At 40.4% G+C, this 144,179-nt stretch overlaps 4 protein-coding genes, 2 long non-coding RNA genes and 1 other non-coding gene across 8 annotated transcripts in view; 4 read left to right on the top strand and 3 right to left on the bottom strand.

Annotated features, from left to right (window-relative positions):
- LOC129776027 (uncharacterized) overlaps window positions 1-5,356 on the bottom strand; it is a 7,508-nt gene extending 2,152 nt beyond the window's left edge. The window contains exons 1-2 of the mRNA XM_055781395.1: window positions 4,586-5,356; window positions 1-4,491 (exon numbers count right to left, since the gene is read on the bottom strand). The exon at window positions 1-4,491 is cut by the window's left edge and continues 2,152 nt beyond it. Coding sequence (XP_055637370.1) covers window positions 1-3,777 — 3,777 coding nt within the window. The 5' untranslated portion in view covers window positions 3,778-4,491; window positions 4,586-5,356. The remainder of the gene's footprint in view (window positions 4,492-4,585) is intronic.
- A 39,765-nt stretch (window positions 5,357-45,121) lies between these two features.
- Window positions 45,122-116,585, top strand: LOC129773836 (uncharacterized). The gene is made up of 14 exons (XM_055777491.1): window positions 45,122-45,267; window positions 47,743-47,913; window positions 47,971-48,171; window positions 52,152-52,294; window positions 53,106-53,187; window positions 53,249-54,259; window positions 58,234-58,819; window positions 58,874-59,103; window positions 60,311-60,599; window positions 61,860-62,002; window positions 81,431-81,499; window positions 81,645-82,282; window positions 116,063-116,223; window positions 116,279-116,585. Exons 2-14 carry the CDS (start codon window positions 47,821-47,823, stop codon window positions 116,464-116,466), a joined length of 3,834 nt encoding a protein of 1,277 aa, XP_055633466.1. The 5' UTR covers window positions 45,122-45,267; window positions 47,743-47,820; the 3' UTR covers window positions 116,467-116,585.
- Window positions 70,789-71,646, bottom strand: LOC129776033 (uncharacterized). The gene is made up of 3 exons (XR_008743049.1): window positions 71,407-71,646; window positions 70,971-71,339; window positions 70,789-70,904 (listed from the first exon to the last, which is right to left on the bottom strand). It is a non-coding gene; the product is annotated as an uncharacterized LOC129776033 (long non-coding RNA).
- Window positions 72,772-74,150, top strand: LOC129776031 (uncharacterized). 2 transcript variants are annotated; one of them, XM_055781401.1, is made up of 2 exons: window positions 72,772-72,991; window positions 73,220-74,150. In XM_055781401.1, the coding sequence occupies exon 2, from the start codon at window positions 73,308-73,310 to the stop codon at window positions 73,881-73,883; it is 576 nt and encodes a 191-aa protein (XP_055637376.1). In that variant the 5' UTR covers window positions 72,772-72,991; window positions 73,220-73,307; the 3' UTR covers window positions 73,884-74,150. The 2 variants fall into 2 exon arrangements, with proteins under 2 accessions (XP_055637376.1, XP_055637375.1); XM_055781400.1 differs by lacking the exon at window positions 72,772-72,991 and adding an exon at window positions 73,041-73,166.
- LOC129780662 (U4 spliceosomal RNA) lies at window positions 82,346-82,490 on the top strand. The gene has a single exon (XR_008743994.1). It is a non-coding gene; the product is annotated as a U4 spliceosomal RNA (small nuclear RNA).
- Window positions 84,786-102,616, top strand: LOC129776028 (uncharacterized). Its single transcript, XM_055781396.1, has 2 exons — window positions 84,786-100,879; window positions 101,003-102,616. The coding sequence occupies exon 1, from the start codon at window positions 95,904-95,906 to the stop codon at window positions 99,441-99,443; it is 3,540 nt and encodes a 1,179-aa protein (XP_055637371.1). The 5' UTR covers window positions 84,786-95,903; the 3' UTR covers window positions 99,444-100,879; window positions 101,003-102,616.
- Window positions 116,586-137,127: 20,542 nt separating the features above from the next.
- On the bottom strand, window positions 137,128-138,094 carry LOC129776032 (uncharacterized). Its single transcript, XR_008743048.1, has 3 exons — window positions 138,054-138,094; window positions 137,558-137,994; window positions 137,128-137,501 (listed from the first exon to the last, which is right to left on the bottom strand). It is a non-coding gene; the product is annotated as an uncharacterized LOC129776032 (long non-coding RNA).
- Between the last annotated feature and the right edge of the window lie 6,085 nt (window positions 138,095-144,179).

Here is a 144,179-nt window from a genome sequence, read left to right as displayed (position 1 = left end):
CCAATCATTTGAGTCCACCTTTTCTGAAGCCACGTTGGTTGATATGACTCGGCGCCTTTCCTCATCACCTTCGTCAGCTACTAAATTTTCCGGGAATGTCGGCCAATAATCGGGACCCTTCTCTAACCATGCTGGACCTTGCCACCAAATTGTATTGCCGATGACGTCTTCTGGGGATATCCCCCTAGAAATCAAATCTGCTGGATTGTCAACTCCTGCTACGTGTCTCCAATGACAACCTTCGGACAATGTTTGAATTTTCGCGACTCTATTGGCGACGAAAACATTCCAATTAGATGGTGAAGATGCAATCCAATGTAGAACACACGTCGAATCCGTCCAAAAATATGTTTGAGCTGATATCCTCGTAGAATCATGAATCTTCTCGAATAACAATACCGCAAGAAGTGCCCCACAAAGCTCTAATCTCGGAATAGACTGCGATTTTAATGGAGCAACCCTTGATTTGGACGATAGCAACCTAACTCTTATACTTCCACTCGAATCCATGCTCTTGATGTATACACATGCTCCATATGCTTTCTCAGACGCATCAGAGAAGCAATGTATCTCGACCAGAATTGGATCTGGTATTATAACACAGCGTTCAATCCGGATTTCATTTAGTAGTGAAAGCTGTCGGTGATAACTGCGCCAGATCTCACCCACCGTCGAAGGTACCGGGGTATCCCAATTCATCCTTTCATCCTTTTCATCTTTCAACGTCCACAACATTTGCATAAATATCTTGGCTCTTGTAATAGTAACTCCCAGGAGTCCCAAAGGGTCGAACAGCGTAGCTATTACCGAAAGGATTTGTCGCTTAGATAGTGCTGTGGTTGTAATCGGTAACGGAATATTGAATTGAAACTTTAAAGTGTCTGTTTTCGGCAGCCAAGTCAGGCCCAGTGTCTTCACTGACGGATCTGGGTCCAAATTAATACCCTCCAAGTCTCGAATCGCTAAATTTTCCTCTTTGATTCCTTCTAAAACTAATTGAGAACTCGACGCCCACTTCCGGAGGTGAAACCCACCAGCACTCATCATTTTATCGAGCTGCATCCTCAACTCGATGGCCAAATCCGCTGCATCCGCTCCGGTAATGATATCGTCCATGTAGGTATCCTCACAAACTGCCTTGGCTGCCAGAGGAAAACGACTGACTTCTTCCATGGCAAGCTGCTTAAGTGTACGAGTAGCAAGAAATGGTGCAGGTTTAGTGCCGTACGTGACCGTGCCCAGCTCGTAGGTCTCTGGCTCGTCGTCGGGAGAAGATCGCCAGAGAATCGATTGCAGTGGTTTATCCCTTTGACAGATGTTTATTTGCCTGAACATCTTCTCTACATCGGCAACGAGCATGATCTGCTTCGTGCGACACCGAAGAATTATTGATCGTAGATCTTCCTGAATCACTGGCCCCACCAGCAATCCGTCATTTAATGATACTCCTGTCGAAGTTTTACAAGATGCATCAAAGACAACACGTAGTTTTGTGGTAGTGCTAGTCTCCTTGACTACCGGGTGATGAGGTAGATAACATCGTTGAACCTCATCAGAAACCTTATCAACCCTTCTCATGTGACCGAGCTGAAGGTACTCCTGCATGAACGCCAAATACTGATCACGTAGTAGAGTATCACGCAACAGTCTTCGTTCGGTTCCCTGCAAACGTCTTAGTGCGATTTCTTTCGATTTTCCTAATCTACGAAGGACACCCTCATCCTTGGGCAATGTCACCGTGAATCGGCCATCTATTCCACGCTGTACCGTTCGTTCAAAATGTTCTGCACAGCGAGTTTCTTCCGGCGAATAATAGTTTGATACTCCAATCTCTTCATATTCCCAGAATCTTGCGACCAATGACTCCAAGTTTCCTGATGCAGATATGTTGCAGTTGACTTGAATTGATTGACTCGGTACTAACAAACCTCCACACACTACCCAGCCGAAGACTGATTCATTCAACGCTGGTAGTCTCTCACCTAACGTAATTTTTCTACCAGTTCCGAAAAACTCGAAGAATGCTTCGATGCCCAAGACAACGTCCACTCCTTTCGATTGGAAGAATGCAGGATCAGCCAGCTCAACACCGTTTGGAATCGACCACCCTTCCGTATTAACCGTTAAAGTCGGAAGATTCACTGTGACCTTCGACAGAATTAAAAAATCCATGTCCCTCGAGTATTCGGACACTCGCGACCGTACCATCGCCCGAATTCGGTATTTGACTTCTGTAGCTGCTTCACCTATTCCTAGAACCGATATATCCACTCTTTCTCGGCTGACACACATCCGCTGACTCAGCCGTTCTGATATAAAATTACTCTCGGAACCTGAATCCAATAAAGCACGAGCGGGGAACACCTGACCACTATCATCCACCATCAAGACAACAGCAGTAGCCAGTAACACCTGAGAAGAGAACTGCTGCGTTGTGCAAACGGTTTTGGTTGACACATTTGCTGTTTGGGTTGAAGTTGATGCCTTTGATCCAGATTCCTTGCCCTTTGCAACCACCGTACCCTTCATGAAGCCTTCCCTTTCTGTCTTGAAGCATACCAATGTATGGTGTCGACCCTGGCATTTTCGACAGGAAAACTTGGATTTACAATCCTTCGCCTGATGTCCTACCCGAAAACAATTGCGGCAAAGCGAATGGGTCCTTAAAAGTGAGTCTCTTTCCGCTACCTCTAGCCGATGAAACAATTGACATTGGTACAATAGATGCTCGCCCTTACAGGCCACACAACGCCCTTCGACACTCTGCATGCTGCTATAATTGGTTTTCGTAAACGCTGTTCTCGGTTTCGAAAACTGTTGGAGTGGGTTTGGTCCTTTAACATCAACGGATTTGCTGGGAAGAGATTCAAGCATTTGAACACGTCGCCGAATGAAGTCCGTTAAGTCGGACAATGTATCTTGCTCCTTGGACGTAGAGAATTCCTCCCAGCCTCTGCGTGTTACCGGGTCAAGTCGTGCTGTAAGTATGTGGACAAGCAGTAGATCCTTATAGTCCTCCGGTTCTATGACTTGATCTAAATTTTTCACGACCCTCTCGAATCCCTCTAACAAGATGTGAAGTTCGCTGACTGATTCCTTGGTTAATGTTGGAAGCTTAAATAGCGATTGTACTTGACGTTTCCTCAACTGTTTACTGTTATCAAAACGCTTCAACAACATATCCCAGGCAATTTGATAATTGGCCCTTGTAATTTTCAGCGGATCTATCAGGCTTTTCGGTTCCCCCTGAAGACAACCCTTGAGGTAGTGGAACTTGTCCACCTCTGGTAACTCCGTTTTATGGTGGATGAGTGAAGTGAATAGATCTCGGAAACTCAGCCACTCATCTATGTCCCCATTGAATGAAGGTAAACTTATTTGAGGGAGACGCACGCGATCAATACCATAAACCACTGAATCGTTCATTCGAACAGACTGTTCCAGCCCCATTGGACCCTGCAGCTTCTTAGATTTATCTACGAGGAATGATTTGGCTCGATAATACCTATCACTAAATTCCTGTCGGTCCTTATCGTACGATTCCTCATCCGCGAGATAATCTTCATGTGCCCTAATCTCTACCAATGTATCACAAAACTTCTCCCATAGCTCATCTACCTTCTCTAACCGAATGTCAACATCTGTAACAGTTGCATTTTCTTCGTAGTATTCCACGAAACGCCAGATGTCGTTGAAAGAAGCCTGGACATCGTTCAACCTCGCTATGAGCAGCTTCAGCGAAGGAGCCTTCTTAGCAGCGGATATTACTGGCGGCATGTTGATGGAACGTTATCGGCACCGTTGTTGAAAAGGATTGAACGTGTTGGTAGATATCTATCGAAGTCCTAGCTCCGCTAGGCATATACTAGTGTAGTTTACCTTACAACGTAAACCGATGCACCCAATGTGATGTGCGAACAGTCTAGCGATGAGATTGTAATCGCCAAGCAATTTTTACTTTGTACTCCGATGGGGCAGGTGTTTTAGCGAAGAGGTGGGGTATTTTATGTAATATTCCGTAAAATAACTTCGGTGGACATATACAGTTCCAACTCACCCGGAGAACTAATCGTCGCGCCAATCAATGAACCAGTAGAAATTGCCCAATTGCAACAATTAACCAATGAACCAGTATATGTTTACTTGTAGACCAATACACTCATTGATGTGCAGGGAAGTGGGTTGTATGAATGAATCGAAGAAGATACAAATTTATTTTAAAACGTGTATTAATCTTGCCTAGCTTCGGCGCATATACTATTCTAATGCACTCACCCAGGCAAAATTTCAGATGAACTTCCTCTTCGTATGCAGCACTCAATAAAACAGCGATGCAGGGTGGCTGGCCTCCTTATGGTGAACTTAGTGGGTGGTGGATCAATCAAAATGTTGGTTCACGTGGCGTTCCAGATATGTATAAGTGGATGTTCATGTAGCGCTCAATCCAACAATTGCGATTGTTGATTTTCAATCCTCGTTAACGATCCCGTTCTCGAAAATGTGAATTCCGGAAATGAACCAGTGTTAGTACCGAACTATGGTGCGAGCTTCGCTGGACATATAGGTATTATTTGCTCTAACTAACCTGAACAAAAATAACTGCCGGTGGGTGTCCAAACGATTGCAATTGTTCCTTTTTGTGATTTGTGCTGTGTAGTGATGGCTGCCGATCAATTATTCTTTTTGCGATAAATAGGTTGTCCTCAATTGCCAGTCCGAGTACTTGTTGGTGACGTTATAATGGTCAAATCCTTGGTTCTGATTCGTTGGATCCGGTTCGAAGGACCAAAATGTTGTATTCAAACCAATATCCTCCTTATAAACCCGTATTCCAGCGGGTGGTGGGTGGTACAACACTGATGGTGGCAATTGTACAGCAATTCCAACTATTCCTCTGGGGTTCCCTGATTGCTTCCACTTGGTGGTTGAATAAACTTCACAGATTTCACAGCACAAAATACATTTATTCTTACAAATATCAAACTACATTTTTTAGTTTACATTCAGGAACATGTCTTAACAATTACTTATACTGCACAAAAACTGAACAACAATGTTTTTTTTTTATTCTCCTCTCTCTCTATTTACAGACATGACAAAAAAAACAAAGCAAAAAACAAAACAAATTCTAACTGACTCTCACAAGTACTTCTCTCGCGTTATTGTTTCACAACTGGGAACTCAGCGCTTTATAGCAAAGTAAGAGCCAGGGATGTACTGTTGGGTTTGTTGTTGTTTACTCGCAGACAACCTGGTTGGATCCATGCTATACTTTAACGGCTTTCGCAAACACATCAAATCTTTGAAGAAATTGTTTTGTCCAATGGTCTGCTATGGATGATCAGTTTCTCAAACTGCCCACTCTCGACTAGAGATGAAACGGATATCCGACCTATCTAGCCAATATTTGCTTTCGGCCGGATACCGGATATTAGAAAAAAAAATCAATAATTTCTCATTAACAAAACATATTTTTTTCAAAATTGATCTTTTTTTTTATAGTTTGTATATTTGAAATGTAATTTGTATGTTCGAAACATTCCCAAAAGTTATCGTGAGCCTCGCTTGTAAGATTTAATTCAGTTTAGTCTTTTTTGTTTCGTTTAATTTGATTTGTGGTGAAGTAAGTGTATCCTCTCTCTGATTATCATCCCTAAAGACAATTCCAAGTTTTGTAATCTTGAATGAAAATAATGTTTCGATGTTCTTTGCTTATTTGAAATAGTACTACAGTTCGAACTCGATTATCCGGAATGTTTATGTATATTATTTTCACTCCGGATGATCAAATTTTCTGAATAATCGAATCATAAAAAAATTAAAAGAATTTTTCTCGGTAAACGTTAAATAACTATGATTTGCACTAATTTATTTGTATATTGCAGTATCTTAGCCACAAATTGACTAGCGCCCCATGGGGGAGAAGCGATGTTTTAAAATTGGAAAAAAAATCATCGCCTTGTTACAGCTCATGGACCAAAATATTATTCAAATGATCAAGTCCAAATACAATCATAAGCTTGGCCTCCAGGAGCCAAGGAGAGTTCGATGACATGGTTAAGCGAATCAACATTAAGGATGCTATGTTTTGTGTAATCGAGGCTTGTGACGAGGTACTTGTTGATTCCATTGTGAAGTCATGGAAAATGCTGATATCCCGTTGTCGGTTGTAAAAGAATGCATACTTTTGATTCTGCAGAAATTGATTGGCCAGGACAATACTGCAAATTTCTGCTCAATTAAACTGACCAGACGTCCCGTGTTACGCGGGACAGTCCCGCATTTCAACAAAATGTCCCGCGTAAGAATACGTCCCGCGAAACGTCCCGCATTTGGTGAAAGTAACGAAAATGTCCCATGTATTTCAATATTACAATTTGATCATGTTGATTTTATTAAATTGATGAACCACAAAAAAAAAACTTTTATTTCACTGACAGTTCAAGAGATCTTCCAATGCATCCAAAGATTAATACGATGAGCTGGTTTCATCGCACCGACAGTGGACTTTTTGTTTAGAGAGTGTCAAATGGAAACGACAGCCAAAGTACGTAGAATAGAAGGTAGTCTCCTCTCTGCTTTGTTCAAGTAGTGGTAGGCAAAGGAAAAAAGCAAAAAATTGTAATAAACCATCCATCGAATCCATATAAATTCGAACATTTTTGATTTTTTTTTTTTTAATTGTAACAAAAGAACTGTCTCAAAATATGTTTCTAAATGATGAAATAGCAATTTACTTAATCAATTTAAAATATATAAAAGTGGAATTATCGCACCTGTGTTATGAAAATAACGCAAAAATAACCGATGAACAAATGTGTGGAGAGGTTATATCGAAGCAGTTTCGTTTCGTGTCGTTGATAGTATGATGAAAGATTAACTCCCACACTGCTGATTTTTTTGCTCTTTTATTGAAGCAGCTATCAAGAATCATCGCGACGCTTTCAATGGTTTCGGTTTGGAGTGTTCAGCCGTTCAGCCGGGACCAAATTGGCGTTTCTGGAAAACGAGAAAAACATTTCCTCCACGCCGGGTCATCTTCCGAATTGATTGCAAATAAATATTTTGCACTTTCGCAAGAAGTTAATGTATAAATTTGGAATTTTGTGTGAAACCATTGGAACGGAACGTTTAGGAAGATCCAAGAAGCGAATACATTGGATAGCTGAAAACATCTCCGATTAGTTTATCTCATCACAATTTATATAAAACACACTTACCTCCAGTACAAAGATGTCTTCTTTGCTGATTATAGGTTAAAACAGTATCCCCAAGTTTTAATTTTTTTCTGCTCCGGCATCGCGGGACGTGGCACTTCGACATATTGCTGAAGTAAACAAACACTGTTCAGTATGAAATCGATAAAAAAATCACATCAAACCTTACCTGCAGTGAAAATGCGGTACACTATCGTGTTTATCGTCGGGTCGACTTACGATTTTGTCAGTTTGTACGATTTTTTGAACTTTTAAAAACAAGAAATATTGAAAAAACTTCCGAACATCGAACAAATTGAGGATAGTTTATTCCTAATTTCTTTGTGTGTGTATCACATGCGCGCTCCGTGTGTATGCACAGAAAATATCACTTACCTTCTATTCTACGTACTTTGAACGACAGCAACAAAATTAGAAAATGTTTTTTATAAGAGTCCCTTATTGATCCGCAGGGACCAACGTGAGTCAAAGGAAAAGTTCATCTTTGGCCCCCTAGCTCGGTCAGGGCTTAACGAGTTCAATAAGCCGGAATAACTAGTGTATACGGGACAGGAAGAGACACGGTTGTTTGATGAAGTATCGTAAATGAAACGCTTGGCAGCCTTACGGAAGTTGGCCGGAACCTCAACTATGGCCGATGAAAAGATGTATGTCAGCGTGTTCTTTTACCTTTTCGTGGCTTTGGTGGTCGGCAGCTCTCCACTTTGGCCATTCGCCCAAAAGTTTTCTATCGGTCGCAGCTAGGGGATGTTGGGAAGGTTGGCGGTTTATCTCCAGCCGATCCATCCTCCAGTTATCTTTTGGCATAATGGGCTGATCCCAGGTTCGACCACATCACCTTTGCAACTTCCAGCAAGCACTTCGTACTGTATATCTCCCAGTTTACCATATGACTCGAAAGAAGAGCGGCTTGGACATTCCCTTCTCGTTTGTTAGAGAATGACCTTCTTGGAGAACTTGATGTGGGTGATATATTCGTCGCCATCACTTATCTGGGGCTCCGGTCCCTTGCATTCGTTGAATTCTAGCATCAAGTACGTTTTGTCTTTCATTATGAGTTCGAAAAGAAGTGTTTCACTTCTTTAACCGGAAAGAAGTTTTTCACCGGTACCTCTAGCTACTCCTTCCGTCTGACGCTTCCGCATAAAAATGTCCATTTTGGCCAGATTCTCCTTCATCATTTGACCGGTTGCTTCGATCTCCCGGCTTAGGGAGCGGCAGAGAGAGGATATTGTAAATACCAGACTGGCTATATCTGGCGAACACAAAGTGCCTCAGAATGTCCAGCTACTTAGCTGTGGGGTGGAGCTGGCAGTATGAAAAACTCATCAAGTTGCTTGACAGTGCTGCTGCTGCGAATCAACAGCCTTGAATCATTTTTGTTGTAGGCTTAATAAACCTAACATTTAAAGGAAAATTTGTTCCATTAAATTATCTTTTGTAGTTTTTTTCCATCGCCATCCGAAATAATTCCATTTTGTTAATGCATACGTTAATACTAAAATCGATGAAAAATGGATTGGAATTTTCGAGTATTCCATTCGATAATTGGAAGAAAATTGTAGAATTTGCTTCGTGCTTGCCAGACCTAAATGCTCTGACCGAGTGAGAGATTTTCAGGCGTAAACAAAATATAAACCACCGAAAAATCACAACTGAGTGATTACAGGTCAGGTTTAATTGCTAGGACACATGTTATGAGTTTCACGAATAAATGAGACTCTCTAAACTATGGTTTATGTTCACATAACGTATATACATAACGTTTTGTTTGTTTTGTGTCCCGTGTTAGACCTCTGACCATCTGCTCACTTTACGCTCAATCGTACTTTATTTTCTAGTGTCGCAAAGCCGTCAAAGTTTCAGTATTTTTGGAAACCTAAAAATACCCAAGGGATATTATCAAAAATCGAATTTCGGGATTTAGATGACAATAAAATCTAGATGACAGTTTCATGAAACTTAAAGACATTTGGCATCACCAAATCACCCCCTGGGTGATTTTATGGTTTTCGGAAGACTCAAATTTTGGCGTCTTTACGACAATAGTAAGTAAAGTCTGATTGAACTTAAATCTAATATACTGTATTTTTTCGAGGTAACCAACATTTTTCAGGAATTCCCATTCGTAAATTTGAGATGACCATTTTCACTGGCACTCTAATGCACAATTATTATTTATTTCAGTTAAAAAACAAATTCATGAGTAATACTTATGACAGACATACAGCTGTACTTGCGTTGTACTTCGAAAATTGTATGTCTGTCACCATGTAAAGCGCTAGAACCATGCAAGCAACTCGGTACAATCGCTGTACCTGTACCGACCTGTTTTACCGCTGTACATGGCTACAGTTGTACTGTGCGCAGCGCCATAGACGGTTAGTGGTGGGTAGCATGAACAAGCAGAATCAAATCACTTGATAAACGTTCTTTTCATTGACTTTCTCTTAAGTTAATAACTCAGATTGGAAACTTGTTTGTTGTGTTTGATAGTTTAGACACTAAATAAAAACCTTTTTCATTGAAATATGTGGTGGAAATTAGAAAAATATCTGATTGTCAGTTTGACATACGGTACAATGTACAACCAAAGTATGTCTGTCATGGTACAATGGTACCTGTACAACGCTGTACACGTACAACGCAAGTACAGCTGTATGTCTGTCCCTGGTATAACGATGAATTTGTTTTTTAACTGATATAAATAATAATTTGCAAGAAAAAAAATTATGAAATCTATTCTGCAATAATATCGTAACATATGAAGATGCTAAATAGACATCTTTTGAGAATCCAATATCCAAGCGGATTCAAAGATTTATGACTAATTTTGTATTCTTTGCAACAATCTCAACACTCCTACCCCAACTTTTCCTATTTCTTACTACATCCATGATTATTCGAATGATCATATTATATATGATGCACTGTGTATAACCGAATTATAACATACTAAATAGACCCTGCTCATCCTAACTACATCCATGTTTCATTAAATTTATTTATTTATTTATTTTCGTCAAACAAATGTAGACTACATACTTTTATATTAATGTTACAATGTTTTCTTGAGTTAAATATTACTCCTACGGTACTTTTTTTTGACGTAGAACTACGTCTTTGATTAAGGGTGCCAAATCAGAAAACAGGTCACGTTTTTATGAAATAAAGTTAACGTTAATAACTATTTTTGTCGCGAACGGATTTTGGCGATTTACATACTAAACGAATCGGAATTCTCTAAGATTTTTTAATATGCTATACATTCGAATCCCCTGGTTTGTAAATGGTTAAAATTCATGAAAAATTTAAGCGTTTCCATTTTCCCATACATTTGTTCTGTCCGTTTGTGTGCTTTTCCGAACAGAGCTGTCAATAACGAGAAACGAAGGAGAAATCGTACGATTTAAAGTCTCCGTGAACAAAGGAAAAGAAGAAGAATGAAGGGGAACACTTGCCTAGAGTATAAACAGTGGATCTCGCTGAGGCAAACTTTCATTCGGCATCGGACTGTTGAGCAATCCAGATCACCTTGCTTTCGTTGCGCTTCGATCTAAGATTGGACCCCACCAGTGGTAATCTAACTTGGATAGAGTCGTTTGGTTTTTGACGTAGGACTACGTCTTTCATTTCTATACCGGGGTGTAAAATCGAAGTTTCGAAAACGAAATCGTTACGCCGGAGACCGAGATTTTGAGCGTTAATAGCTCCTAAACAACTGAACGAAATGGTATGATAAACACTTCATTCGAAAGATAAAATTTCTACGCGTTCTATACTTGTTACTTTTTGATCCAAAAACTTGTTTCAATAGTCTTAAAATTGCTTTCAAAACAGGCTATTGAAATCACCAATCGGTATATAAGCGAGCGCCGCTCGAAAATCTACTCAGTTCTAATTGAACAGCGATTGGAACATGTTGTCGCTGTTGTGGTGAAGCTCTTCGATTATCATGAAAGCGCGGATGAACGGTGTCACCAAGAGCCTGTTTGTGCACCCTAGGCCAGAAGGGAATCCATCAGGAGGATAGTGATGCCACAAACGGTTCCCCAGGAAGACATCGGTACACACACATACACGCGCGGAATTCTTTCCGTTTGGATGCCATTCAGCATCGAAAGTTCCGGAAAGATCTAATCATTTCTGGAAAATAATCTGTCAGTTCCTCTGGAAATTTAAAAATACATTCATGTGAAAGAGTTTATTTTAATGTTTTCTAACCATATAACAAAGCGATCAAATACATTTGATTTTGTAATTTTTCAATCAAGTTTAATTTGCAGGAAAGCTTCTGAAGATTACTCTCCCCCATCAGTAGGATATTTCCGTATCCAATATTGTATGCGCCCGCAATCGATAATTGCTCAGTCGCCGAAAGTTCCGAGCTCAGAGAGTTCATTCCCCTCTAGTTTGCCATCCAAATTGCCATCGTAAACCACGCCTTCTCTCGATTCAATCACGCACAAAAAGCATACTTAAGCGATATTCTGGTGGTGAGATGCATTCATTTTTCGTGAGGACATCGACAAGAGAACATCGTTGCTGAGGGTGCTGGACGGCGAAGGATCGAGATCTGCCCTGAAACGCAAGCAGTTTGTTTGAAACTGTGAGGGAGCACAGAGAAGCCGATCCTTCAGGAGAAGAGAAGGTGACCATCGAAGCAGCCGCTACACACACACATACACGCACGGAATTCTTTCCGTTTGAATGCCATTCAGCATCGAGAAAGATCCGGAAAATAATCTGCCAGTTCCTCTGGGAATTTAAAAATACATTCATGTGAAAGAGTTTATTTGAGTGTTTTCTATCCATGTAACACTGTGACCAAATATGTTTCAATCAAATGCTATTAACAGATGGTTATCGAGTTAGCATTAACCACTGGTGAGCTTCCAGTATCGAGGAAAATGTGGAAATATCTAATCGTTACTGAAAATAATCTGCCAGTTCCTCTGGGAATTTAAAAATACATTCATGTAAAGAGTTTATTTGAATGTTTTCTATCCATGTAACACTATGACCAAATATGTTTCAATCAAGGAAAATGTGGAAATATCTTATAATAAAATAATTGCTGGAAAATAATCTGCCAGTTCCCCTTGGAATTGAAAATTACATTCAAGCGAAAGAGTTTATTTTAATGTTTTCTATCCATAAAATATCCATATAATACATGTGGGTTTGTGATTTGTCAATCAAGTACAGTTAGCAGGAAAGCTTCTGAAGATTATTCTTCAGAACAAGGTTTTTCGTATCCTATATTGGATGCATAATACCTTGTGCCTCAAACGTAACGCTCTCGATTTCGAAGTCCCCCAAATATTCATTTATTCATTCATTCAGAATGGATTTAGATTCAACTTTAAATAAATGATCTCTAAATCAACGAGAGTCCTACGTCAACCTTGCGGTTATACCATAGATATAACCCACTTCCTGTTTTTGACGTAGGACTACGTCTTTCATTTCTATACCGGGGTGTAAAATCAAAGTTTCGAAAACGAAAGCGTTACGCCGGAGACCGAGATTTTGAGTGTTAATAGCTCCTAAACAACTGAACGAAATGGTATGATAAACACTTCATTCGAAAGATAAAATGTCTACGCGTTCTAAGGACCGTATCGTTATTTATGGGTACGCCTTAGAGTCTCCGTCTGAAAAAGACTATAGCTTGTTTTGACAGCTGTTTATTTTTCTCCTGTTGTTGACACAGTTAGCGTTCAGTTAGCATTGTTAAAAGATCGTTTTTTCCTAAAAGTGCAATCATGAGAGGGCTAACAGAAGAAAAACGAAAATCCATTGTGACCAGATACTGCTCCGAAACAGGAATATCAATGAGAAAATTGGCGAAGGCGGAAGGAGTAAGCGTCCATGCGGTCCAAAACGCTATCAAGCGATTTGGTATGTATAATACATTGAAGGATCTACCCGGTCGCGGCAGAAAACCTGGGCCATCCAAGCCAAACTTGGATAAAAAGATTTGCAGGCAATTTGAAAGAAAAAAGGAATTATCGATACGGGATTGCGCAAAAAAGTGTGGAACATCAATCGGTATGGTTCAACGTGCCAAAGAACGTAACTCACTGAAGGCATATAGAAAGCAAAAATGTCCCAAACGCAGCCAAATTCAGGCAAGTTCCGTGAAAACCCGTGCCCGTAAGCTTTACGATGGGATTTTAAGCAAACGCGAACTGTGCATCGTCATGGATGATGAAACCTACGTCAAACTGGACTACAAAACTCTTCCTGGGGCACAGTTTTACACTGTAAAGCAAGGAACAGATGTCCCGAACGCGGAGAAGTCAATTTTTTGCGAAAAATTCGGTAAGAAAGTGCTGGTTTGGCAAGCTGTTTGTCAATGTGGCATGAAATCATCTCCTTTCTTCACTCTCGGGAATATGAATGGTGAAATTTACCGGAAAGAATGTCTCCAAAAGCGTGTGTTACCGCTCATCCGAAAGCACACTGGTCCGACACTATTTTGGCCTGATTTGGCATCATGCCACTATGCACGTTTGACCTTGGATTGGTATCGCGAGAATAATGTCGATTTTGTGGAAAAGGAGATGAATCCTTCAAATTGTCCGCAAATAAGACCTATTGAAAAATTTTGGGCTTTGATGAAGGGACGACTGCGGAAGAAGGACAAGGCAGCCGATGACCTTGAGCAGTTCAAAAAGGATTGGATAAATGTGAGCAAACAAGTCGATGAGACGGTTGTCCAGAACCTAATGAGGGACATCAAGAAGCAGGTGCGATCATTGGCGCGAAAATCAGAATCTTGATTATTTTTTACTGTTACTCCTTTCTTTCATTCATAAGATACAATATTTTGACATCAGAACTGAAAAATAAATGCAATATTTGAAATAAAGCTGTGTTTTGAGCGTACCCATAATTAACGATACGGTCCTTATACTTGTTACTTTCTGATCCAAAAACTTGTTTCAATAGTCTTAAATTTGCTTTCAAAATAGGCAATTGAAATCACCAATCGGTATATAAGCGAGCGCCGCTCGGAAATCCACTCAGTTCTAATTGAACAGCGATTGGAGCATATTGTCGCTGTTGTGGTGAAGCTCTTCATTTATCATGAAAGCGCGGATGAACGGTGTCACCAAGAGCCTGTTTGTGCACCTTAGGCCAGAAGGGAATCCATCAGGAGGAGAGTGATGCTACAAACGGTTCCCCGGGAAGATCTCGAAGCAGCCGCTACACACACACACATACACGCACGGAATTCTTTCCGTTTGGATCGAGAAAGATCCGGAAAATAATCTGCCAGTTCCTCTAGGAATTTAAAAATACATTCATGTGAAAGAGTTTATTTGAATGTTTTCTATCCATGTAACACTGTGACCAAATATGTTTCAATCAAGTGCTATTAACAGATGGTTATCGATTTAGCATTAACCACTGGTGGGCTTCCAGTATCGAAGAAAATGTGGAAATATCTAATCGCTACTGAAAATAATCTGCCAGTTCCTCTGGGAATTTAAAATTACATTCATATGAAAGAGTTTATTTTAATGTTTTCTATCCATGTAACACTGTGACCAAATACATTAGGTTTTGTGATTTTTCAATCAATCGCAATCAACAGGATTGCTTCTGAAGATTATTCTTCCCCATCAGTAGGATATTTCCGTATCCAATATTGGATGCATAAAACCTTGTGCCTCCAACGTAACGCTCTCGTTTTCGAAGTTCTCCAAATATTCATTCATTCAGAATGAATTCAGATTCAACTTCATACAAATGATCTCTAAATCAACGATAGTCCTACGTCACCCTTGCGGTTATACCATAGATATAACCCACTTCCTGTTTTTTAGTTCGTTTTCCGTGTTATTCGTATCGTGTGTTTTTCCTTCTGCGTCATAAATCAGACGCTTCGCGTAATGTGTGATGAGTAAGAAGAAGAGGAAGGCAGGTTCGAGCCCTGCAAGAAACGAACGCATTGCCAGGGGCAATAAAATTTCGAGGAAAGCATCATCTAATGATGCACGCGATGCTGGTGCAACGAAAAGCGCTCGCACTAAACCGAACCTTCGCGAGTGTGACACCGTATCGAACAGCGAAGTAGGCGACTTCGGCGCGTCGGTCGAAAATGTAAACACAGTTACCCAGGCAGCAACCAAAATCTCCCCCCGCTGACATTATGGCGAAGCAGGCGTTAAGGTTGTGCGCCAAAAAATTATTTGGGGAATACCAGGAATCTCGAATGTCGTACTGGAATGTTATAATTTATTCGGGTTCGCGTGCCAGTCGCAAAACTGCCTTCAACTAGGATTGCATTTGCGCTAACTTGATCATAATGAAGCAATGCTACTGTTTTCGAGGTTGGTGATATTAACAAAAAGAGTTTATTTTGCTTGTTGGGTCACCAAGAAGAAAAGACATGTCGTTCTGGAATTTTGTGCGTGATTAGGTTTCGCTTGCCAGTAGCAAAACTTCCTCCACTAAGGGTGACAGCTGTGCTTATCTCGAGCATGAGGAAGTAATGCAACTTTTTTCGAGGCCAGTCATATTTACAGAAGCGTTTCTTTTGAGAATAGCGCAAAATGATGAGAAGTGTTTAAATTCCTAGTAGTTTCAAGCCACCAATATATGGCTCTGTATGCATGCTATGGCGAACGCTTGTTTGGAGCTTGGTTTACGTTCTACGAACGATGCCTAGAGGTGCGATTTCATTGAGGCAATACTAAATAACATGTAGCATGATATTTGATACTTGCAAGTGTTGTCATTGTTGTCGTTTCCATGCGGTGCCAAAGATATGTTTTTTTTTTTTATCCAAAATATATATTTTTATTAAGGCTCATATGGCGTCAGCCTAACGGGGCCGGGAGTTCAATATTTCGACAATGTTTGCTTACAACTATGTTAGTAATATGTAACCGATTACTCGCGGTTGGCTCGAGGTTAGTATTACAAGTGTTCTCATAATTGGTATGTTGCAGTCTTCGATGCTCTGTACGTGTGCCCGACACGGGATACCTCCTATTGGGATGCAGCTGACCATTAATCAGCAACGCCCCCCTAGTCTGTACCCCATATCTAGCGTGGTGCGTCTTTCTCCACTCGAGGAATCCAGGATAGAATGGTCACTAGCCGGCGCAATCATCAGCTCGTGTAGAGTTGTCATAAGCGGTACAACCTTTGGCTCTTGTTGAATGATCAGTGGACTGCACAACCTTTGGTCCGTGTATCTGTAAAGAGTGTGTGTATGTATTGCCGCGACTAAGTAAAAGTTTATCGTTTGGATAGGAGGGATATGAAACGGGGACACAACGAAGGAAACATCATTAAACGTTGACATCGGCGTTTCTGAGGAACAGGTATAGATGAAGCAGAAGATCAGGATCACGGCTACCTAAGATATCCCGGACGGGGATATCCGATTGTCTGCCATGTGCTCTCAGTGCTCTAGAGAGCTGAGAGCGAGCAGCATGGAACCGGATACACGACCAGACAACATGCTCGATGTCGAGGTAGCCATCGCCACAATCACAAAGATTGTTTGCTGCGAGCCCAATGCGATAGAGATGCGCGTTTAGGTTGTAGTGATTGGACATGAGCCGAGATATCACGCGAATGAAATCACGACCTACATTCAATCCCTTAAACCAAGCACTCGTCGAAACCTTAGGGATAATCGTGTGTAACCAACAACCGAACTCATCTTCACTCCACATGCGCTGCCAACTTACGAGCGTATACTGACGAGGAATGTGGAAAAATTCATTATAAGCTATTTGCCTTTCAAAAAGTGTGCCTTCTAAAGCGCCCACCTTAGCTAGCGAGTCCGCTTTCTCATTCCCCGGAATCGAGCAATGAGAGGGAACCCATGCTAAGGTAATCTTGAATAATTTTTCGACCAAAACACTCAATAGTTTTCTTATTCTTGTTAGGAAATAAGATGAGCATTTATCAACTTTCATTGAGCGGATTGCCTCTATTGAGCTGAGACTGTCTGAAAAAATAAAATAGTGGTCGATAGGCAATGTTTCAATGATCCCTAATGCGTAATATATCGCACCCAGTTCAGCGACATACACGGAACAAGGAACTTTGAGTTTGAAAGAGGCACTGGCATTTTCATTGAAGATGCCGAAGCCAGTGGACCCGTTCATGAATGAACCGTCAGTAAAGAACATTTTATCAGATCTAACTTTCCCATATTCTGCCGAAAATATCGGCGGAATAGAATCGGAGCTTAGGTGATCTCTGATTCCATGGATTTTTTGTCGCATGGACAGATCAAAAATGACAGAGGAATTGCAGAAGTATGGGAAGCAAACTTGTTTGGAGATGCCTGGTGAAGGGTGCACGTCGTGGGTAAGGTACTCATGGTATAAAGACATAAAACTTGACTGAGGAGTCAGTTGGAGTAGATTTTCGAAGTTATCAATCAACAATGGATTCATGATCTTGCAACGGATGAGAAATCTGGAGGATAATTCTGTGAACCGAAGAGTAAGCGGGGGTACTTCTGCCAAAACTTCGAGACTCATCGTATGTGTCGAATGCAAACACCCCATGGCTATACGCAAGCAACGATATTGTATTCTCTCCAGCTTGAGAATATGAATCCTGGCAGCTGATCGGAAGCAAAAACTGCCATATTCTAACACTGATAATATCGTTGTTTTGTACAACTGAATGAGGTCTCCTGGATGGGCACCCCACCATGTTCCGGTAATTGTTAGGAGAAAATTGAATCTTTGCTGGCATTTCTGTTTCAAATACGCAATGTGTCTCCTCCAGGTACACTTAGAATCAAAATATACACCCAGGTATTTAAAAAACATAGAGTGTTGGATCGTTTTGCCGGATAGGTGAAGCTGGAATTGGGCGGGTTCGTGCTTCCTAGAAAAAACGACCATTTCAGTTTTCTCCGCAGAGAATTCGATACCCAGCTTGAGGGCCCACGTGAACAGATTGTTCAGGGTATCTTGCAACGACTTTTGCAGAACGACGGGATTAGTACCCGTGATGGAAATAACTCCATCGTCTGCAAGTTGTCTCAACGTGCAGTCTCTAGTTAGACAATCATCCATATCATTGACGTAAAAACTGTACAAGAGGGGGCTTAGGCAGGAGCCTTGTGGTAGGCCCATAAAACTGTAACGAGAAGATTTCGAGCTGCCATGAGAGAAAATCATGTGCTTTTCTGACAGTAAATTGTACAGGAAATTATTGAGAATTGGTGAAAGTCCACGATTATGAAGCTACTCTGAGAGAATTTCCATGGAAACTGAATCAAATGCCCCTTTGATATCGAGAAAAACGGAAGCCATTTGTTCTTTGCGAGCAAATGCGATTTGGATTTCAGAAGATAGCAGCGCGAGACAATCATTTGTCCCTTTACCTCGGCGGAAGCCAAACTGCGTATTTGACAGCAAATTGTTCGTTTCGACCCACTTGTCCAAACGAGGTAGAATCATTTTCTCTAACAATTTACGAATACAGGATAACATTGCAATCGGCCTATACGAGTTGTGATCGCAAGCCGGCTTGTTGGGTTTCCGTATGGCTATCACTCTCACTTGTCTCCAGTCATGCGGGACAATATTCAGCTCCAGAAACTTGTTGAACAAGTTCAGCAAACGCTGTTTTGCCAAGTCGGGAAGATTCTTCCACAAGTTGAATTTAATCTTGTCCGACCCCGGAGCTGAATTGTTACATGAGAGAAGGGCAATTGAGAATTCCACCATCGAAAAATTCTCATAATCGCTTTGAAGTGGAATGTCGCGTACGACGTATTGTGCAGGAGCGGTGTCGGGGCAAACCTTCCTTGCAAAGTTAAAAATCCAACGGTCAGAGTATTCCCCACTTTCGTTTGTATGGTTCCAGCCACGCATTTTCCTAGCCGTATTCCAAAGAGTGCTCATAGCGGTCTCCCTTGACAAACCATTGACGAACTTCCGCCAATATCCACGCTTTTTAGCTTTAATCAAACCTTTTAGTTTGGCTTCTAGAGCTTGGTACTTTAGAAACCATTCCACTAATCCAGTTTTCCTGAATTTTTTGAAAGCGGATGATTTTTCAAGGTAGACCTTTGAACACTCCTTGTCCCACCAAAGTGATGGAGGACGACGTCGGAAAGTGGTAGCCGGTACACGTTTATTTTGAGCTTGAAGTGCGCTTTCGTAAATCAAATTCGATATAAAGTTATACTCTTCGAGTGGAGGAAGTTCATGCATTGAAACAATTGCTTCAGATATTATTTCCGCAAATGTTCTCCAGTCAATATTCTTCGTGAGGTCATACGAAATATTGACTGACTCACGAAAGCTTGATTCATTAGCGATCGATAAAATTATTGGTAGGTGATCACTACCGTGGGGATCTTGGATTACCTTCCACATGCAATCCAGGGATAACGAAGAAGAGCATAGAGATATGTCTAGCATGCTTGCCCGTGCAGGAGGGTTGGCTATTCTGGTTGCTTCCCCAGTATTCAAAACTGTCAATTTGAAGTTGTCGCACAGATCATAAATCAAAGTGGCACGGTTGTCATCGTAGAGTGATCCCCATGCTGTTCCATGGGAACCGGCAATGCCTCGATAGTATCAAAGAACTGATGGCGGCCTACCGTAGTTCTGGGAGGGATATATATCGAAGCAATTCAGAGGTCTTTGCCATTGATTTGTGTCTGGCAAGCAACAACTTCAATGCCTGTCATCGATGGGAGAGTGACTCTATAGAAGGAGTGACATTTTTAATCCCCAATAGTACGCCACCAAACGAGTCATTTCGATCGAGGCGAATAATGTTGAAATCGTGGAAATTCAGCTCATCGGCTGAAGAAAGCCATGTTTCACAGAGATAAAATACATCACAGTTAGAGCTGTGAACTAAAAATTTAAACTGATCTAGTTTAGGAATGATGCTTCTGCAATTCCACTGTATTACAGTGGTCAAATCCTTGACCTCTTGCACTGAATCAGGCATCGAGGGAAATGAACGCTGCCAAAAAACCACATTTTTCTTTCAAAAATGTTCTCACAATCGGAAGCAAACATAATACTATGCTTTTAAGAGGGTCATTTATATTTAAAGCATTTAAAATGTTGTCCACCAGGTCAGAAAGACGAAAATCCTGCTTCTCGTCTTTTTCCTCATCTTCAGAGCTTTCTATTTCGTATACAGAATTTTCCTCCTCATCTTCTGTTTCATCCTCCTGCTCTTCAGGAGGAGGTTCATTATCTGATATATTCTTTGGCGTGGGTGGGGGCCAAAGGTATGTTGATGTAGTTATGAGATGTGGAATAATGGTGCTGTGCAACATGTATATAATCGACTGTAGCCGAGTCTATGTCAATTGCGAAAAAGGCCACCAGAACAGCGTTCGAAGTAAATTTTCAGTGCATTGACATGAAATAAATTGCGACATAAGATCAGCTAGTGTATTGTTCTGCGAGGGCAAGAATGAATCATCAATCAATTATCGTCAACTGATTCTACAATGAAAAAACCATTTCAGAGATTCTTCAGCTATGCAGTTGTTTCTAAAATTTCACAGCATTATAGAATAATATCCGAAGGTATAAACGAGCGACTTATATAAAATAACAGCGTAGTTCTACGTCAACAATGCGGTCGTATCTTGGAAACAACCTCCTATAATTTTTTTTGAGTTGTTTTTGACGTGGAACTACGTCTAACCGGAATATATGGAGGGTAAAATGAAAACCTAAACACAGAACATGCAGGAAAAAATGAAAGATTTCGAATGCTTATAGCTCGAACATTTCGTACTGGATAGGAGAGATGTTTGCATCACTTGATAGGGAATATTTCTACGCATCTATCGCAACTAACAAAATGTTGTTTTTCATTAGATAAACAATTGAATAACTGTAAAATATTAGGCGTTATCTAAACGCCCTAACTGCATCGTTTTGATTGGCCCGATTTACGGTTTCCCTAACACAGCCATCAAAACCAAGCAGCCTTGCGGAAATCGGCGTTGCAAATACATGAAAGTAGGGGGACTTTTGTTCTCATCGAAAAATGTTCCCTAACACAGACTTCAAATCCATGAAGCGTGGGAAAATCGGCATTGCGAATTCATACAAATCGGGGGTATTTTTGTTCCGATTGAAATGTGTTTCCTTAACACAGACTTCAAAACCGAGGTTTCTGGGGAAATCGGCTCTGCAAATAAATGCAAACTGCGAGTACTTTTGTCCTCGCTTGCCTTTGTGCAGAGTGGAATATGTCTGTCCTAACATGATCTTCTAAACTTAGGAACCTGGGAAAATCGTGCAGCCACTAGAAGCGAATGAACTTCCCAGTTTCAAGCAAATTCGAGATTCGAGAAGTATGTACACTTTTGGGATGTAAACTTCAGAGGGAAATGTAAAATAAAATAATCGTTTGATAATTTTTTTTTGTCTTTATTGGAAAGATTTTCAGCCTTAGGCTGGTTCATCAAACGTTTGATAATTCTTCCGTACATATATTTTGTTCTAGTCATCATACCAAACGTAAAAGGTCCGTCATTAAATTTACTTGTAACGAAGAACAATCAATCACAATAAATGAATTGACTTTACACGGCATTTGTTCATTTTTTTCACTCACAGAGCAAATATATTGAACTCAATTGAATTTGGAAACTGTTTCATTCAATCAAGAATTTAATCAATACAAACGAATGATTGCTAAGCTAAGGTAGTTCCACGTGAACCTTGCGGTTATATCATAGATATAACCCACTCATTTTTTTTATTCATTGTTGTGTCAATTAATTCGCAGTGCTGATATACGCATCATGCGATTGATAGGAGCGTTGTTTGCATTATTTGTTCTGGATGTTTTGGTTAGAAAAAAAAGCGTGTTCTTATTCGACGCCCAGGTACATAGAAATTTGTGTTTTCTAGTAATTCAGCTGATTGTACTCGTTGCGAAATTAGATCATTAACAAAAGGGACCATTGCAAATTTATGGCGTTCTTTTAGTGCTTGGCTGTTTATGAGCATGCAGTGTGCTTCATATGAAGGAAGTGGAAATGAGGTCCTGTTCAACTTCTTCTTCTTCTTCAATGACACTAACGTTCCTAGAGGAACTTCACCGTCTCAACGTAGTATTACTTACGTCATTTTTATTAGTACTTAGTTGAGATTTCTATGCCAAATAACACGCCTTGAATGCATTCTGAGTGGCAAGCTCTAGAATACGCGTGATCACAGTGCAAGTCGGAGGAAATTTCTTTGACGAAAAATTCCCCCGATCATGTACGACCATATACGGGTTCCAAACGATGTTACAGTATTCCAGAATGGGCCTTACATATGTGATATGCAAAAGCTTATTGTGTATGGATCTTGGAAGTTATGTGAGAAGCGTTTGACAAAGCTTAACACACTATTTGCTTTATTGATTACAAATTATCATATTAGGTATATTTCAAATATTAAATCGATGTACTGCGGATATTCGAAACTAGTTGTATGGAACAACCTCTTTTCTAACCCTCTTCTCTACATAGCTTCGTTCAATTTTGTTCAAATAATCATATTCATAGAGTATATTAACAAATTATTCAAAATTTTTGATAAAAAAAACCAAAATACTCCGGAAAATCGAGTCTAAAATTCCGGATAATCGAGCCTCCGGATAATCGAGTCTCCGGATAATCGAGTCCGACCTGTACATTAGGGTTGTATATTAGGGTTAAAGACATAATGGTCCTTGAAATTAATGACGTTTTGTTGAGAGAAGCGATGGATACAATCTGGAACGTAACGTTATTTAATTGTGTGAAATGTTCTTTCGGATTTACATTAGAACCTCATTTCTTTTCTTGAACAACTGTATTTTGAAATAGGAACATTCCACAAAAACTTAAATATGTATATTTGGAAGAATTCTGTGTCATATTCATCGATTGATGAAGCGCTATACTCCATTCGAAAACATGTTCATATTGACCATCCGGATAACAGAATAATTCTTGCTATCAATTTCATATCACATCTGAGTATATATTCGCATGTACCAGACTATTTTATTCGATGTTTTCTTCACGTTAGCTGTGTGGTCCTGATTTTTTTTGACGTGGGACTACGTCTAACCGGAATATATGGAGGGTAAAATGAAAACCTAAACACAGAACATGCAGGAAAAAATGAAAGATTTCGAATGCTTATAGCTCGAACATTTCGTACTGGATAGGAGAGATGTTTGCATCACTTGATAGGGAATATTTCTACGCATCTATCGCAACTAACAAAATGTTGTTTTTCATTAGATAAACAATTGAATAACTGTAAAATATTAGGCGTTATCTAAACGCCCTAACTGCATCGTTTTGATTGGCCCGATTTATGGTTTCCCTAACACAGCCATCAAAACCAAGCAGCCTTGGGGAAATCGGCATTGCAAATACTTGAAAGTAGGGGGACTTTTGTTCTCATCGAAAAATGTTCCCTAACACAGACTTTAAAACCAAGCAGTGAAATCGGCATTGCAAACACACGAAAGAGCCTAGAGGCGAGTGAACTGAAAAGTTTAAACCCTCTTGAAGCCAAAAAGAAGAAAAAGAACACACGAAAGTAGGGGGAGCTTTTGTTCCTACCGAAATGTGTTCCCTAATAGAGATTTCTAAACCAAGGTGCCTGGAGAAATCGGTATTTCAAATTCATGCAAGTCGGGGGTATTTTTGTTCCGACTGGAATGTGTTTCCCTAACACAGACTTCAAATCCATGAAGCGTGGGGAAATCGGCATTGCGAATTCATACAAATCGGGGGTATTTTTGTTCCGATTGAAATGTGTTTCCCTAACACAGACTTCAAAACCGAGGTTTCTGATAGAGGTGTGCAATCCAGCTCATCATGATGAACAGCTCAGATCAGCTCAGTTCATCTAAAAGAGCTGTTCTTTATGAACAGCTCTTCAGCTCAGTTGTCAGTAACGACGTCTGGTGGTGACTTTCAATTTGGGTCCCAAACTCGATAGTGTAATCTTTATCAGATTAGAAGACACGAAGCCAGTTTTTTAAAATGTTAAAATTTACATGAATTTTTTCACACCGTGTTATTAAATTACTGAAAACACGTATTCCTGAATCTTATTTAACCATTTGTCTATACATTTCCGACATTTTTACTGAGAATTTCATTATAATATAAAATTGTCTTCAAAAAGAATTTTCTTATGAGATATTTTCACCGCCTACAAACAAAGTGTTTTTCATTGAAATAGAATACTAATTTAATACACAGATGTTAATTTTCATTCATAATTTGAATTTTAAAAACGTGTTCATTCTGCCTGAAAGTCACTTATTATTTTTGGCGCCCCCTAAACTGGTAAACAAAGCCCAATTCCGTCAACGCGAATATGACTGTTGAAAAGACAAGGAACAAATGAAACTGAACTGATGTCATAACACGCAGAGCGAGAGACGGTCAGTTCATTTGAATCTTATAGCTCACACACTCTCTTCAATTCTACAGCTCTTTTCTCTCCTGCATCATCATCAAAGTGAGCTGAAGAGCTGTTTGATTTTTTTTGCGAGCTGTTCCGCGTCAACTCACTTCAAAGAGTCGATTCTTCGGAACAGCTCTTGTGCGGATGGCACATCTCTAGTTTCTGGGGAAATCGGCTCTGCAAATAAATGCAAACTGCGAGTACTTTTGTCCTCGCTTGCCTTTGTGCAGAGTGGAATATGTCTGTCCTAACATGATCTTCTAAACTTACACTGGAGAAATAGTTTAGTAAAAGCAGCTACCAAATCTTTAGTAGCCAAAACATTCGTAAAATATACAAATGTTTTGTTAATATTACCAAAATTGCGTAAAAGCGATGTCAGACGCAATGAACGTTCCTACCAGAGATTCGTAGATTTTACTTCATACCATTAGTAACTTTGTTTTTTTGTCATACCTAACATCTGTGATGTGCGCACTTTGCAATCGCCATTTCTATTTTGGAGATGAAGCGATTCGGAGGTAAGCATTTTGTTGATGTTACGTTTCATTACACATATACATATTTAATATTATTAACATATGTATTTCTTTTTTTCATAGAGACACGAGAGAACAAAATGCGGATGAAACGTGCTGGTGCTACCGACACTCCCTAAATAATGCAAACTAGAGCGATGCAGCAGGAAGAGGAACGAGAACTTTCCTCGTGTACGCTGCTCATAGAATAAGTTATATATTATTATTATAATGTATCCTAAGTATGTGGAGTTAAATGTAATCAAATAGAATTTTTTAAATTAAAAATAATTATAAACATTTTTACTATCCCTAATGATTATCTCTCACAAATGAGAAGCAAAATTTTCACTGATATTGCACCAATGTTGGACCAACAAATCGTAGTTTGTTTGACGTTTGTACCTACCATTTTTCTTTCGTAATATGTACCAATGATTAGTAGAGTAGAAAATGACTAGAGAATTGGTAACATGTACCAAAAAATTCGTCGTATTTACTAACTATTCCTCTCAGTGTAGGAACCTGGGAAAATCGTGCAGCCACTAGAAGCGAATGAACTTCCCAGTTTCAAGCAAATTCGAGATTCGAGAAGTATGTACACTTTTGGGATGTAAACTTCAGAGGGAAATGTAAAATAAAATAATCGTTTGATAATTTTTTTTGTCTTTATTGACAAAAAACTTAGGCTGGTTCATCAAACGTTTGATAATTCTTCCGTACATATATTTTGTTCTAGTCATCATACCAAACGTAAAAGGTCCGTCATTAAATTTACTTGTAACGAAGAACAATCAATCACAATAAATGAATTGACTTTACACGGCATTTGTTCATTTTTTTCACTCACAGAGCAAATATATTGAACTCAATTGAATTTGGAAACTGTTTCATTCAATCAAGAATTTAATCAATACAAACGAATGATTGCTAAGCTAAGGTAGTTCCACGTGAACCTTGCGGTTATATCATAGATATAACCCACTCATTTTTTGTCGTTAAAAGTTACCTGCTGACGGTTTTCTAATTTCCTTCAATGTTGCTATTCTTCGAAAAAAAAACTACTGTGCCACAAACATTTACAAAACTTGACATCTTTTATCGCATATACAATTAGCCCACATTAATCTAAAATATGTATTACACCTGATAAATTTTAAGGATAAGTAGAGAACATTCAACTCACGAGATAGAATGAACTTGTCTACCACATGTTCGGATTCGTTCACTCATTGAGTGGTATCGTATGATGCGAGACCAACACATTGATTGAAGAAGCTGTTTTAACATTGTAACCGTTTGTTACAATATTGTTAGTTTTTTTTAATAAATTGTTGTTGCTTTGTAGTATACTTTTATTGTCACCTTTTTGTAAACTTTTTTTATAGTAGGGAATATATTTTGTTAAGTAGGGCAGTAATTGCAATTTGTATGTAATTTGTTTGTAATACCGGGCGAAAATGGTGGCTTGTCGATATAGCAGGACACAGCTAGGATTGCGAGAGAGAGTCAGCGACAAGAGGCACAAAATGGACGCTGTACCACGAAAAATTGCGATGAGAAGGCTCGAGGAAGAATTCGCCATGAAAAACGGGGCTTTTTGGATTCAGGCGTGGTGTGTGACGGACGTTTGTCCAAGAGTTCGGTCGTATAGTTTGGACTGAGTTTCCTCGACGAACTCCCGGTTGACCGGCACACCATTCGGCCTAGTGGACCACCACTACGCCTAACCGTAAAGGACCAGCGAGCACCCTCTGGTCAGGTTGACCATAAACGTTAAGGAGGGCCCCTCTCGGCAGTGCCACTTCGGTATCGTCCTGGGCCTGTCGATTGCCGTCAAGGAGGGAAGACCCCGAGCAACGGTCAACTGTCCACGTGTCAACCTGCCGTGGACTCCGGCGCCGCCTGGTTTGCGGCAGTACGATCAACCACAGTAGCGTCCGCCATCCGCCTCTCTCTCGCCACCGTAAAACAACCGAGGCAAGCCGGAATCGTCAGCAAATAAAACAGAAGTTGTTTAAAAAGAAGGTGAGAATATTATTTTTTTATTTGATCGCGAAGCCCCTCCAATTACCCAGTAGTAAGCCGACCCTGAGACCCAGCTCGAGAGGTCTCTTACTACTAAGCTTTTTCCGGGAAGACACGAGTGAAGAGTTACAACATACTGGAAAATGTTGGATGTTTCCGTCGATTCTCTCGTCAATCACCAACATTGGTGGAGAACACTGACTTTACGAACAATCAAAACTATTTTGCTACGTTGAAGAAGGCTTGGGACGAGCCGGGCCCCCAACACCTCCGGAACCTCGTGGAGAGTATTCCAAATCGTTGTTGGATGGTTATCGCGGCCAAAGAGGGTCCTATTTATGGGAGCTAAGAGATTTCGGATAGGAAAATAACTCGATTTAGTTCGTGATTATTCTTGTGAGTTTAACTTAACAATGGCGAGTGGACATACATCAGGCACTCCACCAACTCTCGATATGGCTTGGACGTGCGTTTGGTTTCTTCACCCTTCTGCAATCGTAGACGGCATTCTATCGGGACGGAAATTGGCTTGCACTCAGACATATTAAATCTTTCCAAAAGAGTCTCCAAATATCTGCGCTGGCTGATTCGCATGATTCTCTGATTGAGGTCCCTTCCAATTTTTATTCCAAGAAAACATGATACCTCATTTGAGTCCGATATTCTGAACTCCTTGCACAAACAACTTTCAACTATTTCGATCTGCTCCAAGTCGTGGCCTATTATCAGTATTGTCGGGGCGAGTTAGCCTTTTTGGTGAACAGCAGCAACGAGCGGCTGATCTGGCAGCACTGATTGACGAGGTAGTTAGTGGAGAACAGAAGGGAATCGCGACGACATCGTTTGTGAAGCTTGTGTGTGGAAATAAAGATTGGTTATAAAGGTTGAATTTTATGCGTTATAATTTTGTCGATCCGACATATTAAAAAAAACGAGGATAAAAAAATAACTAATTGAAAGTGATCTTCCTTATTTTTTCAGGAAAAAGTGGTCTGATACAAGTGCGCGTCCGTGCGATAACTTCCGCCCCGGTTAGAATCTAGGTGATCGCCATTTTGAATTGGTGGAAGGAAAATATTTCCAGAACGAAAACGAGCTCAACCGGTGTTTGAGCAAGCGTAAGTAGGAATAGAAATAATAAAGAAAAAAAAAACAAATAAGTCATCAGTCAGTTCTCAGTGATTTGATCACATAACTTTTGGATGTGCATTCCCAGTGTTATTTTTATTCATGCAAATGATGGTGTGGGGCATACGCCCTCAAAGCGATGAGAAGGCAAATAATGCAAGTCACGAGTAAGGGGGGACCTATGGTTGTTCGCGGCGTTGGGAAATTTGGTTATGTACCACTAGTGTAACCGTAGTGCCATGGTTATGTACCAAGATGGAAAGTGCATGATAGTAATGGTTATGTACCAAGACGGAGAGTGAATGATATTATTGGTTGTGTACCAAGGTGGAAAACGAGCGATAGTGCTGGTTGTGTACCAGGAGAATTTAGTTGAATGTGGTTGTGTACCAAACTGGTGAAAAAGACGGGTGGGTAATGTCGGGGACATAACCGGAGTGACGTAGGACTATACAAAGGGGACAGCTTTTGTTAAATATATATTTAAAATATATTGTTTTATTTTCTTCTCCTATGTGAATACCTACCTATCTACCTGAAAAATGGATTAGTTTACTGTTTACTTTTTATGAACATGTTGATGGTTCTGAAAAGAACCTTTGGTGTTGTGTTTTTGTTATCACTCGATATTCCCATCTTGTTCGGTTAAACTTTCCTGTTTAGCTATTGCGTTTGCCACTCGCCACAGCTTTCACAGTTGGAAAATTTCTTCCCATTCAGCTTGTGACATATTGTTCAGTAAATTACATTTAATGCGACGTGCCGGAGAAGCACTTTGCCACTCACTGAAACTAATTGTTGCCTTGATGAGCGCCGAACCGAAGCTGCTCTGTTCTTGATGCGGGTTTTCTGATTGTCGTGAGCAGCTTTGCAAGCCAACTCGAGCACTCCGACGGCCGAAACTCTATAATCGCTGTTAGGTATACTGGTGCTCCGGCACCAATCCGTTCGGCCTAGTTACCCTTGCGGAGCAATCAGTGAATGCGATCAACAGGGAACTGGAGACCTGCACGGTTCGAGTGAGGCTTTGCCTTTCCCTTAACTTGTCCTTCTTTGTTACGCCCACGTTACCGATGCCGTACAACCACACGGGTTTACGGTTTGAAAGAAAATAAGATATTTTTTTGGGGTCCGCGTGTTTTATACTCTAGCGGTACACACTCACAGCATAGAGACAAATCGGCAAACTCAGCCAGAGGGGCGAGTCCAACGAGACGAACGAATGAGCGTTAAAAGGGAGCGATGGCAAAAATACATTCATTACGATTTGTTCGCTCGTTGGATTCACATGCAGGCTAAAAAGGGTCCTTTTCAGGATCACAAAATTATCTTCAATCTAAAGAGTTTATTGTTTTGTTATCACTCGATATCCCCATCTTGTTCGGCTAAACCTTCCTGTTTAGCGATTTGTTGCCACTCGCCACAGCTTTCACAGTTGGAAAATGTCTTCCCATCCAGCTTTGTGACATGTTGTACTATAAATTACATTCAATGCGACGTGCCGACGCGCCACTCAGTGTCGCATTGGAGGCGATTTTAACCTGTAATTGAACATTTGCGATGACAGTAGTACAGTGTCGACTTTCAATGTGGGGTCATAATTTGGATCTCTATGTTTACAAAAATGTCCAACTAAATAAGTCTCATTACATGTCCGTCCAATTAGCTAAATGTCGAACTAATTGTAAATTACTGTACTTTCAATCTGGAAACAATTTAAGAATGGGTGAAAATTGAATAATCAGGAAAGTCCCCAACTCAAGCTCAGAACAACTGCCAAATTCACATACTCATCAGATCCTGGAAAACAAATGATGAAAAAATCAATTTGTGTTTTATTATTATTTTGCATAATGTTTTAGAAAGCATTGAACTGTATTTCCTAAACTCTTTTTTGGAAGGTTTAATGGCCCTGAAAAGCGCCTTGTTTTATGGAATGGTTCCAATTTAGAAAACTTAGTACTCGTGGTTTTGAAAAAAACCATTTCGAACGCCCTTGATGCCGCCTTGTTCTGGATTTGCCACCAAAGCAGATTGTATAAAGAACAAATTTTTTTCTTCTGCTACCAGCTGCCGTTTTGCGATTGCGTTTGGCACTCGCTACTCGCTGCAACTGCCTGTTGTCTTGATGTCCACCGAACCGAATGTGTTCTGTTCCGAATGCGGGTTTTCTTATCGTCGCGAGCAGCTTTGCCAGCTAACTCGATCACTTCGGCGGCCGAAACTATATAACGACGGCTAGGTGGACTGGTGCACTGGTACTAACGCGCTCGGCCTAGCTACCCTTGCGGGGAACTCCAGATCAACACGGTTCGAGCGGGATTTTGCCTTTCCCTTCACTTTTCCTCCTTTACCATGTCCAGACATGGCTGCTTGGGTTGGTTTGTTGATGTGTTGTGATGAGAACCGATGTGCTGTACGGTTTGAATGAGAATGATCGTTACGGCAGCAGAGCGGGGATTTTTAAGCTGACTGGCTGGCTCGAGAATTACGCATGTGTGAGACTGCGACCAATGTTTCGTTCATTTTTTTCTTTTTCCTTTCCAATCGTGCTTCATTATATTTCGCTGCTGCTCTGGTTGCCCGTTTTGGTCGGTACGATTTGAGGAGCACAAAATGGACCAATCAAAAATGGGCACATAGTGCATTTTGACAATGGTTGATAATTCACAATTATTCAATTATTTATCTCAAGAAAAATGAAATGTTATTCATTATGATAGATGCGTAGATATATTTCCTATCAATTGATGCAAAAACCTTTGCGATCTATTGAGAAATGCTCGAGTTTTAAGCGTTCCAAATCTTGCATTTTTTCCTACTTGTTCAGTGCCTAGATTTCCATTTCACCCCCTATATCTTCCGGTTAGACGTAGTCCTACGTCAAAAAATTGCCATGGTGCAAAACGAATAGTGTTGCCATATACATTATCCAACAAGCGTAAACACCTGAGCTGAGGAGAAAGAACAAATGCAAAGGTGTTGATGGATGGCGAATAATGTTAAAATCGGTGATGAAGTGACGATTTTCCTACAGCATTGTGGGAACCGGTTTGTTTGTGGTTTTGATAGGCTTTACATCAGGTACAGCTGTTACGCACACAAATTTTGCTCGCTCACAAATTTAGCAATGGATTTCTCATTGTATATTCACCTATGGGAGTAAATTCGAGGGTAGATGTTGATGATTTTTTTACAACGGAGACTGGTATGTACAGTCACTTGCTTAGAATAGTTGAGTTGTCAAAAGTAAGACATGAGTAGATAGACGAAAATAAATGACAATGCGGGGATATTATTATAAATGACAAGGATTAAAAAATTATGTATCAAACTTTTACTATCATAAATTAATTTTCGGGGCAATGCACATCCACAACATTTTAGGCCAAACATGCATTAATGTTTTGATGATTAGTGATACAAATAATACATTTACAGGATGGCTTTGTCAAGCAGAATCAAACCCTTTGATGTCAACATCGAAACTAGTCGCCTGACATCCGAATGGGAAACCTGGAAACTAGATTTGGAGTCGTTCTTTCTAGCACATGGCGTCGAGAAGCAGTCTGACAAGCGAGCACAGCTGGCTTACTTCGGAGGACCAGGGCTGCAGGAACTACTTCGCCATCTTCCGGGTACCAATCAGGTGCCTCATGTTTCAGTTGATCCACCGTACTATGACGTGGCCATCAAGTGCCTCGATGAATACTTCGAGCCATTTCGTCGTAAGACATATGAGCGTCATTTGTTCCATCAAATTATGCAACAACCAGAAGAGCGATTCGCGGATTTTGTAATGAGACTGCGGAAACAGATTGCAAGATGCAATTATGATTCTAGTGTTGTAGATGAGCTAATTGCCGACCGGATTGCTCAAGGATGTATTTCAGAGGAGCTACGGACGAAATTATTGCAGAAGGACCGCACACTAGAAGAAGTGATAACGTTGGGCACGAGCATGGCAGAGTCTCATCAACAATCCAAGAAGCTCAGGCCTGTTGGACGCCAAGATCAACAAGTACACGCTGTGTCCAATCGACAGTTCAGGAATGATCAACATTCGATCAAGCATCAATCTATTTACCAATCCAAAAACCAGAATAATACCCGATTCATTTGCTATGGTTGCGGCAATCGAGGGCATAAACATGGAAGTATCGAATGCCCTGCCAAGAATACAAAATGTGCTACTTGCGGAAAGGTTGGACACTGGGCAAAACGTTGTTACAGTCAAGGTAGACATAGCGGTGGACCAAAGCGGCGATTTGACAATCTTGCACCATATCCGAGGACTAAGCGTATCCGTGCGGTATCCGATGAAAAGGATAATGAACAAGCGAATGACTATGTGTTCTATGCGATGGGCGGAAATGTTTTCACATTCAAAGTAGGAGGTGTTCAGGTACCCATGACAATCGATTCCGGATCAGACGCGAATATCATTACCAAGGAAGTTTGGGAACAATTGAAAGAGTCCAAAGTAAAAACAACGGGAATGACTACAAATGCGGATAGGTCTCTAATTGGTTATGCCAGTAAACAACCAATGAAAATCTCCGGGACGTTCACTGCGGAGATAGAGGCAGGGAAGAATAAGACGTTTGCAAAGTTCTACGTGGTAGAAGATGGGCAACGCTGTTTATTAGGTGATTATACAGCGAAAAACCTGAACGTACTTAAGGTCGGGTTTGGTGTTGATGCAGTTGAGTCGAATTCAAAGACACCGTTTCCGAAAATTCGGGGGGTGGTTATCGAGATACCAATGGATCGCGATGTTCAGCCAGTGCAACAGGCGTATAGGAGACCCCCGATCGCATGGGAATCCAAAATTGAAGATAAACTGCGTTCTCTATTGGACATGGACATCATCGAGCGGGCCCCAGGTCCTTCGCCTTGGGTGTCACCAATAGTTCCCGTAATGAAGGACTCCGGTGAGATTCGGTTGTGCATTGATATGCGCAGAGCAAATCAAGCTGTGCTGCGCGAATCACATCCGTTGCCTCTTGTTGATGAGCTGCTTGGATCTGTATGTGGTGCTGCACGATTTTCTAAAATCGACATAAAAGACGCCTACCATCAGGTCGAGATATCGGAACGATCACGGCCAATAACTACGTTTATAACCAAACAGGGTCTTTTCAGGTAGATATTGATTGAATAAAACTAACGTTCGAAACCGCGAGCGCTTGTCTGGAAAATATGTCATGCCTTTATTATTTACTTGTTAACGTTTTCATTAGGTACAAGCGGCTCATGTTTGGAGTAAGTTGTGCGCCGGAGCTATTCCAAAAGGTAATCGAGTCAGTTGTCGCGGGTTTGGATGGTATCATCGTATATCTGGATGATGCAGTTGTTTACGGTACGACCATTGAAGAACATGATCGAAGATTGGCTGCAGTTCTTAAGAGGTTTTCTGACTTTGACATCCTACTCAATGAAAAAAAATGTGTGTATAGTGTTGATTCTCTGGAATTTCTGGGACATCAACTATCCATCCAAGGAGTCAAACCAACCGAAAGTAGAATTTCGGCTATACAAAATTTCCGGGAACCAAACAATTTGTCGGAGCTTAGGAGTTTTCTGGGTCTGGTTTGCTACGTCGGAAGATTTGTTCCAAAGCTAGCTTCATTGACTGATCCTCTAAGACAGCTTCTTCGTTCAAAAGGTCAGTTTGAATGGAAATCAGAGCAATCTGCTGCCTTTCAGCGAATTAAAGATGAAATCAGTCAAATTCATCATCTGGGTTTTTTCAATCCGAAACATCAAACAAAATTAATGACAGATGCAAGTCCCACTGGGCTAGGAGCAGTACTTCTTCAAAGTGATTCACAAGGACAATACAGAGTAATCGCGTATGCTAGTAAAGCTCTAACGGAATTGGGAAAAAAATATTTTCAGACCGAGCGAGAAGCTTTATCACTAGTGTGGGGAGTGGAGAAATTCCGTCTGTATCTATTGGGCATCACATTTACGTTAGTAACAGATTGCAAGGCTTTGAAATTTCTGTTCAATCCTAGATCAAGGCCTTGTGCTCGGATTGAACGGTGGGTACTCAGGCTTCAAGGATATACGTTTAAAGTAGAACATATTGCTGGTTCTGAGAATCTAGCCGATGCACTATCAAGGTTGAGCAGACCAGACAGTGAAACGTTTGATGAGCCGATGGAAGGATATATTCGAAACATTGTTGCAAATGCGGTGCCAATTGCAGTAACGGTTGAGAAGGTTGCGGAGGACTCTTACAGCGATGAAACAATTCAAAGAGTTCTTGACGCATTGAAAGAGGGCGTTCGGGACAACATACCGAATGAGTTCAAGCCCTACATGAACGAGTTATGTTCGGTAGATGGAATGCTTTTGAGAAGTAATCGACTGGTAATTCCAAAACAGCTGCAGGAACGTGTTATCAGTTTGGCCCACGAAGCCCATCCAGGAATGGCGGCAATGAAACGACGGCTCCGGCAAAAGGTCTGGTGGCCGTTAATGGACAGACAGGTGGAGGCTTATGTTAAGCAATGTAAAGATTGTACATTAGTCTCCTGTCTAGGAGCACCAGAACCACTAAAGCGTACAAAAATGCCAGAGAAACCATGGATCGACATAGCGGTTGACTTTATGGGCCCTCTACCTTCCGGTCATTCACTGTTCGTTATAGTTGACTATTTCAGCAGATTCACAGAAGCAATTGTTATGAGATCCATCACAGCCAGGAACACTATTCAAGCCTTGCATGAAACTTTCAGTAGATTTGGGGTCCCGGAAACAATCAGATCAGATAACGGACCACAGTTCATCAGCGATGAGTTCAAAGCATATTGTGAAGAATATGGAATCACACTGCTAAGAACGACACCTTATTGGCCACAAGCTAATGGAGAGGTGGAACGGGCGAATAAAACAATATTGAAACACCTCAAAATAAGCCAAGAAACGAACAGCCAGGACTGGATGTGGGATCTCAGATCATTTTTATTAATGTATAATTCAACTCCTCATACATCAACCGGAGTGGCACCGTCAACCCTCATGTTTGGGCGTGTGTTTCGTGACAAACTTCCGGCGTTTGGTGAAGCAACTCGACGAACGGAACAAGAAGCGGTTCGCGATCGTGATTGGGAAAAGAAACTGAAGGACGCGGAATACACAAATGCACGGCGTCAAGCCAAGCCGTCTGAACTGAGGGAGGGAGATACAGTAGTGTGTAAGCGAATAATGAAGGAAAACAAACTGTCAACTACATATTCTCCGGAAGAATACGAAATAATTGAACTACGTGGTTCAGATGCAACTTTACGGTCGGTCCAATCAGATCGCGTAGTGCATCGAAATGTATCTCATTTGAAGCGATTGCCAGGAAATACAACTGCGGTACAACCATCAACAAACGAACTGCCATCAGTACATAACGACGGAAATGCATTCATCAAGGAGGGCATCGTTGAATGTACACCCTCCAGTAGCTCCACGCGACCAGCTAGAACACAACAACGGCCAGCTTACCTTAACGAATATCATACGAATGCAGTAAGCGACTTTTGAGTGTAGGGGGGATGTCGGGGCGAGTTAGCCTTTTTGGTGAACAGCAGCAACGAGCGGCTGATCTGGCAGCACTGATTGACGAGGTAGTTAGTGGAGAACAGAAGGGAATCGCGACGACATCGTTTGTGAAGCTTGTGTGTGGAAATAAAGATTGGTTATAAAGGTTGAATTTTATGCGTTATAATTTCGTCGATCCGACAAGTATGTCGTCTACATACAATAACAAATACATTTTCTTGCCACCTTGACTTCTTAAGTAAAGACACAGATCATTTTTACTCCGTTGAAATCCGAGTTTTATAATTGAACTGTCAAATCTATCACTCCAAATTTTTGAAGACTGTTTGATACCATAAAGCGTCTTCTTCAAGCGGCAAACTAATCCGCTTCCCACTTCGTAGCTCTCTAGTTGTGACATATAAATTTCCTCAGAAAGGTCCCCATTGAGGAAAGCCGTTTGAACGTCCATTTGATGAATCTCCATGCGTTCTATGTTGGCCACAGCTAACAAGGTTCTTAGTGTGTCCATGCTGGCAACTGGAGAGTAGGTTTCAGAGTAGTCAAAACCACGACGTTGACTGAAGCCTCGTGCCACCAGGCGCGCCTTGTATTTTTCTGGCTCATTTCCATTTCCTGGTTTGATTCTAAACCCACTTGCAACCCACTTGCAAGATACCGCATGTCTTCCCACGGGAAGCTTCACCAGTTTCCAAGTGTTATTTCTCTTCAAAGAATCCTATTCCGTTTCTATGGTCGCATGCCACTGTGGCCAGTCATTCTTCTTCTTTAATTCTGCTACTGTATTTGGTAAATTGTCAACAAACTTAATTGCTCCCAAAGCAAATCCTGCGAACAACATATCATAATCCTGCTGCCACGTTTCGTGTTCCCTCTTCGCCATCCTGCCAAACGTCCGACAACCGATAACTTGCGACCGTTCTTGACCACTTTACTCGAGAGAATCAAGTTCCGTCGAACTAGTGTTATCCAATTCTCTTTCAGACCTATGGTGCCAATGCTCCTGATTTTTCTAGTTTCTAGTTTTCTAAATCGTCTTGCATTCTTGTAAAAGTCACTTGGCAACGATGGTACGAACAGACACATTGGAGAGTTTTCTCGTTTCGCTCTTATATTTTTTCCCTCTCCGTGTTTATGAAGGATTGTTCCCACGTCTTGCTTGCGTATATGGGAAGTCCAAAAATTTACTCGCACAAATGTCGAATGTGTACCATAGACCACAGATACATAGGGCAGATGAAACATAAGAATTTTATAGTCGATTCATTATTTTATTTTTCATACAAATTATATTGTTTACATATTTATATTTCATCATTCAATCATTTCCTCAATTGTCTTCGTCTCATCTCCTACACCATGTAGGAGGTTTTCTATTGCGGGCTCTAATTGTTTTCTCATCACTGGCTTCGATCCGAGCATCATCATCACTCTCGTCCTCAAGCGTGGTGAACTATCGCTGTCTTCAATTGCGCCTTCCCACCTGCTTCCACTTTGACATTCTCGTCAATAATAACATCGCGAACCGTGACAATCCGTTTCTCTTTGGGGTTCCAGATGCGGTATCCGTTTGCTCCATAGCATATAAAAAATAACCTTCCAACTTTTCTCGTCTAACTTTTTACGAGTTCCCTTTGGAATGTGGCAATATGCCGGAGAGCCGAAAACTCAAGTTTGAAACATTTGGTCGCTTACCATTTCATATTTCCGCAGGTGTTACCTATCGCGCTGGCGGGGCTCCTGTTCGTTAGAAACGCGGCAGTTTCAACCGCTTCTCCCCAAAATGTCTTACTTATACCGGAATCGAACAACATTGAACGAGCTTTTTCCACCAATCGCGACGACATCGTTTGTGAAGCTTGTGTGTGGAAATAAAGATTGGTTATAAAGGTTGAATTTTATGCGTTATAATTTCGTCGATCCGACAAGTATGTCGTCTACATACAATAACAAATACATTTTCTTGCCACCTTGACTTCTTAAGTAAAGACACAGATCATTTTTACTCCGTTGAAATCCGAGTTTTATAATTGAACTGTCAAATCTATCACTCCAAATTTTTGAAGACTGTTTGATACCATAAAGCGTCTTCTTCAAGCGGCAAACTAATCCGCTTCCCACTTCGTAGCTCTCTAGTTGTGACATATAAATTTCCTCAGAAAGGTCCCCATTGAGGAAAGCCGTTTGAACGTCCATTTGATGAATCTCCATGCGTTCTATGTTGGCCACAGCTAACAAGGTTCTTAGTGTGTCCATGCTGGCAACTGGAGAGTAGGTTTCAGAGTAGTCAAAACCACGACGTTGACTGAAGCCTCGTGCCACCAGGCGCGCCTTGTATTTTTCTGGCTCATTTCCATTTCCTGGTTTGATTCTAAACCCACTTGCAACCCACTTGCAAGATACCGCATGTCTTCCCACGGGAAGCTTCACCAGTTTCCAAGTGTTATTTCTCTTCAAAGAATCCTATTCCGTTTCTATGGTCGCATGCCACTGTGGCCAGTCATTCTTCTTCTTTAATTCTGCTACTGTATTTGGTAAATTGTCAACAAACTTAATTGCTCCCAAAGCAAATCCTGCGAACAACATATCATAATCCTGCTGCCACGTTTCGTGTTCCCTCTTCGCCATCCTGCCAAACGTCCGACAACCGATAACTTGCGACCGTTCTTGACCACTTTACTCGAGAGAATCAAGTTCCGTCGAACTAGTGTTATCCAATTCTCTTTCAGACCTATGGTGCCAATGCTCCTGATTTTTCTAGTTTCTAGTTTTCTAAATCGTCTTGCATCCTTGTAAAAGTCACTTGGCAACGATGGTACGAACAGACACATTGGAGAGTTTTCTCGTTTCGCTCTTATATTTTTTCCCTCTCCGTGTTTATGAAGGATTGTTCCCACGTCTTGCTTGCGTATATGGGAAGTCCAAAAATTTACTCGCACAAATGTCGAATGTGTACCATAGACCACAGATACATAGGGCAGATGAAACATAAGAATTTTATAGTCGATTCATTATTTTATTTTTCATACAAATTATATTGTTTACATATTTATATTTCATCATTCAATCATTTCCTCAATTGTCTTCGTCTCATCTCCTACACCATGTAGGAGGTTTTCTATTGCGGGCTCTAATTGTTTTCTCATCACTGGCTTCGATCCGAGCATCATCATCACTCTCGTCCTCAAGCGTGGTGAACTATCGCTGTCTTCAATTGCGCCTTCCCACCTGCTTCCACTTTGACATTCTCGTCAATAATAACATCGCGAACCGTGACAATCCGTTTCTCTTTGGGGTTCCAGATGCGGTATCCGTTTGCTCCATAGCATATAAAAAATAACCTTCCAACTTTTCTCGTCTAACTTTTTACGAGTTCCCTTTGGAATGTGGCAATATGCCGGAGAGCCGAAAACTCAAGTTTGAAACATTTGGTCGCTTACCATTTCATATTTCCGCAGGTGTTACCTATCGCGCTGGCGGGGCTCCTGTTCGTTAGAAACGCGGCAGTTTCAACCGCTTCTCCCCAAAATGTCTTACTTATACCGGAATCGAACAACATTGAACGAGCTTTTTCCACCAACGTTCTATTCATCAGTTTACTCACTCCATTCTGTTCGGGTGAGTAAGGTACGGTGAACTCAATATTGACCCCTTGCTGTCGGCAAAACGTATGCATATCTTTGCCGACATATTCTCCACCGTTATCCGAACGCAGGCGGGAAATCTTGCATCCAAATTTAACTGTTGCTTATGCCTCGTAATCCCTAAAACAGCTGGCAACCTCGTCCTTTGATTTGATCAAATATACCACTGTGAATCTCGACCAATCGTCAATAAAAGTGACTTGTACCTGAGTGAACGTACCACCGAATTTTGCTTTGTTCGTCCAATTTGTCCTTGTCATCGCTCAATAAGATAACTCCTTATTTTCACTCACTCTTATTTTTCCTCTCAGGCCAATCCGCCAGTTTGTGCCCTTCTTTTTGGCAACCGAAGCATTTGAATGGTTCCTTGACGGCCGTAGAAAACGCGGCGGGTTCACTTTTCATTGTACTTGAATCCGGCACAGTGCTTCTTCTTTTTATCTTCTCATCGAGGAGCCTACTTTTCACAAAATCCATAGAGTTGTTTTTCCGGCTGCGATTCAATTGACGTAACCACTGAACCGTATTGCGTACCCAACGAAAGTGGAAGCCGACAAACCACATCAATGTCGTCCATTACTCCACCAGCACTTTACAAAATGTTCCTACAAACTGCCACCCGTGTACCGCACCTCGTGTAACTGCAATCGTTTTGCAACACTTTTTCATTCAAGGATTTTCACTAACGAATCCCATATTTGCTTCGGGGTGTTAAGCCCTTGTAAATGTTCCAGTTGATCTTCATGGATTCGACACAATAATTGTTTTACACTTCTTATTTTTCTTCTCTAGGGCTTTTGCTTTTCGCTGAGCACTCTTCCTTCTCGTGTTCTCCCATTTTTAGATTATTTCACGACACTACGGAATTAACTCGATTCGACCGCTACGCGTCCAGGAAGCGATCCAGGGCCCAAAACCTATGGGAGTTAAGAGATTTCGGATAGGAAAATAACTCGATTTAGTTCGTTTGAAAACGCGTGTTTATTCTTGTGAGTTTAATTTGACAATGGCGAGTGGAGAGAGAAAAACGGAACAGGAAATAATAGCTTGACATTTTGGTTGTCAGTTATGTTCACATACCGAGGGATACGTCAGTAGTAATAACAGTATACACTGAATGAAAATTGCACTCTTAATACTATTGGCTGTTATTTTTTTTTTTTTCATTTTTTTTTAATAAACTATGAAGTGGATTTTTTTTATATGTCATACCCACAAAGTACCTATTTAGGAACAAAGGTCATTTTTTATTTTTCTAAAAAATAAACCAACGATACTGAAATGGAAAAATGGTATACAAATTACCTACTTTCACGTAGTATTGATTGGAATACCGAGAACTTTGAAAAAACTTTAAATATTGGAACATTTTGATTTCAAATAGGGTTGTCCATCAGTGCAATCTGAACTGTTGATTTTACGACCCAAATTATGGTCCCGAACTTGGAAGTCGCCTCCAGACGTCGTCACAATACATCTGTCATCACGGATTGCGTATATGTGGCGATCACAGATTTGAAAATGTGTACATATTTCCATATAAACGCGCACTAGAGCGCGTTGCGCTGTGTGTTGACCTTTGTTACAAAGAGTAACGTAATTGAAGCTGAATAATGTTTTGTTTTTTTCTTTTACGTGATAAAGGTAAGATGGTGATTACAAATTCACATTAATTTCTTTGTAATTGATAATGCTAGTTAATTAGGTATTCAATAATGTTAGTCAATTAGAGTAAAAATGAGTAGCTTCCTTTGTTCTCAACTAGTTGGAAACAAACTAATCGACATGCTACCAAACAATCTCATCTTCATCTTGAGTTTATCTAGTGAACAAGTAAGCCTGTCCAGAGACCCGTGTTCAGTTAACCAAGCCATGGTCATTCTTCTTTCATAATCTCATGCATATTCCAAAATGAATGTTCAGCATTATGTAACTTTCCGCTCATCATGAGTACTCTGTACTCATCAATAAAAGAGTCGGGCGATTCAATTTCGTTGCACAAATCCGACTGTTGCACAATAATATTGTACGTATGTGGACAACCTTTTATCACATTGTGCAGACATTTGCACAGTAATATTGAGTGTGCATGGGCAACTTTATATGCTCCCGTGACCAACTGATTAGTTGCATTTGTAGTAGCTTAACGTGACATACCACCTGTTTTTGTAGCTAACGGAAACAGATGGAATGGCGCAAATTGCACAGACGACGCGAGATAGCGCAGCGCTTCTAAGACGCAACTCGCGTGGCGCTGTGGCTGAACCACAGTTTCTCGTACTGGTCGTGCCAAGTGTGGTGGTTGTGTTGGTGAACAATTATGTAACGCCGTGAGTCTGTCATTGTATGGTTGAGCTGATCGGGACGATGTGTGTTAGTCAGCATTGTATGCGAGTGGCACGTTATTTACACCATACTGCGACTCAAAACGCGCACCATCCCGCGACATTTGTAGCATATGAGACATGTTGGTAGTTTCGTGATAGCTTACGAGCACTATACGCTTCTCACCTTGCACCTAGCCTTAACATTCGAGCAAAAGGAATATTCTAATGCCGAAAAGGGTGACAATGTGTAATTTACAACATGTGTATCGATAAGATAGCAATACTCTTACGCCTAAATGGATATTGCGTAACATACAACAAAATTATCGTGGGATAAAAATGCACACGAAAAAAAATCGGCTCTGTTACAGCTAAATGAGCCTAATAAAATAAACAGATGTGATTAAAAAAATGGTGGGGGCTCGGGTTCGTTTCTCGTTTCGCCCGGGGGATTTTTTATCAATGGAATTTCTTCTGACTTGCACGGTGGTCACGCTTGCCACTTAGAATATATTCGAGGCCTGTTATTTGGCATAGAAATCTTAATTAAGTACTTATAAAAATGATACAAGTAATACTAAATTGAGACGACGTAGATCCTCTAGGAATGGCATTTAGGAGAAGAATATAATAAGAATAGAATATGAAGAAGACGTAGAAAAAGGCCCGCTTCATGGATTCCCCATCCTTTGAACGATAATGAATCCGTGACTCTCTGCTCACAATGTCAATGTCTTTATACTATGAGTTTCTTTCCTGAAAAGTCAGCCTGCCTCAAGCGGCCTGACGAAATTTGGTTTCCGCACTGCTGCAATTTCGTTATAATTTTACATTTACACGATCACATACTCTTAATAGAAATATGGAAAATGTGCCGTCAATATTTTCATCAATATTTCAACAATCTAGTATAGATAGATAATACATTTTCATGCAACCTTAATCGAATATTTTTTAATAAAGCGTCGTGCACAAATTACGTAACGCGAGAAGGGGGGGAGGGAGTCGAGGTTGCATTACTTACTGTGTGTCAGAGCGTTGAACTTGTTTTTATCTACAGATGCGTGAATCTCAGACCACGCGTGAAAACACGTGTCACTTAAGCAGATAAAGTTATTGCAAATGAATATAATATGCATAATTCTAGATCAACATGTCAAGAAGGCCTATCTCCTTTCATCGATTCTCTTCATCGGCTCCCTCTTTCGATAACAACGGCCTTTCAGACAGACTTCACTCCAGTTTTGCCATGTAATTTGATAAACGAGGTTCCCTTTCACACTCCTTATCGTCGAACACATCAGAAAATGATGTTACTGCTGAGTTATTAATGAAAGAGAAGGTAGATGAAGAGAATCGATCATAGAAGATAGGCCCTTTTGACATGTTGATCTAGAATTGTTTCTTTCAACCGAGTGCTATAATTGATGCCAGGACGCCTCTATATATACCTCTTTATATACCTATATTCTACATTGATATAAGGGATATAAGCGCCATGATTGATGCTGGCGTGATGCTGAATGACGTTAGCAAAATCTCAAGCAGAACTGTCATCGATATGTTGGCTCCTGTCAGTTAAATCGGGGTTCTCTAAAGGGACTCTAATAAATAATAATGACATTACTTCGTCAGAATGACAATAACAATGATCGTGTAAGGTTAACAAAATTGATATGCAATAATGATGCAAATCCGGATTTTCTGATCTCGCTCCATCATTACTGTAAAAGAGCAGGGACACTATCATTCGAGGTGTCTAGGGTACTGTGAGACATCTTGTGTTAAAATCTATGTTTGTGAGGTGATTTACTCGCTATCAGGTTAGTGGGTCCAAGACAATTTAAAATTCTTAAAATTTGAATGAAAATTATTATTTACTGTTACTTGAATGCATAAAACACGTAGCACTGAACCTTACTTGACCAATTTTTAATAATTTTTCTGAAATCCCTACCAAAACTCATTAGTATAAAAAAAATTACCACCAGAATTAGGTTTAGCTCAAGACTTTTTCACCATTTACGAAAAAAACTGTTACTCTATTATATAGAGCTACATATTTGATGCGAAAAAAATTATTTTCATTTATACTTTTTGATTTTAAAAGTTTGTTTCTTCTACCTGAAAACCCGTTGTCATTTTCGCTTCACAACGATGAAGCACGAAGCGAAAATTGTTAATTCGCGATGGCGACGATACAGTGTCGACATCTATTGCCCAAATGAGTGGGTGAGCATACGGGTAAGATACGGTGTCGACATTTACGAAGGTATTGAATTGGTAATGAATCGAACATAAGCTATTGAGATTACTATTGAAAGAATTTCAAAATGGTTTTCGAATGCTCATGACATATTGTTCTGAAGTGGAGGTGATCTGGCGTAGGGGTAACATCCATACCTCTCACGCTCAAGATCACGAGTTCAATTCTCACTCCCGATATTCTTCCAAAAAAGGAAGAAAAAGTGACGAACCAGCCAAAAGTGTTGAAAATCACTATAATACAGAAAAAAAAATTGTTCTGAATGTTCTTCATCCATCACTGAAAGACATTATAATAACAGATCGAATTGTTGAAATTATAATTAGAAACCATTATTAGCAACAACTTTCGTTCTAGATTTTTTCATAGTTTGCATAAAACCTTTCAAGTTATTGATGAGGATATTCATACGATATAATAAAATTGATTTTCATTGATAATTTTCATTTCGAAAATGTGTTAATTTCTCTTACGGCTATGAAAGCAAGAGTTGCTGCATTCCTCAAAGCAATAAAAATGATCGTGTAGGGTTCAAGAATAATGATAATGCCGAATGGAGTGTGTCTCGCTAGTATTGCCCAAGACGGGTCTATGGTACTAGGTGAGGCCGTTTCGTCACTAAGTTGGTTAGTGGAGCGGTATATGAAAACAGCACGGAAGAAAGTAGAAGGGGAATTATTTGCTTGTAGCGTGAAAGAGACAGACTGATCACCAGCGAGCTTCGGCAATAGCGTATTGTGTTTTGTTTACAAACAAAACACAGTAGACTTCCAAGATGGATGAAGAGTGGTTTTAGCAAGTTGGCCCACCTTAGTATATACTTCTAGGCGCCTTGGTATTGCCATTACTGATAATGTCAATGCTACTGATCGTGTGAGGGCCGCCTAAAGACGTCACCCGGGTGGTTTCTTCGCTGATTGATGTTGGGAACTCCTCGGTTGATTTTACTTCAGTGTAAGAAAGGGGTTTTAATTGCTCTACACTATCGGCTTTCCAGTTTACTCGTGTTATCGATAATCATGTTTTTGTTTTGTTTTTTTTTAAATACTCGATTGCTCAGTTTTCTCTAGATTGTCGTCTGTGGTGGACAGAAATTTGTGTTGGGTGCTTGTTTCTCTCGTGGTGCATTGTGAGTGAAAATTATTCATGCTTTTGCAAAACTATGTCAAGTGAACGAGAACTCCAGTTGCTCTTTAATACTTTAAAATAGTGGTTAAGTGAAGTCCTATTCGTTGTGGAGATAGTTAAAAACTATTCTGCTTTGGGAATACTAACAGTTTGAAAGTGCCACAACATGCGTTGACGTAATTATTCGATAGTGTATCTAAAAATGGGCAGCACATTCCGTCAAAATGGTGTTTGTTGGATACAAGTTTCTCATTACCCATTTCCCACAACACAAATGTATCACGTAGACGTGAAGTTAGTGCAAGAGGAAACATCGAGCAGTTAATTTTGTACAAGTGTTTATACAATCCCACCAGCGTTTGTTAGTTATATTTTGATTGACATTATAAAATATGAGAATGGCAATGCATATGCAATTTATTCGAAATAGCGAAAATATTTTCATATTGTCGATGGAATAACCAGCTTCACACCGCTGATCTGCATTTGCAGTTTAGTAAAAATATGGTTGATTGCATTTCGTAATTGAATGCTGTATTATAACACTTGTGAATTGTTGAGTATTCCTTTTTTGATTACAATTTTTTTTATTGAACCTCGGCATTTAAAATTAGAAAATTTATTTACAAGTGCATTTAAACAGCTAGCCAATGATATTTCGCAGTCTACAAATTGAACCCAGCTGGCATTTGCCATGCTATAGATTCTGATTGTTGTTTTGAATAAAATTATGAACCGTTCAAGACAACTGTAAATCAAGTTATCTTCGGGTTATTCTGATATTTAATATAAATATGATCTAAGATGAGAGATGAAAATGCTTCGGATAACTTCGGGGCAAGCATGTTTTTATATTTGAACGAGATGATTTGTTGGAGATTTGAGGTTTGTGTTTTAGTAAGTCTGTAAGATTTTATTAACAGAATGAAACAAGCGAGAGCAAGAATTGAGCAATTATCTGTTAGCTTATTAATTATATAAAAAATAAAAAAAAGGAATGAATAGTGGCAAGTCGCATTTTCTTTTCGTTTTTCATCGAGCGAAGAAATTTCTATTGATCTCCAACATGGTATTGTGTATTGTTTGGATTGATATGCCTATATTACACTCGAAATCGTTTGTCGAACAAACCCCATTCACATTTAGATGAGCCATATGCGAACCCTTGTAGCCATAGGATATTCATTAAAAAGCCAACAACCTGTTGATGGTATTTTTTATCCTTTTGTCCTTTGTGACGTTTTGCACTCCGCATACACTCTCGTGGGACATCCTAGCTCTAGCACACCACTCGGAAATCCCCTCTTATGGGATATCATGTTTTCTATTGATTACAAGGAATTACGATTTTTCAGCGTGACAATTTACAGAAAAATCCTGTGGGCAATCGTTCCATATTAATTTAGTTAAATTAAATTCAGTTTCGAGCGTCTTTTTTGTAAGTGCACTGCAAGCTGAAAACATGTGTTTCGCTATCTTGTTTAGACATCGTATCTTATCACATTGATTGGAAACAAGAATACTTTGTGATCTTTTTTCAAATCATCCATTTTAAAAATTGTAAGGAATCGCAGGACGTGAAATGGTTTCGTATGTGAAAGCTCTAGAATTGGCTTTCAGTCCAAATTTCAGGGCTTGATGTGCTCGTTAATGGCCAGAGCTGTGAGCACTCACTAGGAAACAGTTAAGAATATGCCTGGATTTCAGTGGATCCGTTAGATTCCCGCAAAACGCACAAGATGTGTCCATTGTGATCAGCCATGGTTATTCTTTGATGGTACAATTCTCCCATTGTCTTGTTTGCATATTTTTTTTATTCCATTTATTCATTTATTAGGCTCATTAGCATTTTAGCTGTAACAGAGCCGGGTTTTAATCGTGTACATGTACATATGTTTATGTTTCTATAAATTGTAAATTACACAGTAGTAGTGTAGCCATTTAGGCGTTAGATTTTCTGTTCCATCAAATTATGGTAAATTACACAGTAGTATCTATTTAGGCGTAAGGGTATTCTTTCTGTTCTTCCATTGTTCAGCAGACCGGACAGCGGAGACAGTTGATATTGATCATTGTTGGATTATTCATAGATCAGCAGCCCGATGTTTCTTGCAGAGCAGAGCAGTTGTATGGATGAATCGAGCTTTGTTCCACCGTGGATCGATTTCCATCGCTGATGATGGTTGCGTGGACGTAGTTATTCTATAACAACACAAAGATGGTCTATTGAGGGCCCTGAGTTTGAACTCACGATCGATCGCTTGGTAAGCGAACGCGTAACCAAGTGGCTACGAAGACCCCCTTGTTTGCATATATTATACATGATTTTCTATTTGGCTATGGTATATTGCAATTTTTCTAAGATGACTAGAATAAAAAAAAGACCAATTAGCATAGAAAACTAAGCGGTTATATAGTCGCGATATTCGATTACGCTTCATACGCATACTGATAGTTTTTCTTTTTACATTTTTAGGTACATCTGCTTCGTACATGATCTACGCAAAAGATGTGACATATTTTTACAGGATAAAAAAGTACAAGGTGTTCAAAAATGTCGAAAGATAAGGACAATTCTCCTAACTGTAATGTGGTGTGTTCAATAAGCAGTTACAGCGACACTCGCCCTTCGACCAATAATAAAACAGTGAGTATAGCAAAATTTGGATTATTTTCAGTAACGTATGAATCAACAAATCTGCAGGTTTCCTATGATCCATCTGCCTACATACAAAAAGTAAGGACAACAAGAGCAGCTCCACCAAAACCGGCCTACGATCCATTACAGTTTGTACAATCAAAACCGTGCAATTTAGTGAAATCTGCTCAGGAGCAGGCGAAAAAAGTTGAAACGATAAAAAATTTAAAAGATGATAAGATAGACGAACCCGAGGAATGGCAATGCGTATGTATTGGATTTTGTTTTATCTTTACTAGCAATTATTATGGGTAAACACTATCGGCTTTATTCCTGTTTCCACTTCACGGTGAAAACGAAATGAAGTGTATCCGCGATGACAACAGTACGGTTATTATACAGTAGAACCCCCATTATCCGCGAGCGGATGATCCGTGGTGCGGTTTATCCGCGAACTCGAGTTACATAGTAATTTTATAAACCTATCCTAAATTTGACAATGAGTGGTATGTTTTTGTTCTTCTGTTTTGGTCATAACTTTCACATTATTTGACTACTGGTGTACACGACCTTTCAGATGGATAGTTCAATGATTCCTGTATTGATAAAACATTGTTTTCATACTGAAATATCTGGTTTTTGACGTGGGACTACGTCTAACCGGAGTATATGGGGGGTAAAACGAAAACCTAAACACAGAACATGCAGGAAAAAAAGAAAGATTCCGAATGCTTATAACTCGAACATTTCTTACTGGATCGGAAAGGTGTTTGCATCAATTGATAGGGGATATTTCTACGCTTCTATTGCAATTATTAAAATGTTGTTTTTCATTAGATAAACAATTGAATAACTGTAAAATGTTAAGCAATATCTAAACGCCCTAACTGCCTAGTTTTGATTGGCCCGATTTACGGATTCCCCAACACAGCCATCAAAACCAAGCAGCCTTGGGAAATCTGCATTCCAAATACATGAAAGAATGGGGACTTTTGTTCTCACCGATATGTGTTCCCTAACACAGACTTCAAAACCAAGCAGCGTTGGAGGAATCGCATTGCAAATACATGAAAGCCGGGGCTTTTTTGTTCCGACTGAAATATGTTTCCGTAGCACAGACTTCAAATTCATGGAGCGTGGGGAAATTGGCGTTGCAAATACATGTAAGTCGTGGGCATTTTTGTTCCCGCTGAAATGTGTTTCCCAAACACATTGAATTCGGAAATTGTTTCATTCAATCAAAAATTTAATCAATTCAAACAAATGATTGCTAAGCCAAGGTAGTCCCACGTCAACCTTGCGGTTATATCATAGATATAAACCACACATTTTTTTTGTGTCTCATTTTTAGTCATTTGTTGTGTTATCCGCGATTTTCGTGATCCGCGGTGAGCTAGCCCGACTATTCCGCGGATAATCGGGGTTCCACTGTATTCCTATGAAGTTTGATATTTAACGCTCTTTTAAGCTAAGCTTTTAAGCTAAAAAAAAAAATTACGCGACTATTTATACTCCAATACATTCTATGTCAAACCGATATACTGGTTCTCAGATTTTTGTAAAAAAGTGGTAATTTGGTTCTTTACCGCTAAACATTAGACCCGTATTTTTCCATTTTTTATTCAGGGTGATTAAGGGCATTTCCAGTTCAGGGTGGTCCGAAAAATTAACTTTTTCTTCTTTTTTCCAAAAATGAAATTTTTCAAAAACCATAACTTTTGAAGTACTGTACCGATTCCGATGATCAACATATCAAATCAAAGGCAATGAACTAGTCATCCTCATAAAACCTTACACTTACTCTTGCAAAAAATTGGATTTTGTTTTTATTATTATTGATTGCATTTGTTTTTTTATAGTTTACATAGTCTCGAGACAAAGGGCGCTTTATTTTTTTTTTATTTTGCTTGGAGGCTGAGGTTTTCTACATGACGTTTCTAAAAATCAGAGCCAATTTTTGTTCTTGAGTTATGATTTTTCAAAACTAGCCGATGGTGCGAAAAATCAATGTTCGCTCCCTTTTTTCCACCACAAACATTCATAACCTTTGAACTACTGAACCGATTTGAATGATCGACATATCAAATTAAAGTCAATGGGCGATTCTTGTTTAGGAAAATATCGCACTTGTAAAGGAGATAGAGTCTGTTTTAGTAATTATTGGTTGAAATTGTTTTCCATGTTTTAATTGTTTTCGGACAGACTTCAAAATGCAACTCGGTGCTGATGCGCAACAAGATTTTTGCACCCAGTTGAGCTCTCACTCCTTGTGTACACATGCGCTCTGGTGAATGAGCACGCTCCGAAACACAGATGAAATGTTTTGTTGTCAGCGCCGTTTTTGCGCCCAGTTTTGCGCTGAATTTTGCGTCGTATTTCTATACTGCGCGCTAGAATCTGGATTGCTCTCTCTGTTGAGATATTCTTCTTCACACAAGCGTATACGGTTCGTTTGGAGACGCGCTGTTGTTTTTATGCTTTGTTTAGAACAAGCGAAGACATAGCGGGCGCTAGAATTTGATGTGTATGTGTATGTGTATAGAATGAGGCGCGCATCACACAAGTGAGAAGAGATGTCTAGCATCTGGATTCTGCGTCGGGTACATTTTGCGCTGTCGTGTTTATGAATTTTGTGCACTTCACACCAAGAGAGAAAACGTGTTTGCTTTGAACGCGCGCTGATGAAAAATAAACTCAAGCGCAACGCTGCGTATGTTTTCTGAAGACTGATTTCGGGACCTAGGGAACATATTTTAATATATTTTTTCTTGAAAACTGAGGTTTTTTCACATAACACATCGAAATATCAGAGAGTCTGAGAATGTTTTTTTTCGGTTCCGGATTTTTCAAAGTTAATATGTGTTTTCGTTTTTCGTTTTCGTTCAATATTTCCATGCGACTATAGTACACCTGTTACTTTTCGCCGATGGAGAAAGATAAAGATATTCCGAGATTTCAAATGATGTATATTTTAATATCCCGCGACAAACAATATATAAGTTTCATTCACAATTTATATTTATGTGACTTTCGTTTAGTTTTTATTCTCCGGGTTATTTCCATCCTTTACCCTCATATTCAATCTACCACTAGTCCTAGGAAATTAATATTCCGTTATTATAGGTTTTTATTAGCAAAATTATAATTCCTTTTACCCTTTGTTCGATTCGTAGGATATAAGAATTTCAGGTTAAGCTCAAATAATAGTCTTAGTTAATATATATTAATCTACAATAGAATTTTAAATTTTCATTACAATAGGCGTTACATTTTAATCACAGTTTTCCTTACTGTGATACGCTCAATAATTTTAAGAAATTATTTTTATTTTAGAAAAAATTTTTAGGATAATCAATTCAGTTTTACTGCACTGCAAGTTCTACGCATGGAAATCGCCTCTATTCATTTTATTATATACCCAATAGATTTTGTTCGCTTATCCATCCGTCATTCTACGGCATGGGCGTGCGGCTTTGACTGGGGCACATATATCTTAGGAGCAACACAACACCGAGGGGTTGTAACAACACCTATGTAACTAGAATCCAATTGTTACGCAAGAGTGGTATTTTTCCAACTCATTGGCTTCAAATTTATACATTGATCATCTGAATCGGCTCAGTAGCTCAAAAGTTATGAATTTTTGAGAAAAGTCATTTTTTGAAAAAAAAAAAAAGGAGAAAAATGATTTATTATTAACACGTTGACTGCCACGTCAGTCATCGGTGACTGACGCCGAGTTTTCACTCAGGCTGCGTCAGTCACCAGTGACTGACAGTATAACATATGATAATAAGGTTAACTCATATATTCATATAACCTAATAAGCATTCCCTTTTGAACAAAAATACGATGAAAAAGAAACGATGGCCCTCATAAGTTTAAAAACTTCCATAGAGTCGCACTCAACGTGTTAAATTTAAAAAAAAAATATGGCGCCCCGATCCAATTTCTGCGCAACTGCGCCTTTTTAAGAGAAGCTAATTGGCTTCAATTTAATATGTTAATCATCGGAATAGGTCCAGCAGTTCAAAAGTTATGAATTTTTGAAATAAAATAATTTTCGGAAAAAGGTCAAAGATCAGATTTTTCGGACCACCCTAAAATGGAAATGGGCACCCTAATGAAAAAATAAAAAATAAGAATAAATTACCACTCTTCACGAAAATCGGAGAACCACTATATCGGTTTGGCATGGAATGGCTGAATATATATCTCGCGCGTCTAATTTTCTTTTACTTTCACAGAACTTAGATAATTGGAAATCATCGAGAAGGAAACGTGTCGAGCATATAATCGATCGTGTGGTAGAGGTGAAAAAAATCGAACTTGAAGAACACAATCGACAAAGAAGAAAATCTAAAACATTCAACGAGATGATTGAAGAACGGTGAGTAATATAAATTAGATATTGTTTTCTTAATTAATTTAATATGTATGATGAACTGTGAGTAATTCCTGGATCGTATGCTTGACATGCATACGACCAATTGATTACCCACAGCGACCAGGATTGCTTTGTAGTGTTTGCTCTCCACGTCTGAATGAGCACGATGGGACGATGAGAATTTTTAGCAGCAATTTGTGCCGAACCACGTTGTCTCGGTAAAAACTAAACAATGAATTGAGACCGAATAAAATAATGCTAGGAAGGCCTCGATCTAGAGCAGCTATACTCAATCTGCGGCCCACCAGGCTCGTTTGGTAGGCCCGCCTAGCCTGTTATCATTTTGTATGTGTAACAATCACGAAAACTTAGAAATCATTTGGGAAACATGAGATAAGAATAACGAAGTTTAACACATTAAACATTACACATCTACATATTAGTTAGTTGTTTAGTTAAGCGGTATTAGTAGATTAAATATCTATTAAATACATTTAATCCGAACGTTAGGGCTAATCCTGTCGACATTAGTGAATAAAAATGAAAATATCGATATGAAAATATGAATATAAAATCATTACCTTTTTTTGACATTATTATCACCGGCCACGGGAGCAATATTATTTTTTTCACATTAGAGAATTTAAATATAAGAATAATTTTTTTCATAGAAAACCGAGAAAACCGATGTTTATGTTGCTTCTATCCATATTGTGATCAACAATATCTCCTATTACGGCTGCTTCTCTTAGTCTTATGTTTCCATATATTATCCTTCGGAATATTATATTTTATGTTTTGTTTTATTTTTTAGCAATTCGAGACGTCACATACCTTTGCCTATATATACCGATGACGACAATGATTTGACAGACCTAGGAATATGCAGCCCTGATGTACGCTTTAATTGTAAGATTATAATTTTTCTTAGAATTTTATTTTTGAAAACAATTTCAGTCATCAAGTAAAATTAACCCGAACGTAACGAGAGATGAACAACCAGATAGCAATCCAACCACTACCATCGATTTGAGTGAATACACGTACGAGGGCGCAATTGAAGATTACAAAAGTAGAATATCACGAGCTGGACATGGTGTTAGAAAAAGTGAAATCAATCAATGTAAACAGATATACTCTGACGAAAATCATAACGTAGGGAATTCATATGCACACAAACTTGGAGTAAATACAAAAAACGATGAATATAAGGATAACACACTATTGTCTGATATGCCCAAAATTGACATATTGAAGCGAAAAGAATTGTTTGAAAAGGAACAAATAAATTGTGCATGTGAAAACAAGCGTCACTCCACGGACTTTGTCAATACTGTAAGCATGAGGGAGCGATTATCGCAATTACAACTATGTCAAACAAATGATTCCAAAGAGAACGAAAATGACATAGGTATAATTAATTCGCGAACGGGTATTGTGAGAAGTAGATCAAAACTGTTCGAAGCAGAGATAACCAGTACTGTCGGAAATCCTGAAATGACACCGAAGGACTCCATCAATTTTTCATCATCTGCAAAACATAATAATATTCAAGGGGTTGTAAAGGACAATAACCCTGCTGCTTTGGAAAGCATTACCAATTCGGTATCTGTTGAAAATATAGCAAACGATTCCGATGTTACAGAGAGATCAAGTGTTGCGAATATGTATGACACAATTCTAACGCAACATCAAATACCAGAACCGACAGATATTGAAAACGTGGACACGGACCACGAAGATAGTGGTGTCCATACTACGGATGTATCTTGTTCAGTTTCCCAAACCGAGGATCAGAATGACGAAATAGGGCAGCACATTGAAGCCACAGCGACAATAAAGCTTAACGCTGTGGATGATTCTGACGAAACGATATTTTTAAGGCAACGACGAAACGTTGAAAAAACTTACGTAATCGACGCTGATAATTTTATACAAGTAGATAGCGATGATGCGAATAACGACAATGTAAGTTTTCCAACATAGCGTGTGGCGGATGCAAAATGTTGAATCTTGTTTTAGGTTGACTAATGCTACTAATGCAGTTTGATTAACAATGGCGCAGGGTCAAATTTCATGAATTGATGGTGACGGTGGTGGTGGATAGGAATCCAATTTAAAAATTATTATTAATATAAATTTTCCCTTTTCGATAGACTGCACTAACATTAGTCCTAATGTGGTATGATTGAGAAAAAAAAATTACGTTCAACGAATAGTTTGCTGGGACCCGAGAAAGAAATTCAGACATTTTCAAGGCACAAGGCACGCCTGTATCAGACAATATCAACGCTGGCGGGCTCATATCCAGTGATCCCTGATCGTTCGATTAATCGAATACTTCATACAAAAACCGATTATTAATCGCACGAATACTGTACAACCAATAATCGAACGAATAACTCGCGTCGATAAGTCGATCCAAATTCAGAGAAAAATGCTGGTATGGCCACAGCAGCTTTAATTGTTTTAGAGGTGTTTCGATCATATTGAATTTACAATGTAGTGGCTGATTCGACCTAGTAAACGCCTTGGTCTGCATGTTGTTGTCAGTGGACGTTTGCTTTGTCAATACAGCGAAGTATTTCAGGATTATTTACTGCTATTTTTGCATAAAAACCACCGTAATAATTGCGTAGTCCACGAATCGGAAACTGGTTGTAATTCATGCGAAAATGATTTTAATTTTGTAAAGGAGTGATAGTTTACCATCTTATTCTACTCATTCTGATCTACTCATATTGTAACGGAACAATATTATAGAATGTTGACTTATGCAATTTTAGTTGAATATAAACCGGAATGGATGATTTTAATAGCTGTAGTGTCGGAAGATGATCCGTTTTTTCTATTTCAATATAAATAATAGAAAATGCATATTGCAGCTAAACATTTCTGAAGTTTCTAAATTGTGTTATCGACCGACTATTTGGCATGGTAACGGGCAGCGATGCCAATCATCCTGATTTTTCAGGATTTCCCAGACTTTTAGGCACGTTCCCTGATATCCTGACAAACACTCTATTTTCCCTGGTTTTACTGAAATGATCCTGATTTATTCTGATTTTTGTATTTACTTCATCAGAATAAAAAATATCCGCAATAATAATAATGGGATCCATGCCAAAGATTCCTTGATTGGAACTGGGAGCTGTCATAATTCGCGTTGATGGTGTTGAGCTTCCAAATAAAATAGCGCTAAATATAATAATTGATTTTCAGGAGGAATGAACACGGTTTTAAAAAATAAATTATGAATGGAAATTAACTTCTCCTTATCAAATTAGTATTCTATGCAAACTAAAACCACTTTTTCATGTGGTGAAAAAATCTCATAGGAAAATTATGTCTGAAGACACAATTCGTACCAAAAATCGGCACGAACTTTCTGGACAACTCAATATGAACTATCCTGATTTTTTTTTCATTCTTTCTGATTTTTGAAAATTATAGTTGGCAACCCTGGTAACGGGTATTTCAATAGTAGACCGATAGGGACAGCAAACGACGCCATATTTTTCCCGCTCTCTTGACATTTCTCTTCAGTAAGGTTTGCCATTTTAAAATGAAATCTACGTCCAATTTATGGTCGTCATAATCGTCCTGTCAGATCAACAATTGAGCGTCTAGTGGGAAAATTTGAATCCCCAATACCAGTGAGACAAAGAAGTGCCCTCAGTGTCGAGAGTATTGCTGCCGCTAGCGCATCATTTGAGGAAGAGCTAAATTAATCTCTCACATGTCGTTCTTAAGCGTTGGGCATCTCTGTGACGTCGTTGAGGCGAATTTTGTGAAAAGATCTTGGCCTACATTCTTACAAGATCCAATTGACGCAAGAACTGAGACCGCTTGGCCAGCAGAAGCGTATTATGTTCGTGAAATGGGCTGAGCAACAACTTGAAAATAATCCGGATTTTCATCGAAAAATCAGCTTCAGCGATGGGGCTCATTTCTGGCTGAATGACTTCGTCAACAAGCAAAATATGCGTTATTGGTCAGGCAGCAATCCACACGTACTCCATGAGTTGCCATTGCATCCCGAAAAAAATACGGATTGGTGCGGTTTATGGTCCGGCGGTGTCATTAGGTCGTACTTCTTCCGTCATGATCAAGACCGGCACATTATTGTGAATGGGAATCGCTAACGCTCAATGATAACCGAATATTTTTAGCCCGAATTGGATGATATGGACTTGAACAATATGTGGTTTCAACAATACAGCGCCACTAGCCACACAGCGAATTTAACCACCGATTTATTGAAAACTAATTTTGGTGAGCGTGTTATCTCACGAAATGGCCCAGTCAATTGGCCGCCTCGGTCGTGCGATTTGACGCCTTTAGATCATTTACTGTGGGACTACCGCAAGTCTATGGTCTATGCCAACGAGCCAGTGACAATTGATGAACTTCATACGAATATCGAACGTGAAATTGCAGCAGTATCGGCCGATTTACGCTTGAAAACCGTCGAAAATTGGGTTCAGGGTCTGGACTTCTGCAAGCGTGCCAGTGGTGGCCATGTAAAAGAAATCGAGTTCCATACATAATGGCATCAAATCAAATGTACTTTCACGTGAATAAAGAATTTCATTGATATCCAAAACCGTTTTTGTTTTATTTGAAAAAAAAAACCTTTTGTGGCGCTCTTATTGAAAAACCCGATATTACTAGATGATATCTACTGATTACAGTACTTCGGCGATTTCTTCATTCTGGTGGATTGAATGATTTACTACTATCAATAAGAATAGCTGGCTCGCTCCCAGTTTGTCTTCACGAAAATCGAATATATAAAATAAGACGGAATGATACTTTAATTGAAAAAACCAGGATTCTGCAAAGAATCGTTTTATCCTATCACGTAAAAAATCTGTGTGATACGGAAAAGTTACCTTTAGTTCGACATTTAGCTAATTGGACAGACCTGTAATGCGACACGTATAATGGGACATTTTCGCCTCTAACGGGTGTTAAATAAAAACTGAGAATTTTTTCAATAACATGTAAAAAAAAATTTTTTTTCATCGATTTCAGTATTATTATCGATGAAAAAATTTCAGTATTATGTATCTATTTCAGTATATTAATAACATAACTCAAATTATGGATCCAGATTGGAAGTTCCGCTCTCATCGCGAATGTCCAATTACAGGTCACAATCGCCTCCAATGCGACACTGAATGTGCCTCGGTATGTCGAATTAGAGGCAACTCATCGCATTTTCATTTCAATAATGATTATCATTGTTTCGGAAGGAATTTTTTGCACGATGCAAAGCTTGTTTTCATTTTCAAAGCTGACGAAGGGATATTACAAACATGTCGGTAAACCAAACAGCATCCGCAGCACCACTAGTTGATAGAAATAATTACAAGTACAAATAATTATAACGGCAAAAAAATTCTAGCAAATTAGTAAAATTAGTCTAACTAATTATTCCTCTTTAGTTATATTTTGGGCGATTAATCGTATCGAATAACGAACAGCTGAAAAATATTCTATTAGTTGATGAGCGATTAATTTCAAAAACCAGGGATCACTACTCATATCGTCTTGTTAAAAATTAAAAAATTCTCTGTTTGGAGATACCTAAAGCTTGGTTGATTGGTTCAACAACATTCAATAACAGCTATGGATGTTGGTAATATGACCGATTTTTTCTGATTTAGAAATGATCATGTTTTGAGACCCAACAAGGCTCGATGTTTTGAATACTTCTGTTTTTTTCGAAAGTTTTAACCATAACACTTTTTTGATACTGGCTATGGATAGTTAAATTAACTACAGCATACAAGGACAAACTTAAACGTCATGTTAATGCAGGTCTTTGGTTGGGTTTGGTTTGGTTAGTTACAGTTCAATGCAAGCAAAATCATTTCATATAAAAGGTACCGATCACTCTATTAAAGTAACACATTTATATTAATTCTATTTTGCAGGTCCTTGACGATGCATTGGAAATTGCCTTCCAACAGATAGATAACATGGACGGAATTGATACACAAACAAAACAATCAACAGAACCGGAGCCAATTTATCACAACATTATGTGCAATCAGGAAGGATTATCACACGGTATTTCAAAGCCCACAAACGATGTTGAACCCTACTATCAAGTTCCCAAAGTACCACATGAACCTTTTTACGAAGTACCAAAGACTATTCCATTGTATGAGAATATAGCTATGTTTCATCCCACTTTACGCAAAGAAGATACTACAGCTAACGATGGCTTAGAATACACAATCCGCATGCACAATCCCGAACCACCGAAGGAGAAACCCCCACCTCCACCAGTCCATTATGAAGACGCAGCCTTGGGAGATAACAGCTTCAGCAGTAGTAATTCAACGAATCGCATAAAGAACACAATTCGTAGTAAACGATCGAGCTTTCTTGCTATGGATGCTGTGCTATCGTTGGATGAAACATCAAACGAGCTTGATGCAGCTTCTTCTCCTAGCGTACATTCAACTCTTCACAATGAACAGCTTAAAAGCAGCTTATATGATAATTATGAATTTGGTATTTATAGTCGGTGTTGTTGAAATTGCAAAACATGAATTTTATAACTTTTAGCCGAGAGCCGGGATTCAGGAATGTCGGAGAACCATTCTCGTCAAAGTAGCGATTTATTTACAACATCATCAGATGATCCCGAGTACAACGTTAAATCGAAAGACAACGAAACACACATTGTATGCAGAAACTACCCCTCAACTTCTTTTCCGAAGCATGAATTATTCCAACAAAATATCGATAGCGGGACGAAATATCAATCCTACAACAAGCAACTAGTAGAACATCTGGTAAGTATTATGCATATATCTCTGAAAAGCTTAGTTGGATCATTAGACATTTGAGTTGACGCTCATGTATACATTCTGTCAAATATAAGGGCCTTATTCCCGAATACACTACACGTGAAAACAATGTGGAGTGAGTACAACCTTATTCCGGATTGCACGCCACTGTAAATATTTGGTTGAATTCATTATGAATACACCAAGTTCATCCACCGATGTTATTCTGGTTTACACTTCACGCTCTCGCTTGTGTAAACAGAGCGATTCCCCGTGCTCATCATAATCATACACTCTCCCAAAAAGTTAGTATATATGACGAGTTTTTTGGTAAATATTACCAATGATTAATAATATTTGAATCTACTTGAATCTATTTTTCAAGTGCGTTTTGGTTGAAAAAAAATTCTTACAGCTTTTTTTCCCCATGCTGTCAAACGTTTCTCATATAAAAAGAGCAAACGTTTTCGTTTGCTCTTTTCGGGCTTTGTTTATTAACCTTTTGTGACTGAAATAGAATTGAAATAAAGGTTGTAATTTGGGTAATTCGTATTTTTAGAAAGGAAAAAGTTCAAATAATACAACTCTAGTGTTCGAAATAATTAAAACCTAACATTTGGCGAGAAGTAAAATTGAATTACAATTAAGTTTAGAGGAGTTTTGAAGTCAATAAGACTGAAATTTCTGAAAATACCAAAACTAATTTCTGCAAATCTACCGAATTGTCAGTTGTGCTTTCATGATTTCAAACGCTCGCATTAATTGATGAAAAAATGTAGAAACTTTTTTCCTTCCTGATTATTGACATTTCAATTGGTTTCTTTTTGACTACCAATTTGATTCTATTCGCATGACCCAGATTCGTACATATTACGCGATAAGGATGGTAAACAAATGTTAAATCGGCCAATATAACCCAGTAGAAGCATTCGGTTCAACGTTGATTTAACATACACCCTAAACATGTTATGTTAACCCAACCTTAATGCTTATATTTTATTTTATTTATTGATCTTTTGTATGCATATTTGTTCATTTATTGAACTAACTAACTTTTTTAAATTATTCATTGAACTATCTAAACTATAGACATCTGATCCTGCATCGATTGGGTCTGATCCACGGCTACAAATTAGGAAAAAATACACAATCATTACCACAAATAGCTACGCCAGACTACTCAATTCTCACCATTATCCTCTCCCTGGACCAGCGTGTAATTACTTTTAAGCCAAACACAATCGGGAAATATCACGAAGCTGACGAAACCCTGGCGGCATTAGGTGAGGCCTGCTCTATGCCCCGTTGCAATATTGACTTGACGCGCAGCCTCAGTGGATACGGAACCTCTGTCGTGACGAATCCGGAAAACATCCAATTGATCGAACCACCTATCACAATCTGCAAAGCGTTTATGAAGTTGTCCTTGACCAAATCCAATAGCATGAAGATGAATCTAGGACTCGACAGGGTTCGTTTTTGTGTTTCGAAGTACCCAGATTCCTAATTATTGAAGTAATGTCTTCAAATTCTCCCGCAGCAGACGAGGACGAATCATTGCTATCCAATATGTATCAATATTAATTAAAGAACATAAATTGAATTGATTGTCAAGAATATTACTTACCTGTCCCGAATTTGGGTTCGACCTTCTTCTGTGAAGAAATCAATATCGGAAAGTAGTGCCGTTCAACTCAATTATCTACTCGGTAATTAGACTAATAATGTTATATTCACATTTTCTTCGCGGTTGCCAGTAATGACAATCGTAAAAAATACTAACACCGCGAAGTAAAATGAATCATTCGTTGGTAGGGATGTGTATTGCATCTGACATTCATTTTACAAACGATTGGTAATATTTACAGAAAATATGTACATTCTACTAATGTTTGAATTACAAAAGATTTGGAAGCTTTTTTTTAGTAATCCATTTTCTGGGTGCATCGACACAACTCGAGGATAAACAAAATAAAATACAACTGACGTTTCTCCTAGAAACGACATTGGAAATGAACACACGGCCATTTTGGTATCCACTCCACTTAATACACGAAGTTCATTTTTACACTTCACGAAACGGGAATAAGTACAACAAAGTGAAGTGAGATGTAAGGGTAGTGGGAACGTAAGTGTACGTGGATACGGTAATAAGGCCCTAAATATATACCGAGAACTTGCGTGTTTTGAAGAAAATGCTTTATATATCATCTACATTTATATTATCGCCTTCTAAATAGGCTCATTCTGGAGCAATACACTTTTTCCAATGAAAGATTCAGCCATTGGAACACTTTCTATGGCTGTATTCAGGAATTGCCTTCAATTAACGCAGCGAATGTTGAATTATCGAAGCAATTGATACCAATGCAACATCATTTCATTGCTATGTATTTTGTATAGCAGCCATTGTAATATTTCAACCTGGTCAAGTTTTTCATTCTGTGAAATGAACTAAACTCGACTAGTCGTCTCAACTTTATTTTCTCCAATTGATTCCCTGCGGTTAAACATCGAACAGGTATGAGCCCAGGCGGAAGCTACTGATCGGAAAATAAAGTTTTGCTGTTTTTTCTCGAAGCAATGGTGTTGCCACAGCGACATCGAGTAACTGGCAACAATTTCTTCTAAGGGTGGGTTTAGACTAGTGATATATTCATGTGAAGAAATATGATGAGATTTATAGAAATCGCATCAACCGTTTACACTAGCGTGAACTTCTATAATGAATATATTCATATCTTATGGCGGGTTTACATTAGGGATTAAATCGAAAGACAACGAAACACACATTGTATGCAGAAACTACCCCTCAACTTCTTTTCCGAAGCATGAATTATTCCAACAAAATATCGATAGCGGGACGAAATATCAATCCTACAACAAGCAACTAGTAGAACATCTGGTAAGTATTATGCATATATCTCTGAAAAGCTTAGTTGGATCATTAGACATTTGAGTTGACGCTCATGTATACATTCTGTCAAATATAAGGGCCTTATTCCCGAATACACTACACGTGAAAACAATGTGGAGTGAGTACAACCTTATTCCGGATTGCACGCCACTGTAAATATTTGGTTGAATTCATTATGAATACACCAAGTTCATCCACCGATGTTATTCTGGTTTACACTTCACGCTCTCGCTTGTGTAAACAGAGCGATTCCCCGTGCTCATCATAATCATACACTCTCCCAAAAAGTTAGTATATATGACGAGTTTTTTGGTAAATATTACCAATGATTAATAATATTTGAATCTACTTGAATCTATTTTTCAAGTGCGTTTTGGTTGAAAAAAAATTCTTACAGCTTTTTATATGATGAGATTTATAGAAATCGCATCAACCGTTTACACTAGCGTGAACTTCTATAATGAATATATTCATATCTTATGGCGGGTTTACATTAGGGAGATCTATAGCTATAGATGGATTTATTCACGTGAAAATAGGTGTAAATGGGTGAGAATAAATATGATACACTTATTCGAGGTATATATAACTTGAATAAATTCAGCATATGTAAACGCTTGTGAATTTCTCACTGGTGAGAAATCACTGAAGTTGGGTGCAGTTCTACTTCAGGTGAATAAATTTATATTTATTCTCACCCGTTTACACCTATTTTCACGTGAATAAATCCATCTATAGCTATAGATCTCCCTAATGTAAACCCGCCATAATACCGCACAACGAGCCGCCAGCCTACGCTTGAAGGACTCTAAACGTCGAAACGTCATTCAGCGGAAAGAGAAGGGCTAAAATCATAAACAGATCGCATGCGGGTGAAAATTTATAAATTGATTCGTTGAAATTTGTAATATTTAGTGTTATTGAAACGTTTTTTTGTAAAAAGCCTATCGGAGGTAAATGTAATGTTATTTCCCTATATGTATTTATATAATTTAACATTATTCAGGTCCATTTCTAAAACAATTCCGATATTGTTGGTTTATTAAAGAGACTTTAAACTCTGAGAGTTCATTCGTCTCTAAAATCAGCAGAAAAGAAAGGCTAAGACTTTATATAGGCCACTGATTTGTAGGTTATATATTGCCATACTATTGAATGAAGCTAATACCTTACAATTATAGATCGAAGCCGTAAATAAATAAGCTGTTCGGTAACAGTGTCGCCTTTTCCTTTGGCTGGGTCAACATTCTTCGATAAATCAACGTGCAAATGACGTCCCCAGCAGTGGATATGGAAGCACAGCATGGTGAGTGCGCTGCGTGCAGCAATCCTGATGCGGATAGTAACTACGTTCAGTGCGATGCCTGTGATAGGTGGTGGCACTTTTCGTGTGCGAGTGTGACGGAGTCCGTCAGCGAGCGAGCGTGGATATGCTCGAAATGTACGACGGAAAGAGCAGCAGTTCCACCCACACTCGTGGAAAACACTTCCAGCTCTAATATACAGCGTGATCTCGCCCTGCTGAAGCAACGACAGGAGCTCGAGCGAAAGAGGATGGAACATGAACTGCAAATGAAATTCCTGGACGAGCAGTTGAAGTTGATGGATAACGCGAACCACGTGAACAATTGTGGAGGTGACAAATCGGTAGCTGAACCAGTCAGCGAAAACCCGGAGCTAGAAGATGGCGCAGTGGGTGGCCAGAAGGACCCACCAGCAGCAGCTCAGCCCACGGATGTACACCATCGCGACCTATTGGATATGGTTCGCGATCTTCAAAAGCAACTCGAAATCTGTCAACTACAGTCAGCTCCAAGCAGTCAGCGTGTGGATACGACCATATGAAATATCAGGCCAACGACCAATCAACATCAGTACGACTTCCTGAAACCAGCCGATGACACTCAAGGTAAAGGTAACCAGCAGGCTCGAAATCTGGGAGCCTATAAGAAAACGCATGTCAATGAAGTGGGTGGTGTAGGTAAGAGTAATGTTAATGAAAGTGGTTTTTCAAATAAAATGTACGGTGGTAATGTCCTTCATAAGTCCTCTATGATTTCCCCCGATACGGTTTATATTAGTAACAGAGAACGACAATCAGATATCCGCGAATTTAGTCAAAATATTTTCGATAGTCAACAAGCAGCAACGCATCCCCCTCGCAAGCGAGCAGCAGCAAGTAACTTTCGCGCGCTCTACAAGTGAAAACGTTCAATCGTCAATGCAGCCTACGACATGGAATGAGTGAAACGACATGGAATGAGTGGAACAGCAACAGCGACAGCAGCCACAGCATCAACGACAACAATTGAATGCCAACCAGTATGGTCCATCGCCGCAACAGCTTGCTGCTCGTCAATCGATGGCCCGTGATCTTCCACAGTTCTCAGGCGATCCCGCGGATTGGCCTATTTTTATTTCGAACTACGAGTATAGACGTCGTATACTGAATATACGTGTGGATATACGGATTGGGAGAATATGCTCCGTCTGCAACGGTATCTCAAAGGGCCAGCTCTCGAAACGGTACGCAGCCGATTGGTGTTACCTGCTGCAGTACCTCAAGTCATTGAGACTCTTCGTAGAAGATACGGACGTCCAGAGTTATTGATCAACGCGTTGCTGGAGAAGGTGCGGAAGATTAATCGAGTATGGGTTGGTAGTGCAAGCGCTTTGTGATCATATAGAAGCGGCCAGCGAACAGGCACATCTTTCGAATCCGACGCTTCTTTAGGAACTCGTCGGAAAATTGCCGGCCGATCAGAAGCTCACGTGGGCTGGGTATAAACGGTGTCTCGGCGTGGTGAATTTGAAGACTTTCAGCAGCTATATGGAAAATCTCGTCAATGATGCTTCTAGTGTTGTGCTTTTCGCACCGGAGACTATCAACAAGGACAAATCGAAGCTGAGATGATACGTTAACTCCCATACCGGGAACAATATCGAAGTGCAAGCGAGCAAGCAAATCGAATGCATTTTCTGCAGTAGGGTAGGTCATCGTTTGCGAGAATGTTCAGGGTTCAAGGATTTGAACGTCGATGATCGATGGCGGAAGGTTAGAGCTTTATCGCTGTGTCAGATTTGTTTATACAAACATGGTAGGCGATCGTGCAGAAGCGACAAGCGTTGCAATATCGATGGCTGCCAGTATCGGCACCATCCGTTGTTGCATTGAACAAGGCGAACTGTGGAGAACTCTGCACAAATGCAACAGGCGAATAGTCTCACTCATCAGTATTTGGGATCGAGCGTTTTGTTTCGTATCGTGCCTGTAACACTGTATGGGAATGGTGGTGCGGTGAACACGTATGCATTCCTGGATGAAGGCTCATCGCTAACTCTGGTCGAGAACGAAATTGCAGAACAACTGGGAGTGAATGGAATCGTGCAGCCACTGTGCCTGCGGTAGACAGGCAACACAACTAGAGTAGAGGAGAATTCGAAGGTAGTTCACATAAATGTTGGTGGGATCGGTTCGCAGAAACGGTTTAAAATGTCGAACGTTCGTACAGTGGCAAATCTAAACCTTCCCAGCCAGACCTTCCAATTGGAAGAAGCCGCGAAACAGTTTGAATACCTCAAACAGTTACCGTTACAGAGCTACAAAAATGCTGTGCCAAAGCTGCTGATTGGACTGGATAATCTACAGCTAGCCACTCTACTGAAATCTAGAGAAGGTGACGGTAATGGACCAATTGCCGTGAAGACCAGGCTCGGGTGGTGTGTCTACGGAAAGCAGCAGCCCGGAATGAAGAGTGAATACAACTTGCACATCTGCGAATGTACGACGAATGAGGATCTACATGATGCCGTAAAGCAATTCTACGACATTGAAGAAATAGGATCAGGGCAGCAGAAGGAGAGTGTACTTATGTAGACGATTACCTTGACAGTTTTGGATCGGTAGAAGAAGCTAGTTGCATTTCGGAGGAAGTTCATCATATTTTCCGTAAAGGTGGGTTCGATCTAAGAAACTGGATCTCGAATAGTGAGAGCGTACTGCGGCACCTTGGTGAGACCCAAGCTGCTACCAGTAAAAGCTTGATGACAACGGACGCCAATACTGAACGCGTACTTGGATTATTGTGGAATCCACTAACAAATGAACTATCGTTCAGCACTCGAATGAGCGATGAAGTTCAGTCTCTTCTGGAAAATCGCAGAATTCCAACGAAGAGACAAGTATTGTGCTGCGTCTTGACACTGTTCGATCCTTTGGGACTACTAACTACGTTCCTTATACATGGAAAGATTCTGGTGCAGGATTTGTGGCGCGCCGGAACTGGATAGGATGAAGAAATCGACGATAAACAGTTTACAGACTGGAGCAGGTGGATCAACATGATTTCGCACATCGCTAACATTCAGATCCCACGCTGCTATTTCTCGAATGCTTCAGCGCATACGTACGAAGATACCGAACTCCACGTCTTCGTGAATGCTAGCTCGTACGCGTATTCTTGTGCCCTTTATCTGCGGACGTTCAGTGATGATGGAGTCCCGCAGTGTACACTAATCGCGGCGAAGGCTAAAGTAGCACCGTTAAAGCCAATGACTATTCCAAAATTGGAACTTCAAGGATGCCTCCTGGGGGCAAGGATGACCAAGTTCGTGCAAGCACATCACTCCATTCCCATAAAACGACGAATTCTGTGGACAGACAGCTCGATAGCGCTTTCTTGGATCCGTGCAGACCTTAGAAACGATAGGTCTTTCGTGGCCAACCGAATCGGTGAAATTCTCGAGGCAACGGTTGCCAATGAGTGGCGATGGGTGCCGTCGGAGTTCAATCCGGCGGACGAAGCAACAAAGTGGGGAAGTGGACCCTACTTCAACGCAGGCAGTATGTGGTTCCACGGACCAAAGTTCCTATGCTATCCAGAGCGAGAATGGCCAAGTTCAACCGATCCAGTAATCGACACCTACGAAGAAGCTCGGTCATCAGTTCTCTACCATGTGACATTGGAGCCAGTGGTCAACTATGAACGGTTCTCTAAATGGGAGAAGCTACAACGTAGTATGGCCTACGTGCTACGATTCATTAACAACGCTAGAAAGAAAGGGGAAAGGAATCCGTCGACTGGATTACTTACCCAATCGGAGCTGAAGGCTGCCGAAACTGCAATATTGAAACATGTTCAACTAGAGGTATTTCCGGAAGAAGTGACTACTTTGAAAAATAATCAAGTGGTGACAGGAAACAAGCTAGTTCCAATAGAGAAATCCAGCACTATATACCAACTAATACCGATGTTGGACGAAGAGGGACTGATGCGGCAGAACAGTCGTATATCAGCAGCGAAACATTTGCATCACAGCGTGCAAGGTACGTCCAACTGTTCCTCTGATGGCACCTTTGCCAGCTGCACGGTTAGCCGTACATGTTCGTCCATTTAGCTACGTCGGAGTGGATCACTTCGGGTCATTAGTGGTCAAATAAGGTCGTTCGAAAGTGAAAAGGTGGATCGCGCTCTTCACGTGCTTTACTGTGCGTGCAGTCCATCTCGAAGTGGCATACAGTCTTTCGACTGCATCGTGTATTTCATGTATCCGACGATTTGTGTGTCGTCGTGGGTCACCCGTGGAATTTTTCACGGACAACACTACGAACTTCCATGGGGCCGAACGTCTGCTCCGTGAACAAATCAACGAAGGGGTGATATCCACGTTCACCAGTGCCATCACGAAGTGGACCTTCATTCCACCAAGCGCTCCGCACATGGGTGGTGCGTGGGAGCAGCTAGTCCGCTCAGTAAAAGCTGCGATTGGGGATGCGTATACCGAAGGGAATCTCAAGGATGAAGAGTTACAAACCGTAATCGTAAAGGCAGAGGGCATTGTAAATACTAGACCGCTCACGAACTTGCCACTTGATTCTGCGGAATCAGAATCCCTCACTCCAAACCATTGCCTGCTTGGAAGCTCCAATGGAGTCAAGCAGCCATGCGTAGATGAAGAATGTTTGAAAAGAACCTTCCCTGAGTCGTGGGGAGATATGCAACGTCAGCTCAATCGATTTTGGCAACGCTGGCTGAAGGAATACCTTCCGGTAATCCGGAAACAGTCTAAGTGGTTCGATGAATCCCGACCAGTGAAGGATGGAGATCTGGCATTGATAGCGGACGAGGGAAAGCCGAATAGTTGGATACGTGGTATCGTGATCGAAACGATCCAAGCAGCATATGGACACGTTCGTCAAGCTTTAGTTCAGACAACGGGAGGTGTTCTTCGACGACCTGTATCGAAACTGGCTGTACTCGATGTAAGCAGTAACTGTGCGGTCAAGGAAGTCAGTGGACCGCACCCGGGGGAGGATGTTGCCACAGCAACATCGAGTGAACTGGCAACAATTTCTTCTAATTTCTAAAACAATTCCGATATTGTTGGTCAGCAGAAAAGAAAGTTTAAGACTTTATATAGGCCACTGATTTGTATGTTATATATTGCCATACTATTGAATGAAACTAATACCTTACAATTATAGATTGAAGCCGTAAATAAATAAGCTGTTCGGTAACAGTGTCGCCTTTACCTTTGGCTGAACCAACAAATGGAGTGGGCGAAAATCATCCAGCTGACCAATTCGAACTATCAAGCATGGTCGTTTTCCGTGAAAAAGTTGCGACGGAGGGAGCAGCTCTGGAAGCACGTGGAACCAGGTACTCCTCCGGAACCGATGACGGTCACCTGTAATGACGGTGACGAGAAGACACTGCCCACGATTCAACTTATGGTTGATGAGAACCAATATGGATTGATTCGTGACAAGATGACGGTGAAGGACACGTGGACGGCTCTGAAACAGCACCACGAGAAGACCGCGTTAGGGTAACGGGTCACCCTACTCCGGCAGATTACGAACCAGAACATCAAGATCGGCAACAATATGGAGGCTAATCTAGCGGAAATTGAGAAGCAGTGCACACGTCAGGAAAATTCTGGATATGAGATGAAGGAGTGCCTCAATGTGACGCTGATATTGCGTGGACTTCCGGAGTTGATCAATCCTCTGACAGTAGCTTTGGAAGCGCAAAACGAGGATGAACTTACCCTATTAACAAGTTTTTTTTACTCATTTGAGCTCTTACTCCTTGTATACACATGGGCTCCGGCGAATGAGCTCGCTCCGAAACACAGATCAAATGTTTTGTTGTCAGCCTCGTTTTTACACCGAGTTTTGCGCCGTATTTCTATACCTGTTTTGCACCGCGCTTGAATCTGGGGTGGCATTTCGCATTTCGAAACGAGTGATTTTTGTTCTTTTCGATCACTTTTGCCATTATGAATCTCGAAGCGAGCTCGAAACGAGCGAAATCAATAAAGCAGTAGTAGAGTTTCGAGCGAAGTTTGACATTACGTATCATTGTGTTCGAGCATTTTTCAACTCGGAACGAGAACAAATGTCTCAACAAGAAATGGTTGATCGTCGTATGGGAAAATGCTAGTGAAACGTTGATTTTAATACTAAACCTTACACCAAATAAAATTTCAATTGCATTTCCTTTGGGTTTGACGTCTATTTGTACAAGTATGTGAGTATAAATACAATATTTTTAATTCAGCACTATGGAATCAGCATCACATTTGCAGTACATTTGTTCATTTTCCGTAGAATGTTTAGAATGGGTATATGAGTACCATCAATAACCGGGTATCTTGAATTTGTCGAAGAAATATTGCTTTGCTTCATTAGACGCATGAATTATTCCAACAAAATATCGATAGCGGGACGAAATATCAATCCTACAACAAGCAACTAGTAGAACATCTGGTAAGTATTATGCATATATCTCTGAAAAGCTTAGTTGGATCATTAGACATTTGAGTTGACGCTCATGTATACATTCTGTCAAATATAAGGGCCTTATTCCCGAATACACTACACGTGAAAACAATGTGGAGTGAGTACAACCTTATTCCGGATTGCACGCCACTGTAAATATTTGGTTGAATTCATTATGAATACACCAAGTTCATCCACCGATGTTATTCTGGTTTACACTTCACGCTCTCGCTTGTGTAAACAGAGCGATTCCCCGTGCTCATCATAATCATACACTCTCCCAAAAAGTTAGTATATATGACGAGTTTTTTGGTAAATATTACCAATGATTAATAATATTTGAATCTACTTGAATCTATTTTTCAAGTGCGTTTTGGTTGAAAAAAAATTCTTACAGCTTTTTTTCCCCATGCTGTCAAACGTTTCTCATATAAAAAGAGCAAACGTTTTCGTTTGCTCTTTTCGGGCTTTGTTTATTAACCTTTTGTGACTGAAATAGAATTGAAATAAAGGTTGTAATTTGGGTAATTCGTATTTTTAGAAAGGAAAAAGTTCAAATAATACAACTCTAGTGTTCGAAATAATTAAAACCTAACATTTGGCGAGAAGTAAAATTGAATTACAATTAAGTTTAGAGGAGTTTTGAAGTCAATAAGACTGAAATTTCTGAAAATACCAAAACTAATTTCTGCAAATCTACCGAATTGTCAGTTGTGCTTTCATGATTTCAAACGCTCGCATTAATTGATGAAAAAATGTAGAAACTTTTTTCCTTCCTGATTATTGACATTTCAATTGGTTTCTTTTTGACTACCAATTTGATTCTATTCGCATGACCCAGATTCGTACATATTACGCGATAAGGATGGTAAACAAATGTTAAATCGGCCAATATAACCCAGTAGAAGCATTCGGTTCAACGTTGATTTAACATACACCCTAAACATGTTATGTTAACCCAACCTTAATGCATATATTTTATTTTATTTATTGATCTTTTGTATGCATATTTGTTCATTTATTGAACTAACTAACTTTTTTAAATTATTCATTGAACTATCTAAACTATAGACATCTGATCCTGCATCGATTGGGTCTGATCCACGGCTACAAATTAGGAAAAAATACACAATCATTACCACAAATAGCTACGCCAGACTACTCAATTCTCACCATTATCCTCTCCCTGGACCAGCGTGTAATTACTTTTAAGCCAAACACAATCGGGAAATATCACGAAGCTGACGAAACCCTGGCGGCATTAGGTGAGGCCTGCTCTATGCCCCGTTGCAATATTGACTTGACGCGCAGCCTCAGTGGATACGGAACCTCTGTCGTGACGAATCCGGAAAACATCCAATTGATCGAACCACCTATCACAATCTGCAAAGCGTTTATGAAGTTGTCCTTGACCAAATCCAATAGCATGAAGATGAATCTAGGACTCGACAGGGTTCGTTTTTGTGTTTCGAAGTACCCAGATTCCTAATTATTGAAGTAATGTCTTCAAATTCTCCCGCAGCAGACGAGGACGAATCATTGCTATCCAATATGTATCAATATTAATTAAAGAACATAAATTGAATTGATTGTCAAGAATATTACTTACCTGTCCCGAATTTGGGTTCGACCTTCTTCTGTGAAGAAATCAATATCGGAAAGTAGTGCCGTTCAACTCAATTATCTACTCGGTAATTAGACTAATAATGTTATATTCACATTTTCTTCGCGGTTGCCAGTAATGACAATCGTAAAAAATACTAACACCGCGAAGTAAAATGAATCATTCGTTGGTAGGGATGTGTATTGCATCTGACATTCATTTTACAAACGATTGGTAATATTTACAGAAAATATGTACATTCTACTAATGTTTGAATTACAAAAGATTTGGAAGCTTTTTTTTAGTAATCCATTTTCTGGGTGCATCGACACAACTCGAGGATAAACAAAATAAAATACAACTGACGTTTCTCTTAGAAACGACATTGGAAATGAACACACGGCCATTTTGGTATCCACTCCACTTAATACACGAAGTTCATTTTTACACTTCACGAAACGGGAATAAGTACAACAAAGTGAAGTGAGATGTAAGGGTAGTGGAAACGTAAGTGTACGTGGATACGGTAATAAGGCCCTAAATATATACCGAGAACTTGCGTGTTTTGAAGAAAATGCTTTATATATCATCTACATTTATATTATCGCCTTCTAAATAGGCTCATTCTGGAGCAATACACTTTTTCCAATGAAAGATTCAGCCATTGGAACACTTTCTATGGCTGTATTCAGGAATTGCCTTCAATTAACGCAGCGAATGTTGAATTATCGAAGCAATTGATACCAATGCAACATCATTTCATTGCTATGTATTTTGTATAGCAGCCATTGTAATATTTCAACCTGGTCAAGTTTTTCATTCTGTGAAATGAACTAAACTCGACTAGTCGTCTCAACTTTATTTTCTCCAATTGATTCCCTGCGGTTAAACATCGAACAGGTATGGGCCCAGGCGGAAGCTACTGATCGGAAAATAAAGTTTTGCTGTTTTTTCTCGAAGCAATGGTGTTGCCACAGCGACATCGAGTAACTGGCAACAATTTCTTCTAAGGGTGGGTTTAGACTAGTGATATATTCATGTGAAGAAATATGATGAGATTTATAGAAATCGCATCAACCGTTTACACTAGCGTGAACTTCTATAATGAATATATTCATATCTTATGGCGGGTTTACATTAGGGAGATCTATAGCTATAGATGGATTTATTCACGTGAAAATAGGTGTAAATGGGTGAGAATAAATATGATACACTTATTCGAGGTATATATAACTTGAATAAATTCAGCATATGTAAACGCTTGTGAATTTCTCACTGGTGAGAAATCACTGAAGTTGGGTGCAGTTCTACTTCAGGTGAATAAATTTATTCTCACCCGTTTACACCTATTTTCACGTGAATAAATCCATCTATAGCTATAGATCTCCCTAATGTAAACCCGCCATAATACCGCACAACGAGCCGCCAGCCTACGCTTGAAGGACTCTAAACGTCGAAACGTCATTCAGCGGAAAGAGAAGGGCTAAAATCATAAACAGATCGCATGCGGGTGAAAATTTATAAATTGATTCGTTGAAATTTGTAATATTTAGTGTTATTGAAACGTTTTTTTGTAAAAAGCCTATCGGAGGTAAATGTAATGTTATTTCCCTATATGTATTTATATAATTTAACATTATTCAGGTCCATTTCTAAAACAATTCCGATATTGTTGGTTTATTAAAGAGACTTTAAACTCTGAGAGTTCATTCGTCTCTAAAATCAGCAGAAAAGAAAGGCTAAGACTTTATATAGGCCACTGATTTGTAGGTTATATATTGCCATACTATTGAATGAAGCTAATACCTTACAATTATAGATCGAAGCCGTAAATAAATAAGCTGTTCGGTAACAGTGTCGCCTTTTCCTTTGGCTGGGTCAACATTCTTCGATAAATCAACGTGCAAATGACGTCCCCAGCAGTGGATATGGAAGCACAGCATGGTGAGTGCGCTGCGTGCAGCAATCCTGATGCGGATAGTAACTACGTTCAGTGCGATGCCTGTGATAGGTGGTGGCACTTTTCGTGTGCGAGTGTGACGGAGTCCGTCAGCGAGCGAGCGTGGATATGCTCGAAATGTACGACGGAAAGAGCAGCAGTTCCACCCACACTCGTGGAAAACACTTCCAGCTCTAATATACAGCGTGATCTCGCCCTGCTGAAGCAACGACAGGAGCTCGAGCGAAAGAGGATGGAACATGAACTGCAAATGAAATTCCTGGACGAGCAGTTGAAGTTGATGGATAACGCGAACCACGTGAACAATTGTGGAGGTGACAAATCGGTAGCTGAACCAGTCAGCGAAAACCCGGAGCTAGAAGATGGCGCAGTGGGTGGCCAGCCGGACCCACCAGCAGCAGCTCAGCCCACGGATGTACACCATCGCGACCTATTGGATATGGTTCGCGATCTTCAAAAGCAACTCGAAATCTGTCAACTACAGTCAGCTCCAAGCAGTCAGCGTGTGGATACGACCATATGAAATATCAGGCCAACGACCAATCAACATCAGTACGACTTCCTGAAACCAGCCGATGACACTCAAGGTAAAGGTAACCAGCAGGCTCGAAATCTGGGAGCCTATAAGAAAACGCATGTCAATGAAGTGGGTGGTGTAGGTAAGAGTAATGTTAATGAAAGTGGTTTTTCAAATAAAATGTACGGTGGTAATGTCCTTCATAAGTCCTCTATGATTTCCCCCGATACGGTTTATATTAGTAACAGAGAACGACAACCAGATATCCGCGAATTTAGTCAAAATATTTTCGATAGTCAACAAGCAGCAACGCATCCCCCTCGCAAGCGAGCAGCAGCAAGTAACTTTCGCGCGCTCTACAAGTGAAAACGTTCAATCGTCAATGCAGCCTACGACATGGAATGAGTGGAACGACATGGAATGAGTGGAACGACATGGAATGAGTGGAACAGCAACAGCGACAGCAGCCACAGCATCAACGACAACAATTGAATGCCAACCAGTATGGTCCATCGCCGCAACAGCTTGCTGCTCGTCAATCGATGGCCCGTGATCTTCCACAGTTCTCAGGCGATCCCGCGGATTGGCCTATTTTTATTTCGAACTACGAGTATAGACGTCGTATACTGAATATACGTGTGGATATACGGATTGGGAGAATATGCTCCGTCTGCAACGGTATCTCAAAGGGCCAGCTCTCGAAACGGTACGTAGCCGATTGGTGTTACCTGCTGCAGTACCTCAAGTCATTGAGACTCTTCGTAGAAGATACGGACGTCCAGAGTTATTGATCAACGCGTTGCTGGAGAAGGTGCGGAAGATTAATCGAGTATGGGTTGGTAGTGCAAGCGCTTTGTGATCATATAGAAGCGGCCAGCGAACAGGCACATCTTTCGAATCCGACGCTTCTTTAGGAACTCGTCGGAAAATTGCCGGCCGATCAGAAGCTCACGTGGGCTGGGTATAAACGGTGTCTCGGCGTGGTGAATTTGAAGACTTTCAGCAGCTATATGGAAAATCTCGTCAATGATGCTTCTAGTGTTGTGCTTTTCGCACCGGAGACTATCAACAAGGACAAATCGAAGCTGAGATGATACGTTAACTCCCATACCGGGAACAATATCGAAGTGCAAGCGAGCAAGCAAATCGAATGCATTTTCTGCGGTAGGGTAGGTCATCGTTTGCGAGAATGTTCAGGGTTCAAGGATTTGAACGTCGATGATCGATGGCGGAAGGTTAGAGCTTTATCGCTGTGTCAGATTTGTTTATAGAAACATGGTAGGCGATCGTGCAGAAGCGACAAGCGTTGCAATATCGATGGCTGTCAGTATCGGCACCATACGTTGTTGCATTGAACAAGGCGAACTGTGGAGAACTCTGCACAAATGCAACAGGCGAATAGTCTCACTCATCAGTATTTGGGATCGAGCGTTTTGTTTCGTATCGTGCCTGTAACACTGTATGGGAATGGTGGTGCGGTGAACACGTATGCATTCCTGGATGAAGGCTCATCGCTAACTCTGGTCGAGAACGAAATTGCAGAACAACTGGGAGTGAATGGAATCGTGCAGCCACTGTGCCTGCGGTAGACAGGCAACACAACTAGAGTAGAGGAGAATTCGAAGGTAGTTAACATAAATGTTGGTGGGATCGGTTCGCCGAAACGGTTTAAAATGTCGAACGTTCGTACAGTGGCAAATCTAAACCTTCCCAGCCAGACCTTCCAATTGGAAGAAGCCGCGAAACAGTTTGAATACCTCAAACAGTTACCGTTACAGAGCTACAAAAATGCTGTGCCAAAGCTGCTGATTGGACTGGATAATCTACAGCTAGCCACTCTACTGAAATCTAGAGAAGGTGACGGTAATGGACCAATTGCCGTGAAGACCAGGCTCGGGTGGTGTGTCTACGGAAAGCAGCAGCCCGGAATGAAGAGTGAATACAACTTGCACATCTGCGAATGTACGACGAATGAGGATCTACATGATGCCGTAAAGCAATTCTACGACATTGAAGAAATAGGATCAGGGCAGCAGAAGGAGAGTGTACTTATGTAGACGATTACCTTGACAGTTTTGGATCGGTAGAAGAAGCTAGTTGCATTTCGGAGGAAGTTCGTCATATTTTCCGTAAAGGTGGGTTCGATCTAAGAAACTGGATCTCGAATAGTGAGAGCGTACTGCGGCACCTTGGTGAGACCCAAGCTGCTACCAGTAAAAGCTTGATGACAACGGACGCCAATACTGAACGCGTACTTGGATTATTGTGGAATCCACTAACAAATGAACTATCGTTCAGCACTCGAATGAGCGATGAAGTTCAGTCTCTTCTGGAAAATCGCAGAATTCCAACGAAGAGACAAGTATTGCGCTGCGTCTTGACACTGTTCGATCCTTTGGGACTACTAGCTACGTTCCTTATACATGGAAAGATTCTGGTGCAGGATTTGTGGCGCGCCGGAACTGGATAGGATGAAGAAATCGACGATAAACAGTTTACAGACTGGAGCAGGTGGATCAACATGATTTCGCACATCGCTAACATTCAGATCCCACGCTGCTATTTCTCGAATGCTTCAGCGCATACGTACGAAGATACCGAACTCCACGTCTTCGTGAATGCCAGCTCGTACGCGTATTCTTGTGCCCTTTATCTGCGGACGTTCAGTGATGATGGAGTCCCGCAGTGTACACTAATCGCGGCGAAGGCTAAAGTAGCACCGTTAAAGCCAATGACTATTCCAAAATTGGAACTTCAAGGATGCCTCCTGGGGGCAAGGATGACCAAGTTCGTGCAAGCACATCACTCCATTCCCATAAAACGACGAATTCTGTGGACATACAGCTCGATAGCGCTTTCTTGGATCCGTGCAGACCTTAGAAACGATAGGTCTTTCGTGGCCAACCGAATCGGTGAAATTCTCGAGGCAACGGTTGCCAATGAGTGGCGATGGGTGCCGTCGGAGTTCAATCCGGCGGACGAAGCAACAAAGTGGGGAAGTGGACCCTACTTCAACGCAGGCAGTATGTGGTTTCACGGACCAAAGTTCCTATGCTATCCAGAGCGAGAATGGCCAAGTTCAACCGATCCAGTAATCGACACCTACGAAGAAGCTCGGTCATCAGTTCTCTACCATGTGACATTGGAGCCAGTGGTCAACTATGAACGGTTCTCTAAATGGGAGAAGCTACAACGTAGTATGGCCTACGTGCTACGATTCATTAACAACGCTAGAAAGAAAGGGGAAAGGAATCCGTCGACTGGATTACTTACCCAATCGGAGCTGAAGGCTGCCGAAACTGCAATATTGAAACATGTTCAACTAGAGGTATTTCCGGAAGAAGTGACTACTTTGAAAAATAATCAAGTGGTGACAGGAAACAAGCTAGTTCCAATAGAGAAATCCAGCACTATATACCAACTAATACCGATGTTGGACGAAGAGGGACTGATGCGGCAGAACAGTCGTATATCAGCAGCGAAACATTTGCATCACAGCGTGCAAGGTACGTCCAACTGTTCCTCCGATGGCACCTTTGCCAGCTGCACGGTTAGCCGTACATGTTCGTCCATTTAGCTACGTCGGAGTGGATCACTTCGGGTCATTAGTGGTCAAATAAGGTCGTTCGAAAGTGAAAAGGTGGATCGCGCTCTTCACGTGCTTTACTGTGCGTGCAGTCCATCTCGAAGTGGCATACAGTCTTTCGACTGCATCGTGTATTTCATGTATCCGACGATTTGTGTGTCGTCGTGGGTCACCCGTGGAATTTTTCACGGACAACACTACGAACTTCCATGGGGCCGAACGTCTGCTCCGTGAACAAATCAACGAAAGGGTGATATCCACGTTCACCAGTGCCATCACGAAGTGGACCTTCATTCCACCAAGCGCTCCGCACATGGGTGGTGCGTGGGAGCGGCTAGTCCGCTCAGTAAAAGCTGCGATTGGGGATGCGTATACCGAAGGGAATCTCAAGGATGAAGAGTTACAAACCGTAATCGTAAAGGCAGAGGGCATTGTAAATACTAGACCGCTCACGAACTTGCCACTTGATTCTGCGGAATCAGAATCCCTCACTCCAAACCATTGCCTGCTTGGAAGCTCCAATGGAGTCAAGCAGCCATGCGTAGATGAAGAATGTTTGAAAAGAACCTTCCCTGAGTCGTGGGGAGATATGCAACGTCAGCTCAATCGATTTTGGCAACGCTGGCTGAAGGAATACCTTCCGGTAATCCGGAAACAGTCTAAGTGGTTCGATGAATCCCGACCAGTGAAGGATGGAGATCTGGCATTGATAGCGGACGAGGGAAAGCCGAATAGTTGGATACGTGGTATCGTGATCGAAACGATCCAAGCAGCATATGGACACGTTCGTCAAGCTTTAGTTCAGACAACGGGAGGTGTTCTTCGACGACCTGTATCGAAACTGGCTGTACTCGATGTAAGCAGTAACTGTGCGGTCAAGGAAGTCAGTGGACCGCACCCGGGGGAGGATGTTGCCACAGCAACATCGAGTGAACTGGCAACAATTTCTTCTAATTTCTAAAACAATTCCGATATTGTTGGTCAGCAGAAAAGAAAGGTTAAGACTTTATATAGGCCACTGATTTGTATGTTATATATTGCCATACTATTGAATGAAACTAATACCTTACAATTATAGATTGAAGCCGTAAATAAATAAGCTGTTCGGTAACAGTGTCGCCTTTACCTTTGGCTGAACCAACAAATGGAGTGGGCGAAAATCATCCAGCTGACCAATTCGAACTATCAAGCATGGTCGTTTTCCGTGAAAAAGTTGCGACGGAGGGAGCAGCTCTGGAAGCACGTGGAACCAGGTACTCCTCCGGAACCGATGACGGTCACCTGTAATGACGGTGACGAGAAGACACTGCCCACGATTCAACTTATGGTTGATGAGAACCAATATGGATTGATTCGTGACAAGATGACGGTGAAGGACACGTGGACGGCTCTGAAACAGCACCACGAGAAGACCGCGTTAGGGTAACGGGTCACCCTACTCCGGCAGATCACGAACCAGAACATCAAGATCGGCAACAATATGGAGGCTAATCTAGCGGAAATTGAGAAGCAGTGCACACGTCAGGAAAATTCTGGATATGAGATGAAGGAGTGCCTCAATGTGACGCTGATATTGCGTGGACTTCCGGAGTTGATCAATCCTCTGACAGTAGCTTTGGAAGCGCAAAACGAGGATGAACTTACCCTATTAACAAGTTTTTTTTACTCATTTGAGCTCTTACTCCTTGTATACACATGGGCTCCGGCGAATGAGCTCGCTCCGAAACACAGATCAAATGTTTTGTTGTCAGCCTCGTTTTTACACTGAGTTTTGCGCCGTATTTCTATACCTGTTTTGCACCGCGCTTGAATCTGGGGTGGCATTTCGCATTTCGAAACGAGTGATTTTTGTTCTTTTCGATCACTTTTGCCATTATGAATCTCGAAGCGAGCTCGAAACGAGCGAAATCAATAAAGCAGTAGTAGAGTTTCGAGCGAAGTTTGACATTACGTATCATTGTGTTCGAGCATTTTTCAACTCGGAACGAGAACAAATGTCTCAACAAGAAATGGTTGATCGTCGTATGGGAAAATGCTAGTGAAACGTTGATTTTAATACTAAACCTTACACCAAATAAAATTTCAATTGCATTTCCTTTGGGTTTGACGTCTATTTGTACAAGTATGTGAGTATAAATACAATATTTTTAATTCAGCACTATGGAATCAGCATCACATTTGCAGTACATTTGTTCATTTTCCGTAGAATGTTTAGAATGGGTATATGAGTACCATCAATAACCGGGTATCTTGAATTTGTCGAAGAAATATTGCTTTGCTTCATTAGACGATGTTGTATTCAATACGATCCATTTCTCACATAAGCTTCATTCCAAAAGTAGCATCATTTCATTGAACACTGATGAAACTGTTGGTTGAGCCATACCATGTAAAAATTTTTCTTTTTTAATACATTAATTTGGTACGGCCAGAAGCCAGAAGATTCAAAACTGCAGGAGTAGCAGTGCTTCTAAAAGTTGTTTGGAACACGGTTGTATCCGAAATATTTTGAAATGCTTCTCGACTAAGTCTGTTATACTGCCGAAACCTTGAAACAAAAGAATGATTATTATTTTTTCTATCAGAAACGTATATAAGACAAACTCACTCATTTTCACTTAGTGAAAGAGAGTCACTTTTATCCCACAACTCTCGCCTCTGTGGAATGAGCGTGCTCTCTTCTTCACTATCGCTATCATTAATCACAATTTTAATATAATATCATATTAAATTTGTTTTTCGGCATTGCAATAGTCGTGAAGTTTGCTTTGTTTACATCCCCAAAAATTTTACATTTTTCTTTGAGACAAATTTTGGTCGAAATCTATTCGATTCGAGTTTGTATTATCTCGAAAAGAGTTACTCGTTTCGAAATGTTATTTTTAAGCTTTGCTTAGAACGAGCGAAGACAAAACGGGTGCTAGAATTTGATGTGTGTGTTTGTACAAAATGAGGCCCGCATCAAACATGGAGATGTTTAGTACACCCATACCTCGCTTTACGGCCTAGATTCGTTCCACGAAACTTGGCCGCAAAGCGAAAAGCCGTATAAGAAATCAATCAGTTTTCAAAAAACTTTTGTTTTTGATTTACAAAAAACTCAAACTTTGACGGCTGTGCGATACAAGTAAATGAAGTCCGATTGAGCTGATATTTTACATAGGGTAGTTCTTCATGAGAACCAAAATTTTTAAGAAAATTTCGTTTAAAAATTCGAGATGGCCATTTTCATTGGCACTCGAATACAAACCTACCTAGATATATCGACATCGAAAAACAATTTTTTTTGCCGTTATAGCGAAACATTTTAAGCCGTAAATCGAAAACGTGTCTTAATTGGAGAGGGCCGTAGTAGCGAAATGCGGTATGAAGAGCGGCTGTATAGCGAGGTATGGGTGTATCTGAATTCTGCGCTTTCGTGTTTATGAATTTTTTGAACTTCATACCAAGAGCGAATACGTCTTTGTTATGAACGCGCGCTGATGAACATTAAACTCAAGTGCGGCACAGGTACCCCGACAATGCAACGTAATTGACTGCAAGTGGGTGTACAAAAGTAAGGAAGGCGAGTCTGGGCAGTAAGATACAAGGCAAGGTTGGTCGCACAAGGTTTTTCACTGATTATGGCGTTTGCACCAAAATCACGGATAACGCAATAAAGGACTAAAAAAAACTATCCATCTATAAGGTCGTTGATACCACTGGTCTTATAATGTGAAAGCCATGACCAAAACAAAAAATCAAGAATGTACCACTCACTGACATATTTAGGAGCGCTTCTTATAATTATTATAGGACTCGCTTTAGTGGATAATCGGGGTTCCACTGTATATATTCTTTTTTGTTATTAGCCTTATTCATTGAAGAAATTCTAGTCGTCCTCAAGATTTTTCAACAATTTAACAAACATTCACTTTAATATATAAGGATAGTATGTAATCATTATTTTAAAAACTTTATTTCACAGCATTCTGATGATACTCCTTTTTATGTCAGCCCTGAAGAACAAAAGAAAATACATTACGACTATGATAAGGTAATTCAAACACAACTAAACATATTGAACTTACTTGCATGATAGTGAGGTCGTATTTGCCAATATTATTTGCTTTTTCGTATTTATTTGTTACGTTGCGTTTCATAGTTGTTTCCATTTTCAATCATTTATGTTATGCTAACAGGAACTCACAAATTTCGTCCCGTCACCGATTCCACCCGCAAAGCCGGTACGATGTCTGCGTTGTCAACAATACAGTTCATGCGCCGAACACCAAAAATTATTTCCAATTGAGGCTAACTTACATTATGACAGGGTCGATCCCAATAAAATATCATTATGTGAAAGTCAAGTCGCTTACCACAATGCTTGTAATAACATTAACTTGTTGACTGACAGCCTCTTGCTTTTGCATGGTCAAACAAGGACTGTAAATATTCCGCCAAAAATAACAGCTTCTAATGTATCGAGCAGTACTTCGAATATCAATGACTGGAATCAGTATCATGTAGCGCACGACGATGAAAAAGGGAAGGATATATATCATGATAGCAAAAGCTCAGTACAACGCAGAAATACAGAATTTTCCCATCATTGGAACATTAAATCAACAAGACAGTTGAACTTACATAACAACTCACGCAATCATCACTGGCTTGTCCAAGAAGCTGACCATCGGAGAAATGAACAACAAACAAGCATTCATACCGTGTCGGATCCTTTTCAAAATAAGAAAGCAAATAGAAAATCATTGCCAGACTCTGTGATACAAACCATTACACAACGTGTACAAAACCTCGGGATAGGCGTAGATCGACGGTGGTAAGGAGAAATTCATCTATTATATCGGTCTCATAATTTATATTTACGAACATACATTTATTTAGCTTTGCGCAGTGGCGATATCGTAATCAATGAGGTTTTGCCGAGGTGCGATTATTGCTAGTTGAAAACTGAACATACCTTTATTGATTTCTAACAGATAATATGAAAAAAACTACCAGAAAAAATACTCGAAAATTACTAGAAACAATTGAACACACAAAATAGATCGCCAACAACTTACCTCGAGCCCGAAGGGGGCTCTGAGTTCAATCTCAGAGTCATCCATTGACAGTTTTCTAATTAACTGCATGTTTAGACCTAGAAATTGCGTTTCCCATCAAGCTTCCTGAAAATGAAAAACAGGAAGTGGGTTATATCTATGGTATAACCGCAAGGGTGACGTAGGACTATCGTTGATTTAGAGATCATTTGTATGAAGTTGAATCTGAATTCATTCTGAATGAATGAATATTTGGAGAACTTCGAAAACGAGAGTGTTACGTTGGAGGCACAAGGTTTTATGCATCCAATATTGGATACGGAAATATCCTACTGATGGGGAAGAATAATCTTCAGAAGCTATCCTGTTGATTGCGATTGATTGAAAAACCACAAAACCAAATGTATTTGGTCACAGTGTAACATGGATAGAAAACATTCAATTAAACCCTTTCACATGAATATATTTTGAAAATTCCCAAAGGAGCTGGCAGATTATTTTCAGTAACGATTAGATATTTCCACATTTTCCTCGATACTGGAAGCCCACCAGTGGTTAATGCCAACTCGATAACCACCTGTTAATAGCACTTGATTGAAACATATTTGGTCACAGTGTTACATGGATAGAAAACATTCAATTAAACTCTTTCACATGAATATATTTTGAAAATTCCCAGAGGAACTGGCAGATTATTTTCAGTAACGATTAGTTATTTCCACATTTTCCTCGATACTGGAAGCTCACCAGTGGTTAATGCCAACTCGATAACCACCTGTTAATAGCACTTGATTGAAACATATTTGGTCACAGTGTAACATGGATAGAAAACATTCAATTAAACTCTTTCACATGAATATATTTTGAAAATTCCCAAAGGAACTGGCAGATTATTTTCAGTAACGATTAGATATTTCCACATTTTCCTCGATACTGGAAGCCCACCAGTGGTTAATGCCAACTCGATAACCACCTGTTAATAGCACTTGATTGAAACATATTTGGTCACAGTGTAACATGGATAGAAAACATTCAATTAAACTCTTTCACATGAATATATTTTGAAAATTCCCAAAGGAACTGGCAGATTATTTTCAGTAACGATTAGATATTTCCACATTTTCCTCGATACTGGAAGCCCACCAGTGGTTAATGCCAACTCGATAACCACCTGTTAATAGCACTTGATTGAAACATATTTGGTCACAGTGTAACATGGATAGAAAACATTCAATTAAACTCTTTCACATGAATATATTTTGAAAATTCCCAAAGGAACTGGCAGATTATTTTCCAGCAATGATTAGATCTTTCCGGAACTTTCTCGATGCTGAATGGCATCCTAACGGAAAGAGTTCTGCGCGTGTATGTGTCGATCCTTCGCCGTCCACCTCCTCCAGCACGTTAGGCAACGATGTTGTCTTGTCGATGTCCTCACGAAAAATGAATGTGTCTCACCACCAGAATATCGCTTAAGTATGCTTTTTGTGTGTGATTGAATCGAGAGAAGGTGTGGTTTACGATGGCAATTTGGAAGGCAAACTAGAGGGGAATGAACTCTCTGAGCTCGGAACTTTCGGCGACTGAGCAATAATCGATTGCGGGCGCATACAATATTGGATACGGAAATATCCTACTGATGGGGAAGAATAATCTTCTGAAGCTATCCTGTTAATTGCGATTGATTGAAAAACCACAAAACCAAATGTATTTGGTCACAGTGTTACATGGATAGAAAACATTCAATTAAACTCTTTCACATGAATATATTTTGAAAATTCCCAAAGGAACTGGCAAATTATTTTCAGTAACGATTAGATATTTCCACATTTTCCTCGATACTGGAAACCCACCAGTGGTTAATGCCAACTCGATAACCACCTGTTAATAGCACTTGATTGAAACATATTTGGTCACAGTGTAACATGGATAGAAAACATTCAATTAAACTCTTTCACATGAATATATTTTGAAAATTCCCAAAGGAACTGGCAGATTATTTTCAGTAACGATTAGATATTTCCACATTTTCCTCGATACTGGAAACCCACCAGTGGTTAATGCCAACTCGATAACCACCTGTTAATAGCACTTGATTGAAACATATTTGGTCACAGTGTAACATGGATAGAAAACATTCAATTAAACTCTTTCACATGAATATATTTTGAAAATTCCCAAAGGAACTGGCAGATTATTTTCAGTAACGATTAGATATTTCCACATTTTCCTCGATACTGGAAGCCCACCAGTGGTTAATGCCAACTCGATAACCATCTGTTAATAGCCACGCGTGTATGTGTGTGTAGCGATGTCTTCCCAGAGAACCGTTTGTGGCATCACTCTCCTCCTGATAGATTCCCTTCTGGCCTAGGGTGCACAAACAGGCTCTTGGTGACACCGTTCATCCGCGCTTTCATGATAAATAAAGAGCTTCACCGCAACAGCGACAACATGCTCCAATCGCTGTTCAATTAGAACTGAGTGGATTTCCGAGCGAAATCACCAATCGCTTATATACCGATTGGTGATTTCAATAGCCTGTTTTGAAAGCAATTTTAAGACTATTGAAACAAGTTTTTGGATCAAAAAGTAACAAGTATATAACGCGTAGACATTTTATCTTTCGAATGAAGTGTTTATCATACCATTTCGTTCAGTTGTTTAGGAGCAATTAACGCTCAAAATCTCGGTCTCCGGCGTAACGCTTTCGTTTTCGAAACTTTGATTTTACACCCCGGTATAGAAATGAAAGACGTAGTCCTACGTCAAAACTGTTGTGCATTCTGAATGCTGTATCATAACTCAAACGCCCACACCTTTACCTTGATCTCTTCTATCAGATTTTAGGCAATTGTCGAGCTGCTTATTCGAACACTTTCAATCACAATTTCTTCTTGAATGTTTATTTTTAATTCTGAAATTCTAGAAATTCTGAGATTGTACCGCGGATTGTCCCCAAAATGGCCAGAGATTTATTGTTTGGGCAAAATTACTGATCATTTAAAAAGTTTGATTCGAGCTGCAATTAAAATCAAAACAAAATCCTAGACACAAGATCCAAACAAACACCCAAGGAAGCCGGTTGACTGATGAACTATTCTAGCAAATGGTTATTACAATTGACGTGACAAATGAATGCAAATCTGCCTCTTTATTCCACCTGACTTCAATCCACACTACTACTCCCCCTGACACAAATCACGTTACCCGCGTAGTAATAATTTTATTCCAAGGCTAATTTGGACTACAGATGATTAAACGATCAACTACATCAAGCGCACATAAGACAGCTCCAACGCCGTTTCCTAACCCTAAGAGGTTCTGGCAACACGTGAAGGAAGAAAACATGGCTCCCCTCAACCATGACTAACGGTGTAGTGGACGCTGTCACCATTCCGGTTATTGCAGAATTATTCCGTAAACAGTTCAGCAGCGTTTTCAGTAACGAACGAACAAACAGTCAAGACGTAGCAGCTGCATTTCTTTCTCAGCCGTGGACCGTTTGCTATTACCAGAGAAATGGTTGTCTCAGCCGGAAGTAAACTGAAAATTTCGAGGGGTTCCGGTCCTGATGGTATTCCGTCCTTGGTCCTGAAACGCTGCTTGCCTGCTCTAGCAACACCTCTAGCCAATACTTTCAATCTCTCCCTGAGGTCGGGTGACTTCCCATCCTGCTGGACGGAACCTTACGTTCTTCCGATTCACAAGAAGGGTTGCAAAAGGACTGTATCGAACTATCGTGGAATAGCCGCTTTAAGTACTATGTCGAAGCTTCCCGAGCTAATTATTGAATTGGTTTAACATTCGCCCACTGCATTTCGGTGGACCAGCGTGGTTTCATGTCCAAGCGCTCGACGACTACGGATGGGTCGATTGCATGAAACCCAAAGCAATACGCAAGCAACGATATTGTATCCGCTCCATCTTCAGTATATGAGTCTTAGCTGCCGAGCCCAACTTAATAGCCCATGTGGACAAATTGTCCAAAGTATCCTGTAATGGTTTTTGCAGATCGACGGAGGAGGATCCCCTAATGGAAACTACTCCATCATCTGCAAGTTGTCGTAGCGTGCAATGCCCCGAAAGGCAATAGTCGATATCATTAACATAAAAGTTGAATAAAAGGGGGCTCAAACATGAACCTTGGGAAGGCCCATATAGCTTAGTCGAGAGACTCCCAAATTTCCATGAGCAAAACCCATGTGTTTTTCTGACAGCAAATTATACAAATAATTATTTAAAGTTGGCGAGAGTCCACACTTATGAAGTTTATCTGATAATATATCAAAAGAAACATAATCAAAAGTCTCTTCAAGGAAGATCAAAGCCATTTGTTCTTTACGAGCAAATGGTATTTGAATTTTGGACGAAAGCAACAATCATTCGTTCCTTTACCTCTTCTGAAGCCAAACTGCGTTTCTGAAAGCAAATTGTTCGTTTCAATCCGTTTATCTAAATGAGAAAGAATCATTTTCTCCAGCAATTTTCGAATGCATGATAACATTGCGATTGGTCTATATCAGGAATGCCCAAACGGTAGTCCGCGATCTAAAACAAGGCGATGCGCCTTATATTGAGATGTGATCGACTAACTCCACGAAGATTTACAATACATTACCAAATGAAGCAAAGACAGCAACAAATCTTCGAAGGTTCCGTAGTATTTGTAAAGAGTTTTTGAAGCATGATTTGGATTTGTAACCCAGTATAGAATCAATGTTAATCAATGTTAGCATGTAAGATAACGAAGTTATAACGGATATTTGTGTTTCTTAACTTATGACTATGATGATGATGGTATGTTAATTGTTTGCGGAACTTAAGTCGTATTTTTTTTTCCTTAGTCGTACATACAAATTTAATTTTAAACAATAGTTTGAGCCCGCGCGCGTTTACACACATAGAGAAGCATGAGATTGAACATGAACAAATTTTTCTCGAATCAGATAAAAACGTTCCAACGGGTTTAATGTGGAAACCGGATTGAAGCTAGGGATAGCTCAACTGGAATACTCGTAGAATCATCTTTTCAACAGATAACGAGATTTTTCTGTGTTGTGGCGGATCTCATTGCAGATTTCAGGTGGATACGTTTATACCGACTCCATCTGCGCCCGGGTGAAGATCAACTATCCTCGCTAGTGGCCATTGTAAAGGTGGGACGTTGTCCTCGCGAAGGATCACAATGCTGCCGATACGTATAATGCTTTGGTGAAGGTTCTTGGTTGGTTGCTGTAGTCCAGTGATGTACTCCTGGCTCCAGCGCTGCCAATAACGTTGGAAAAGCTGTTGTCGTTGCTGATAATGAGCTAAGCGGTTAGTGGGTATGGCGGTAAGGTCAGGATCGGGAAGAGCCTTCATTGATGACCCGATCAAAAAATGAGCTGGGGTGAGGGCCTCAAAATCGTTTGGATCATCTGATAATGGTGCTAGAGGTCTCGAATTTAGGGTGGCTGATATTTGTACGAGAAGAGTACAAAAGTTCTCGTGACTTAGCTGGTTGTTACCGATTTCTTTTTTCAGGCAAATTTTGGCGGAGCGCACCGCTGCCTCCCATAATCCTCCGAAATTGGGAGCGCGGGGTGGAATCATATGCCAAGAAATTCCTAGCTGGGACAACTCAGATCCAATAGCTTGTTGTCCGGCTTTGCTGTTGAGCCCCCTGTACAGATCATGTAGCTCGTGCTTAGCGCCTTGAAAGTTTGTAGCGTTGTCGGAGTGAATCTGCGATGGAATCCCATGGTGCCCGACAAATCGGCGAAGGGCAGACAGGAATCCAGCTGTCGAAAGATCCATGACAAGCTCTAGATGGATTGCCTTGGTCGTGAAGCAAATGAACACGGAAATATAAAATTTCAGTGGGGCTGCTCGACGATGAGGTGGCTTCAAATAGAAAGGCCCGCAAAAGTCAACTCCAGTTATTAGAAACGGGCGAGCTGGACGTATACGAGTAGAGGGTAGTTGCCCCATTGGTTGTTGAATCGATGTGGGGTTTGAACGAAAGCAGCGATGGCACTTACGAAGGATGAAACTGACGGCCCTCTTTCCATGTATTGGCCAAAACTCCTGTCTCATAACTGCAAGCGTAAGTTGATTTCCTCCATGGTGTGTTTGGATATGATAATATTCAATCAGTATGCGTGTTAAATGATGTGATTTTGGCAAAATCGCCGGATGTTTCGTCGAATAATCCTCCAGAGCATGTCGTAGACGACCACCGACTCTTTTTATGTTATCTTTATCTAAAAAAGGAGATAATAGCTTTAATGGTGATTGGCGAGAAACTTGGTATCGCTTCTTTAAGGAGTCGATTTCTTCGTTGAAACATTCTTCCTGAGCCAGTCGTACGAGAACCATTTTTGCAACGTTGATTTCATATACTGTCAAAAACACAGAAGTGTTCCGTCTTATGGGGTTTCGACAATTCTCAATAAATCGTAGACAAAGCGCAACTATCCTAATCAATGGAAGGAAAGTAGATCGAAGTGAGAAGATAAAAATGGGTTCATTCACAGTGGCGGTTGTGATGGCTATGGGAGCGAGAACTCGAGATTCCAGATCTGTTTCCTCAGGAACGGATATAGAAATGTCCGTCTGCCATTTCAATGGCTCCTGTTTCAGCCATGAAGGTCCTTGCTTCCAAAGATCACTGATCAAAAAATCTTCAATAGGCATTCCTCGGGAAACAAGATCCGCAGGATTTTCTTTGCCGGCTACATGTAGCCACAAATGTCCATATGTGCTGTCTGGATAACTGAAACGCGGTTTGCGATGAAAGTTTTCCACGAATTCGGTGGGGCCCTCAGCCAATGGAGAACCACGGTTGAGTCCGACCAGAAAAATGAACGGATGTGATCTAACGCGAGGGCCTTAATAACGGTTTGATATAACCGGGCAGCTTCTCTCGCTGCGCATAGTTCTAATCTCGGAATCGTTAACCGCTTTAGTGGAGCGACCCGAGATTTCGACGATAGAAGTTCAACACGTACGTTGCCCTGTCGATTTATGGACCGAATATACATGCAGGCTCCGTACGCAAGATCCGATGCGTCGGCGAAGCAATGAAGTTGAACGTCGACGTAATCTGGAATGAACCAGAATCTGGGTATGCTGAAGTCGGCCAATTTAAACAAACGGCTATGAAAATTAATCCATTTCTGCTCGAGCTGCGGCGGTACCGGAGCATCCCACCCGGTTTGCAGCAGAGCCAGCTCCTGCATAATAATTTTTGCGGTGCCTACCACGGGCGAGATTATCCCGAGAGGGTCAAATAATTTAGCGATCGCAGCCAGTATGCGCCGCCTGGTCCATTCACCTTCATCATCTCCAACATTGTAAAGGAACCTAAGCTGGTCAGCTTTCGGTTCCCAAGTAATCCCTAGAGTTTTAACCTTTTCATCGGGATTTAATTCAAAGGTTATTGTGAGGTTAGTTCCTAACTGTTCTTCAGGAATGTCAGACAACACTTCAGGTCGATTCGAGCACCATTTACGGATTGGAAAACCTCCTTTGTTCATCAACGACGTTAAATCTTCCCTCAATTCGATAGCTTCGTCGACACTTGGGGCTCCTCCAATATAGTCGTCGACGTAGAAATCCTTTTCTAGCGCTGATCGAGCTTTATTACCTTCCATTCCTTCGTCTTCAGCTAGCTAGCACCCGTGTTGCTAAGAAAGATGAAGGAGTGAGTCCATACGTAACTGTGAGTAGTTCGTACACACCTATGGGCTCATCTTTTGAGAAGCGGAAAAATATTCGTAAACGGAGGTTGTCTTTGTTATCATGAAGTATTTGTCTGTACATTTTTTCGACATCTCCCACAAGTGCTACCTCATACTTGCGGAAACGTAAGAGCAAATTCAATAAGTCGTCTTGAATTACGGGTCCTTTCAAAAGAGCGTCGTTGAGGGAGTAACCGCTGTCTGTACGCGCCGAAGCATCAAAGACGACGCGTACTTTTGTAGTCGTGCTTGCTTCTTTGATCACCGCGTGGTGCGGCAAATAAAATACCTTCCGCCGGTCCGGTTCTTGGACTTCTGATTGAAGCTCCAAATCCGATATCTTCCGCATGTGTTGCATAAACAAATATTCCTTCATGAATGAATGATATTGTTCCTTCATGTTCTGGTTCCGTTCCAGTCGTTTTTCCAATTTGCGGTATCTATCCATTATGCCATTACTCGAGAATTTCCCAACATCCGATCCCAGTTCGTATGTTTGGGTAACTTAATGATGTATCGACCATTTTCTGATCTTGAGTGTGTTTTTTTGAAGTCCTCTTCGCATTCTTGTTCCTCCTTCGACCAAGCAGGCTGGTCTTCACAGCCATCTACCCGCCAGAATTTTTCGATCAGTTCCTCGAGTTTCTCGGTGGTTGTTGCTGTGCAGCATCGCACTGTCCTTTTCCGTGGTATGCTTTCATCACGACCGGAAACAATCCACCCAAAAACTGAATTCACAAGTATCGGTAGCTTCGGACCCAAGACCATCTTTTTCACTTCCCTGTCTACCAAGAAACCGAAGAAATGCTCTGCGCCTAATAGAAGATCAATGCGACCACTGAAATTGAATTGAGGATCCGTCATCTGAAGATTGGGAGGAATATTCCAATGGGAAATTGGTACCGTTGCTGAAGGAAGTTCAGCTGTGACCCGCTGTAACACCAAGAAATCCAATCCAATGGAAAAATCGCTAACTCGGGAATGGACCGTTGTACTAACCGCATGTCTCGCCGTTGATTCAGACTGTCCAACTCCCGTTATTGGAATGCAAATCCGTCGACGTTTAAGCTTCAGCATTTGACACAGCCTCTCACTCATAACATTAACCTGGGATCCATTATCCAACAACGCTCGAGCTAGTTGTTTATTACCATTTTGATCGTGTATCGCTACTACCACCGTAGAAAGAAATACTCTAGAACTCAAGCTATTCTTTTTAGTTCCGACACTATATGATCCTGCTGTGGATCCTTCTGCTGCATCACTGTCTCTTCCGTCTGTTATTTCTGCAGCGATGTGCATCCTAGCTACGTCACTTTTCCGTCCAGTCGTTGATTCGTTGTCTTCTGAACTGCCGCTTGTTGCCTTTGCTGGTTGAAATCCCGGATGTATCAATGTGTTGTGTTTCTTCCCGCATTTCTTACAACTAAACTTCGAGTTGCAATCTCGTACCCAGTGACCTGTCTTAAAACAATTGCTACATAAACGCTTGCCGTTGACGAAATCTAACTTTTCCTTCAGCCCGAGATCCTGGAATTTTGAACACCGTACCAAATAATGCAGATCGCCACAACATAGACAAGTAGGCTCGTTCCTTCCGCCTTCCGAAGAAGCATGCACCGCTATACGCTCACGTTTCATAATTGTCTTGGGTTGGACCGAACCATTGTTTGCGTTGGACAACACCGCATCTAATACTCTTGTTCGTTTCTTCAAGAAGTCCACCAATACCGAAAATGTTGGTTCTTTTATCGATGCGGCATGATCTTCCCATAACTGCGAAGTGCGAGAATCCAGCTTAGAGCACATCCAATGGATAATCATCGCTCTCCAATGTTCCGTCTTCTCACCCAGTTGCTTCAAGATCTTCAGTCGTTGATCAAACTCGTCCAGCAGTCCATGTATTCGTCCCGCCGTCTCTTTTTCAATCCTCGGGAATTCCATCAACGCCTGGAGATGTCGCTTCTTTAACAGGTATTCATTGGAGTAGCGCTTGCTGATGGTGTCCCACGTTATCATATAATTTCCGTTGGTGATCGTGAGAGACTCGATCAGTTTGGCCGCCTCCCCTTTTAGTGCAGATTTCAGATAATGAAATTTCTGCACGTCACTGAGTTCATTAGAGTCATGTATCAATGATACAAACGTTGACTTGAAAGAAAGCCAGCCTTTGAAATCCCCGTTAAACTCTGGTAGAGAAATTTGCGGTAACCGAACGCCTGTGTGCGCACCCAAAGCACCATTGTTACGACCAATAGTGTTATCCAAATTTGCTGGAGATGGAGGTGGTTCTAATTTACCCAGCAGGCTAGCCCTAATTTCGTAATAGCGTTCTTCGTAGTCAGCGTACGCTTTCGTAATATCTCCTTCTAATTCGCCCTTCGTATCGACTTCTGATAAATCTTCCTGAAGCTCATTGAATTCTTCCCAAGATGCTTCAAGCTTATCCAAACGGGATTGAACTTGCCCCTTTTTAGTTTCTGGATCATACTCTTCCAAGAAAACTACATGCCGATCGAGAGCAGCAAAAATTCGATCGCGTTTTCTGAGTTTGTCCTTAATTTTCCCAGCCATACCCTCACTGTAACCTGCTCTTGTTTTGCTAATGTGCACTACTCGAACGCCGCTCCGTTGGACCAACCAATGAAATGAAATAAAATTCTCACGAAGCACCACCACACCAGAATAATAATTTTGGACAGCTACTAACCTGTAGCCTGTCAAGAACAGGCCTTGATTTAATTAAATATCTCCTTACGCTTTCGAATATAGTATATTTATACAGATGTTCAGCAAGATCGCTCACCACCTCTCGTCCGAGTACTCCAGTTTCCAACAATGTGCTGATTGTGACAGCTATTTCAAACTTCCCACTGATTTTTGTAGTACGATCTGCTTCCTTGACAGCAGCCAAACCGATGTAGAGATGCCGAGACCGTGGCTTAGGATACGTTATCCGAATCGTCCGCTGTAGATTGGGATTACTGTCCAGTTGCAAAATAACTGTAGCCTGCCAACAACAGACTTTGATTTAATGAAAATATTTCTCAGCACTCTGCACTGATGTGAATCTGCAGTACTAAACGTACCACTCGATCAAGCAATATTGCTCACCACCTCACGTCGAAGTCCGAAAATGATCACTGTTCGCGCCTTTGTGTGTGTGTATCAGCTTCAGACTGTGTTTGCCGCCTGATTTAACACAGTTTGCTTCCTCAACAATTCCGTTGTAGTCAGTCCGATATACAGCGTTATCCAATTGGCGTGAAATAATATCACGATACGATGTTGCCGTTCCAATGCCGTTCAAGCGTTCAATGAAATGAAAAATTATCTTCCACAGCATCACTCAAATCAGAATAAAAATATAGGACAGCTACTAACCTGTAGCCTGTCCATAACAGGCTTTGTATTTTTTGATATTTCGAATAACGCCTATCGTCTGTTCAAGAATCCACGATAACCAAGAGTGATGATTGTCACCTACCAACCGATGTGACTCCACCGTAGCATATAATAACATTTGAAACAGCCGTCCGATGCGATGTAATTCGATTCGATTAAATTTCCATATCCAGCATAATAAATTCCGTCCGTAAAAAGCTTGCCGTTGAAATATTTCACCACAGTATTTCACCAACAACCAGCAGCTATGGCGTTCGGCGCCATCAAGTCCTCTTGAAATATTTCAGCGACGATCTTATTATCTTCAAGACAATGTAACATGATCCAATTGTTCTCAGAACAATGGATTGATGAGTCAATTATCCTCAGAACAATGTGACACTTTGATGTAATGATGATCCAATTATCCTCAGGATCGACCCAACTCAACCACGAATCCTGGTCACGGCACCAATGTTGGGAGATTCAGGTTCGTGGGTTGAGTACTACCTCCAATAGTTCCAAAGATGCACCCTTTAGCACTGGAACGTACCTTTGGTCCTACGTTGTGAAAGCTTTTATTTGTCCAAACTTAATTCCTTCCTTTCCTATTGAATACCGTCCTTTCCAAATCCTTCACGAATCCAATTATCCGCCTTCCTTTTCCTCCAGAGACTCCAACAACTCCAATCATTTAATTTGTAATATGTACCAATTTATTAGAATCACTTTTCATTATTTCTTTTTTCACAATAATAATTTTTTGTATTTCACAGTATTTATTTCTTGGTGATCGGTCGGATACTGATCACTATAGCAATTGTATCTCCCTTTTTACATGGTCTATTGAGTTTCGTTCGTGTTCGATCTATTGCTATAATTTTCTAAGTGTATTGTGAGTGTAGCTTATCTGTGTTATTTGTATAACAGTTTGTACAGGGTGGTCATTTTGTGTGTCATTTCAGTCTTGAAATTAATGTTTGATTTTAATTTGTTACATTTAAGTTCACGATGGCTAAATATGCAAACATAATGAATTATGTATTGTCTTTTGTGTGTGAGTGTGTCCTTTTTTATTACTCATTTTATCTTAAGACTGATGATGATGGTATTAATTGTTTTTTTTTTATTTAAATTAAATTTTTCAATTCAATTTAAAAAAATAAAATAATTGTGAAGTCTGCAATAGTTTGAGCCCGCGCGCGTTGTCAAACATAGAAATACTTGAGATCGAGCATAAGCAAAAGTAGTTTATCGCGAATAAAATAAAAGCATTCCAAGGGGTTGTATGTGGAAATCGGAATGAAGCTAGGGATAGCTCAAACGGAATACTCGTAAATTCATCTTTTCAACAGATAATTATAACGAGATTTTTCTGTGTTGTGGCGGATCTCATTGCAGACTTCAGGTTGATACGTTTATACTCCATGTTGAATGTAGGACCTGAAGTATCGGCTGGAAGTAGGCTTAGGTTTGCTCAGCTGTCTGGTCTCGAAAACGATTAACAGACCGTTTTCGGGTATCCAGTGAAGCAGGAATTCCTTTGTAAATTCAAGGCTTATACTGACATAGGTATTGGGTTCAATTCCTGATCGGTCAAGGATTTTTTCGGGTTGGAAACTTTCTTGACATGCCTTGGGATAAGTAGTGGGCCTGAAGTATCGGCTAGAATTAGGCTTGGGTTTGCTCAGCTGCTTGAACTCGGAAACGATAGAATCGTGGCCGGGGATCTGATAAAGCGGGAATTCCCTTGTAAATTTGTGGCTAATACTGACATAGGTATTGGGTTCAATTCCCGATCGGTCTAGGGTCTTCCCGGGTTGGAAATTCTCTCGACATGCCATGGAATAAATACGATCAGATAATGGCTTATATTGTTCTTTCGATTAGTAATCTATGTCTGCGAGATAACCAGTCCGTTTTCCTTTCAATTTCAATTTGCATACTGGTTAGTTAATGAAAAATATAAATACCGTAATATAATAATTATCAATAAGATAACTCGTCCCGCTCAAACCTTTGTAGGAGAATGAGGTGGGACCATCATCATCTTTATAAAAAAAAAAATGTTCTCAAATGGGGATCAATATAGGGTAGGAGCCTGCCTGTTGGTCTCAAATGTTCCTATCTCACGCCTCCACTAAGATCATATGACGACAGTTTTAGATCGGGCGTGAACTGGAAACACACACCTGGTCTTGGCTCCGAGAACGGGTGTCGAAAGTGGCTAAGTGAGGGGGTGCGAGCGAGTCAGAGCGCTATATCTCTCCCGGGGAAGGCCTCCCGGGTCATGGAGGCCTTGCCAACCCGCTGTCTCCCGGGCAAAGGAGATACATTCAAAAAAATGGAGCTACGATCACGAAGAGTAATTAGAATGCGATCACCCGAGGAGGGTCCCCGAACTGGAGCTGGTCCTGGAACGGGCGTAAGAGCGAGCGGCCAGCGGCTGGAGGGCGATGTGCAAGAGCGGGCCACCAGCCGGGTTCAACCCGAAGAGCTACCGCCACACGGAAACAACAGCCATCGACATCACCCAAGAAACGCTGCGCCTACGAGACGTGTTGCGACTGCCAGACGACAGTCGTCCACACTTGTGGGTACCACTAGGCGCCGGATCATGTGGACACACGAAATGAATGAATTCGTGATCCGCGCCTATTACATCTGCACTGCTTTGGAGACGGACATGAGCGGTCGCCCTCGAATACTAACAATGTTCGAGGAAGCGTATCCAGAGTTCGTCGGGAGGCTTGATCAGAACGCGATGAACGCGAGGCGTAGAGCGATAGTACGCAACAACATGCTCTCCCAAACGCAAGTCGACGAGATCAAGCAGCAGGTGCAGAGAGAACTAAGCTCCAGAACGAACAGAGCAAGCGATGTGTCGAGACGAAGTTCAGTACGGCTGAGCATTTCATTCGCAAGTGGGGCACGCGAATCAGCACCAGTGGAGGCCACAGTACAACAACCCCCTGAGCCGGAAGATCCACAGCCAGATCAACAACTACTACGCGATCTGGTTTTCCACTACGACGAGGCAATCTCACAGTTCCGCGACACAGACCCATTGTCGCGCCCCAGGATCCCGAAGTTGCAGCATTCCCGCAGGCTGACAAGTGCAGTAAAGCTCATGAACGAGCACGTTCTTCCGCTGCACTTGGTTGATGCTGAGAACATGGAGGAGCTGCAACTGAAAGTTTACTGTGCTGCTGTGGCGACCGCCAAAAGTTTAGGATACCGTATAAGGCCAAGAGGCGGACTGCTCCAACATCTCCGTGAAAGGCGTGAGCCTCCATGGCGAAGGAGATTGGAGCAACGGATCCTAAACAAGCGCGCCGCAATTGGAAGACTGATGGCGTACAAAAGAGGCAGCAGATCGGCGAAATTATGTCGCCAAGTTGCTGTGATCGTGCGGCCTACTGAACTTCGCCAGCTGGGAGCTCACCAGCTGACGGAAAAACTCGACACACTGGTACAGCAATTGAGCGTCCTTACAAAACGGCTGAAACGTTACTCTGACTCTGCAAAGCGCCAGGAACAAAATCGGATGTTCAGAGATAACGAGAAAGCGTTCTACGACCACATTAGCGACGAGAAGCCCGACTACCGCGAAGGTTTGCCAGATATTAGCGATGTGACGAACTTCTGGGCTGGTATTTGGGAGACCCCAGTAGAACATCGTGACGGGCAAATGTGGTTAAGAAGGGGGGAGGTGAGTTGTGGTGTAATTGGAGAGATGCCAGCTATCATCGTCGGAGAGAACGATGTCCGCGAAGCCTCGCGGTACCTGAGGAACTGGGCAGTACCGGGCCCCGATGGTGTCCAGAACTTTTGGCACAAGAAGCTGACCGTCGCACATCCAAAGATAGCTGAGTGCTTCAACAAGGTGCTACGTGACCCACACAACCTTCCTGAATTCGCCACCCGTGGCGTCACCTTCCTCCTCCCGAAAGACAGCAACACATTGAACCCATCAAAGTACAGACCGATAACGTACCTATCGAGTCTGTACAAAATACTGAGCAGCATAATTACCGCCAAAGTTTCTGCTCACTGCGAACAACATCACATCATCGCAGAAGAGCAGAAAGGATGCAGGAAAAATACGCATGGCTGCAAAGACCAGGCCATCATCGACGCAGCCATAGTCGGCCAGGCGGTATATAACCAGCGGAACCTAAGCATGGCCTATATCGATTACAGGAAGGCTTATGACTCCATACCTCACTTGTTTCTCGTCCGGGTATTGGAGCTCTACAAAATTGATCCCGTCGTCGTTAGGTTCCTGCAGCATGCGATGAGGCAGTGGAGCACGTCTCTGCACCTTAGTGATGGGGAAAATGTGTTGCAGTCTAGAACGCTGCAGATAAAGAGGGGGATATTCCAAGGCGACTCTTTCAGCCCGCTTTGGTTTTGTCTGGCACTGAACCCCCTCAGTAGGACGCTCAATAGAAACGGTCATGGCTATAAAATAAGGTATGGCGACGGCGCCCACGAAGAAGTGACCCATACCTTCTACATGGATGATCTCAAGGTCTACGCTGATTCACGTCAGCGTCTAGGTGTAGCTATCCGGGTTGACGAAGACATAAGCAGGGACATCTGCATGGAGTTCGGCCTCGACAAGTGCCGCTGTGTCCATCTGCTGAAAGGACAACTTACCGAATCCGGAGGTTACGAGGTCTATGACGGCGAGTTTATAAGAGACATGGTTCGTGGCGAATCCTATAAATATCTTGGATTCCGACAGCTCACCGGGATTCGCCACTCCGACATCAAGACGGAGCTACGAGACAAGTTCTTGAGTCGAGTGAACTGTGTCCTGAGGACTTTCCTCAACGCGGGGAACAAGGTACGCGCGATCAACACATTCGCGGTTCCCCTGCTGACCTTCAGTTTTGGTGTAGTCAAATGGAGCAAAACTGACCTAGAGGACCTTGAGAGGAGGATGAGGAAAGCATTTAAAGAGGCCGAAATGCACAATCCTCAATCGGTACTGGAGAGAGTTTCACTGCCACGCAAAGAAGGGGGACTTGGAATAGTCGACATATCTGCACTGTGTATTGCCCAGGTACGACAATTGCGCGAGTACTTCGCAGAACGCGCCAACCAAAACGCGCTATACCGGGCTGTCTGCGCCGCCGACAGAGGATACAGCGCTCTGCACTTGGCGCAAGCGGAGTACCAACTCAACTGCAATCTGCAGACAGTGGAGGAAAAGATTGCAGCTTGGAAGCAGAAGGCAGTGCATGGTGCCCACCCCCATCAACTGGACCGGCCACACGTCGACAAGGCCGCATCTAATCTGTGGCTAACGCGTGGTGAACTCTCTTCAGTAGTAGAAGCCGACATGATAGCCATCCAGGACAGGATAATGCCGACGAGAAACTGCAGGCGGTACGTCTGGCATCAAGACGTTGATGACATTTGCCGGATGTGCCATCAACCAGGGGAAAACATAGAGCACATTATGGGAGGCTGTCCCGTTTTGGCCAACGCAGCCTACACCGAGCGCCACAACAACGTGGCCCGTATTGTTCATCGACAACTGGCGCTCCAATGTGCTCTACTGGAAGACAACGTACCAAACTACCGGTACCTGCCTGCACCTGTCCTGGAAAATGACCGTTTCAAGCTGTACTGGGATCGCACTGTTCTGACCGACCTCTCGATCCACCACAACCGCCCAGATATAATGGTTTACGACAAGAGCGACCGCAAAGTCACCATCATCGATGTCGCTATTCCACTGAACCAGAATCTGAAGGAGACCTACGGTTGCAAAATCTGCAAGTACCGACCATTGGCCGTGGAGCTCAAGGAACTGTGAGGGCTAAGGGAGGTCCCAAGAATTGTTCCAGTCGTTCTCTCTGGAACTGGAATTGTCCTGAAGACACTTCTGGAAGCGCTAAAGCTGTTGAATATGGAGAAGGAATTGGCCGGCATCCAAAAGTCGGTCATCCTTAGCACCTGCGCAATTGTCCGACAATTTCTCGGTCAGGACTGAAACAGCACGAGCATGCAGATACGTGCATTCCGCAGAGCCTAGTCCCCCTTTGGCATTCAGAAGCCCGGGGGCAGGTGAAAATTCTGGCTAGGTTCGCCTAGTTAAGAAGTGAGATAAGTCTGCCAAAAAATAAAAGTGATGAAATATCGACGTCCTCCGGGTGTTACCGTGTTCATCGGCCCACAAAGATCGCTGTGCACTATGTAGAGAATCACCTTGGACTTCCTCTTCGCCTTCTTTGGAAACGGTGTACGAGCCATTTTTCCTTGCAGACAGGTTTCACAGGTAATCGTCAACCCGCAATTCTTCACTTTAATGCCTTCAGCCAACTGCCGACGTTCCAGCTCAAGGATGGCCTGAACATCACGGTGTCCTAGTTTACGGTGCCACTCGTGTATGCAGTCCGTCGCATGGTTCTGTTCGGTGACAACGTTCGTCCTCTCTACTAGACGTAGGTGATACAAACCGTTCATTCGAGGTGCCACAGCAGCAATTCGTTGTCCGCTCGCAATCGTACAACCCTTCTCATCGAACGTGACGTTAGCGCCCTTCTGCACCAACCTTCCGACGGATACCAAGTTCATATCGAGCTCCGGAACAAAGAGAACATCGCTTAGCAGGATTTCCTTTTCTTCGCCATTTAATCCGTAGCACTTTATTTTGCAGCTTCCTATCCCCTTCACAGCAGCCTTTTTGCCATCCGCAACCGTTACGAAACGTGGTGTATCGTCCTTCGGTTCTTCCAAGCTCACAAAATACTTCTCATTCGTGCTCATATGCAGACTTGCAACTGAGTCAACGATCCAATTCACGGCAGCATCATCCCAGACACTGAATGCAAACTTTTTTTTTCTGAAAGTTATGGATTACTCCATAACCGCCCAGCTTAGCTCACCTCTATCTAATTTATCTCAGGCTCGGCTTCCGAACTACGGGGGACTCCCTGTACCGCGGACGACACTGTCACAACCAAGAGAGAAGACCAATAGGGCTGGTTCGAAATGAAAGCTATGTAAAAGAACTGGTAATTGGTTTACGATTTACAAATTTTTATTTTAATAGTTTATTCGTTGCGGCGCCGTTCGTCGACCGTTGGGGCCCTTCGATGACACGTGGTTTGTGTAACGGAGAGAGAGGAGGGTCTGTAGCACGTACCTTCTTCGTGGTTTCGATTACGGGTTGATTCGCTAGCGAATTATCGGATCCGTGGCAGAACTTGTTATATCTGTTGTACTCAAATTGCGCACGGGCGGCTGGAGGTACGTAATCCGGGGGCACGCTTGGAAACAACGTGGCGTGAACCGGAACGTCCCTGTTTTCTTAATCACACGCCCAGGAGTATAACACTCACTTTTCTATAATTTTTCACTATCTTTAAATAGGTGTTGGTCGCTTCCAAACTCCAGCTAAAGTGCCCGAGGCCTTTTTCATTTCCCTCCACGAAACCTTAATCCTTCTTCCTTTTTCCATCTACTCTCCTCTCTCAATCTTTCCTCTCCCAAATATTCCTCTATCTCATTCCTTCCTCTCTCTCTCTCATACTTCCGGAACACCATCAGCTTGCCCGCCGATGTTACTCAAGGGGGCTTTCGATCGTGGCAAATTACAAAGTTGAGTTAGTACAATATACACTTAAACTAATGTTAGTTATTACAATTAACAATTCATACAAAAAAATTACATTTAACGACAATCTTATTAATGAATCAGCCAACAATAAACAAAACAAACGATTTACTTAAAGACTATTTTTGAACGATTACTACATTTAATTGAACAAAAATTGAACTGCCCTGTTGCGTCATTGGTCGGTAACAATTCTCCCCTCGGTAGGGTAGAAAAAATATGCTAGTAATTTTTCGTCCAAACATAGTTTCGCACAACACCCACTCCATCCGTGAAACTCTGAATCGGATTCTGGATCATGTTTTTTTTCTTGTATCTGTTAATCACCTCGATCCATTTCCATACCTTTAACTGCCATATCTCGCCATACTTGCTCCCGACCACTCTACACCAGAGAAAAATTGTCATATTACTACTCACCAGCTTCTGCCTAATTCCTTTTCATCCTCTCTGTTCTAAACCGATAAAAACCTAACTAATTACCAGCATTACCATTTACTCTCTACACTCAAAAGACGCGTCCGTCTAAAAAAAATCATTCATTCGTTCCTTTCACCAGTTCCCATTCATTCCCTAAGTCTAATCGTTCGAGACAAAAATAACCGTTCCTGTTCTCATAACTACGCGTAACCCTAAAGGGGTAATATATTTATTACTACCTCCACTTATAAGTTCTCCGAACAACTATATCATGTGGTTCGGGGTCATAAGGCATCATTTCAACTCCGCTCAGTTTCCAGCACAAATTCTGATGAGAACTGTCTGTTACTGACCATCAGCGTCTCGATGACTCCGGTCTCCAGCGAACCCACATTATTGTCAGTTGATCGGATCCCCTATTCATTGAGAAATATATTTTTTTTTAAATCAAAATTCCAACATCAAACTATTCGAACCGCGGTTTTCAAATGCTGAGTTGGTGAATTCTGCCTTGTCTGTCATCAGATATCGTCTAGCATCACTGAATAAACAGTGTTTAGAGATGTGATCTGCTATGTGACAGATCGTAATGAAACGAACAATGAAAAAGACATTTGTCAAATTTATGACAAGTGGTTTTGTTTGTTATTATGAAATGGAACTAGAAGCATCGTGGGGCGAAAAGTATTTTGCCTTTTCTAAGGATATACAACTAATCTCCTTTTTATTTCTAGGTGGATCAAACGATCGATCGGGAAGGCGAACAGACGCGATTTTCAAAAATACGACCGAAATGGAAGGATCAGTGAAACTCTACGATTTCAGCGATGTTATGTTAGAAGGACAATTAAATCACCCTGGTTTCAAGTGGGCAGCAGGCCACACTCCCAAGGATTTTCCACCGATTTCCTCTAGTTCATAAGAAGAATTACCAATTCTTCTCTTTATTCGTGCTGGTAAAAACAGTGGACCATATTTCGCGTTATAGGCTTCGCTCGCATTCGATTGCTTCATGTTGCGTCTGTATACGAGTTGACCCGCTTGAAAAGTTTTAGCATAAGTTCGGTGTCGCAAATTGTACCGAGTTTTCCCCGCTACATGTGATTTTGCCAAGTTCTTATGTACCAAGTCATAAATACGGCTGAACAACTGTTTTCGTGACTCTGTTCTCTTATTGATGAAAGCTTCATCTTCTTTCGCACCATATTGGTGATCGGTACCTTTTGCAAATGCTTCGTGACCGTGGATTACAAAATACGGTGTCAATTCCGTAGAGGAGTGAACTGAAGTGTTTAGTACGGTTTCTATTTCGGCCAGTTTACTATCCCAGAGTCTCTGGTCTTCTCGAACGTATGTTCTAATGGCAGCATTGACTGTTCGATTTACCCTCTCTACGGGGTTGGCTTGAGAGTGGTATTTCGAATTCAGCCAATGCCTGACATCGAACTGCTCGAGGAAGCCTTTGAACTCCCGAGATAGAAATACGGAAGCGTTGTCGCTTATGATCACTTCCGGGATAGAAAACCGGAAGAACCATTGCTCCTTTAAAATTTGACACAACGAATGACTGCTGATGTTTCTGACTGGAGTCAGCATTATCCACTTACTAAAGAGATCAATCGTTACCAGTATGTATTGGTTTCCCCGTTTACTTCTTGGCAAAGGTCCAATAAAATCGGTTGCAATAATTTGCCAGGGGTGGGTGGTGATTCTTTGGTCACCCATAGTGGGGACCGTGGGCACACAAGAAGCTTTTACTTCCTTGCATGTTGAGCATGCATTCACATATTCTCTGACGTCTCGTGACATCCTTGGCCAATAGAATTTTAATTTAATTCTTGCTAATGTTTTTTGGAAGCCTAAATGCATTGCCTGATCGTGACATTCATTTAAAACATTTCTCCCTTTATCTGGAGAAACTACAATTTTCCATTCAAATCTGTAATCGTATGGATGGTTTGGTGTAGATACAAATTTGTACAATATGTCCTGTTCTACACGGAAATCAGCGTATTCATCTGGCTGCTCAAGAACTTTCTGCTTCATGCTCTCATACCACGTCGAGTCTGGCTCGTTTGACACTACAGCAACGCAGCGTGATAACGCATCGGGGACAACATTTTCTCTCCCCTTCCGGTGTACGATGGTCATGTCGTATTGCTGTAGAGTCAAACTCCACCTGCTACAACGTGATGAGGTTTTCCATTTGGTGTGGAGCATATGTGTTAAGGCCGATGAATCAGTGATTAGGGTGAAGTGAGATCCTTCGATATATCCACGAAACGCTTCGATAGACAAGAGAGCCGCAAGGGTCTCCTTTTCACACGCGTGGTAGTTCTTTTGGGGTGTGGTAAGTTTGTGTGAGAAGTATGCAATCACCCGCTCTTGTTCATCTAATGTTTGTGTCAATACCCCGGCTACCGCAATATCCGAAGCATCAGTTTGTATAACAAATTCCTGGCTAAAATCTGGACTAACCAATAATGGTGGGGAAATAAGTTTCTCTTTGATTTGGCAGAAGGCTTCTTCCGCATCATCGTTCCATCCCAAAATTTTGCTTTTGGTTTTAAGCAAATCTGTAAGTGGTGCAGTGACACCACTAAAATCGTTAATGAAACGGCGATAATAGTTTGCCATTCCTAGGAACCTACGTAGTTTCGTCACTGTAGTCGGACGTTCATATTCGACAATCGGTCGAACTTTGTCCGGGTTCACTTTTATTCCATCCGTGGATAGAAGGTATCCTAGAAATGGCAACTCTTTGACTCCGAATCGTGATTTTTCCAAATTTATAGATAAATTCGCTTTCTCTAGACGCTTGCAATCTCACAAAGCAACCGCAAGTGTTCCTCGAACATTTCGTTTACCACGACGATGTCGTCTAGGTAAACGAACACGTTCGGCTCCAATTCACGTGTCCCAAGACCTGGTCCATCAGTCTCGACAAAGTGGCGAGACTGTTGACCAAGCCAAACGGTAAACGCGTGAATTGGAACATCCCTCTGCCCTGAATGCTAAATGCTGTGTATCGTCGTGAGTTTTTTTCCAAAGCGATCTGAAGGAAAGCTTCTGACAAATCGATCGTACTCAGGTAGTTGGCTTTTGGCAACTGACCTAAAATACGACCAGGATGGGGCAGAGGGTAGGCGTCCTTGACAGTGCGTTCATTGATTTTTCTCGCGTCTAGACACAAACGAATCTTTTCAGAAGGCTTGATTACGGGTACTACATTTAATGACCATTCAGAGTGGCATCTCTCTAATATTCCTAACTTAAGCATACGATTCAATTCTTCTATCACTTTTTCTCTAATCTTTGGTGACATCATATACGGATACTGTCGTGCCGGAGGACTGTTTTTCCATTGCTCTTGGATCTCTATCGAGTGTTTCAATAGAGGGGTAATGGATAAAGAATCTAGTGTGGCCACTTTGAAAGAGTTTTTCACTTCAGCGAGCCTACGTGATTCTTCAGAGGAAAGTATGGACACAGTCTCAGGTGTCCTTAAGCGGTCCTCATAATCGTGAACCGCGACAACATTTTGAATTTGGGGAAAAATTTTGAAACGTGACCAAAAATTCATCCCCAACAAACAATCTAATAATAAATTTTTCACTACAATGGTAGGAACAACTTTAATTTTTCCATTAAATTGGAAGGGTAAATGTATTTCTCCTAATATGTCGAGAAAATTACCATTCGCTGTTCGTAACTTTATCGGTTGGGCTGGGTTCCTTAACTTAGCTCGAGGTAAACGCGAAAACAACAAATCACTAATTAAGGTGTGGTTACTACCGGAATCAAGTAACCCCTTTACACGTATACCATGGATACTGACCTGCGCAAAAGGTCGATTATCTTCCGAATTGGGCAACATGATTTGTAAAATTTGAGGTACACTGTTGGAATATAGATTTTGGTTCACAAAATTCGGAAATTGGAACTAACAAATTTGAATTTACGCAGAATCCGTCGACGGCTGGCGCTTTTCGTTCGCCTGGAGACCGTTTTTTCGACAGTACGGACAGTGCTGCGAATCGAATCCTTTGAATCCGCAGACGTAGCAGATCAATCCTACGATTGAACGACATTCTTCAATGTGGTGGGATGATTGACGGCAATTCAGACATACATTTACTGAAGGTGGGTTGTATCCTGCGACCAAATATTCCAGCGTACGCGACGGTTTGGCTGGACCTTCTCTTGGGTTTTCAGAGTTTTTTTTTGTGATTTGTAACTGGTTTCTTCATTGTTTCGTGATTTGATACAAAAGTTTGTGGTGATTTCGAAGTCCTTTCAGACTTAGTAGATTTCCAACTGTCAGTTTTGGGCTGATAAGCACTTCGATTAATCGAGTTCATTTTTGTTGTGGGTGGGTTCTTTTGGGTTATTAAATTCACTGATTTTTCTGTACCAAACATCTTGTGATACAATGAAAAATTTGACGCATCAATAATATGACCTGCTTCAATAAGCTGAGGGATATCATAAATCGGCTGCTATAACAGAGCCTTTTTGTAGTCTATACGTAAATTCCTTTTTAATATATCAAGTTTTTCTCGCTCATCCATTGAGACTATCATGGATCGAAACATTTTTTCCATATCGAAATAATATTCTTGGAAAGACTCACTTCTTTGCTGGCGTCTCTGATATATTCGAGAACGTACCAACGTGTCAAGTTCCGGATGTACAAAGGACTTCCGTAACTCGTACATCAAATGATTCCAGTTGAGCAATCTACCACCGGATCGCATAGATAAATACCAACTAGCAGCTGGTCCGGTGAACAGATGAAACGCTGAATCAAAAAGTTCCTCATCGGAAACCCGTTCGGAGAGAGCTAGCTGTTGTACAAGGGATAAAAATTCATTGAGCTTCAACCCCTGATCCGTTCCTGAATATTTCTCTATATTCAATTGAGAAACTGGTAATGTTCGATGAAGCGTGGTAGCACGCGCATTATCTGTTGAGGAATTCACCGAAAATCTGGAAGGGTTGGCCTGAAGGTTAGTAGGTTGCCAAATGAAACTGTTCACAGGTAACGCATTATTTGGTACATATGATTGAATTGAGCTACGCGCAGAATAAGGATAATTTTCATTCCCTCTCGTTTGTTCGCATCGAGATGGTTCATAACATTTGTTCACGAATGAACTGTGGATGTTCATTCTGGAGTAGGGTAATTCGTTGGTTTGATGAACGTGGTGAATAGTAGGGGTGGATATGTTTTTTGAAGGAAAATTCAAATGAAAACCATCTAAATGTCCGGAAGTTGTCGGATGAATGGAAGTAGACACTATCGGAATATTGAGACACGGTAATCGTGTCAACTATGGAAGAAAACGAAACTTTAGGAATTGTCCCGGTGTACATGCTAATTGAAGTGGATGGATTGGTGTTAGTGTAAACCGTATTCGAAAGACAGTGTGACGATGTTACCACACTACTTTGAACCGTTCGTAAGCAAGAATTGTTGCTATATTTTCTAGATTGGTTGAGTTCGCTCTCTAATGCCAATAAAGCGTCTCGAATATTGTTCATATCGGTTTGCTCAGGCGACTTGTCTAACACACCTAGTCGTCGTAGGCAATCAATCATATCTAATTCTGCTGTATTACACTGGAGTTCCTTTAGCGGTTCCCTATTTCCATCTGTCGGATCCTGTACACTACACACACCCATCACTTCAACATTCTCATCATCATTTGATTCAACATTTCCACGGACACCTTCTTCGGAATTTCTTTCCTGCGATACTTCAATAACAGTTGTATTAGTGTCATCACTTCCGAAATATCTATTTAGATACCCAATCACTTTCAACAACAATCGTTCAGCGTTTTGTTTCACAACGTCACTCGCATTATCACTTAACACCCTCAATCTGTTCGCCAAATGTAACAATACCGATAAAATTTTCGGGGCTTTCTGATTACCCGACAAAGCGAATTCAGCATCCGAAATCTTCAGCTGACAAATATCCAATTCTTTTACCGCATCGTTTATCAACATTTTCGTCACTATTCCCTGCTCTCTTTCCTGTCTGAAAGCATCTCGAATTATTCGTCTTCGTCTAGTCATCGACGTATCTCCTGAAAGAATAATATTACGCATACCAAGTTCATGATCCAACTCATCACCATCCAAAAAATCTACTCTCATTTTCAAATAGAAATCCTGCACATTATCTACAGTAAATCTGTTTTCTGACTCCATCGTATTTTCTACTATTGAGTTCTAACTGCAATTAATCGCTGGTGTATTTCACAAATGTAGTGGTGAGAAACACTGACAATCCAATCTCAAGCACAAAGTAATCGTTAACAGTAGGTTACGTATAGCAATCGCTAGTAATTTATTTTCACGGCGTTTTCAACAGACAATTCTCACGCGATCGGTTTTTCGAAGCAAAGATTCTAACAGAATCCGTTGATCAAAGTTAAACTTCAAGAATAGTTATCGTACTTATGTATGTCGAGTCGAATGACAATTTAAGTCTCGAGTCTCCCGTAGGCCCGGTGAAAATATTCTAACAGAATGTTAGAATATTTTCTGTGTTTTTCGAGGATCGCCAATTGATTATTGGATTACTCCATAACCGCCCAGCTTAGCTCACCTCTATCTAATTTATCTCAGGGTCGGCTTCCGAACTACGGGGGACTCCCTGTACCGCGGACGACACTGTCACAACCAAGAGAGAAGACCAATAGGGCTGGTTCGAAATGAAAGCTATGTAAAAGAACTGGTAATTGGTTTACGATTTACAAATTTTTATTTTAATAGTTTATTCGTTGCGGCGCCGTTCGTCGACCGTTGGGGCCCTTCGATGACACGTGGTTTGTGTAACGGAGAGAGAGAGGAGGGTCTGTAGCACGTACCTTCTTCGTGGTTTCGATTACGGGTTGATTCGCTAGCGAATTATCGGATCCGTGGCAGAACTTGTTATATCTGTTGTACTCAAATTGCGCACGGGCGGCTGGAGGTACGTAATCCGGGGGCACGCTTGGAAACAACGTGGCGTGAACCGGAACGTCCCTGTTTTCTTAATCACACGCCCAGGAGTATAACACTCACTTTTCTATAATTTTTCACTATCTTTAAATAGGTGTTGGTCGCTTCCAAACTCCAGCTAAAGTGCCCGAGGCCTTTTTCATTTCCCTCCACGAAACCTTAATCCTTCTTCCTTTTTCCGTCTACTCTCCTCTCTCAATCTTTCCTCTCCCAAATATTCCTCTATCTCATTCCTTCCTCTCTCTCTCTCCTACTTCCGGAACACCATCAGCTTGCCCACCGATGTTACTCAAGGGGGCTTTCGATCGTGGCAAATTACAAAGTTGAGTTAGTACAATATACACTTAAACTAATGTTAGTTATTACAATTAACAATTCATACAAAAAAATTACATTTAACGACAATCTTATTAATGAACCAGCCAACAATAAACAAAACAAACGATTTACTTAAAGACTATTTTTGAACGATTACTACATTTAATTGAACAAAAATTGAACTGCCCTCCCTGTTGCGTCATTGGTCGGTAACATTTCTTCCTCCGATTTTGCAATTCTAGCCTTCGGTTGTTTGGGGACAGGTTTTCGATCATCCACGGTATTACCGCTCTTCTGGTTTCGATCGTTCTGATCCTGATCCTTCAGCCATAGCTTACAATTCCTTTTCTTGTGGCCAACCTTCTGGCAATGATGACACACCACGCTCTTGGTTTTCCCGTCCGCTTTCAACACAGTTGGATCCGCTGATGAAGATTCATTTCGCTTCAGAACTTCGTTGATGATCTTATTCTTCACGATTTCCAGCGTAAGTTCTTCTTCAGATCGGTTCTCCAGAGTCGTTGTCAGCGCGTCAAAGGAACTGGGTAAGCTTCGGAAGACCAGGATCACTTGAAGATCACTATCCAGTTTCGTACCGGCGATCGAAAGCTTCTCAAACATATCTTCGAATTTCTGTAGATGCTCTTCGATGACGTCGCCTTCGTGATACTTCAGATCACAGATTCGTTTCAAGAGATGCACTTTTGAAGTTAACGATTTCTTCTCATGTTGCTTCTTGAGATTTTCCCACACGGCTTTGGCAGTTGTTATATTCCGGATGTGACCGTGTTGGCTCCGGCTGAGGAGTAACCCAATCGTCGCACGAGCTCGTTGATCACCATCTTCCCATGCAGCAATCACAACAGCATTCGACTGATCAGCAGCCAGCTCCGGTTTCGTCCCAGGAACTACATACTTCCACAAGCCTTCCCGAACGAGTAGGAATTCAACGTCTAGCTTCCAAGAATCGTAGTTCTCGTTGGTTAACTTGACGATTCCGATCCTCTCCATCTTTTCCATTCTTCATAAAACGCAGGCCCATAACCTGTTGAGCGTATTAAGTAGAAATAAAAGACGTCTGGTCGAGTTGAGAGAAAAAATTGGAATAAAATTTTATTTGACTACTTCTAATATAACAGAGTACTACGATGAACAAACAACTGTTGCGATGCTGTTACAGTAATGTTAGTTACAAGTTGCTATGCTTCCATCACTTAGAAATGTTTATTCCCCCTAAACCTCCACATGCCAAATTCAGTTCCGTGTGCTTGATTAGTTCTTGAGTTATGCAGAAATTTGTGTTTCATTTGTCCCCTCTTAGAGAGGAGGGAGGGGTCTCAACTATCATGAAAACCTTCCCCGGCCCCAAAAACCCCTACAATCCAATGTTCATGTCGATCGGTTCAGTAGTTTCCGAGTCCATAAGAATCCGACAGACAGACAGACGGACAGAAATACATTTTTATATAAGTTAAGTAGTTAAACGAATTTCGGATTAATAAACTGAACGAATTGAAGTGTCGATCAAGACTGAATTTTCTTTATTGCAAATTTTTACAGAGGCCTCATTATTATTATAAACTGTTAAACTTTTTATTATTGCGTGCATTCTGGGTGCCGTTGGGCGCTGGGTTCGTGGTCAGCTTGTTAGAATGTGTGTCAACGCTCGTTTGTTTGGTTCACATCGTGTGGCGTCGTTTGTTTTACGTCTAGTACTGCATTCATTTTCTAATGACTCTTGGTCAACGTTGGTAGACCGCAGCCTAACATTTGGATAATTAGCCCCTGGACTATATGAATTGTGGTCCCAGGCTGGCTTATTGGGTTTTCGTATGGCTATAACTCGCCTCAAGTCGCGTGGAACAATGTTTAGCTCTTGAAATTTATTGAGCAAGTTCAGCATACGTCTTTTGACAGAATCGTATAGATTTTTCAATATATTAAACTTTATCTTGTCCACTCCAGGATCCGAGTTATTACACGAAAGAAGGGCAAAGGGCACTGGATTCGCTCGAATCTTCCTTTTGATGGCAGCGATAACCCTCGGGATTCGAGCAGATCTCGGAGACCTGTGGCCACCTTAGCGAATATTTGACCTTTTTTTCTCGGTCTAAGACCCTTTTCACGGTCCGCCAGCGATTGAAATGTCTTTTTGCTACATTTGCGCATCACGAATACACTGCCACTTCGTCATGGTGCAACTGTCAAACTAAGGAAATCGGCTTCTTTTACTCCCAGCCTATTATGATATGAATTATAAACCAAAGCATTTTATGCACAGGTGAAATGGGAACCTTATTTGTAGGGTGGTGTAAGTATTATCACGCATACGGTGATGAACGCAGTGGTGTTTTTATGTGCTTATGGGGTTCTTTGATTTGAAAAAGGCAAACTAAACAAAATTATAGGAGGTTGTGTCCAAAACACGACCGCATTGTAGGACAACGCTGTAGTTCAATTCAAGTCGCTTGTTTATAACGGTGGATATTATTTTCTAATGCTACGAAAATGTTGAAATAACCATTCTACCAGTTCGGTCGCCCTGAAATGTTTTTTTTTATTGTAGAAAAATCATTTGACGATAATTGTTTGATGATTACTTCTTGTGCTCGCAGAACAATACATGCTCGAGATAAGCGCAGTTGTCTTCCTTGGTGGAGAAAGTTATGCTACTGGCAAGCGAAACCAAATCACATACAACATTTCAGAACGACATTTACTTTCTTGGTGACTAAATAAACGAAATAAACTCTATCTGTTAATCTCAACAACCTCGAAAAGAGCAGCACTACTTCATTACTTCATTATGCCTCAAGATTAGCGCAAATGCAATCCTAGTCGAAAGCAGTTTTGCGACTGGCACACGAGCCCAAATAAATTAATAACTTAATATAACTTATTGAATAACTTGGTATTCCTCAAATATTTTGTTGGTGCACAACCTTAACACCAGCTTCACCATAGCGTTAGTAGCGAAGATGCACTATTTTTACGTACGGGTTATGAAGCACGCACATACGCATACAAATATCCATATACGATGGCTTGACGCAACTAAATATACACACACTTATTTCCGTTTTGCGCTCTTCTCAACAGAAGCCGTTTCTGTTAATATTGCCAGTCTGATTAGCTTAGCTGTCATCCTTTGTGGCAAAATTCCTGAATATTTATTTTCTTGGTGTGCAGATGATAGCCTAGCTTGATGATTGCCCACACAATTGTGTAGCTTAGTACCTTAATGCAATGGCGTCAGCTTTATGCAATGATTGCAACGCCAGAGACATCAGCGAGTGAGTAATTTGGTCGCGTCCACAGCTCAATCCGATACGAAGACATGTGATGACGCAAAACAAGGAAAAACAAGCGATATCCATTGCTTTGAATACAGAACGATACTGAAAGTTTGCCTTCCTTCCTTGCTTGATACTTTAAACTTCTTCAGTTCATTCGCCAAAAGGCCCTTGGAAAACTTTACTTTATCCAAAATATTACTCCTCCACCCCCATTGCCTTGAGAAAGACATTGCATCCCTCGCCGTCCATTCAAATGTGCACACTACACCGATTCAGTACCGGCCGATAAAAAAAGTTTCATAGGCTTCCCGATTGCATTCAAACTATCCGGTCGGTCAACAATCGGACGTTCGGTTAATCAGTACTGGCTAGTAGAGATGGGCAAACCGTTCACGAACGGTATGAAAGAACTAGTTCGCCGAAAAGAGTGAACTTTTTCAAAAAACGATAGTTCTTCCCACGAACTGATTGCGAGCGAACGGTTTGTGAACGAACTGATTCCTAAAGAACGGTTTTCGAGAGCGAACTGATTGAGAGTGAACTGTTTGTGAACGAACTGTTTGCGAGTGAACTGTATGGGAAAGAACTGATTGAGAGTAAACTGTTTGTGAACGAACTGTTTGCGAGTGAACTGTTTGGGAACGAACTATTCGAAAACGAAGTGTTTGCGGGCGAACTGTTTGCGAACGAACGAGTACAGCCGAACTGATTTGCGCTGGACGGAAAAGATAAATATAACGAGAACGCTTGTAAGAAAAAATAAAACGATATTGTCATTTATGAGCAAAATGCATCTAACGCAGGGTTTATTTTGTTATTGTATACTCATTTTTGGGTCAAACTATGTATTTTCAATTTCTTGTATTCTTTCTAGTAACATTCATATCCTGATTATCAGAAAAAATCTGGGGGAAGCTGAGGCGATTCATGAATTAGGTAAACATAAAATCATATAGTGAGGGCAAGTTGAGAAAAAGTTTTTTCGTTGCTTTCAATCCATTGTTTGGCCTATTGCGTATACGTGTTATCGTGATTGTTTGTATGATTGATTGTTAGTGAAAATCGCTGCTGAATTTTTTCTCTGAATGAACATTATGAAATATGATCATACATGGAACCTGTGTGTTGTTCAAACAGAAAATATGAAAAATTGCACATATTTCGTGCGCATCAAATTATTACATATACTTTTGTCGGCCGATAAACATATTTTCACACACAGTTTGTAATTTGTCAGCTGGGGGCGCCTCGTGGCACACACAAAACTCTCTTTATTTAGCCTCAGGGTCGGCAATCGTAATGGACTACGCGATCAAGGAACTACCTGCACGAGCAATCACGCTACTTTTCACCCACTTCCTTAGCCTACATTCACCTTCGTTCCGGGACTCTGGGCCAGGGCAGTGTGGCGACTCACAGCGGCTGTTCCAGCCTTGATTTCGAGGATCTGTTTTATTAACCCTCGCGAATTATCGCTTTAATCGCGAGCACTCGCGAAATCGCACCATCAAACTTCTTTCTCGAAACCGCCTTTATTCACGCGGATATTCGCGGTTACTTCTCTCTTTTCGCGACACAACCGTTCGGTACAAATGATTCTTTTGAAGTCTTGGTTCTTACGTTTCTGGGCATTCCCCTCAGGTCCTGTATATACCCCCTAGGCCCGTACTTAGGTACTAGGTAACCGTCGACCTTCGTCCATAAAATTAGTGCCACCTAGTGGCCGGTGCCGATGTCTTCGGGCATGGAGAGTGTAGCATCGTCTCGGCGTTGTGAGTGTGGCATGAAGCGGTGAGCCATCACGCTTATCCAAGCTCTGATATTTCCCATTTAAAGTTTTCATATTCATTATTCGACACAAAACGCGCTAGTTTTGTGCATCTCACCCATGCACTTACACCAACAGTTACAAGTTTGCGACTTTTAAAGGAGAAGCAGCTTATCTTTCCCTACTAAATTTCAAAAATATAAATTCCATACGTACACTATCCAATCCAACGATATCAATTAATAGCTGTCTATGTATGTTGGGTTCCAGCTAACATTCTATGTTGTTTCTAATACCGCTGAACGAAAAAGCGAAGGAACGGTTCAAAAGAACTGAATACTTAGATGAACGGTTATTGACTGAACCGTTCATCAAAGTGAACTGTTTTGCCCATCTCTACTGGCTAGCATCGATCTACGCACACACGACGACTGTTTATCGGCCAATTGGCGATCTAACGCAAAACGTAAACGATCGGTGAGACATCTGGGTTTTGTTTTTGAACTAAGAAAATGATGCTAATGTAACCTAAAACTCAAAAAACAAATCACGTATATTTTACTTCCGGGCTTTCCAAGGTAGTTCTCACATGCAGGAATCGTGCATTTTTCTACTTGTGTTTGATTGTGCTCTCGAATTTCGTTCTTTAATTCAACCATTGTCAACATTTTTATAGTTTTCACTACTGAAAGAGGTAAATAAATAACATGTTATAAATAAAATTGCGCAGAATTAAATTTCTTACAAACTCATCGCAATCAAATAATCTTTTATGATTATAACATTGTAATTTATGGAAAGAACTACAAACCTTCCATAAGCTCACATGGCAAAATTTTAAACCATCATCACTTTCACCGCAGCGCCGCCTAGGTGTAGATTTGTACGTTAGATCGCCAATAGTTCAATTCGCTCTTTATTCGCTCTCAACTTGCTCTGAATTTTGGCATCCGACATACATGCCATGCGAATCGCTGAGAATGGAATGCACCCAATGCTCTCTGATTCTCTTTTTTGATTTTCCTTCACCGTTCTCTTCGTCGTTGTAAAACACAAATTAAATACAGTCTTTCGAGAATATTCGGCCGACAGTTGGCTAGTTTGCGCAATCTTTACCGACCCGAGTGTTTGGTTGACTCGGTGTGCGCACTAGCAACCCAACCCGACCAAACTATCGGCTGAAAATAATCTGTAGTGTGCGGGGACTCTTAATGAAAGACGTAGTTCTACGTCAAAAATCTAATTCTGGAACATACAATTGTGCATGGTTTATGAACTCTATTTAATACGACAATACGTTGCAAACGTTTCGTCTTTCCGAAAACGCAAAACGTCTATCTTCAAATAAGCTTTCTTCCGTTTCTTCCGCATTGTTTTCATATACTGCATATACTGCTCATATATGTTGTAGGTAAAAGGGAAAATTCAATGAGACTGGTAACACGCCACTCTTCGGATTAACATAATGTTTTTAGTTCAATGAAATTTGGATGGATTGTCAACAGGAAGCACACTTCCATGCTTCCGTTATTCGGCTCGTATTCTTTAAAATTGAAAAAGGTTATCTCACCAGACTCTAGACATTCTAACAGAACGTTGCAATTACTACATTGTTGACAACGCCGGTTATCTATGTGCTAATACTGTTTTCAAGTACACGAGTGAGTTAAGTTTGTGACACTTGCTATTTTCTGAAGCAAATGCTGTTGGTCTCGTTTTGAAACTTCATAAGTTCCAAATATAGGAATCTGTACAAGAAATGTGGAGGAGCAAAATGTACAAACGAAAAATTTTAATTATGATTTTTATAAAAAAAAACCGAAATTTTAAGTTAGCAATTGTCTTTATTATCATTATTTGCTGCATTGAGTTATGGTTATTTTTTGAAGGGCTTAACCAATTGGAAATTTGATGTTACTGTTTTTTAAACCCTATATTATATCGTTAGCAATACCAGTAATATAATTCAAAACAATAACATGAATTTTCATATATTTCAGGCAACATGATGTACCTAACATGACTTATGAGCCAACAATAGAAGGAGGAACAAAATCCAGCATTATGAACACTCAAAGTAATCCGCATCTCAGTGAAAATGGTGAGAAAATTATCAGCGTGAGCGGGAAGAAAAAATGTTCTCATTGTCAAAATGAATTAGGTACCCCCATCTTATTTCTATATGGTTCGAGTTGCTAATTTCTATCTTGTTTCAGGACGTGGTGCAGCTATGGTAATCGAAAGTTTAGGTTTGTTATATCATATTGACTGTTTCAAATGTTGCGTGTGTCATACACGGTTAGGGGATGGGTTCAAGGGTACTGACGTTCGAGTGCGCAAATATAAGCTACATTGCCAAAACTGCTTTTCTAGCGAGGATGGGGTTAAATTCAGTTGTGTGTAAAACACGGATGATCACTTTTTGTATATACATATATAGTTGAATTCATACTTTGTAATTGTTATTTTTGTTAATAAGTGATGGATTTATTTAAACTTGAATAAAAACGAATATTACAGCGATTTGATGTATTTGAAAGAATGCTCACATAATTTACTACTTGCGTATCACCAATCATTTAATTTTTTTTTTGGCTAATCCTTCGGGGTGTACCGGGTATAGAAATCTTTTTTATACAATGTAGTATTTCAAAAGAGATTGGATCCTGTTCGGAATATTTCGCCATGAAACCCGATCCATGGCTACACCAATTCTTGCCAAGTTCTGTTTCACCCGGTCCAATATTTTCGGTCACTGAGCACCTCTTCTCTTGTTGTCCCCATCGAATTCGGTACGAACATCATCTTTGCGGGAATCCTATTCGGCAATGACTTCAGTGACTTTCTGGTAGCTGAGTTCGCTGTAGAGTTCTGTCAGTTTGTGACTTCATCCTCCTTCTCAAAGCTCCGTTTCTCTGTTATCGACGTTCGAAAACACCAAATGTATGCATGTCATCATCAATGACTCGTACCCGTCAAATATTATCGGTCGTATCCGAGATTTGTACATGATACACTTCGTACGGGGTCATAGTAAGCATGATTTCCGTTGATTATGCGGCTTCGAATTTCAGCAGAGAAACTGACTTGACTCGTTAAAAATCGTCCCTCGCATCTTAAAGACAGCTTCCCACAAAATACCTTCCAACGCCACGTTGAAGAGCAGACAGGAGAGCCCATCGCTATGGCGAAGTCCCCTGTGAGTCTCAAACGATCCCGATAGGTCGTCTTCAATCCGCACTCTGCGCTCCACACCACCGTTCATCGTTGCCTGAACCAGTCTTATCAGTTTTCGGAGAAAGCCGTTCTCGTCTATAATTCGCCATAGCTGTCGTTGTGTCATATATGGCTTATATGGCTTTGAAGTCGATGAAGATTTCGTGTGTAGAGTTGGTAGCGGAAAAGGGGGGAATTTGGACCACCTAAGCAAATCGCCTAATATTTCCAAACCAATAAGGTCTAAATAAAAAATGTCACATTGTATACTGAGCTACACATGTTTTCTCTCAATAAATAATGTTTAATCATTATATAAAGCTTCAATCTACCAAATATATCATAAAATAAAAGAGATAATTTTTGGACATTAAAATTTGATGCGGGGTGATTTGGACCGTCTGTGGGGTGATTTGGTCCAGTGTGTGTTTCATCGAAAAAAAACATACTTATGTTTACGTAAAGTATTTTGGGATAATGTTACAATCAGTAACAATGTTTTGGGATCGATACCAGGTGTCTTGGGCAGATTCCAGACCAGAAAAGTTGGATTGACACCATCTCGAATTCTGCATGAATCTTTTCACTGTTGGTCGAGCATTTTCAAACACTTTTGATGCTTGGTCAAAGAAAATCCGTTCTCGATGGCCTGCGTTGCTCTTTCAAGTTCCTCCTTCTCCCAACATTGTCTGTCCATCCTCTTTTTTTTAATTCAGCGGCATCTGGAATCAATTAGACCAAAGAAAAGTCTCAAACCGTGTCCATGTCACCTCACACAACACGCAAAAATTAAAATGCAATTAATTTCATTTATTGTTATCTCTACATCAAATTGTTCCTCTTCTGTAGACGAACAGAACTTTACTGCACAATACACGAAAAGTTTGTTTAATTAGCGGGAAAAACCTTAAAACCACTATCGGAAAGCTCACATTTTTTGACGATCAAAGTGCTTGCTGTGTTTATGCTACCGTTTCCCTGCAAAGAATTTAGCCCAAAACAATGCATATAAATTATTTAGCTAATTATTTTACAGCTCAGCAATGGTTTATTAACTGGTGTCTAATAGCTGATATTAAGGGCATCCGCACCAAAGCGTTGTTACAGAGATTTAGACAACCCTCATCATAACGCAGCAACCCCACTGGTGGTTGCGGTTCAGGTGTGGGAAATAGTCAGGTGTATGGCACGATTATCGCTATCTCACTCTACCTACCGTCACCGCATATCTCACTATCCCTCTGCTCTAAAGCGGACCTTACACGGTCAAATTTATTGACAATATGATGACATTTGAGAGCATAATGACAGCTGAGCATGGCCGACAACGCAGAAATCCGGATTTTCTGATTTTCGGGCATCAATATCGTGACGTTTCATATGGATGCATGATGTTGACGTTTTACCTCACAGACTTCCAGACTGAGTTGCCAGATTTGGAAGCGGACATATAATGTTTGTTAGTCTTTTTTGCGATTGCAATTAAAATTTATAAACTTCTGAAATTGTAGGAATCATAAATGAAAGCATTTGGTTTGGAAAACTGATATAGTAATTTACATTTAATGCGACATGCCGGAGAACCACTCAGTGTCGCATTGGAGGCGATTTGACCTGTAATTGGACATTGAAGATGAGAGTGGTACAGCGTCGACGTCTGGCGGCGAATGTCAATGTGGGGCCATAATTTGGGCCCGAACTCGATGTTTACAAAAATGTCTAACTAAACGTGTCGCATACAGGTCTGTCCAATTAGAAAAATGTCGCATTAAATGTAAATTACTGTACCTAAAATAGCAAAATACAGTACTTTTCGCGATACAAATCAAAACCTCAAAGTAACTGACAATGTGATGGTGAGAGAGTGAATGAAAATTAACAACGTCTTAGGAATGTTTTTAACATTGAACTCGGTCATTCTTTGCGCTAGCGAGCGGGGCACCCACTTTAGTCTAAGTTGTGTGTTTCTTCACACTCCGCTATAAAATTTGGAGAATGAGAAGATCTGGGAAAATCACAGGTGAAAAAACATCACGTGTTAATTCAAGTTACAGTAGAATCCCGATTATCCGTGAATAGTCGGGATGATTTTTAAACATAGAAACTATGTTTTATCAATACAGAAATAGATACAGATACAGATAATCGGGGTACAGATACAGATACAGATAATCGGGGTTCTACTGTCATAGTCTTATTTATCGAATAAAAACATTTGCTTGCAGATAATATAATTTGCATATATTTTCACAATCTAAAATAATTTGGCATCCCTGAAACTGAAAGGATCAGTCTGTATTTGTGAAGCGAGTATTATGATCTGATCTGATGGAGAATAGTTTGAATTCCAAACTCGAATGTCGCCACTAGCCATCGCGAACATTTTCGTTGTCTCGGGTTGAGGGCTATATTGACCGTGTAAGGTGGCAAAATATTGATTGAGGTTAGATCGGATGTCGAAAGCCTAGCTGTCACGATATTGAAGACACTTATTGTCAATCAGTTTGATCGTGTAAGGTGCCCATAAAAGTTCATCATCGACTTCACGATATGTCAGATGGTGGTAAATTGGTAATTCGCGATGACAGAAAAATAGTGTCGACGTCTGGTGGCGACTTCAAATTAGGGCCATAATTTGGGTCCCAAACTCGTTAGTGTAATCTCTATCAGATTAGAAGACACCAAGCCGGTTTTTAAATTTCAAAATTTGAATCAAAATTGTCACATCATGTTATTTAATTACTTGAGACACATATTTCTGACTTTCATTCAACCATATGGCTATACAATTCCAACATTGTTACTGATTTTTTTCATTATAATATATAGTTGTCTCCATAAACAATTTTCGTATGAGACCTTTTCCCCAACTGCAAACAAAAATGTTTTTAATTTAAATAGAATACTAATTTGATATGGAAAAGCTAATTTTCATTCATAATTTTAATTTTGAAAACGAACAAATACTTTTGACGTTTGAGATGTTGGCACCAAGAACATGGCGGGTGCCATACGGCTGGAAATAGTAATTGGCCTCTCGGTGAATAGTGAGTTAACCAATTTGGCAGCGCGATAGCAACCGAGCCAAGTGTTGCTATTTTCAACAAACGTCAAACATCTGTTGTGGGTTTCATTCGTCTTGTGTTCGTTTTTTGTGATTTTGCTCTTAAATATTATTTCGAAAGTGTATATATTACATTTATCTACCAAAAAATGAACGTGATGAAAAGAGAATTAAGTGACACTTGTCATTTCTTCTAGTAATAGCAATCGTATTTAGCAACCTGCGGTGCGAAAAAGAAGTGATACTATAGCAACCGCGATAGCAACGACGGGTGCGCAAATCGATGAGTTAATAAATTGGTAACGGCTAAAACTCGAGACTAGAAACCTTGAATAGTAACGCATTGGTGCGGATGCCCTAAGTATGCTGCACATCGCAAATTAAAACACGTAATCTCTACAACATAATTCCGAAAAGCTTGAATTATGGCATACGACGCAATGTACGTTCTATCGGAAGAAAACTACGAGACGAGGAACAAGCATCCCAGCGGCATCAATAGAGGTACGAGTCTTGATGATAGCAGTGAATTTTCAGCGAACTGCCGCAGTGGGAGCATCTACGAAGATGCTTTAGATGAAATCAATGTTAACGATCGGTGTTTCCAGTGATGTCTACGAGCCCACATCGAAAACCAAAAAACTCAGGCAAATCATGAGTCGAGCCACTTAGCACGAAAAATCGGCAAAGGAAGCAACACGAGCGAATGGGTGAAGCAAACCCGGAAAGGTTTTTGGTGATTTCTTGACGGCTATCACACTTCTCAAGTTTACTGTTTTTCACAGTCGATAGTTTCCGAAGTCGATCAAAGCCAGAACGTTAGCCATGAGCAATCAAGAGCCCAGGATTATTAAACGACCGTACATCCGGAATGCAGCAAGCCTTCCCTCAGCTGTATTCGAGAATATTGCGTATATTGCTATGCGACTTTCAGTATTAATACCGTGAACGATTTACGCTCGATAACGGGCAGAGTTGCCGAACACCTATCAGCCTTCAATGCAGAGACAATCGAACAAGCGCTCGACATAAATATACTTCTGGTTGGTCCGAGCTACGGAGCTGAACAAAACTCATCAAGCAAATCTATCGGAAAGGATGATCGTCATGGTGCGCGGGAATATGCCATTGGATGGTACTGTTGTTGTCTAGCATGAACCTCGAGGTAAGAACAATCCAGACTCAGGCAGATATGCAGATGATGAAAACAACGGAAGCCTGCCACTTCATACCGATGTTGGCCCGATCATGGAACGATACTGAATACAGACAAAGAAAGTATCCCTTTGGCAAGATATAAGGCTTAAGATTTTAATCGCAAGGAGAAGGCAACAGCGTATTTGGATCAATACGTAAGATATGTTGCACGGTGAACATGGCGTATAATCCATTAAAAAAAATTGAAAACGGAACAATAAAATAGCATAATTTGTTGCTTTATCGTAGTGCTTTGTGGATGAAGATCATTGTGTTTATGATTTGCGGCATAAGAAATTAAGCACATCACAGTGTCGCAGAATATCTTTGTTGTTCTTTTTCGCTTGCGTTACTGTCGCTGATCGATGATAAACGTCAAAGTAGCAACGCGTGAGAAGCAGAAATTTCATATGTAAATCTACCCATTTTGAAGACATTTAAAAAATATTTGAAGATATTTCAAAAATCACCTGCGACTCATATGAGGACTGTTTTCATACTGTGGATTCATGCGATTACAGCCAATGCAATCGAGTAAGGTAAAACTAAATTACAACATAATGTTGATTGATAATTTTTAATATACTGCTTCCATTATCAATGGACAAATACGGTGTGTAACATAAACGCAAAGCAAAGAGTTGTGATAGGGCTCTTGCTACACATACACGCAGAGCATCTGTTGGGCAAACATAGCTAGTTATCATTCGTAATTTCTTTGCAACAGCAGTGGATTTATTGACGTAGGACTACGTCTTTCATTTCTATACCGGGGTGTAAAATCAAAGTTTCGAAAACGAAAGCGTTACGCCGGAGACCGAGATTTTGAGCGTTAATAGCTCCTAAACAACTGAACGAAATGGTATGATAAACACTTCATTCGAAAGATAAAATGTCTACGCGTTCTATACTTGTTACTTTTTGATCCAAAAACTTGTTTCAATAGTCTTAAAATTGCTTTCAAAACAGGCTATTGAAATCACCAATCGGTATATAAGCGAGCGCCGCTCGGAAATCCACTCAGTTCTAATTGAACAGCGATTGGAGCATGTTGTCGCTGTTGTGGTGAAGCTATCCGTTTATCATGAAAGCGCGGATGAACGGTGTCACCAAGAGCCTGTTTGTGCACCCTAGGCCAGAAGGGAATCCATCAGGAGGAGAGTGATGCCACAAACGGCTCCCCGGGAAGACATCGCTACACACACATACACGCGCGGAATTCTTTCCGTATGGATGCCATTCAGCATCGAGAAAGTTCCGGAAAGATCTAATCATTTCTGGAAAATAATCTGCCAGTTCCTCTGGGAATTTAAAAATACATTCATGCTCTTTTACATGAATTTATTTGAATGTTTTCTATCCATGTAACACTGTGACCAAATACATTTGGTTTTGTGATTTTTCAATCAATCGCAATTAACAGGATATCTTCTGAAGATTATTCTTCCCCATCAGTAGGATATTTTCGTATCCAATATTGTATGCGCCCGCAATCGATTATTGCTCAGTCGCCGAAAGTTCCTAGCTCAGAGAGTTCATTCCCCTCTAGTTTGCCTTCCAAATTGCCATCGTAAACCACACCTTCTCTCGATTCAATCACACACAAAAAGCATACTTAAGCGATATTCTGGTGGTGAGACACATTCATTTTTCGTGAGGACATCGACAAGACAACATCGTTGCCTAACGTGCTGGAGGAGGTGGACGGCGAAGGATCGACACATACACGCGCAGAATTCTTTCCGTTTGGATGCCATTCAGCATCGAGAAAGTTCCAGAAAGATCTAATCATTGCTGGAAAATAATCTGCCAATTCATCTGGGAATTTAAAAATACATTCATGTGAAAGAGTTTATTTGAATGTTTTCTATCCATGTAACACTGTGACCAAATATTTTTCAATCAAGTACTATAAACAGGTGGTTATCGAGTTAGTATTAACCACTGGTGGGCTTCCAGTATCGAGGAAAATGTGGAAATATCTAATCGTTACTGAATATAATCTGCCAGTTCCTCTGGGAATTTAAAAATACATTCATGTGAAAGAGTTTATTTTAATGTTTTCTATCCATATAATACATTTGGGTTTATGATTTGTCAATCAAGTACAGTTAGCAGGTTAGCTTCTGAAGATTATTCTTCAGAACAAGGTTTTTCGTATCCTATATTGGATGCATAAAACCTTGTGCCTCCAACGTAACGCTCTCGTTTTCGAAGTCCCCCAAATATTCATTTATTCATTCATTCAGAATGGATTTAGATTCAACTTCAAACAAATGATCTCTAAATCAACGATAGTCCTACGTCACCCTTGCGGTTATACCATAGATATAACCCACTTCCTGTTTTATCAATTGGCGTTCTTGTTCTTGATTTAAATGTGTCGTATTTCGCGCGGTATTTCTACTAGCGCGAAATTGTTAACAACACTAACATGAACTTTGTGAAACAGGAGTATCATCATGTATGGATCAAGATCAAAGTCACAGAGGCTCGAGCGCACGTTCGAATGCTTCCTTGAATTTTCAATGAATTGGTCAATTGATAGATTTTCTCTTTCCGATCAATTTGCTTATAAACATATTTTACTTCTCCGCATAGCATTCAGGTACTCGAAAATCATAACTGAGGTTTGATTAATCTCTCTGGCTGAATATGTCCTTAATTTCAACATAATCAACCGCATTTTTGGGGGAACCAATTAAGGATATCTGCAAACGAATGTTCATTATTGTCTATTTCTTCACGAAACCAGCATTCCAGAGCAAAAAGCACAAAGCCTATACTTCTCCTAATCCGGCTATACAATCGCAATGTTCAATTTGCACTGTTCCTATGGAACTTTTTGAATAGTCAATCTGCTTCCATTGAATTGAGTCGTAGCCATAACAGAAATTTCTATTTTTTCGGTGTTTATGGCCTTTGACGCTAAAAGTGAATAGTTTTATGTAAAGACACATATGTTTGCATGTTATTTATATAGAGTAGCGCGTAATTTTTGTAACTATTTCGCTAAAATAATTATTTAATCAAAGCTCAATCTTGTCGAACCATATAAATCCCATGCAGTTATCACTTTTGTCTACCCAACAGATTATTAATACATATGTACTCTGCAAACGCCCGATTAGAGAATGAAAAACAATATTAATGAATAAATCTGAGCCCGTTGTCCTACAAGTGCACCTCGTCTAGAGAACGAGTTATGCCAGTGCTTTGATTACAACGACTTGAATTATACCACCAGTTTAAAATAAGAAGTTAACTTCTTCCTAGAAAAAGAACATACTCTTCAGCAATGATTACAATGGTGATTGTAATTTTGATTAACATTTAGTTTTTTTTGACGTAGGACTACGTCTAACCGGAAGATATAGGGGGAAATCTAGGCACTGAACAAGTAGAAAAAAATGCAAGATTTGGAACGCTTATAACTCGAGCATTTCTCAATAGAACGCAAAGGTTTTTGCATCAATTGATAGGAAATATATCTACGCATCTATCATAACGAATAACATTTCATTTTTCTTGAGATAAATAATTGAATAATTGTGAAATATCAAGCATTGTCAAAATGCACTATGTGCCCATTTTTGATTGGTCCATTTTGTGCTCCTCAAATCGTACCGACCAAAACGGGCAACCAGAGCAGCAGCGAAATAGAATGAAGCACGATTGGAAAGGAAAAAGAAAAAAATGAACGAAACGTTGGTCGCAGTCTCACACATGCGTAATTCTCGAGCCAGCCAGTCAGCTTAAAAATCCCCGTTCCGCTGCCGTAACGATCAACATCAACAAACCAACCCAAGCAGCCATGTCTGGACATGGTAAAGGTGGAAAAGTGAAGGGAAAGGCAAAATCCCGCTCGAACCGTGTTGATCTGGAGTTTCCCGCAAGGGTAGCTAGGCCGAGCGCGTTAGTACCAGTGCACCAGTCCACCTAGCCGGCGTTATATAGTTTCGGCCGCCGAAGTGATCTAGTTAGCTGGCAAAGCTGCTCGCGACGATAAGAAAACCCGCGTTCGGAACAGAACACATTCGGTTCGGTGGACATCAAGACAACAACAGGCAGTTGCAGCGAGTGGCGAGTGGCAAAGGCAATCGTAAAACGGCAGCAGGTAGCAGAAGAAAAAAGTTTGTTCTTTATACAAACTGCTTTGGTGGCAAATCCAGAACAAGGGGGCATCGAGGGCGTTCGAAATGGTTTTTTTTCAAAACCACGAGTACTAAGTTTTCTAAATTGGAACCATTCCATAAAACAAGGCGCTTTTCAGGGCCATTAAACCTTCCAAAAAAGAGTTTAGGAAATACAGTTCAATGCTTTCTAAAACATTATCCAAAATAATAATAAAACACAAATTGATTTTTTCATAATTTGTTTGCCAGGATCTGATGAGTATGTGAATTTTGCAGTTGTTCTGAGCTTATTGATAGTTGGGGACTTTCCTAATTATACAATTTTCACCAATTCTTAAATTGTTTCCAGATTGAAAGTACAGTAATTTACAATTAGTTCGACATTTAGCTAATTGGACGGACATGTAATGCGACTTATTTAGTTGGACATTTTTGTAAACATAGAGTTCGGGGTCCAAATTATGACCCCACATTGAAAGTTGACACTGTACCACTGTCATCGCAAATGTTCAATTACAGGTTAAAATCGCCTCCAATGCGACACTGAGTGGCGCTTCGGCACGTCGCATTGAATTTAATTTACTGTACAACATGTCACAAAGCTGGATGGGAAGAAATTTTCCAACTGTGAAAGCTGTGGCGAGTGGCAACAAATCGCTAAACAGGAAGGTTTAGCCGAACAAGATGGGGATATCGAGTGGTAACAAAACAATAAACTCTTTAGATTGAAGATAATTTTGTGATCCTGAAAAGGACCCTTTTTAGCCTGCATGTGAATCCAACGAGCGAAAAATCGTAATGAACGTATTTTTTTGCCATCGCTCCCTTTTAACGCTCATTCGTTCGTCTCGTTGTACTCGCTCCTCTGGCTGAGTCTGCCGATTTGTCTCTATCCTGTGAGTGTGTACCGCTAGAGTATAAAACACGCGGACCCCAAAAAAATATCTTATTTTCTTTCAAACCGTAAACCCGTGTGGTTGTACGGCATCGGCATCGTGGACGTAACAAAGGAGGACAAGTTAAGGGAAAGGCAAAATCCCGCTCGAACCGTGTTGGTCTGCAATTCCCCGTAGGTGTATTCGCCAATTGCTCCGCAAGAGTAGCTAGGCCGAGCGCGTTAGTACCAGTGCACCAGTCTACCTAGCCGGCGTTATATAGTTTCGGCCGCCGAAGTGATCGAGTTGGCTGGTAAAGCTGCTCGCGATGATAAGAAAAACCGCATTCAGAACAGAACACATTCGGTTCGGTGGACATCAAGACAACAACAGGCAGTTGCAGCGAGTGGCAAACGCATTCGCAAAACGGCAGCAGGTAGCAGAAGAAAAAAGTTTGTTCTTTATACAAACTGCTTTGCTGGCAAATCCAGAACAAGGCGGCATCGAGGGCTATCGAAATGATTTTTTTTCAAAACCACGAGTACTAAGTTTTCTAAATTTGAACCATTCCATAAAACAAGGCGCTTTTCAGGGCCATTAAACCTTTCAAAAAAGAGTTTAGGAAATACAGTTCAATGCTTTCTAAAACATATCCAAAATAATTATAAAACACAAATTGATTTTTTCATAATTTGTTTGCCAGGATATGATGAGTATGTGAATTTGGCAGTTGTTCTGAGCTTATTGATTTTCACCAATTCTTAAATTGCTTCTAGATTGAAAGTACAGTAATTTACACTTATCTCGACATTTAGCTAATTGGACGGACCTGCAATGCGACATATTTAGTTGGACATTTTTGTAAACATAGAGTTCGGGGTCCAAATTATGACCCCACATTGAAATTCGACACTGTACCACTGTCATCGCAAATGTTCAATTACAGGTTAAAATTACCTCCAATCCGATACTGAGTGGTGGTAATGCGACGTGCCATTGAATGTAATTTACTGTAAAATATGTCACAAGCTGTATGGGAAGAAATTTTCCAACTGTGAAAGCTGTGGCGAGTGGCAAAAAAACCGCTAGAGTATAAAACACGCGGACCCCAAAAAAATATCTTATTTTCTTTCAAACCGTAAACCCGTGTGGTTGTACGGCATCGGCATCGTGGACGTAACAAAGGAAGACAAGTTAAGGGAAAGGCAAAGTCTCACTCGAACCGTGCAGGTCTCCAGTTCCCTGTTGGTCGCATTCACTGATTGCTCCGCAAGGGTAACTAGGCCGAACGGATTGGTGCCGGAGCACCAGTATACCTAACAGCGATTATAGAGTTTCGACCGTCGGAGTGCTCGAGTTGGCTTGCAAAGCTGCTCACGACAATCAGAAAACCCGCATCAAGAACAGAGCAGCTTCGGTTCGGCGCTCATCAAGGCAACAATTAGTTTCAGTGAGTGGCAAAGTGTTTCTCCAGCACGTCGCATTAAATGTAATTTACTGAACAACATGTCACAAGCTGGATGGGAAGAAATTGTCCAACTGTGAAAGCTGTGGCGAGTGGCAAACGCAATAGCTTTAGGTTAGGAAGGTTTAACCGAACAAGATGGGAATATCGAGTGATAACAAAAACACAACACCAAAGGATCTTTTCAGAACCATCAACATATTCATAAAGAGTAAACAGTAAACTAATCCATTTTTCAGGTAGATAGGTAGGTATTCACGTAGGAGAAGAAAATAAAACAATATATTTAAAATATATATTTAACAAAAGCTGTCCCCTTTGTATAGTCCTACGTCACTCCGGTTATGTCACCGACATTACCCACCCGTCTTTTTTGAGTGAGGGGAAGATGTGTGGCATATCAAACGCGATGTCAATAGAGCTTAATTTAGCGCTTAACCTGTGACGGGTTAGTACCAAGGCGCTTATATCAATGTATAACAGGTGAAGCAACATCATCACTTCAATAAGAAGGGGATTACGGTTTGTGGAGCGGGGGTTGTTTGTTTGTTATTGATAGGATACGCCATTTTTGCATTTTCACATGCGTGAGTAGTGGATATGAGAATGAAATTCTACAAAATCATTCTTTCTTTTTCACATAAATTCGCGAAACCCGAACATAGTAGGCATCGTTCGAATAAGCGTCGTAGCAGTTTGTATAGAGCCGCCGGCAGCGTTCTGATGCTGTTTGTAAACAATACCGACAGCATTTCCAATATGGCTGAAACTGCATTTCATATGATTGTTTCACCTGGTACATATAGAGGCGCCTTGGTTAGTACCTAGGTAGTGCGGACTGAATCAAAACGGCTGTCAAAAAAGATCCAATTGAAATGTCAAAAGAGATCCAACGATCAGGAGTGTTATTTTTCTTATGGTAATCAACACTATAAAAGAGGTATTGTTGTCAGGGGCAAAAATAATTCAAATAATAAAATGAACGAACTACATTTTTCCGTCAATTGTTTAATTAACCATTGCATCTCTGAAAGAGCATCTCAGCCTTTCACTGAGCTACGCATTTTTAATGTCCCCTCTCTTTGACATAACGTTTTTCCGAACGAAATAAAAACAAACGAAGTCAGAGTCACGTAAATGTTTACTCCTGCGATTTGAAAATATTCGATAAAAAGTGGAAGGAAGAGATGCCAGATGATTTTTGAAAAAGTCTGTAAAAACATGTGAATGTCTGTTAAAAATGTGGAAAAGTCTGTAAAAGTGTGCAGATCTATAGAAATGTCTTTTAACGTTAATTTTCACATATTCATTAATACTTTGTGCATCGTGATGCACGTAAGATTGTATTTTGTATATATACACAGCCATTCCATACCAAACCAACATAGTGGTTCTCAGATCTTCGTCAAAAGTGGTAATTTTGTTCTTTATCGCAAAACATTAGACTCGTATTTTTTAATTTTTCATTGGGGTGCCCATTTCCATTTTAGGGTGATCCAAAAAATCATTTTTTTCCACTTTTTCCCAAAATATTTTTTTTCAAAAATTTATAACTTTCGAACCACTTAACCGATTTGGATGATCGACATATCAAATTGAAGCCAATGAGCTTTAATTGAGAAATATTGAACTTGCAGATAATATGGATCATATTTTCGTAATTATTGATTGTAGTCGTTTTTTAATGTTTTCATGGCTTTGGACTAGGGGGCGCTATATTTTTTTATATTTTTGCTTGAAAGCTGAGAATTTTTTACATAAAATATCTCGATATCAGAAATGCTATTTTTTTCGTTTTTGAAATATGGTTTTTCAAAATTAATCGATGGTTCGAAAAACTAATTTTCCCCATTGTTCCCACTACAAAAACATGACTCTTGAACTATTAGACCGACTCATATCATCGACCTATCAAATTATAGCTTACGAGCTATTTTTCTTTGGAAAAATGTTACTTTTGCGAAAAAAATGAATTCTTGTTTTTGTAATTATTGATTGAAAATTGAAAATTGAAAATATAGCGCCCTCTAGTCCAACGTCATAAAAAAAAAAATAAAAAACGACTACGATCAATAATTACTAAAATATAATTATTTTTTTCGCAAGTTAAATATTTTTTAATAGAAGGCTAAGTCATTAGTTTCAATTTTATCAATTTTATATGTCGATCATCTAAATCGATTCAGTGATTCAAAAGTTATTAATTTTCATTTGTCATTTTTGGGAAAAAGTGGAAAAAATTGATTTTTCGGACCACTTAATAACTTGTGTGTTGTAAGTGTGTTTAAATGTTTCAACGATTTACACATACATATATACACATACATACGCGTTGTTAATTTTTTTTTTAACTTTTCTGTATTAAAACCAGACTTCCTGTACGCGCGCTTTATTTTCGAGAGACGAGTATCGATTTTCTCTTCCTCACAACCCTTCCATGTGCAAGCGATGAGACCGAGCTTTAGCACACGGGCTTAGGGTTGGTCCTTCTCTTTTCTTTCTTAAAGTATTGAGAGGTGTTCAGATTTCCTGTGCGCGCGCACCTAAATTGCAAGAGACGAGTATCGATTTTCTCCTCCTCACAACCCCTTCATGAGCAAGCGATGAGACCGGACTTTAGTACACGAGCAAGGGTTCGGCTCCTTCTTTTCTCTTTCTCAATATTTTGAGATGTGCACATAAATACCTCCTTGCACCTCAACATGAGTGATACACATGCGTTCGTGCTCGCGAGACGTTCTCGTGTGCTTGCCTCAAAGTGACATTTGGTGCAGTCGGGGGAAGTTGTGCTTCTGGTGTTAAATTTTTAATCTTCGTGATATGGCGCATAGAACGATTAGTGATGAAGAACTGTTTCACATAAATATCGTTGCTAAAGAGGCGATATATGTGTTGTGTAACAAAAAAATAACTAACCTACGAAGATTTAGTTACTACCGACACTATAAAACGCTTCATAAGGAGTTTGCCCGTGAAAGAGGACTACTGAATGATGAGGAGCAGCATGGTGACGCTCGTCCTTCTAGAAAACTTTCAAAGATTGAGATTCGAATGGACCAGAGAACATATATGTCAGCAATGGTCGAACTTGTAACCGTTCATGGTCTTCCTCTGAATATTTTAAAGTATCCTGCATTTCAAAGCATTGCAAGGCCAATCGAGGATGGACTGAAGATGACAAAACATTTGAATCCGGATTCAATACGCGAAACACTCTCAAATGTAGCAGATCAAATCCAGTTTATCATAAAGAACGAAATTGCTGATAAATTGATTTGCCTCAAGATGGATGCCGCCACTCGAATGGAGCGCGAGTTTTTAGGGATTAATATTCAGTTTGTTGAAAAAAAGGCTATCAAGATTCGTACTCTCAAAATAATAGAGCTTCACGATATGCACACGGCGGCGATTCTGACTGAAGAAGTGCTTAAAACATTGACACCGTATGGTATCGACATTCGACGATTACTGACAGTCACGACGGATAATGCTCAAAATATGCGTGCTACGGTAAATAGTTTGAAGATGACACAGGAACTGGAACTTAATGGCTCTGGATTGTTCGAAGAGGCTAATAACGACGAAAATGACGACGATGAAGACGATGATGATATTGAAGATCAAGGAGACGGATATATTTTTCAGAAAATGGAAATCATAGAACCTATTCTTCAAGGAGTGCGATGCGCGGAACACACATTACAACTTGCTGTGAGTGATACTTTGAAGGAGACTAATATGAAGGAACAGCTATTAAGAATTCGGAAAATAGTAAAAACATTACGAAGGATGCCATACAAAAAGCTTTTTGCTGTGAGTAAACGATGTAAACCAAAACTAGATTGTCCTACGAGGTGGAATAGCACATACGCTATGGTACAATCTCTCATCAAAGAGAAGGATTTTATTTTGACTTTAGTCGACGAAGAGGAACAAATTATTGACGATAATATGTGGAACTTTCTGGAGAGCTTTATCCAGGCTTTCAAACCATTAGCAGAGGCCACATTGCAGCTTCAAAACTCTCAGATAACTTTTGGTGATTTTTTTAAATTTGGGAGAAATGTGTTTTCAATGTGAGAAAAGCAAATAATGAAATATCTCAAGTTATCGCTGAGAAGATGGATAAAAGGCGAATATCTCTGATGGATAACAGGTCTTTCTTAGCTGCAATATTTATTGATCAACGTATCAATTTTCGAAACAGTCCATTTATCACAGATGAAGAGAGACTCGTCGCATTGGTAATTTTACATAGTTTGTTTCCCTTTTTTATGTGAATCATTTATTTTTCTTATCACAGGAGTTTATCAAGCAAACCTGGGACGCAATCCAAGCTATCGCCGGTTGCTCGCAATATGGGAACACTCTAACCTCGCCATCGTATGACAACGGATGTTTGAATTCTCAGCCCGCAGATACTTTCGAGGACTATCTCAGTACCTTGGATGGGTCGAACAATACGCTAGAAGACATAAACATCATGAATGAGATCAACGATCTCTCCAGAATGCCCCGATTGAAATTACCACATGGGGACAACAAGGATCAATCCATTCTGGAATGGTGGTATGGAGTTAGGAACTTGAAACCGGAATTATATAAATTGGTTTCATCACTTTTGGCTATACCTTGTACACAAGTTAGCGTGGAACGTTCGTTCAGTGTATTGGCACTAATTTTAACTAAACACCGGACGCTGCTCAGCGAAGAGAATCTACAGAACATCTTGTTTATTCGGCTCAACCAAGAACTTCTTCAAAAAGTCGATTTCAATAAAACCTGAAAAGAAAATCTAAGATACTCTCGTATCACTTGACTGTTTTGTTTATTATATTTCTTTCCGCTAAACATGAATAAATACATTTCACTATCTTAAAAAAAAACTTCTGGAAAGTAAAAATAAGGGAATTTATTTTTTCGTATTTTCTGGAGGCTGCTGTTCCTATAAAGCAATTCCATGCCAAATCGGCCGGCCGCTAACCCGACCCTCTCCGATTCTTTAAACTTTAAACACAAAAAAAAAAATATTTAAACATGAAAACTATGTTTTGTCAATGTCGAAATCATTAAAATATCCATCTACAAGGTCGTGTACACCAGTGGTCAGATAATGTGAAAGTCATGATCAAACCAAAAGAGCATGAGCCTACCACTCACTAACAAATTTCCGGAAGGCCTATACTGCCCATGTTTGTATAGGAGACGTAAGCGACAAAATGAAAAAAATCGACTTTTTCGCTGTTTCGCATTCTACACAATGTAATACGTTTGCTCAACATGCAAACAAACATTTTTTTGATTGAAAACATTTGAGCAATTTTTAAAAAAAAACCTTTCCGAAAAATCACTATTTGTCCGCATAATAGACATAGTTTCATACAGCTTTCATACATCGTTCGAAAATCAACAATTGTCAGCATTATGTACTATAAGCTAAATCTACATTTGAGTCACATTCTTTGTAGAGTCCAAACATGTATGTCACGATAGTGTCTTACCATTGAAACGCTGCTCATATAATTACTATTTTCTGTACACGATGAAAAAATAGAAGCAATTGTGTTTTTCAATGATATGATTACCTAAATTTCTGCATTTGAATCTTCAAGTAGATAATGAAACAATCAGTAGTAAAATTAAAATAATATTGGTTCTTAGCATTATAACTCCACGGATTCGACATCGAATTATTACAAATACTCAGCATTATTCATACCGTTGGTGTAAGTCACTCCACCATCTTTATGCGATTGATCGTTATATCGGTAAATCATGTTGCTAAAATTACCAACATTGCAGATTGCCTTTACAAATTCAATTAATTGAAAAAACACGAACCTGCTGTTCTTATCATATCCCAGAGTATTCTCCAGGAAAAAAGTACTATCATAGACTCACAACAAATCAAGAGCACCTTTTCCACACATTTCACTAAATTTCTTCCAAACCTTTTTGATTTTATCCGATAACAACTGAAACTACCGACGGAGACGTTTGACTATTATCGGAATTGTAAATACTAACGCTACAAACAGAGCAACCTGGTGATTACGTTTAGCTATGCGGATAAATGTTCATTGAAACGATTGATTGTCCGCAAGCGTTTTCCAAATGGAAAAAAAGTTATAATCCGCAAAATCACCTAGGCCCTCTTTTTGTCGATAATATCCTTCAACTGGACAGATCATTCCATCGGAAACAACAAACAACAAAACAACAAAAATGCGTTTTCCCAACACTAATTTGCCGTTCTACGCATAGTTGTCCCATGTTCCAAAATCAGCAACTGAGAAAAACGCATTCAAAGTTTTCTAGCATATTTGTCTACCAGAAGCTTAAAGCATTTCGGTTTAGCAATTAATGAAATGTGAATAGATCCCCTCATTCGAATCAATCAATTATGGTTATAGGCTTAAAAATCCATGGTGGGACAGTTATGCCTTGAATATCAACTTCTTGAATATGAATATTCAACATCAATTGAACTTGATGTTGTTTTTTGAAATATTGGGAACAATAAGTTTATTTTTTTTTTTCCGATAGATTATGCATAAAAACATCGTTTTGTTAAGAAAAGTGAAAATTGTCAAAAAGTAAGATGGGCAACTATGTGTAGAACGACAGTAATGGTGTTGTCGATTACGTCTCCTATGCAGTTATGGGCAGTATGAAACTCGCTGTCGCGAAAAATACGAGCGCATCATCTGTTCGCGGATGATCGGGGTTCCACTGTATCTAAATTGTTACGTAGTTAATTTTTATTCAAACGATCGTCTTTTTGGCAATTTTTCGAATTTTCAAAACCTCTTGCGTATCAATTTAGATAATTCTTTATTGCAGCCTGAAAAAATTGCACTAGGTTCTGAGAAAAACGTCATATCAGCAAGCAACTGCTGCCAACAGCATAATAATCACTATATTGGAATAAAAAACCTAAATACGTCTTCGAATATTCCTTTACCAAACACCAACATGTCCCAACACCCAACTTTAATTAACGAAAAAAAATAGTGGGTTATATCTATGATATAACCGCAAGGTTCACGTGGAACTACCTTAGCTTAGCAATCATTCGTTTGTATTGATTAAATTCTTGATTGAATGAAACAGTTTCCAAATTCAATTGAGTTCAATATATTTGCTCTGTGAGTGAAAAAAATGAACAAATGCCGTGTAAAGTCAATTCATTTATTGTGATTGATTGTTCTTCGTTACAAGTAAATTTAATGACGGACCTTTTACGTTTGGTATGATGACTAGAACAAAATATATGTACGGAAGAATTATCAAACGTTTGATGAACCAGCCTAATGCTGAAAATCTTTCCAATAAAGACAAAAAAAAAATTATCAAACGATTATTTTATTTTACATTTCCCTCTGAAGTTTACATCCCAAAAGTGTACATACTTCTCGAATCTCGAATTTGCTTGAAACTGGGAAGTTCATTCGCTTCTAGTGTCTGCACGATTTTCCCAGGTTCCTAAGTTTAGAAGATCATGTTAGGACAGACATATTCCACTCTGCACAAAGGCAAGCGAGGACAAAAGAACTCGCAGTTTGCATTTATTTGCAGAGCCGATTTCCCCAGAAACCTCGGTTTTGAAGTCTGTGTTAGGGAAACACATTTCAATCGGAACAAAAATACCCCCGATTTGTATGAATTTGCAATGCCGATTTCCCCTAGGCTGCTTGGTTTTGATGGCTGTGTTAGGGAAACCGTAAATCGGGCCAATCAAAACGATGCAGTTAGGGCGTTTAGATAACGCATAATATTTTACAGTTATTCAATTGTTTATCAAATGAAAAACAACATTTTGTTAGTTGCGATAGATGCGTAGAAATATTCCCTATCAAGTGATGCAAACATCTCTCCTATCCAGTACGAAATGTTCGAGCTATAAGCATTCGAAATCTTTCATTTTTTCTTGCATGTTCTGTGTTTAGGTTTTCATTTTACCCTCCATATATTCCGGTTAGACGTAGTCCCACGTCAAAACATTAAAAATCTGTTATTTTTCGGCCTTCCAGAGTAGGGTCCCACCTTAATTAATTATACTTATTGGGACATATTTCAAGATTGTAGTATTTAGAATACTCATACAATCAATTCATTCATTTTTTGCACACAGCTCGCAATGATTGTGTAAGATACGAGGCTGAATAGTGCAAATCACATTGTCTCTTCTACGTGCTGTACGAGATCTCAGAAGGCCTAACCAAATTCCAGTTTGAGACAGATACACGAGAAAGTCTCGCGAGCACTAATGCACGAGTATCTCTTTGTGCACACAATACATGTGCATCATTCGCGTTGACGAGATATTGCTTAACACATCACAAAATTTAACGTAAGTGAAGAGACGGAGCCAATTTCAAGCTCACGTGCTAAATCCCGGTCTCATCGCTTGCACATGGAAGAGTTGTGAGGAAGAGAAAATCGATACTCGTCTCTCGAAATTTTAGCGCGCACAGCAAGTCTGCTCGCTCGGCGGCCTTCTGCCTCGCTCATTTGTTGCAGACAGCTCCCAATGACTTTGTGAGATGCGAGACTGGATAAGGCAAAGCACACTGTCTCTTTTGCGTGCTCTGCGAGATCTCGGAAAGTCTAATTAAAACTATGGAAAAATGTCATATGGTGAGTCAAATATCTTTTATGTGATGAATAGAGCCCTTTTATTTTTCAAAAACCTGTGAAATATTGTTATATCCAAAAAGTCTACAACAAAAATAAAAAGATACAGATATGTCTGTAAATTTACAAACATATTTGTAAATCTGGCATCTCTGGTGGTCTAAGAATTCCCACAATCCAATCGACGAAAAAACACCCACATTCCATTTTGCCTGCCAAGATCGGGTCGATGAAATGTCAACAATCGACCTCAAATGCTGCCACCTTGCAATCGAGTTATCGACCTTTCATATGCATTCATCGAACAACTTGACGCCACTTTTTCGCCAACATGTGCAAGGCGTCGACCTGCTTGCAGCGCTGCTTCCAGCACTGCTTGCTGCTTGTTTGTATTGGTTTGTTATTGAAAATGAAAAGGAAATACATTGATCGATTTTAATCATTTTATTGAAAAAATAAATAATAAAAAACCATGTATAATAAAAATAAGGTATATAATGGAATCGGTGCATCCGGGTTGTCTGGATTGACGATTCAAATCCGACTGAGTACATTGATGAATACCTCCTTGCCCTTGATGACACAGATATGTGGCTGAGGAGGATTCTTCAATGTGCATGAAGCACGAGATCTCCGATGGGGAAAATTGTTCGAAATACTATCGATGGCCAGGTCCTGCTGCTGTTGCTGTTGATGCTGTTCCCCCCAGGGATCGCACCCTGGACTTAAAGGATACTGCTGCGGGAAAGCTGATGCTGTTGGCTGGTGTGACAGAAGTGGAAATAAGCAATGTGGTGATGAGGGAAATCATCTTTCTCACTCGCCGATTGATTGAGGATGTATTCATAGCTGAAACAAAATAAAATGATTAGTAAATGAAAAGCAGAAATGAATTCCCTACTCACCAGTTGTATGATCCGGATAAAAATGCGAACATTAAAATATCATGCGATTACGTTCGCTTACCTCACCTATTTTCATTCTACTATACAACGGAGTCAGTGCATTCGGGTTCTTCCGGGGTGGTAATTCAGCTGAGCAAGTTGATAAATACCTCCTTGTCGTCGAATTTTCGTGTCTGAAGATGATTTTTGAATGTGCGCAAGCACGGAACCTCTAATGGGGAAAGTTCTTCGCAATACCATACCATGGTCAAATTCTGCTGCTGCTGCTGTTGATGCTGTCCCCCGGCATTGCCAACAGGGGTTGGAGGTTACTGCTGCAGGAAAACGGATGTTGTTGGCTGCTGTGATAGAAGTGGAAATCCGTACTGTGGTAATGGGAGAAATCATCTTTCTCACTTACCGATTGATGGAAGCAAACGAGTCGAATGTATTCATAGCTGATAAGACAAGATAAAATAATTAATAACTAAAAAGCCGAAATATATTTCATACTCACCAGTTGTATGATCCATTTGTTTTTTTTTGAGATGACAGTTTAGCGGAGTGGAAAAAAGAACCACCAGTGATGCCATTTGGTTTGTTTAATTATTCAGTATTTTCGACTAACGAACTACCGCGTTGACGATATTGGGGAATAGGCATGACAGTATGGATTTGCAGAAGGAATGAATACACTTTTAAAATGAAAATTATGAATGAACATGATTTTTCCTTAATCAAATTAGTACTCTATGTAAGTGAAAATCACCATTGCCTGCAAGTGGTGAAAAAACGTCATAAAAAATATGTTTTGAGATAATTTTATATCATAATGACAAGTTTTTTTGAGAATATCTGAACGTCTATCGAAAATAATTCAAATTAGGGTCATGACAACGTACTTTAAGTATAAAAAATTATACCAAGAAAAAAATTTCATACAAATTTTAGCAAATATAAACTGATTCGGGCCGACTAATATGATAGAGAATAGTTTGCCTCATACAAACTAATGCCGTATCCAGATGTTGATACCTAATCGTCGTCATCGTGAATAGGTAACAGCGTTACGGTCGTTGTTAGGTCGATGTTTTTTTCGTCGATTGGATTGTGGGCATCGACCTAACAACGACCGTAACGCTGTTACCTATTCACGATGACGATGATTAGGTATCGACATCTGGATACGGCATTAGTTTGTATGAGGCAAACTATTCTCTATCATATTAGTCGGCCCGAATCAGTTTATATTTGCTAAAATTTGTATGAAATTTTTTACTTGGCATAATTTTTTCTACTTAAAGTACGTTGTCATGACCCTAATTTGAATTATTTTCTATAGACGTTCAGATATTCTCAAAAAAACTTGTCATTATAATATAAAATTATCTCAAAACATATTTTTTATGACGTTTTTTCACCACTTGCAGGCAATGGTGATTTTCACTTACATAGAGTACTAATTTGATTAAGGAAAAATCATGTTCATTCATAATTTTCATTTTAAAAGTGTATTCATTCCTTATGCAAATCCATACTGTCATGCCTATTCCCCAATATCGCCAACGCGGATAGTTCGTTAGTCGAAAATACTGAATAATTAAACAAACAAAATGGCATCACTGGTGGTTCTTCTTTCCACTCCGCTAAACTGTCATCTCAAACAAAAACAAATGGATCATACAACTGCACTGAGAGAAATAATTAGTAAATATAACGAATTTTTTGGTAAATACTACCAATCTATAGTCATTTTCGACCGTACTAATAAACACATATGTCAAGCAGAACCATGATTCGGAAGCCCAATATCGGCTACATTTTCTCGCCGAAAATGCACGTATCAGAATTATATCCTTATTATACCTCCGTATCGCCTTATGGGAACAATGAAAATGGTTAATACGCGCTTTTCTCACCAGTTTTCAGATATGACAATATCCAAGCTTACTATTGTTATCGAGTAAAATATACTAATCTCTGGTAGGGATGCGGGTTTGTTGACAATATGTACAAAAAATTTGTACATTCTACTAATTTTGTATTACCAAATGTATTTAGTAGTTTTCGACCGAGGATTTTTCTAAGGGTGGTGAGTATGAAATATATTTCGGCTTTTTAATTATTAATTATTTTATCTTGTCTTATCAGCTATGAATACATTCGACTCGTTTGCTTCCATCAATCGGTAAGTGAGAAAGATGATTTCTCCCATCACCACAGTGCGGATTTCCACTTCTATCACAGCAGCCAACAACATCCGTTTTCCTGCAGCAGTAACCTCCAACCCCTGTTGGCAATGCCGGGGGACAGCATTAACAGCAGCAGCAGCAGAATTTGACCATGGTATGGTATTGTGAAGAACTTTCCCCATTAGAGGTTCCGTGCTTCGCGCACATTCAAAAATCATCTTCAGACACAAAAACTCAACGACAAGGAGGTATTTATCAACTTGCTCAGCTGAATTACCACCCGGAGGAACCCGAATGCACTGATTCCGTTGTATAGTAGAATGAAAATAGGTGAGGTAAGCGAACGTAATCGCATGATATTTTAATGTTCGCATTTTTATCCGGATCATACAACTGGTGAGTAGGGAATTCATTTCTGCTTTTCACTTACTAATCATTTTATTTTGTTTCAGCTATGAATACATCCGACTCAATCAATCGGCGAATGAGAAAGATGATTTCCCTCATCACCACATTGCTTATTTCCACTTCTGTCACACCAGCCAACAGCATCAGCTTTCCCGCAGCAGTATCCTTTAAGTCCAGGGTGCTATTCCGGGGAACAGCATCAACAGCAACAGCAGCAGGACCTGGCCATCGATAGTATTTCGAGCAATTTTCCCCATCGGAGATCCCGTGCTTCACGCACATTGAAGAATCCTCCTCAGCCACATATCTGTGTCATCAAGGGCAAGGAGGTATTCATCAATGTACTCAGTCGGATTTGAATCGTCAATCCAGACAACCCGGATGCACCGATTCCATTATATACCTTATTTTTATTATACATGGATTTCTATTATTTTTTTTCAATAAAATGATTAAAATCGATCAATGTATTTCCTTTTCATTTTCAATAACAAACCAATACAAACAAGCAGCAAGCAGTGCTGAAAGCAGCGCTGCAAGCAGGTCGACGCCTTGCACATGTTGGCGAAAAAGTGGCGTCAAGTTGTTCGATGAATGCATATGAAAGGTCGATAACTCGATTGCAAGGTGGCAGCATTTGAGGTCGATTGTTGACATTTCATCGACCCGATCTTGGCAGGCAAAACGGAATGTGGGTTTATTGCAAGAAATCGCTTGAAAACATGCATGAATTACTTGAAAATGAAGTGGATTGAGTCCGCACCACTTAGGTTAGTACCATTAAGAGCATCCGCACCAATGCGTTACTATTCAAGGTTTCTAGTCTCGAGTTTTAGCCGTTGCCAATTTATTAACTCGTCGATTTGCGCACCCGTCGTTGCTATCGCGGTTGCTATAGTATCACTTCTTTTTCGCACCGCAGGTTGTTAAATACGATTGCTATTACCAGTAGAAATGACAAGTGTCACTTAATTCTCTTTTCATCGCGTTCATTTTTTGGTAGATAAATGTAATATATACACTTCCGAAATAATATTTCAGAGCAAAATCACAAAAAAAGAACACAAGACGAATGAAACCCACAACAGATGTTTGACGTTTGTTGAAAATAGTAACACTTGGCTCGGTTGCTATCGCGTTGCCAAATTTGTTAACTCACTATTCACCGAGAGGAAGATTACTATTTCCCACACCTGAACCGCAACCACCAGTGGGGTTGCTGCGTTATGGTCAGGGTTGTCAAAATGTCTGTAACAACGCATTGGTGCGGATGCCCTAATGGGCACCTTACACGATCAACCGGATTGACAATAAGTGTCTTCAATATCGTGACAGCTAGGCTTTCAACATCTGATCTAACCTCAATCAATATTTTTCCACCTTACACGGTCAATATCGCCCTCAACCCGAGACAACGAAAATATCCGCGATGGCTATCTCTTTGAAACGTGTTGTAACTATCAAGGATCTTGGTATCGTCTTAGACTCAAAGCTAACGATCAACGACCATATCTCATACATCACCACCAAGGCATCTAGGATGTTAGGTTTCATTTTTCACATCACAAAGCAATTCAAAGACCCACATTGTATCAAAGCTCTTTATTGTGCTTTAGTGCGCTCTCATCTTGAATATGCGTGCATAGTATGGTCTCCCTACTACCAAAATAGTGTCCAGCGAATTGAGGTGATCCAGCGGAAATTCGTCCGTTTCGCCCTACGCAACTTGACCTGGAGCGATCCTTCGAACTTACCCAGCTATGAGGATCGTTGTAAATTGATCGGACTCGATTTGTTGAGCTTACGTAGAGATGTAGCGAAGGCAACTTTTATATCCGATCTAATTTCCTCGAATATCGATTGTGCTGATCTTCTTCAGTCGATCGATTTTAATATACGCCCTCGTAACCTGCGTTCACATACATTTCTCTGCCTTCCTCACTCTCGCACAAACTACGGTTACAACGAACCCGTATCGAGTATGTCTCGTGTATTTAACCACTGTTACTTATCTTATGACTTTCACTTATCTCGCGCCAGTTTAAGAAAGGCATTCTTGACCGCTCTTTCCAGTTAGGCATAGTTTTAAGTAGATTAAGTATTTTAAGTTATTAATTTATTAGGTATCATTAGGGCACTCATGTTCAGGCCTGTTGATAGTAATGAATAAACAAACTAAACGAAAACGATCGGCAGGGTTTGTAGAAAAGAATAATTGACGGAGACGGACGGCTCGTTTGGTTTTTGTCTGGGCTTTGTGTCTCGGCTTTTGTTTTGATTTGGTTGTACAGTAATTTACATCTACATCGACATTAAGCTAATTGAACAGATCGGTGATGCAACACGTTTAATTAGACACGATGTTTCACCAAGCAGTGGACTGTATTTTGCTGCGATCATGTTTGTGCGTGTTCGAACCAAACTTTTCCACAGCCGCCCATGCGGCTGACACGCAAGGTCAACGAATATGGCAATCTCAACCAAAGTAGCAGTTATGCTACTTAGGAGAGAATGCGTTTCCACGGAAATGATTCCGAGCGGCCCAGTGCCGCGTGCGATGCGAAGCAAATGGAAAATTCCATTCGCTTCTTTGGTCCTGTTAAGGACCAATCCAAAACCAAAAACTATACCACGGACCGAATGAGGGATTAATCGGTTGGTAGCAAATAAGTCACTTAATCCTTTGTACACATTTTATTTACACCAAATTTACAATATTTAACAAGTTCAAACATTCTTTTTAGTTTCTTGCTTCAAATAACTTTAGCAGACCAAAATAAGCTTCCTTCCAAGTTAGCGGTTGAAATTGAACTCCCTCCCTGCACGCAGTGCAGTTTGCTTGCGCTCGCAATGCATTCTCCCACGGGTAGGGCGTATGTTGGTGTTTGTGTCCTCGCGATCGTCCTTTCGTTGCGTTCCTTCCTCTGCCATCCTGTCGGTCGTACTTTCAGTGCGCTGCGAAGGAAAGTCATTCTGTTGAATTATCCTTGTCCTCAATCGATGCGTTGTCCAAAATAGATAGTGGCGCTGGTTTGTGGATCGGTCTTCTAAAAGTTGAATCGCCAACACCTATATCCACGACTTGAACTAGGCCATCAAATCCAAGGTCGGTTCGTGCGACTCGGCCTATCTCTCTTTGTTGAGTTGGAACCTTGTATTTCTTTGGGAGGACGACTGTATTGATAACCACGTTGAATTCCTTTCTTGTCCATTTTGCTCTCAATAGGAGGTCTACCAAATGTTCATGAGACCAGCGATTCCAGAAATACTGTCTCAGCTGCTGGATGCGTTGCAATCGGTACAATCGATTTATGGGAATATCTTTATAGGAGAGTTCGAGTATGGATATTAGAGAGCTACCAATAATCATGTGTTCAGTTATCAAAACTTCTGGGTCTTTTGGGAACAATGGGAAAATAGGGGTCATGAGTTCCTAATAACATAAAAGAGTCGCAAATTCCATTTTTTAAGGATAGTTTGTTTATAAACATGATTTAGAAGAACCGTTAAACTTTTTATTCCGGCCTCCCAATGAAGCGCACTTGAGGGAAAGGATGTCCATTCTTTTGCTCTAGTTTTTCGCTTGCGTTTATTACTCCTAGCATCTCTTGATAGTACATAAGTTCTGATATTTTTATCATTCTTCTTTTCGAAATTTAACTTTTGCTTGCAAAGTTGCCAATTTAGAATCCTACTTGCATCTGGTTTCTCATTTATTTCATAAAAGTGTTCTGAGCGTACAAACTCTTCTATGAACTTATCATATTGTTGTTGGCCTTCCTGTTGCTTGTATAGCTTGTATTTCTTTAGAACTCTATGCTTAGAATCTTCTAGCTGTCTATATGTCTTCTGCGATGGTAGTTGAACCATATCATAACCTTGAAAGTTGCGACGCAATGTAGACTGAGAGTGAGCTTCGCACTGTACAGCCTCGGTTGGCACACATTGCTCAAATGCCACACTATCCAATTTCCGATAACGTTGGATTTGTTGACCACATGGCTCTTTAGATAGTGTTGCGGTGTGCGAATGAACGATTAAAC

Source organism: Toxorhynchites rutilus, chromosome 3 (assembly GCF_029784135.1).
Source record: "Toxorhynchites rutilus septentrionalis strain SRP chromosome 3, ASM2978413v1, whole genome shotgun sequence".
Classification (NCBI taxonomy): domain Eukaryota; kingdom Metazoa; phylum Arthropoda; class Insecta; order Diptera; family Culicidae; genus Toxorhynchites; species Toxorhynchites rutilus.
Note: the sequence above shows the minus strand (reverse complement) of the source record. Positions and strands in the feature narration are given on the sequence as shown.

Bases quoted from the DNA above. Each gene is read 5' to 3' on its own strand.
- LOC129776028 (XM_055781396.1), top strand. From the start codon at position 95,904: ATGGAGGCCTTGCCAACCCGCTGTCTCCCGGGCAAAGGAGATACATTC.
- LOC129776031 (XM_055781401.1), top strand. From the start codon at position 73,308: ATGACGTCCCCAGCAGTGGATATGGAAGCACAGCATGGTGAGTGCGCT.
- LOC129773836 (XM_055777491.1), top strand. From the start codon at position 47,821: ATGTCGAAAGATAAGGACAATTCTCCTAACTGTAATGTGGTGTGTTCA. The intron at 53,188-53,248 runs GTACGCTTTAAT...AAACAATTTCAG, and splicing joins TAGGAATATGCAGCCCTGAT to TCATCAAGTAAAATTAACCC. The intron at 82,283-116,062 runs GTAAGGAGAAAT...CATATATTTCAG, and splicing joins ATAGGCGTAGATCGACGGTG to GCAACATGATGTACCTAACA.